Source organism: Telopea speciosissima, chromosome 4 (genome assembly GCF_018873765.1).
Source record: "Telopea speciosissima isolate NSW1024214 ecotype Mountain lineage chromosome 4, Tspe_v1, whole genome shotgun sequence".
NCBI classification, from domain to species: domain Eukaryota; kingdom Viridiplantae; phylum Streptophyta; class Magnoliopsida; order Proteales; family Proteaceae; genus Telopea; species Telopea speciosissima.
Genome location: NC_057919.1, coordinates 48,824,863 through 48,967,791, shown reverse-complemented (window position 1 = coordinate 48,967,791; position 142,929 = coordinate 48,824,863). Strand labels below are relative to the sequence as shown.

General features: G+C 39.3%; 2 protein-coding genes, 2 long non-coding RNA genes and 1 other non-coding gene across 6 annotated transcripts in view; 3 read left to right on the top strand and 2 right to left on the bottom strand.

Moving 5' to 3' along the window:
- The first annotated feature begins 33,221 nt into the window (after positions 1–33,221).
- Positions 33,222–49,195, top strand: LOC122659796. The gene is made up of 4 exons (XR_006332551.1): positions 33,222–33,232; positions 42,476–42,479; positions 44,638–44,644; positions 49,088–49,195. It is a non-coding gene; the product is annotated as an uncharacterized LOC122659796 (long non-coding RNA).
- LOC122660657 lies at positions 34,809–34,914 on the top strand. The gene has a single exon (XR_006332763.1). It is a non-coding gene; the product is annotated as a small nucleolar RNA R71 (small nucleolar RNA).
- Positions 46,034–130,694, bottom strand: LOC122659794 (protein arginine N-methyltransferase 1.5). Of its 2 annotated transcripts, none has more exons than XM_043854930.1 (23): positions 130,523–130,694; positions 107,835–107,952; positions 88,638–88,747; positions 88,039–88,128; positions 87,874–87,939; positions 87,657–87,742; positions 87,484–87,559; positions 87,286–87,372; positions 79,835–79,919; positions 76,692–76,783; positions 76,523–76,558; positions 76,272–76,340; positions 53,456–53,524; positions 53,239–53,292; positions 53,055–53,129; positions 51,054–51,146; positions 50,868–50,971; positions 49,549–49,597; positions 49,377–49,463; positions 49,129–49,234; positions 46,993–47,080; positions 46,490–46,583; positions 46,034–46,282 (listed from the first exon to the last, which is right to left on the bottom strand). In XM_043854930.1, exons 1-23 carry the CDS (start codon positions 130,655–130,657, stop codon positions 46,199–46,201), a joined length of 1,953 nt encoding a protein of 650 aa, XP_043710865.1. In that variant the 5' UTR covers positions 130,658–130,694; the 3' UTR covers positions 46,034–46,198. The 2 variants fall into 2 exon arrangements, with proteins under 2 accessions (XP_043710865.1, XP_043710866.1); XM_043854931.1 differs by having other exon boundaries at positions 46,035–46,282; positions 87,657–87,739.
- Positions 128,024–129,255, top strand: LOC122659797. The gene is made up of 2 exons (XR_006332552.1): positions 128,024–128,084; positions 129,086–129,255. It is a non-coding gene; the product is annotated as an uncharacterized LOC122659797 (long non-coding RNA).
- A 12,067-nt stretch (positions 130,695–142,761) lies between the features above and the next one.
- Positions 142,762–142,929, bottom strand: part of LOC122659368 — a 492-nt gene continuing 324 nt past the window's right edge. Inside the window, exon 1 of the mRNA XM_043854481.1 lies at positions 142,762–142,929. This exon is cut by the window's right edge and continues 324 nt beyond it. Coding sequence (XP_043710416.1) covers positions 142,762–142,929 — 168 coding nt within the window.

Below are 142,929 nucleotides of genomic sequence, written 5' to 3'. Positions count from 1 at the left end.
GGGGAAGGGACCAAAACAATTAGAGGAGGTATCTTTTTGCACAACTGGTGTTATTGGAAGTTTCAAGCCTATTTCTTTATTTGGCCCTTTCAACCCTTTAGATAACCAAAAAATCCTACTAGTACCTTAGGCAAGGGATGTTTCTAAATCCCTTTTCTAAAGGCGATAAACTTTATATAATTAGCTGGAGGCCTCTGGTATGAAACTATATGTGTTATACCCACGCCCAAAAATACATCCTAATCTTCAACCCAAAAATACACTCTAATATTCAGGCTAATTAGAATTTTCGTTCATGGGTGTTGCGATGCTGCCAAAGGTCGACACCTGTGACCTTGAGCCGTGGCAGTCAAGGGGAAAATTTGAACTAAAGGATGGGAACCCCGTTTTGGTGAGCAATAAGACCACACAATGGGTGAGCTTTTAACCCTAAATGATTGGTATACATACTCGCCTTAAAGCCCTTGAAGTGAGGGTCAAAGCCTGGAGCCAATCATGGAGCGAAAAGCCATTTCTCCAGGGTCGGATGAAAGGACGGATGCAAGACTGTTGTTGCATCTGGCCTTGCATCCGATGGTACTGTTGAGCCTCTAATGGGTAAATTATCGTGTGGGACCCACTTGCCTCGTGTCTCGGACATCGCCTTGGTGTTCCCGGGCATGGTGGACCCCATCCCCATTCTTCCATATCATGTGGGGTCAAATAGGTCGGCCCACATGACTCATTTAAAGCTTTAATGAGTTTTAAGCCTTAAAAGCCAAATTAAATGGTTGTGGGCCCCACCTAACCCTAAGTAGGACCCGCCCCCTACTTGATGCTAACCTGGTCTAGGGGCGCTAAGGTCAACTCGCCCTAAATGGTGCTTGTACTGAAGGTTTATAGGAGTTATTGATTGGGGCGCATGCATATACGCTACCTAGGCCGAGTGGGACCTACCTACTCTACTTAACACTAAACTGGATTAGGACTTACTAAGGTCTAATTACCTTAGGTACTATTTAAATTGTAAATTTACATGGTTTAACTAGGTCATTTAAATACATGGAGTGAATAGTATTAAGGGCCCAACCAAACAAGACCTTAGGACCTTAGCACTTTAGTTTTTAATGAGAAGCCAAACAGGCCTTAAGAGATTAAATCTCTTTATAAGGAACCTATTTCTCAGCCTTACAAGCCATAGCCAAATCTGATAAAGGAAGGAGAAGTGAAGGGGAGAGGCTGCATCAGCTCCATTCACTCTTACCTGGTGAGCATTCTTCTCCTACCTCTCTCTTTCTCTCTCCTCTCTCATTTCCATTTTGTTGACCTAGGGAGGGATCGGTTAAGCATGTATTAGTTGCTCCAACTGTTGGGGCCATTAATGGCTGACCTTGTTACCTTGCTGATGAGAGTACATAGTGTAGACACCTCATTTTATCTTTTTCCCCCAGAGGTTTTTCGTAACGATGATGAGCACCCTCCAAGGCCTAGAGCCGGTGTATCTGTGGATGTAGCATCAGTTTGCACTGTCCAAATTCGTTTATCAATCGTCCTTTCCCTAAACCAGAGCCTCCAAGCCCTCCAAGAACCCCTAGAAAGGCTAGCCTTGACCCAGACCCTTGGGAACCAACCCAGCTCAGCTAAAAAACCTAGCCCAAACCACCCAAGCCTTCTTGTCGACATTGAAACCCATTTCGACACTCAAAAGCCCTGAGTCGACACCGAACCCACTTGTCCTCGACATCGAGCTGTCAAACAGTACCTTTTGACTGTCTATCTCACTTCGATACTTAATTAATGGAAATCAACACTCAAATGCCAACCTTCGATGTCGAGTCCTGTTCATCGACAACCACTCAATGTCGATTGTAGCCCACTTCGATGTCGAATCGGGCACTTTCACTATCGAATAACAACAAATCCAAGCCCAAACCTTCCATATTTTGCTTCAATTGCGATTCCTTTCGCGTCCCAACCTATTTTTTGCACTTTGGATCTCAATCTTGGCTCCCTTAGGCCCCAAGAAATGTTCCTTAAGGCAATAAAACACTTGCCTATCATTCATTGGTCCTTACCTTGACTTTACACCCACCGTCGATGTAAAGACAGTCATCTTGGACGATCAAGATTAACTCAACCAACCCTACACGAATTTGGGAGTACACCCCCTCTCACGTGGACGAGGGTTACATAGCCTATGGATACACCTAAGATGCACTTTACATAGTCTTGGCCACTTACCTTCTCTTAGCCACACAGTCCTTACATGTACTTTCTATGAGCTTTGCCCAAGCCCTCAACCCAAAGATAATGCTTTCTTACACCCATACTTGGCCTACATTCAAGAGCTTTGCAGCTTACCATTCCCTTCACCCCTTATGCATCACAATCCTACTTGCAACATCAAGATTTGAGAACGCCAATCCGGAAATCTCGATTTGACTACGAAGTGCTTGAGTACAAGAGACAAGAGAAGCCACAACAAGCGGTGATACTTGCTCAATGTACGAATCTCCTGAGTTACACAAGGGAAACCTCCACACCTATGTTTTGATCCCCTTTTATTAGGTAAGCCTTTAATCTTTAATCTCATTCAATTTTCATTGTCTTTTATATATTGTCGCATTTTGCATCTCTAAGAGGAGTATGATCCCGTCTTCCTAGATGGTGATCACACCTCACTGTTTTTCTTCCCTTTTTTTTTATTTTTTTATAGAAGTTGTATTCTTATCATGCATGCATTTCCATGATCCCAATCCCCCGTAATTTAAGACTCCCTCGCGTTCTATTGGCATATCTCTCTTTCTTCTCCCTTCATTCCTATGTTTTCCTCATGCATATGTATTAAATTAGCATCTACATTTACATGCATTTATCACATCATCATGCTTGGCCTAGAGTCAATCATGTTTAGGTTATTTAGGTTTGTGGGCCCTTTATTTTACTTTCATGTATACTAACTCTTACCTTGCAGTCGAACCTCCGGGTATGTGTTCCCTTTACTCTCCCTATATTTTACTTCATTGCATTTTACCTATGTCTTATACACTGTCAAAACATGTTTTTTCATTCTTTAATGCCTAGCAATAGAAAGACCGGCAAGTCCGGGCAGACTGGGGTGCCTAATACCTTCCCCGGACTGTAACTTGACCCATACCCAGACTAACGGACCATTTGTCCCCAAAAGGGCATTATATGAGAGTCGTTACATTTACATCATGGGTCCTAGACCCTCCTCTAGGTGGCGGCTCCAACATACATCTCATCTCTCTCTCTCTCTCTTCTCCCCCCGAATGAGGGATGAGGTGGAGGACACATGGAGATCCCCCACCAAGTGGTCATTGTCCTTATAGTGGCGACTCCACTGGGGACTACTTTTACTTGTGTATAATAGGTCAGACTTTTGATGTGCTTGGCATATATGTTGTATTGCTATAGCATGTTTTTTTTTTTACTGTATGCTTTTGGATGCTAACTTCTATGCACTAACTTCGTATCATATTTGCATACAGTATCACACATCATCGGTCATACAACTACTGTAAAGTTCAACCCCATTATTCACACCTCGTAGCGTAACCTTGGGCCTGGTGTGTAGACACGCGGCTTACCCTCGGTGAAACTACAACTCTTAGCACTGTACCGTTTGGTATATCAAAGAGGCTTGCACCATCGTACCGCTTGATCATCTTACTCGTAGGAGTGGTGAGAGGTATATAGGAGCACCTTGCTAAGGGAACGCTTTTTTGGTCCTATCATCCTTTAACCAACATGCATCATATAAGAATTTAGAACCCAACGCTTAGGACATGACACACTAACTGTAATATTGTTTGAGAACCGAACCGGCACTTTGTTGAACCTGTTCATAACCGGCCTAATCAACCTTGATCTTGTCTTGGGCTCGCTACGCCATATTGCGGTCTTTAACATTTGGAGCAACTTAGAACTTGATCAACTTAGCGCCCACACTTAATAACCCTTGTTTGGGATTAGCGTGCTTGTTGTGAACTTGTTTGTGCATCATCTTGCATATCATATTTCCTTTAGGGTGACATACTAGGAGTACAAGGTTCGCCATAGGACTAGTTCTTTTCTAACCTACCCTTTTGGTCTAATCGTGACCCTACCTTTTATTAGGAACCATTACTTCAGGACAACAAGATACAGGTTCTATAAGTAGTTGGACCAGAGTTGGAAGAAGGTTAGTTCGTGTTTCAAGCCCCCCTAAGCCAAAAATGGCCGACAAAGCCATCCATGCAAACATAGAGGATCTCAAGACCCAAATACAACACTTAGTGGGCTTAGTGACCAAGCTGTCAATGGGTGTCCCTGCGTCGACTAGTCCAGACCAGAGCCATACTCGACTTCATGGAGGATCCTCATAAAACCCCAACTTGGCCTTAGAAGATGAGGTCATTACTTTCGGATTACAACCTACTGTGGACTCGGTCGAATCCCGACTCTTGAAGCAAAAGTTTGAGAAACTAGAGCATGCCATGAAAATTGTGAAAGGGGTGGAAGATTAGATGATAGATTCTGAGGGACTTTGTTTCTTCCCTGAAGCATGTTTACCCGAGGGTTTTAAGTGGAAATCTGAGAAGATTGATGGAACTGGAGACCCACGAGCCCACCTTAGGGTATACGTCAGTCAGATGAGAATTCATAACTTTTTTGAACAACAGATGGGCCAAGCATTCCAAATGTCTCTGATTGGGCCCACCCTGAGCTGGCTCATGTCCTTAGACTCTTCTCAAACACATACTTGGGATGACATGGTCAAAGCCTTTAAGAACCAATATTCATACAATACTGAGATGGAGTTGACCCATCGAGATCTAGAAACTACCGAGCAAGAGGCTAATCAGGGGTTCACCAAATACCTGATGAGGTTCAGGTCCTAGGCTGCATTGATTTGGGATCGGCCCACAGAGAAGGAACAAGTCAAGATGATCATTAAGAACCTCCAGATGTCTTACAAGACTCATCTATTTGCTCAACCTTTGAGGCTGTGTTTGAAGCGGGTCAACAAGTTGAAGATGCCTTGAATCCTCCCGACTTGATCCAAGGGAATCCCAAGCAAGGCATAACTTTGAACACCCAGCGAACTGGGGTGGGTAGAAAGATCTTTTCAAATTAGAACACTGAGGTGAATGTGGTACCACCAACCATAGAGGCTGAACTTATGATTGATAACAATTGCAGGGGCGAATCGACAAAGAAGATAATTTACGAATGTGGGCATGCCTTTGAGCCTAGTCCTTAAGAAGTTGATCCGAAAGGGACTCCTAACCAAGATCCAGCCGGCCAACTTGCCAAACCCATTACCAAAATGGTACAAGCCCAACCTTTTCTGTGAGTACCATAAACAAAATGGGCATTCGACTGATGAGTGCTACCAACTAAAGCATGCAATCCAAGATCTGCTTAATCAAGGAAAGTTTGCGGTTCAATCCAATCAACCCAATGTTCAAAACAATCCCCTTCCACAACATGATAGAAATTCTAAGTCCATTAACAATCCTAAAGAGGAGGACAGACCCATTAATTTGCAAGCCTTGATCACACCGGTCGAAAACTAGCCTGATCCTCCCGTTACAGAATGGACTGAAGAATTGATCCAAGCTTTGACTGCCCTTGTTCTAGCATAAGCTTTGCCTAATGATGTTCTCATGATAAACATAGGAGTTGACAGTGATGAGGACTCTCAAGATTTCAATGAAGAACATTCCAATCAAGATGAAGAAATCCCTGTCGAGTCAATACCTGAGAAGTGCCTAAATGAAGAAGGTCGGGAAGGCTATTATGTTGATGTCACTACTGACGAGCAATTCTATGACCCACCTCGTGGTCCACCCTCTGGCCCGATTGAAGTCAATCTGTAACGGGATCATACCCAAGAGAGAAACAGGCTTGCCACAACTGTCCAACAATTGAGACATGCGATCATACCACTTGATCATGGTCATCAGGAGCAAGATCAGAATTTGTACAACATCTTAGAAAGGACATATCACATCATAAAGGAGGCCGACTCATCTCTTAGGGCCCAAGTTACAAGAAGCCCACACCCGTTCGGACATCATAGTCGAAGAGCATATTGGCAATATGAGCGAGTTGAATTGAGAGCTCAAAAATCTGGCCCAATTCATTCGAGGACACACTAGAGACATGGACAATCATTAGCAAGGCATGCAAACATTCTTTAGAGAACGTTGAGATCAAAATGAGGAACTAGTTCAAGAGAGTCGAAACATTATTGCGGCCCAAAAAGAATGAATGGAGGAGCTCTGCAAGGTGAGCCGAAGAATGGATGAACAATATTGGAGACTATATGATAGGCACACTGACCTTTGGAATAGCATCTGAGATCAAATCAAGGCCATCAATGAACTAGTCCAAGGGTTCAACGAGTATATTCGTCAAAGCATGTCCGATGAACTCGACATAAGCTATAGAAGACAAACAATCTTGCCCTTTCCTTGCCATGAAGATGAGATCTTTGATCATCTCAAGGAATTAGATGAGGAAACCCGAACAATCGAAGCCATGGTATGGGCACTATGCGACAAGCTTTAAGAATTCACCCCAACTATCGAGAAACTCAAAATCAACATGATCATCATAAGTGATGGGGAATTGGACGAGTTTGATCAGGATGTCGATCACCCTCTAGCCCAGTTCGATTCCAAGCTCTATTTCCCATCTGATGAAGAATGTAACAATGCTAACACCAGAAGTGGGAGGAATTTCAAACCAGCCTGGCTCAATGTCGATAACCCAACTGAGTTGGCAAGGAACCAGAACCAAATTCAGAACCAAAACCATGCTACCATTCAACCAAAAAATGAGGTTCTGAAACAACTCAAGAAAACCCAAGCCAACATCTCAATCTAGGGATTGTTAACTGGTTCTCGAACCCCATAGAGAGGTAGTCCTAAAAGAATTGGCTAGTGTACATGTGCCAATCGAAACCGAACCAGCTCAGCTAGCCAACATAGTTGGAGCTCTCTATGAGGTTAAAATCGTCATGTTCTCTAACAAGGATCTTCAACCTGAAGGATCAAATCATACAAAGGCGCTCTATGTCACCATCGATTGCAACGGAAGTCAAATCCCTAAAGTCTTAGTGGACAATGGCTCAACCTTGAATGTCTGCCCACTACAAACTATCCAGCACATAGGGATTGACCCATCAAAGCTACAACCCTCTACCCAAGGATTGAAAGCCTACAACAATACTAGAAGGAATGTCACTGGAATTCTAAACACTGAAATTATCAGGGGCCCGACCAAGTTCTGAATTGAGTTCCAAGTCATTGACAACCTTCATCTTTCAATATACTCCTAAGAAGACCCTGGCTCCACACTGCTAGGGTAGTGCCATCCTCTCTCCACCAAAAGCTCAAGTTCATAATCAACGATAAAGTCATCACCATCTTGGCCGCTCCTGAAGTGATAAGCATGCTTACCAATATAGAGGCTAGCAAAGAATCATATTCTCAACTAGCCAGTTTTCAGTTCGACACTGTGTGTGCCACATACCCAGCATAACCCCTAAAGGAGAAGCTTCCCCTTACCCATTTGAACAGTCACAATGTGTGTGAAACCCTAGATTTCAGAAACCCTCAGTCTCAACCTTATGGGTAAAATAGTAATTTCATCCCATAATTATGCTATATGATTAATTAGAGTTTATTATTTGTCATTAAATGTGTTTTGATGCAAAAAGTAATGTTTTATAAAATTTTAGGTTTTTATGTACATATATGTAGTCATAGATTATCGGTGAGTAGTTGCTTTGTTTGTGGGAGGTACATTGTTCAATTCTTGTGTGCAACACATTAAGTAAAATTTTTGTTTATTTTAGAATTATTATCAAAATTGAGGTAAATTCAATTTAGAAGAAGAGAAGTTTGCTTGGTGGAAGGAGCCCCTTATGGCCCCCACCTTGAGATTTCGTGACTTGATGCAAAAAAAAAAAAAGAGAAAAAGAATAAACAATGATGATAATAAAATAATAAAAAGCAAAATTTACGAAACACCCCCTGAAAATGGGCCGATACTCAGATCACCCCCTCATATTTGAAAATACTCAGATTACCCCCTGTATTAGAGCCCTATACTCACATTACACCCTCCCGTTAGTTTTACACCGTTAAACGATGAAGTCAGCTACTTAAATATTTTTGAAAACCCTAAACTACCCTTGTGCAACGTAGAATTACAATATTACCCTTGTAACCTAAAACCCCCCAAATTCGACTATTTTCCTCTTCGTTCTTCACTCTCTTCTTAAATGACCTACAACTCCAAAACTGAAGTTCGTCGGAGAGAAGAAAGACAACAAATTTCAAACATGGTTTGCCGAGATACACATGATAACCACTAAAGATTCTGCTTTCACTCACGCCCTTATTCAAGCACCATTCTTCTTCAACCATCGGCTTCAATTTCTGACAGAGACGCTTCTCGGCCAAGAAAGAGGAAAGCATCTCGGCCACCAAAGTAAATAGAAGGTTATTCTTGAACCATTGTCTTCAATTTCCCCATCCTTTTGTTCAATGCTATTACTAACTTCAATTTTTTGCTCATAAATTTGGGGTATGCTCAGACAATCACAGTTAGGGTTTTTGTTATTACATATTAATCCTAATGTTTGAGCTACCTAATTAAAAACTTAGAAATGGTCCCATGGTTTTATTAGTTTACTCTGTCTCTCTCTCTCTCTCAGAGTAACACAGTACACAGATATTTGGGAATTTTCAGGCGAAGGCTTAGCTTCTCCACCCTCTAGTTTCAGCCCTTTATACTTTGTTTATTGCTGAGAATTATTCAAATAAATTGTTGGACTTCCTCAGTCAAGCACAATAATTTTGCAGTTTTGTTGTTTAAATTTCTATACTTTTTGCTATATATTCTCTATCACTTGGAAATTTCTTTAGAGTTATATAGAATTCAATCTAAAGTTCTTTTTTGTAATGAAGGTCTCATCTTACAGTGTAAATTTGAACATGAAAGGATTCGCTGTGATAGGAAGTTGAACCTGTCATCTCATAATAGAGGATATATGCATTAATAGTATTATTTTTTGGGTTTAATCTCATTTGATTATTGACCCTATTATATATATACCATTGCAGAGTTGCCTTTCAAAGATACAACAAGCAATGGATTCCAAGATACCAATATTTTACTACTGCAATGGGCAAACAATTGAGAAATGGATAGACGTAGATAGGTATGGGTATTTGGATGTAGTATGTGATGTTTACAATTCAGTGATCAAAGATGAGGCCCCTGTGGGGGCATACAGTATATTTCAGTGTGAGTTGTTTATTATCAAATGAATCTCAAGAGATAGATGTTATAAATGATGAGACTCTATTACTGTGCATCGGTTTGCATAAGAAAGAAGAGCAGTTGTCTTTTTTTGTGCATGATTTTCAAGAATCTGAGTCTATGGTTGAGGGAAATACAATTAATGGCTTCCCTGCTTCATTGGTTCCTAGAGTAATTGAAACGAGGACTGAGACAAGTAGGTATGGAAAGCAACCTGTGAGAAGAGGGAGTATTTATAGTAATTCTGTTGGTAGGGCATCCAGTAGTGCTACTGGAAGTTGGAGCAATGCCACTGCTCGTGTTAATAGTAGGAGTGAATTTACTGGATTAAGAATGTCCAGTAATATGGATGCAACAGCTGGTGGAAATGGTGGCACTTCAGGTGGTGCCAGTGCTAACATTAGTACAACTGGTAAAACTGGAAGTACATATCCAAATAAAGAAGTGTATGGACAGCAAGGGAATAAAGAAGATTATGGAGGGAGTAATAATCAGCTTCAAGAAGAATATGGACAACAAGGGAATGAAGAAGATTATGGAGGGAGTGATAATTAGCTTCAAGAAGAATATGGACAGCAAGGGAATGAGGAGAATGGACAACAAGGGAATGAAGAAGATGATGGAGGAAGTGATATTGAAATTCAAGAAGAGTATGGACAACAAGGGAATGAAGAAGATGTCGGAAGTGACATGGAATTAGATGATGACTTTGACAAGGAACTCAATGCGACATCAGATGAAGAGGAAGAGGAAGGGGATGAGGCAATTGAAAATTATGCAGTGGAAGAAGAAGAAGAAGAAAATGTAGAAATGGATGAAGAAAACTTAGCAGAATATGATTCTGATGAATATCATGGGCAATTTTTGACAAAGAGTTTAATGTAAATGATGATGCAGATTTTGACTTTTGCTTAGAATCAGTATTTACTGATGTGCACCACTTTAGGGCTGCACTTGGTGAGTATGCTATAAGAATGGGTTTTGATACATTGAAGACCAAAAATGAAAAGGATAGGGTAACAGCCATATGTGTTGCAGATGGTTGCCCATGGAGGGTTCATGCATCAATGATTGCAGATAAAAGAACTTTTATGATCAAGACATATAACTCACAACATATGTGTAAAAGACCTGGAAAAAATAGTAATGCCATTGAGAAATGGATTGCTCAGAAACTTGAATCCAGGTTGAGGACAGAGCCTGATATGAAGGTTAAGTGTATGGTGGACTTGATTAGAGAGTTGTATGGCATAAAAGTAGGTCGGATGCAATGTTACAGGGCAAGGTTGATTGTGAAGAGAGAGAATGAAGTAATGCATAAGTAGCAATATGCAAAATTACCCATGTATGGGAAACTTTTGACAGATAGGAACCCTGGTACAATGTTTATAATCAACTGCTATAAAAGACATGACTTTACAGAGGCTTCAAAATTTAAAAGAATGTTTATCTGTCTTGATGCATGCAAGAAAGGCTTTATTAATGGATGCAGACCTTTTATAGGTCTAGATGGTTGTCATTTAAAGGGCAGATATGGAGGAATACTATTATCTGCAATTTCAGTGGATAGGAACAATGAGTTGTTTCTCATTGCATACAGTGTGGTTGAAGTTGAGAACAAAGACAGTTGGAGGTGGTTCATGTACAACCTAGAAGAAGCACTTGGCTAGGACAACCTACCAATTGGCCTGACATTTATGTCAGATAAGCAAAAGGTATGATTTCTAAATTGTGTTGTGTATATGTATCTGTTAATATGATATCATCCTAATATAATTTCTAAATTGTGTTGTAGGGCCTTCAAGATGCACTAGATGAAGTTTTTCCCCATACCAACCATAGGAATTACTGTAGGCATATCTGCAGTAATTTCAAGGAAAATTTTCCTGGTGTATGGTTGAAGACACAATTTTGGGCTGCAGCCAAAACACCAAATGAGTTTCTCTTTCAGAAGGCAATGAAGAAAATATTGCTATGTGACAAGGAAGCACATGATGGCTGATGAGAAGTCACCTTTCCACTTGTAGCAGGCATGCATTTGATTTTTCTTGTAAGAGTGATCACATAACCAATAACATGATAGAGTCCTTCAACAACTGGATAGGAGATGTGAGGAGTAAGCCAATTCTATCCTTAATTGATGAGATTAGGGTCAAATTGATAAGAAGGTTTTACAAGAGGTATTCACAGGCAATCACACTGAAGGGGATGGTGACACCTTCTGTTAAGAAGATATTCCATTTAGTTAATGAAGAAGCAAGAAACTATAAGCCTATTCCAGCATCCACTGATGAATTTGAAGTCCTAGAAGGGAAGACACAATTTGTAGTGCATTTAACAAACAAAACTTGTTATTGTAGAGTTTGGGAAGCTACAGGAATCCCTTGTAAACATGTAGCAGCATGTGTCATGTATAATAGGGATGACATTGACACCTATTGTGACCCCTTTTATTCTATTGAGAGATACAAATTGACATACAGGGAAGTTATTCACCCACTGACTAGTCTGGATGAACTGGAAGTTGTCCCTGGTAATGATGTGGTGCAACCTCCACCCTTGAAAAGACAACTAGGAAGACCAAAGAAAAATAGGAGGAGGGAACCAGGTGAACCAGACCCTTCAGATTTTAGAAGGAAAACTAAAACTGTTAGGTGCGATGTATGCAAACAAATTCAGCATAATAGTAGGACATGTCAAGGTGGATCAGTCAAGGTATTAGTTTCAATAGAACTTTTAAATAACTTATTTTGATTGCATTATGTTATATTTGTTTAATTTTTTTACTGGTGAACTTATATTGTGTAGAGAAAGAGAAATGATGATGCAAGTGGCTCCCAAAGCCAACATACCACATAGGAACTGAAAAGAGCACGTAGAGCAGCCAAGCAATCAAGGAGAATGGAAAGGAGAGGTGTAGGAGCAGCAACTGGCAGTGGAGCAGCAACTGGCAGAGGAGCTAAAGTAGCAAGGAGCAGAGAAGCAGCAATTAGCAGAAGAGCTGGAGTAGTAACTGGCAGAGGAGCTGGAGCTGTTGGTGGCAGAGGTGCATCAGTAGCAGCAACAAGGGGGAGAGGTGTATCAGTAGTAGCAACAAGGGGTGGGAGAGGTGCATCAGTAGCAGCAACAAGGAGGATATGTGCATCAGTAGCAGCAACAAGGAGGATAGGTGCATCAGTAGCAGCAACAAGGGGGAGAGGTGTATCAGTAGTAGCAACAAGGGGTGGGAGAGGTGCATCAGTAGCAGCAACAAGGAGGATAGGTGCATCAGTAGCAGCAATAAGGGGGAGAGGTGTATCAGTAGTAGCAACAAGGGGTGGGAGAGGTGCATCAGTAGCAGCAACAAGGAGGAGAGGTGCATCAGTAGCAGCAACAAGAAGGGGGAGAGGTGTATCAATAGTAGCAACAAGGAGGGGGAGAGGAGTAGCATGAATGTTTTCCCTTTTTTTTTTTTTTTGAGGATGTAAATTAAGTAGATGGTTTGAAGAAAATGTAATGAATATTGTGTTTTAAGTTCAAAACCTTATTGTCTTGATTTTAACTAATGATCAATGAAATATTGGGATTTAAGTTCAAAACCTTACTGCCTTGGTCTGGTTTTTATTTTTGGGTACAAGTGTTTATTGTGCTGTTAGAAATGATGACGCAAGTGTCTTATTTTTTTGTCCTAATATAAGTGTGTCTTATCCTTTGCCAAGTATGGTTCTAATTGATAGAACACTGCAATCTTCTGTGCAACAAAAAGCTCAGACTTAGTATCACAAGTTCAGAACAATTGTCTCATACAGCCTAGCTCCATAGGCAATAAATAGAAATGTAAATTTGTTGAAAGCGAAAATTCCATGCATCATTCACTCCCCACTTCCATAGACATTTCTAACAGCACAATAAACACTTGTGTATATATATATATAACACTGCAGCAAGAATGGAAGCTCGAACAGAGATCAGTTTCAACTCGTAGACATGTTTACAAAACCCCTGAGTGAGGAGAGATTTTGTATGCTAAGAAGAGAACTAGGGCTTTGTAATCCTTTTGACTAATAGTCTGTATGTGTTTTTATTTGAAAACTGTGAAAAAATGCATGAAAACTTGATTCAGCATACCGAATTTCGAAATGGAATGCCATTTCATATTATGTCTGCAGTTGTGAATTTCCCGAGAGGAAACGGCATACGCCGGATTCGATTCGGTATACCGGATCATATTTCTCTGGCAGTTTTTTGGCCGTTTTCTTGCCGTTGGAGGCTATGTTTTGCCTATATAAAGGGCACTATCTTGTCTTGTTGTTCACTCTTTTTCACTCACTTTTCACTCCCCTTGTGCTAAAACACATCAAATCACTTACTCTCACTCATTTCTCTCAAATCTCTTACTCTCCATTCAAGCATGAGTCATAAATGAAAGGAACAATTGCCTCAAGATGCCCCACCTTCTAAAAGAGGTCGTTTTGCCCCAATTCGTGGAACCTCTTCAGGAGCAGGAGCTCGTGTTAGCTCGTGTTAGTAGAATCTTTCCTAACGATGAATGTCGGGAGACTTGGCCTCTCTTCCGTGATAAGAAAATTGAAGAAAGACGTGAAGTGGACGTTCCCTCTTTCCAAAGTCTACATCTTGAAGAAAAATTCAGGAATTTGGGTTGGCATTCCTTCCTTCATCTTTCGGAGCCTTGCTACCCAAATCTCGTTAAATACTTCTACCATAATCTCCGATTTAGTAGATCAGAAAGGGAGTTGAGGATAAGTACTTTTGTGAAGGACAATCAAATGGATATTTCTGTTGATGATCTTGCTAGATATCTTCAAATCTCTAGTGAAGGTCCGTATATCTTTTGGACCCCCAAGAGCACTTCCTTTCATGACCTCATCGATCATCAAGAAGTATATTCTAACATCCTTGAAGAATATCATGGAGATGAGGGATCGGTTCCTATTTCTCGCCTCAAGCTCATTCCTCACGTCATTTCATACATCATCCAACATAACTTTATTCCTAGAGGAGGAGATCGAAGTAAGTGCTTGACCCCTCAAGTTTACCTTATCTATTGTGTCAACACCTCTACTCCTTTGTGCCTACCTTATTTCATTATGCGGTATATGGAGTCCATTGCACACCCAAAGAGGTCCACAAACCTTCCTTATGGTCGCCATCTTACACGCATCTTCAAGGCATATGATATTAACCTTGATCGTGAAATGGAATCTACCACTTCATTCCTTCCCATCACTCAAAATTCTTTCCATACCATCAATATTCTGGACTTTGATGAAGATATGAGGAGGGAGACTCAGGAAATGAAGGTGAGCGCCAACCAAGGAGACAACCCCGTCAATAACCTTGGGTACCCAAAGTTTTTCAAACTTGGGTTTCCAACTTGGAGGATTACATGGAGGAGACCAACACAAGAGTGATTGATCTTGAAATGGGACAACAACAGCTCCAACAAGATGTGGTGTCTTTGCATCAAGAAGTTTGAACTGGTTTTGATTCGTTAAACTCTAGACATGAGCGGATCCTCACAGCCATCCAAAACTTGACTATGAATCTTGGTTTTCTATCTCTTGACACTCTAGGAGTGACTCCTCAAGGCTTTCAACCACCCTTCCCTGGAGACTCTAGTTCTATTCCCTCCATTCCACCTTTTCCCGGGATGGCTTCTCAAGATCAACCCAATCCCGAAGCCCCATAAGTTGTTTTGTTGTTAACACTTTTTGATAATGTCAAAAGTGGGAGAAAAAGTGAAAAATGGTTTCCACATGGTTGAAATGTAATCTTGAAAGTTTTTACCATCATCTATTATTTATGAAATTCAATCATGCATACATGAAGAAAGACCTTAGGAGGTGAAAAATAACCCAATTTTATATGCCCTTACCAATTGGACATCACTCCATATCAGTCCTTTTAAGGACTTGTAGAAATCAGCTGATTCGGTATACCGAATCTGAATCCGGCATACCGGATCACATGAAACTTTCAGATGTACAATCACAAAGGGCAAACGGAATGCTTCGGATTGGATCTAGTATACTGAATCCTGATCCGACATATCGAATCATGATCCAGTATACCGAATTCAAATTTGACTGTTATGTTCTGACCGTTGAGACAAAGGTTTAAATTAGGTAATTTGGTAATCCGGCATACCGGATTGGGATCAGTATGTTAGGGGTGATGTATGGAAACAAATTGGGCTGGATCATGATTGGGATCCACCTACTATTATGCTCTCTAAGATTTCTGAAGTTGGTTCCCTCCCAATCTATGTTATCCCGGACTTTTTACTGGAATGGACTCTAAATTCATGACACTTGTTTACCATCCCTTGGCTTGTCTTCCATGGCTTGGGGTGCTATCAACGGCCATGTGCAAAACCTTATGGCTTTACACACCACACCTGAATTTATAGCAGCGTCAGATATGGCTTCTGATTAACACATAGCTTCATTCACCAAAAAAAAAAACACATAGATTGGCTTGTGTGTGGGTATACGTGACATGAAGAACTCATCTGGATCCATGCATTATCTTTTTCTCTCAATTATAAGCACACCAGTCATTTCATGGAATTAATTTACAACAAGTTGAGTAAGCTCATACATGAAAAAAGAAGACTCCGAATTTTCATTGAAACATTAAACATTGTCATTCCCTTACATTAAACATTGTGATTCCCTTACATTAAACATTGTTAATACCAAAACAACCAACCCAAGTACAAAGTCAACCCAATAGTCATTTTGTTACAATCAACACTGCTACAACCAAAACAAACAAAGCTAGTACAAAATAACCCAAAAGTTCTACTCTTGAATTTGACTTCTCCATCCTATTAACCATAATATTCCTTAAACTTTGAATTTCTTCATTCATCTGCTACAATTCTCTACTGGGTTCAGCTACAATTGTCTGGGAATTCTCTCTAGTCAACGACAATCCTCTAGGAGAACTAACAGGGTCACACCATGAGAAGTATCCACATCCATTTGATATGGCATCTTGACAGCAGTAGTATAGTTTGTGCTTATTCTGTTCCGACTTTGATATTCTCACTACTGCTCTTTTGTTACAACTACAGAGTCCATTTAGATACTTCAAATCACCTTGGTTGTAGCTTTCATTCACACTTGTTTATGACATTGTTTATCTACAAAAGAAACATGGACATCTGTAAATATGGTATAAATTTCATGGACAAACATAAGAAAATCAAGTAAAATATGTGTGTGTGTGTGTGAGACCCATGATATTAACTGGTACAGGGAACAAGAAGACAGTCTCACATGAAGCCCAGAATTGTGTAGTTCTAATGCTTTCCTTCTGTACATTTTACACATGATGCGTGCTCAACAATGAACAGGGATGTGATGCAATTGAATCAGAGAAAAGTTCATACATTCCCTGCTAAAACTCAATAATTTTTACTTACCATTGATCAAGAAAAGTAAGTTAAGCACAACAGAATTAAAAAGTGAAGGAAATTTCAAGCAGCATGGGTTGCTTATTCTCAAGTAGATTTCAAGCATTTCAAGCACTTCAGTGAACAATAAAAATAGCCAAGAAAATTGATGCCCCTTTCACATCCTATTTTAATATGCTACCGAAATGTTTGGCTAAGTTTTTGCTCCTCAAATTTTAAAAGGATTCTAAAATCTTGCGTTTATTACACATTATTATTGCATTTGATAATGGGTATTTTAGCAGAGAAGAAGAGATTGAATCTAAATGTTAACAAGGCTGGAATTGAGAGAATGGCTAGAATAATCGATGTGATTATTCAGCCCTCATATTTATAACTGGTAAAAAATAACAGAATTACATAAATAGCCCCATATAGCGGACCATACTAGCTATAAGGAAATAACAACAAAAAAATACCAAAAATACCCTTATAGAACCGGGTAACACATCTCAACACTCTCCCTCAAGTTGGGGCATAGATATCACACATGCCCAACTTGACTAGACTAGGATAAAACAACTTCCCACTCAACCCTTTGGTGAAGACATCAGCTAGTTGATCTCCAGACTTCACAAAAGGGATACAAATCTGCCCACTCTCTAACTTCTCCTTGATGAAGCGTCTGTCAATCTCCACATGCTTGGTACGATCATGCTGTATCGGATTGTGGGCAATGCTAATCGCTACTTTGTTATCGCAGTACAACATCATTGAAAGATGAATAGAACCACAGATATCTAGTAGTAAACTCTGAAGTCACAATAACTCACATATACCCTGGGCCATGGCACGGAACTCAGCTTTAGCACTTGATCTTGCCACAACATTTTATTTTTTACTCCACCATGTTACCAGGTTTCCTCCAACAAAGGTAATAGCCGGAGGTTGATTTCTTGTCTGGATTATCACCCCAATCAGCATCTGTATAAGTCTCAATGCGAAGATGGTCATGAGGAGACAAAAGGATCCCTTTTCCTGGAGCTGATTTCAAGTAATGGAGAATACGGAGAACAACAGCCATATGAGTGGAATAGGGATCATGCATGAACTGACTTACTAGGCTCATGACAATGGCAATATCTGGTCTAGTGTGAGAGAGGTAAATCAGTTTTCCCACCAATCATTGATATCTGCCCTTATCAACAGGTTTACCATCCTTCTCTTAAAGACGGGTATTAGCTTCCAAAGGGGTGTCACAAGGATGACAACCAAGCAAACCAGTTTCTGATAGTAAATCTAAAACATACTTTCTTTGGGAGAGAATGATGCCCTTTGGAGAACGGGCAACTTCAATCCCAAGAAAATATCTTAGTTGTCCTAGATCTTTTATGTCAAATTCCTATCCCAAGAAAGCCTTCAGGTGGGAAACTTCATCTGCATCATTACCAATCACAACTATGTCATCAACATAAACTATAAGAAGAGTGACTTTTTCTCCCTTTCTCTTGATGAACAGAGTGTGATCAACATTACTCTGTTTGTATCCATAGGAGACTATGGCCTTATGAAACCTACCAAACCATGCCCGTGGTGAGTGCTTCAATCCATATAGTGTCCGCTTTAGTCTGCAAACTTTCCCATGATTCTTGTCAGAGGAAAAACCTGGAGGAACTTCCATATAAACCTCCTCTTCCAGTTTTCCATGTAGGAATGCATTTTTTACATCCAATTGTTGTAGATCCCAACCAAGATAGACAACATAAGACAGTAAAACTTTGACAATGTTCAACTTTGCAACAGGGGCAAATGTTTCCTGGTAGTCGATCCTATAAGTCTGAGTGAACCCTTTGGCCACAAGTCTGGCTTTATATCTATCCACTGTTCCATCTGACTTCTGCTTGACAATAAATACCCATTTGCACCCGACTAGTCTCTTACCCAAAGGAAGAACAACTAGCTCCCATGTCTCATTTTTAAGTAAGCCCATCATTTCTTCCATCATGGCTGCTTTCCACTTTAGATCTGCAATTGCCTCCTGCCAATTCTAAGGAATAGAAACAGAGGAAAGAGAAGAAACAAATGCACGATAGGAAGGAGATAAAGCATCATAGGAAACAACATTGGAGATGGGGTGTTGGACGCATGACCTAACACCTTTACGGACAGCGATAGGTAAATCAAGAGAAGGATCCTTACCAGGTGATGTAGCAGGGTCTGAATCTGGATCAGGTGCAGATGATTGTAGAGGTGGTATGGTGGTGGTGGCAGTCTCAACCTGTCCTGTGTGCTCTTGGGTATATACTTTATCAACGGGGATTTGACTAACTGGTCTATGCCCCCTGATGAGGAACCACTATAGGAACTGAAGTTACGGAGGGCTCCCCCTGAATAGGAGCCGGAAGAATAGCAGACACGTCTTCAAAAAACCCTGATCCTGCTCCCCCTGAAGAGGTGGCTGGGAATAGTATGACAAGGATTCATGGAAGACAATATCCATGGAGACAAATGTACGACGAGTAGGAGGATGATAACACTTGTATCCTTTCTGGGTCACAGAATAGCCCAGAAAAATACATCGAATGCTCCGTGGATCAAATTTCCCATGAGGATGATGATTGCGGACATAGCAGACATAACCAAAAACTTTGGAGGGAACCACAAAGGATGACGAACCCTGAAGGAGAGCAATGAGGGAACGACCATCAAGGACACGGGTAGGCACAGGTTTATGAGGTAAGCAATGGTAAGAATGGCATCGCTCTAGTATTGGGAAGGGACCTTCCATGCAAACATAATGGCCCGGGCTACCTCAAGAAGATGTCGATTTTTCCTCTTAGCAACCCCATTCTGGGCAGGTGTATCAATACAGCTGGTCTGATGGATAATACCATGGGTAGCCAAATAATGCTAGAACTGACCCTCCATGTATTCTCTGCCATTATCACTGCGTAAAATGCACAATGTGGCATTGAATTGGGTCTGAACCATATGATGAAACAATTGAAAACAGTGAAAGACCTCACTTTTATGGCTCATCAAGTAAACCCAAGTGGTACGAGTATAACAATCTTTAAAGGAGACAAACCATCTATGACTAGAAATGGAATTACAAAGGGCAAGGCCCCACACATCAGAATGAACCAAAGCAAATGGAAACACACTTCTTTTATTTAATGAAGAATAAGTGGAACGAGTCTGTTTGGCCAAGACACAAGCGTCACATATAAACTGATTCCTATTATAATTTTTGAGTAAGTCTGGAAACAAAAAAGCTAAGGTACTAATAGATGGGTGACCAAGCCGACAGTGCCAGAGATGAAGGTCAGGTGACGACGTGGACTGTAAATGATGAGCTATAGAGGTAGCCGAATGCAAAGGGGAAGGCTGGCCCGTGTCAAAGACGTAGAGACCACCTTGCATTTTACCAACCCCAATTGTGTGCCCCGTCTCCAGATCCTGTATAACACAATGAGAAGGGAAAAATGTCAATTTGCAGTTCAGGTCTTGAGTAAGACTACTAATAGAGATAAGGTTGGTAGAAAATGAAGGAACATGCAAAACAGATTTTAAGAAAAGGGTAGGAGAGCAATGTATGGAGCCCTTCCCATTAATAGGAGAAAGGGAACCATTAGCTACTTGAACACTGTCTTTGCCAGAAGATGGTGAATAAAGATGAAACATATGGGAGGAGCCAGTCATATGGTCAGTAGCACCGGAATCAATAATCCAAGGATTGGATACAACCGATGCACACAGACTATTGATTGGAATACCTGAGGCAAAATGAGAACCAGGATTGGCAGCAGGTGCAGGTGGCGTAGTAGGAGCAGCGGAAGAGGCTTGAAGTATGCGATGGAAAGCTAGGAGCTCATCCTAAGTAAGCCCAATGTCTGATGAAGGGGTAGCAGCGATAGCAGTAGTAGAATCAGTAATATGAGCCTTGGGTTTGGACTTCCCACGACCTTTCTTTTCCTCAAAATCAATAGGCTTCCCATGGAGCTTCCAGCATTGGGCTTTAGTATGATAGAGCTTATGGCAATGCTCACACTTGACTGGGCCTTTATGGGCAGCAGTACCACCATCAGTAGTGGTAGAAGAAGAAACATTAGAAGCAATTTGCAAGGCAGATCGATCAACAGTAGAGGAATGCAACATGGTAGCCCTACGAGACTCCTCATTATGAACTATGGCAAAGGCCTGCTCCAGGGTGGGAAACGGAGATTGGCCAAGTACCTGAACCCGAATAGGATCAAACTCCATATTTAGGCCTGCCAAAAAATCATAGACACGTATTTTGTCAACATGTTTGCGATAGGCATCCAGATCAGTAGCAGTAGAGGGCTGATAATCGGAGTAGTGGTCCAATTGTTGCCATAAATTCTTGAGGGCAGCATAGTACTTGGAGACAGAGAGTTCCTGTTGGGCAGTCCCATTGGCCTTTTTTCGAATTTCATAGACCTGTGCATCATTCCCAATGTGACCATAAGTTTCTTTAGCACCATTCCACATAGCCTGGGCTGTTTCCAGAAGGAGAAAATTATTGGATATATCCCCTTGCATAGAGTGAATCAGGTAGGACATTACCATCGCATCATTAGATAACCACTTGTTTAGTGGAGCACCCTCTTCTTCAGGTTTTGGAGTTGTCCCGAGAAGATGGCCATTAAGGCCACGGCCAGCTATTGTCAGATAGGTAGACCGAGACCACTTCAGGTAGTTGGAGCCATCAAGCTTAATGGGGGTAGCAAGAGGTAGTAAATCTGTCCAGGGCTGTCCATCAATGCCAGAAGAGGCTGAAGAAGAATCAGAACCAGTCATGGTAGCAGGGAACCACAGTCTTCAATAAGCAGTAACCTTTCACAAAAAAGCCTAAAAAAATCCTTGGAATCGATATAAGGAGAAATCGATTGCAAGGGAAAGGGGCTGTAAGAAGCCAAAAAAATCCCAGAGTTGAGGTAGGGAATGATGTTGATTTAGGGCAGCAAGGGTGCCAACAATCAGAAGCAGCAACAACCAGCAGCCCAACCCTAATATCAATTAGTGTCAGGGTTTTGAAAAAAAACCCTGAGAAGAGAGATCAATAAGGGGAAGGGGTCTTCAAACAATCTAATGTAGAGGATGGAGGCTGAGAGCACTAGCAGAAGAAGATTCTCCAAGGGAAGAAGCAGCCGAAACACCTGTGGAGGCCTGATCTTCAAAAAAAAAAAGAAGCAGAATCTTCAAATTGCAGACAGCCCTGCAGCTTCCATCGATCTGAAAAATGGTGGCATAAGTGGAGGGAGTTGGGGCAGCAGCTAGATCATTGTGATCACCCCCTACTGCTGCCCTGATGTGAGAAGAAGAACCAAAAGAAGAAGAGGAGAGAAGCTGGAGAGAGATGGAGGGAACAGAGAAAGTTCGAATGAGGGGAGGGCGATGGGGTTTGAAAAAAAACTTGATCAGAGGTTATTTGGCTCTGATGCCATGTTAACAAGGCTGGAATGAGAGAATGGCTAGAATAATCGATGTGATTATTCAGCCCTCATATTTATAACTTGTAAAAATTAACAGAATTACATAAATAGCCCCATATAGCCGACCATACTAGCTATAGGGAAATAGCAACAGAAAATACCAAAAATACCCTTATAGAATCGGGTAACACACCTCAACACTAAAAATAAGTGAAGAAGAAGAGATTGCATCTGAAGATGCCCTAGCAGAGAAGAAGATGGAATGAGAGAAGATTATCAAAGGGTTCACCGTAGCAGAGATTCCTAGTAGAATGCCATAGCAGAGATGAAGAGGAGAAGAGGTCTTATTAATAGAAGAAGAAGAAGAAGATGGAAGATAGACCACTTACTGTAGTAGACGAACCTAGGCTGCCCTAGCAGAGACGAAGAGGAGAAGAGGTCCTACGCTTAAAACTCTCCAACGGTAAAATATGTCTTTTACCTTTCATTCTTTTAGTTTTAAAGGTTTAAACCTAAAAGGGTAAATGTGTCTTTTCACTTTTTTTGGTTTGACTTAAACTAACACCATTAGTGTAGAGGGGGTGATCTGAGTATTTTCAAATATGAGGGGGTGATCTGAGTATCGGCCCATTTTTAGGGGGTGTTTCATAAATAATAATAAATTTTTTTTTGGTAAACAAAGTCTTTATTAATAGAAGACATGCAAACTCATGGTAACGAGGAGAGACACATCTCACGCAACCATGGAGTGGAAATGGGCCAGTCAGTCGTGCATGTTAACGACAAACCCTCTTAGCCAAGGAGTCAGCGACACTGTTAATCTCCTGTGGAACATAAGTGAAAGTATAAGTTACAAAGAAAGAAGATAGTTGAATGATATCTTCAATAATCACTCGAATCAATAAAGGAGAAGTCCCTCCACCATCCCTAATGTATGTAACCAGATTTATATTGTTAGACTCAACCATGACCCGCGCATACCTAGTTGAAATCATCTCCAACAATGCCAATCGAATTGCAGTTGCCTCACCAATCAAAACATCAAAAAAAGAAACTGGATATGATATTGCAACCAGTGGCGCTCCACTGTGATCTCTACAAATGAATCCAATCCCTGATTTGCAGGAATCCATAGATAAACTGGCATCACAGTTGCATTTTACATAACTTGCAGGTGGCACTATCCATTGTTGAGGTAATGATACAGTTGATGAAGGAGTAGTATCATCAGTAGTTCGAAAATCAACGAATTCCTAGAATGCTTTAACCGCTGTAGAAATTACTTCATTTGGTTGCCATATTTTATCCCCAAACACCAGATCATTATGTGATAACCATAAAAACCAACAAACAAAGCTGCACAAACGCAAAACAAATCCTTGGTCTTGTGACCCCCTAATGTGGTCAGTAACAGTAACACAGACAAAGCTACTCCACTGCACAATAAATAAGTTCTCATAGTGGTACAATGAAAATGTAGTTTACAAGGTAGTTATAAGAAACGTGTTCACCGGAAATCCATTACAGAGGACAAATTTTACGCACGAAAACAAGAAATGACATCTGAAAAAGCCAAAACAAAAATACTCGAAGCAAATCACTTGAATAACGATAGTGAGATCCGAGGAGTACCTGAAAGAGATAGTTCATGAGAAACCAGTAGGACAAGCTTCTCCTTCATAAAGTCGAGCAGATTCGCTATGCTTCCTATTTGCGAAGCTCCATTAACCCGACCACCTGAATCTTCATAATGTCGATCGCAGGAGTCGAATGCAGCTTTGATGACGAACACAATAGCAGTTGAAATCGTAAATATGACAATAAGCAGCAATAGCCATCTCTTTTGGAACTTGATCCAACCGACCGACTGTTTCGCCATGTTTATTTTTTAAAGCTTGCTCTCTCGTATTGCCCAAGATTCTGGCATTTTAGGGTTCAGTTCTGCACTCTTATTAGGCTTGTTTAATAGTAATGATCTGAAAATTGGAATGCAGGGCTCTTTCAGACTTCAGACGTCGTCAGTAGGCTTTTTGTTCAGTCTGGGATCCCTTTAGAGCCTTTGAGCCCTTATTTCTTCAGTCCTCCCTCTCCCTCTCTCTCATTATTGCCATTTATAAGGTGGGAAGGGGGTATTTATAAGAACAAAAGGGATTGGGGATTTTAATCTTCTCCAATTCCTAGAGTCTCGCAGTGCGGCGGTGCTAGGTGGAGATATCGACACCTGGCAGCTTGGACATCCAATGGTTTGAGCTCAACATAAATCAATGAGCTCGAACTGTTGGATGCCTGATATCCACGTGATGACATTTCCACCTGGCACTGCCATACTGCACAACTTTAGGAATTTGAGAGGATTATTTTCCATGGATTGATCGCACTGTCTCACGAGTACATGCCCTTGCACTAAAAAAAAAAGGTGTATAAAATTCATGAGAAGCAGTTTTCTCCCATGTGTCTATATCTCTTATCCTCAACACAAGGGGCACAGGTGTCTTTTCATATGGGGGTGGAGAGATAAGACTCATGGGAGTGTTGGTGTAGGCCACACTCCCAACTGTGTTCTTTTTCCCAAAATTTATTTTAAAAATAGATAGGCAATGTTTCATACACGATCGTGCATGGTGCACAACCGTATCATCAACCATTAGATGTGGATTAGAAAACGTGTACTATACACGGTCATACCCATCCAGTGGTTGAAAATACAATTATATACCATACATGGCCATGTACAAAAACCTCCCCCAAATAGATATATTGGTATCATATCCATTTTAAACATACATTATCCATTTGATAAGTGGTTGGAGTGTACAACAAATGAATTCACGGTATTAACAATGAGAGAGCAAATAAATCATGTTCTAAAGAGCATATTTTAGATGGCTGAACCCTAGTCCATTGGTAGAGAAAAACTTTATCCTTCAAAATTGGGGACATTGAAATTACACATCTTTACTTCTCTAATTTTTTGGGATGAACTACTTTTTCAATCCTCACTCCTTCATAGTGAGAGAAGATTATATAAGTACATAAACAATCATTTTCATTAGTGAAGTTTTAACTAGGGATTAAGTTTCTCTTCACCCATGCTTTATCAATGGTGATTTGGCCGCTATGATTGGACTTTAGATTCATTGTTATCCCTATCCCTTATTGTTCATGGTCTGAAATACACTTCTCCAATTCAATTAGAGGGTCAACTATGGTAGATGAAGAGATTATCTCCACTATGGTGGATAGAAGCTGAGTCCTACTAGAAATAAATAGTAAGGGAAATATCATAAAAATGAATATAGAGTGACAAAAATTCTAAGAGTATGACTCAATATATTATTACAGTTTCTATCCATCATAACTTGCACCTCTCCTTGCTCACACCACTCGTTTTTTTTAGGGTTTCAGTTTTCTTTTTAAATTTATCGCTTTGCAATCGACATTTTATTTTTTGTTGTTAAAATAATTAACGTGAGCGGGTGTAGAGTACAGGCTTGCTCAAATAACCCTCTCTTTGTTTGAATATTAATCCAACCCCTTGAGAACCTTGCAACTAATAGAATATGATAGGGAACAACACCGACCCAGAGAAGTGGAAAACAAACATCCAGTATATGGGAACATAATTAATAATTGATTTAACCTAAATAAATATCATAGAATGAAACAACAAAGAGACTTTATACAATCAAAGTTTAGCTTGTGCAACATTATTCCATAATAGTTACAATAACGACAAGTCATGATGGATACAATTATAAAACATTACAAGAATGTCATAGATCGAGTTTTTCTTCACCCGTGATGAAGAAAAAACATCTTAAACCACAATATCTGACCTTTGCATTGAGATGAAAAAGAGTGTGTTTCACTTGGAACAATAGGGAACGAGAGTTAATGATATAACTCACCTACACCACCAAGATTGTTGTCGTATCTCAATCACACTGAGCAAGTAGCATGTGGCCACCATGTTTGCCACATAATGGCAAGAGGATCAGTGAGGACTGAGGAATTCGCTCAAACGACATACCCTAACCCTAGTTTTTGGAAGGATCGGCCCAGTTGGATGGGCCTTGACCGAACCGAACAGATCCGATCCTAATTTTTGACTCTCTCGAAACCGGTGACGAAGACAAAACTTCACCATGTATGTGATGTGTAACAACTCCCAAAAAACCTGCGCGTTGCCAGAGGCAAAAACCAATTCTCAAATAGTACAATGTGTTTGTTGTTTGGACTTTTGGATTAACGCGCCAGATAAGCTATTCAGGTAAGAAATATTCAGGTTTTGCACCCATTTCATTAGTTCCCTTTGAATCATCCTTAAACTTGAAATTTGGGGCATAAATGGCGATATATTTTCTTGAAAAATGTGTTATAAAAAAAATCACTTTAATTGGTCATCGGGAATGGTGAAAAAACTCATTTATTTTAGTTGTTTTCGATGTAAATGATACATATTGTGAAAAAGAAAGAAGAGAATTAAATTCCCTGAAAACCCGTAAAGCGAATTACTTGGATTTGATTCGGCTGTGCTAAATTTTATGTGCTAGTTTCAATGATTCTATTTCTATAATTGTCACTGTCACTAAAACTTGCCTAATTAATTCAAATGGAATCAATGGAGTGATATTTGATTTTAAGGAAAATGTCTACCAATGAGCAATATATTAACACTTCTCTGATTCTTCATAATTCAGTAAGTAGACAATTCACTCTGCCAAATGCTAAAGATCAAAGTGTTGTGGTGTTAGAAAAAGTGAGATTAGTGTAGCTTATCTAGAATGTCCATCTTCAGTCAAATGATCAGAAAGTTGCAGTGATTTGGAATTCTAGGTTGACTGTCTTCTTCTGTAGAATCTCTGGTGATTCTATATTATAATGAAAGAAATGACCGTCTCATAAATTTTCAGGCAGTTTCTTCTTGTTGTTGTGACCATTCAATACTAGCAATTAGTAGTGCTGTATTGGAGATGATTCCAGTAGTATTTTTTTTCATAACAGAAGTTGCTGATAACGAGTTAAATTGTTCCTTTACTTTGTTTTAGGTATTTATTAAATTTTTTTTTTTACATTTTTTGAGATTTTCATCTTTTTAGTCTGTTTGTAGGTAAGGTTGGTGCATCATGCAGGTCATTGTAGTTTGCTTCTTCCTGCATCATTAAAAAAAGGAGCAACCCAGTGCATATGGCTCCTGCTATTGCAGGGTCTAAGAGGGGCAAATGTATGGAGCCTTACCTTTTGCTTCGCAAGAGAGGCTGTTTCCAAGTTTTGAACCCACAAACAATCGATGGCAATAGCACAACTTAACTGTTGTGTTACAAAAACAACGCCCAGAATGGCGATTTATAGAAGAAAAATGAAAATAGAGAAATGGCACACAACGCAAAACAAAGAGATTTACGTGGTTCACATCCAATATGGAAGCTACGTCCACGGCTGAGCAGAAGAACAGGTTTCACTATTTCTCGAAAATGTTACAAAACCCTCATAACCCTATCTCAGAGAGATAAGAACAATATATAAGGAAACCCTAACCCAGAAAGTACACAAGTGCCCCTAGCCCAAAAATGCCCAAAAAACCTGGGCCGGACCAAAACATAACATATGGCTCAAAAGGTACTCATTTCGAAGATCTCGACGAGCCTCGAGAACCTTGCAACTAATAGAATATGATAAGGAACAACACCGACCCAAAGAAATGGAAAACAAACATCCAGTATATGGGAACATAATTAATAATTGATTTAACCAAAATAAATATCATAGAATGAAACAACAAAGAGACTTTATACAATCAAAGTTTAGCTTGTGCAACATTATTCCACAATAGTTACAACTATGACAAGTCATGATGGATACAATTATAAAACGTTACAAGAATGTCATAGACTGAGTTTTTCTTCACCCGTGATGAAGAAAGAACATCTTAAACCACAACATCTGACCTTTGCATTGAGATGAAAAAGAGTGTTTTTCACTTGGAACAATAGGGAACGAGAGTTAATGATATAACTCACCTACACCTCCAAGATTGTTGTCGTATCTCGATCACACTGAGCAGGTAGCATGTGACCACCATGTTTGCTACATAATGGCAAGAGGATCAGTGAGGACTGAGGAATCAGCTCAAACGACATACCCTAACCCTAGTTCTTGGAAGGATCGGCCCAGCTGAATGGGCCTTGACCGAACCGAACTGATCCGATCCCAATTTTTGACTCTCTCGAAACCGGTGACGAAGACAGAACTTCACCATGTATGTGATGTTTAACAACTCCCAAAAAACCTGCGCGTTGGAGGCAAAAACCAATTCTCAAACAGTACAACGTGTTTGTTGGTTGGACTTTTGGATTAACGCGCTAGATAAGCTATTCAGGTAAGAAATATTCAGGTTCTGCACCCATTTCATTAGTTCCTTTTGAATTATCCTTAAGGTTGAAATTTGGGGCATAAATGGCGATATATTTTCTTGAGAAATGTGTTATAAAAAGAAATTACTTTAATTGATCATCGTGAATGGTGGAAAAACTCATTTATCTTAGTTGTTTTCGATGTTAATGATACATATTGTGAAAAAGAAAGAAGAGAATTAAATTTCCTGAAAACCCGTAAAGTGAATTGCTTGGATTTGATTCAGCTGTGTAAAATTTTATGAGCTAGTTTCAGTGTTTCTATTTCTATAATTGTCATTGTCCCTAAAACTTGTCTAAATAATTCAAATGGAATCAATGGAGTGATATTTGATTTTAAGGAGAATGTCTACCAATGAGCAATATATTAACACTTCTCTGATTCTTCACTTCTCTGATTCTTCATAATTCAGTAAGCAGACAATTCACTCGGCCAAACGCCAAAGATCAAAGTGCTATGGTGTTAGGAAAAGTGAGATTAGTGTAGCTTATCTAGAATGTCCATCTTCAGTCAAATGATCAGAAAGTTGTAGTGATTTGGAATTCTGGGTTGACTGTCTTCTTCTGTAGAATCTCTAGTGATTCTATATAATAATGAAAGAAATGACCGTCTCATAAATTTTCAGGCAGTTTCTTCTTGTTGTTGTGACCATTCAATACTAGCAATTAGTAGTGCTGTATTGGAGGCGATTCCAGTAGTATTTTTTTCATAACAAGAGTTGCTGATAATGAGTTAAATTGTTCCTTTACTTTGTTTTAGGTATTTATTAATTTTTTTTCTTTTACATTTTTTTAGGTTTCCATCTTTTTAGTCTGTTTGTAGGTAAGGTTGGTGCATCATGCAGGTCGTTGTAGTTTGCTTCTTCCTGCATCATTAAAAAAAGGAGCAACCCAGTGCATGTGGCTCCTGCTATTGCAGGGTCTGAGAGGGGCAAATGTATGGAGCCTTACCCCCTGCTTCGTAGGAGAGGCTGTTTCCAAGTTTTGAACCCACAAACAACCGGTGGCAATAGCACAACTTAACTGTTGTGTTACAAAAACAACGCCCAGAATGGTGATTTATAGAAGAAAAATGAAAATAAAGAAATGGCACATAACGCATAACAAAGAGATTTACGTGGTTCACATCCAATATGGAAGCTACGTCCACGACCGAGCAGAAGAATAGGTTTCACTATTTCTCTAAAGTGTTACAAAACCGTCATAACCTTATCTCAAAGAGATAAGAACAATATATAAGAAAACCCTAACCCAAAAAGTACACAAATGCCCCCAGCCCAAAAATGCCCAAAAAACCTGGGCCGGACCAAAACATAACACATGGCTCAAAAGGTACTCATTTCGAAGATCTCGACAAGCCTCGAGAACCTTGCAACTAATAGAATATGATAGGGAACAACACCGACCCAGAGAAATAGAAAACAAACATCCAGTATATGGGAACATAATTAATAATTGATTTAACCAAAATAAATATCATAGAATGAAACAACAAAGAGACTTTATACAATCAAAGTTTAGCTTGTGCAACATTATTCCACAATAGTTACAACTACGACAAGTCATGATGGATACAATTATAAAACGTTACAAGAATGTCATAGACTGAGTTTTTCTTCACCCGTGATGAAGAAAGAACATCTTAAACCACAACATCTGACCTTTGCATTGGATGAAGAAGAGGATATAAAGGAAATATTTCTCCCCCTGACGCTACTGTGGATGAGAAGCATACTGTTACTAAGCTCCTCCAAGGTGAGATTACAGTAGAAGTATCTCACTAACTCGGGGAATAGACTGTGGGACCATCATAGCATAGAAGACCAATCTTGCACCCCAAATGTTTCACTAACTTTGAAGGATGTGAGGTGGCCCATATTGCCTTCCCTCTCGCATCATACAATTTTGTTTCATACTTGTGCTACTTGGCTGCATGTTCCCAAGACTAGAACAAATCTTCATTGAACAGGGGCAGAGGTGCATTTCGACCTCTGACTCTTCCTCCCTCCTAGCCCCTACCTATACCCCTTCTTGAGCTCTGGTCCTACCTCTGCCACTTCCTCTTTCGACAACTCTTGTAGGCATGATGAATATCTACACATCAGAAAAGAGAGAAACAAGAACAAAGTGCAATAAGGAAAATAGTGAAAAGAATTAATATTATGGAAACAAGGACAATTATGCAAAGATAGTGGTGATTGAAAATAACCTAACTTTAAAACTCTATATTGCAAGCTAAATAAGTCTAATTGTTGTTACATTGGTGAATGATAAATGGCAAGTCAATATAAAAATATATATATATCATCGTCACCGAAATTACTCTTGGGTTAGAGCATAATCTAATTTTGAACAATGCTCGATTGGAAAAGCATCGCTTGGCGGAAATCTAATTTTGAGCAATGCTCGATTTTGAGCAACACTTGCAGGGTGATTTCCCTGCGGGATGTGGCGCTGCCGTGCGACGCCGTGGCTGTGCGCGGCGCTGCATTGCAGTGTGGGGCTGTGGTTTCACGCGGGCCGCCGTGCTGGGCCACATTTTTGCACTGGGTCGCACCTAGGATACTTGGGAGCTGTGGGTGTCTTTGAGGTGGACTAGGGGTTGTCTGGGTTACTCTGAAGAAAAATGGGTTTAGAGGGCATTGCCAGTCTTTGCCATCGCTACGGGGTGACAAAATTCAGCGTCTACAACGGTTTATTCTCTCTTTTTTTTTTTCCAACACATACTACTCCAATCCGTGCAAATGTCTTGACCTCTTAAGCTTTCTAGATGGCTCTTGTAATGAGTTTTAGGTTAATCACTCTCAAACCAGATGGCTTTAAGGAATTAAGTGTATAACACCCCTCGGGCTTACTTACTCGAGCCAAATAGGTTACATGCCAAGACTGGATCAAAGCAATCTTCTTTCCTCATTTTTTAGACATTCCAACCATTTGACGCAAAACTTAATGCTGGTGGCAAAGAGACCTGGTTACTAAGAAGGAAGTCGCAAGTGCTTGCCTTTTCTTTTGTTTTTTTTTTTTTAACTAAGCATGATAAAAATTAAAATTTTGGGCTTGCATAATTATACCTGAATCATCATTAGCATTCACAAAAGATGGGGAAGTTATAACTCAAGTGGAAAAATTTAACAAACAATGAGAGAAGAAAGTATTCTATGTTTAACTAACTGCTAAAGTGATCAACGAACTTTTAGAATCTCATGCTATGACTCATAACAACAACATTATGTGCTCTAAAAGTGAAGAATTAAGCATGAATTTGAAAAAAAATCAGAGTTGTTCTCACTGTTCTCCCTCCCCAACTTAAATGACAATGTCCCCAATGTCATTCAAAAGATTATGACAATATAAACAAGGGGAAACAAATAAAAACAAAGAGAAGGAGCAATATAACCTTGGGAAGTTGAACGCTACGACCATCAATCGATGCCTGCCATAGTTATCTATTGTCGACCTGGAAAACTAAGAAAAATAAATACTGAAGTAAAATGGTGGGTTGCCTCCCACAAGCACTAAGTTTACTGTCTTCAGCCAGACAAAAAGTGGGAACTCAAGAAAACTCATAAATTGGGTCAATCAAGTCAACAGACTCAATGACCTGCCTATCTGTGATACCATCCATATAGGGCATCCGCCTAAAAGCGAATGTACCATAGGGGCATGTGAAAGTGGTTTTCTCTTGGTTCTCTGGGCACACAGACACCTGATTATAACCTGAATAGTCATCTAGGAAATAGTAATGGCTTTGGCCTGCTAATTTCTCAAGTATTTGGTCTGTGAAAGGGAGAGGAAAGTGGTCTTTGCGGGTGACAGCGTTCAATTTCCTATAATCAATGCATACCTGCCAACTTGTGGCTGTACGAGTAAGGACCTTGTCACCCTGGTCGTTCTCAATGACAGTGATGCCCGATTTCTTAGGCACAACCTGAGTGTGACTCACTCATTTGTTGTCAGAGATGGGGTAAATAATGTCTGCATTTAACCATTTTACCACCACTTTCTTGACAACTTTGCGCATGTTAGGATTCAATCTCCTTTGCGCATCCCAGAAAGGTTTAGCCCCATCATCACAGTAGATACGATGCATACAAATCGATGGGCTAATACCCTTCAAATCAGCCATGGACCACTCGATGATAGCCTTATGTTCTTTGAGGACACCCAACAGTTTGCTTTCTTGATCAGATGTTAAGCTAGAGGCAATGATGATAGGTAATGTCTCATTTGATCCTAGGAAAACATACTTCAAAGAGTCTAGTAATGGTTTAAGCTCTAACACTGGTGGGGACTCAATAGAACTCAATGGTGGCTTCTCAGCCAAGGGAGGAAGTGACTCATACTTGACAGTCCACTAAGGACGGTCTAGAGGAGTAGGGGCATCTAATAATGCATTGACCTCAGTAGTATATGCATCAATATCAAAATCATCACCTCTAGAGAAGGTCAGACACTGCTGCAATGGGTCATCTGTTAACATCACCGTTGTGCACTCTACTACTACCTCATCTATAACATCAAGTGAGAAGCACTCTTCCTCATGTTGGGGCCCTAAGGAAGCATTGAAGATATTCAATCGGAGCTTCTTATTACCAAAGGAAATATCCATTACACCTAATCTACAATTGATGCAAGCATTGGTAGTAGCCAAGAATGGACGTCCTAAGATAATCGACTGTGGTTTCCCATTAGTTGGTGTTTCCATGTCAAGGACTAGGAAATCCACAGGAAAATAGAACCCATCTACTTTAACCAACACATCTTCAATGAAACCTCTAGGCACTTTAATGGAACGGTCAGCAAATTCGAGAATAACTTCTGTAGGCTTCAATTCTCCAAACCCAAAATGATCATAAACTAAGCTAGGCAAAATATTAACACTCGCCCCTAGATCAAGGACTGCTCGCTCAATGGGAAGATTGCCAATGGTGCAAGATATAAGAGGGGCTCTTGGATCTTTAAGCTTAGGGGGAAGTCAATTGGAAAGTACTGCACTCACTTGCTCAGTAAGATGGATAGTCTTGGGAATGTGGGTCTTCAGCTTACGCTCTTGAGTGCATAAATCTTTCAAAAACTTAGCATAAGCTGGGACTTGCTTAATGGCATCAAGAAGGGGAAGGTTGATCTAGATTTGTTTAAATAGTTCCATCATTTCTTCCATCTTTGCACCCTTCTTGCCAAATGCAGAAGAAGATGGAGATTCTAAATAAGAGGGAAAAGGGGCTCTAGGCATGTAAACATCAGGGTTGCTACCCTTCCCAACTTGTTCAATCTCATGGGTCCTTGGAAGTTTGGGAAGCTTTAGGACTGGGTTCTGGACTCACCTCCTTCTCAGAATTCTCTGCAGGGGAACTCTGTTCAGGGGTTCCCAATACTCGACCACTCCTTAAAGTCATGCTTGCCTTAGCTTGTTCATGGAAAACTCGGTTACTAGGCTGACTGTTAGGATTTCCTACCACTTGACTGGGTAGTTGACCTTCTTCTCTCCTACTTATGGCATCAACTAGTTGTCCCAACTGGGTTTCTAGTTTGGTAATTGATTGAGTGTGAGAGTGGAGGATTTGGGTATTATGCTCTAACCCATTTAATGAATGCAACACCTTTTCCTTAAATGAAGAATTTTGCTGAGGTGGAGGAGTTGGTTGCGGCATCTTCCTATAGGCAGTCTGAGCATTGGAAAAATTCTGCCTATAAGGTATATTTTGGGAGACGTTTGTCTCCAAGCGAAATTTGAGTGATTTCTCCATCCGAGTTTGTAAGTATTGGAAAAAGAATCATTACCCGATTTAGAAAAAACCTTGGGCAGCCTGCCCTTGCTCTTGCGTATATTCAGGGAATTGCGTAGCTAAAGGGCAGTCGCTCATGTAATGACCTGGGCTAGCACATAAAGTACATTTTAGAAGGTGGGGTCGATTGCCTGGGGATTGACCTAGAGATAACAGCCGGTCCAATTTCTACGAAAACATATCCACCTTGTTATTAATGTCCATAGATTGACATATTTCATAAATGCCACTTCTTCTTTGGGATCCAGTGGTGGAACTTTCAGATCTAGAGGCCAAGGCTTGGTGCAAAGAATTTTCACTTAAAGTTTCAAACAATGTCCATGCCTCGCTCTTGCTTTTGTGCATAAAAGTCCCACCATAAGATGCATCAACCATCTGCCTATTTCTGTCTATTAGTCCATCGTAAAAGCACTGGACCAACTGCCATTTAGGTACGGCAAGATGGGGGCATTTACAAATTAAATCCTTAAGTCTTTCCCACGTTTCATGAAGTTGCTCACCATTAATTTGGGAGAAACTGGTGATGGCTCACCGAATTTGATTTGTCCTACTTATGGGAAAGTACTTCTTTAAAAATTCCTGTTGCATTTGAGCCCAGGTAGTGATAGCTCCCGCTTCTAAGGAATTAAGCCATTGCTTGCCTTTATCCTTGAGCGAGAACGGAAATAGGGTTAACCTAAGGGCATCATCTGAAAAATTCTGAATTTTAACTGTGGAACATATTTCCAGAAATTCATCTAAGTGTTTATAAGGTTCCTCGTTATTAAGTCCATAGAATGATGGGAGCATCTGAATGACACTGGACTTAATTTCATACTGGGTGGCCTGAACGGTAGGAATTTGTATGCCAGAGGCTGACGTGTAGGTTGAGGGGATAAAATGCTCACTCAATGGACGTTCTTCTACCATCCTATTATTTTTTCAAATTACGGATAATGTCCTCTCAATTTTGGGATCAAGGTCAGCTAAATCAAGTTAGCACGCTCGACGACCAAGCATAAACTAAATAATGCCCAGACAAATAAAATAAAAAGAATAAAAGAAAAGCTTACAACCAATGGCGTAGAGAAAAATTATATCAATGTGTCGCAGTCTCCTTGCTTTGCTTATTGATTGCCTGTAAAAATAAACAAATAAAAATTATAACTAAACATTAAAATAAAATAACTAAACCCTAAAATAAAAAATTAAAAGAAAACCCCTACTAAAACAAAGCAACCGTGCTTTGGCTCCTCGACAATGGCACCAAAATTTGATCATGTCGTTCAGAGATAAAAAATAAACCCTAAATTACTGCTAGAACAGCGGTAAGAAGAGGTCGATTCCACAAGGAACTAAGGGGTTAAACTACAATGAAAGATTAGAGTTTCTAAAGATTAAAATAAAAGAAAGTAAGAAAGAGAGAAAATAAAATAGAGGTGAAAGAAATATGGGGAAGAATTGTCGTTAGGGTTCGAATCCACATTGATCTCTTAATTAATTTCAAGTTCACACACTTCGGCTCATTACAGCTATAAGCCTAATGATACCACAGAATGAAAATCACAATTTATCCTAGTTATAATCTATCTTATCAACCACTATCGTCTTTCGCTCCTTGCTTAGCACGCTTAGTTAGATCAATTATAGACGATCATCGGTTTAATTGCAATCACATGAAAAATCCATTGTTTGAATAGAAAATATTGAATCATAGAAACAACACCTCTAACTAGATTAATCAATTAAAATTCGGATAAAAGATTTGGGGTTTAAACATCAAACAATCAAGTGTATGAATAGAAATTAATCAAGAAATACAATGCTTCATCTAGCCTAAAGACAAAAGTGACTTAGCCGATCAGGGCTGTCCGTTTTTTGACTGATAGATCAGGTGATGTAACTTCTAAAACACGACACGCTACACTGATCCAACCATATGAATGTGTAGATCTCGATGATTATGTCAAATTGGTACGCGTGCAAATTTCTAACTCTGCCATTTGGCCCTTCATCTTACCACTCAAAGTTCCAACTCATCCGTGTGACTTAGGATCTATGGATTCGGCATCTAGTACAGTTTTCCGCATAGCATAGTATCACCTGCCTTATATTTAATGATTTGGTGTGGCGCAGATGTACATCCCTTGGTGTGCCTATCCAAAAATGCTCTGAAAATAGAATCTTGAATAGTAACTTTCAGAGAAAATTACCAATAAGTCCCTATACTGCATAGTCGTACGGAAACGAGCATAACTTCTTTGTTTTAAGTCGGAATCGCACAAACCACATATCGTCGCGATCACGACTCCGAGCACTAAGCATCTATGTAAGTTCTAGTACCATATTTTACTATTTTCCCAGGTCACCTTGCCTTCAAAGTGAACCCATGTGCATGCCATTCTTTATATCTCTGCTTCTTGTCAAACCTGTGCAACCCAGACATTGTCTGGCATTCTCTAATGCAGCCAAACACTTGTGGTACTCTATTAGAATCCTACAATCATAAAAATGACTAAGTGAATTCAATTTAACTATGAATATCCAATCAAAATAAAAAAATTAAATAACGCTTCCTTGAATAATCATGACTCGATCAGTTCTCAGGGTACAACCAAATCAAAATGGCATCGGAAGACATGCAAATGACATCCTTTATAACACAATGGGGTACAATACTATTACAAAGTAATGCCATTTGGACTAAAAAATGCCAGGACAACCTATTAGAGGGCTTCAACCACCATTTTATACGACCTAATGCACAAAGAAGTCGAGGTCTATGTTGACGACATGATCGTCAAGTCAAAGGAATGTGAGGGACACGTTGAAGCCTTAAAATTTTTTTTTGAGAGAATCAGGACATACAAGCTAAGGCTAAACCCCTAGAAGTGTGTATTTGAAACCACAACTGGAAATCTTTTAGGGTTCATAGTCAATCACAAAAGCATCGAGGTTGACCCTACTAAGATCAAGACAATCATGGATATACCACCACCCAAAATCGAAAAAGAAATCAGGGGTTTTCTGGGAAGAATCCAATAAATCAGTCGGTTCATTTCTCGGTTAACTGTGATGTGCGAATCAATTTTTAAATTACTCAAGAAGAATGAGTCAAAAGAATGGAATGACCAATGCCAGGCCGCATTCGATACAATCAAAGAATAGCCAACCAGCTGGTATTGGCGCCCCCGCTACCTGTCAAACCTTTGTTGCTATATCTGTCTATAACAGACATGACCATGGGAGCAATGTAGCACAACATCAAGAAGATGGTAAAACGGAACAAGCCATATACTGCTTGAGCAAGAAGTTCGTAGATTATGAGACCAGATATACAACTCTGGAAAAAGTCTGCACAGCTCTGATCTAAGCCACAAGGCGGTTGAGGCATTGCATGATAGTCCACCCAATATTTTTGATCTTAAGGATGGATCCAATCAAGTACCTATTCGAAAAACCTGCCTTAACAGGAAGATTACCACGATGGTTGCTTTTATTATCAGAATTTGATGTCAAACATGTGACACAAAAATCAATCAAAGGGCGAGCAATTGCTGATCATGTATCAGCACATCCGACTCTTGAAACTAGACCATTGGAAGATGTATTTCCTGACGAGGATGTCGCACAATTGGAACCAGAAGAAACTGACAAGGTCTGGCAATTATTATTTGATAGAGCAGCCAATCACAAGGGTTGCGGAGCCGGCATATTACTAATCACTCCCATCGGAACCTATATGCCTTGGGCTTTTAAGCTAAACTTTGAATGCACCAACAACATGGCCGAATACGAAGCTTGCACCATAGGACTTGAGGCCGCTGTTTGCACAAAAATTATACCGCAAGCGCACGGATCGCGTGTAGATACGGGTCGAACACAAGGAGGGATTCTTGGTCAAATTTCAATTCTCAACTTAGGCAGAGTATACAATTTACCACAATTATCACTAAAGAACTAAGCAAGAGGCTAAAAAGTAATGAAATTGACAATTCTAAGAGAGGATAAAAAATTTCAAATTATCAAAAAGCACTTAGGGATGGAATCCACCATGGAATTAAGTCAAACCAATAATCAAAACAAACCTTAAATTGTTTGTATAATGATTTAGTTCAATAGGAGAGGGTTAAGAGACAAACATTTCCTATGAGTAATGCATTAAATAAACTATAAACAATTGTTCATAAATAAATCTATATAAGACACATTGACAATTATGCATACGAACACAAAGGATGGCATGAATAATTTAGACAATGCATATATAGATTCTGACATATGATTTTAATTAAATTTAGGCGCAAAGGTTAACGAAGATCATCAATCCTTCCTTCTTTCATGGCTTCATCCAATCCCCAAGTTGGGATGCTTAATTGGCCATGGGAAAATTAACAGAAGAGGAAAGGGTTGATGAAGGAACATTAGGTCTAAACTAAAATAAAATAAATAGAATAACTTCCCTTAAATGTAATACGAAGAATGAAGAAGAAAATGCATCCAAATTTGAACTTGTAATGAAAATTTCCACTCTTCAATTTCTCTAATAATCCAATGATTCGAGTACAAAGCCAATGAAGAACCGAAATTCCAAAAGAATAATAAACACCTCCAAAATTGTTCTTAGAAGAAGAATATATTAAAAAAAAAAATGAAAATTGAGAGGAAGGCCTTTTTTTTAGAGAAAGATAGACATATCTATATAATGGGATCGAAAAAAGAGAAAAAAAAATTGGGTTGTTGTACGTAGAAGAGGAAAGAGAGGGAGAGTTGGAGAGATTGTAGGGAAGAGACAATTTAGGAAAGATGGGAGAGCTGTGGGTGGCATGTGGAGGGAGTAAGAGAAGAGTTGGGAGAGAGAAAACGTGGAGGGATGAGAGAGAAAAGAGGAGGGAGTTTGAGTGGAATGGGATTTAAAGAGTTGGGGAGAGATGAGATTTTTTAGAATCGTGAGAGAGATTCTGTGTGAGATTTTTAGTGAGAGAAAGATTCTGTGTGAGATTTTTAGGAATGATGGGAAAGTAGAAGGAAACGAGATGAGGCTAAGGGGGGACTATTTTGGTTAGAGAGATAGGGATTCGGTGGGAAAGCTTTGGTTGAGAGATTAAGTTGGGTGAAAGGAACGTGAGGTGAAGGAAAATTGTGAGAGAAATTTGAAATCTTGATCTTTAAGTAGGCAAATCTTCTCAATCTTCTAATCTTCAAAATTAACAATAATACCCTTGATAAAATTGCAGACTTTAGTGGCCCTTTACTACTCCAATCGAAATCATCAGGTTCACAGGCCTTACTAGTCCAGCCAACTAATGTGCATAAATAAAATTAAAACTTGGGCTTCTTGAACTGGATTTCGATTTCTCTCTTAATGCTCTTCAGCTCAACTTTACCTGATCTTGCATTTTCAGCATCACAAGGGCTTCTTTTCAGCTCCTTAGCTTTAGTTGCTCCTTTTCCACAAAATGACTCTAACACCTGAAAACATAAATAAACACTTAGAGTAGCACTGTCCTAATTATCAAAAGACAATAAATAAAGGCAATAATTTGCACATAAATATGCTCATCAAATACCCCCATACTTGAACTTTGTTAGTCCTCGAGCAAAAACAAAAACTAAGAAAAACAAAATCAAACAAAAACGACCTAACTCACTTTCGTAGGAATCACGATTGCACTTAGCATGTGCAACAAGCCTTTAAACCCCTAGGTCACCCTTAGTGGACGAGTTGTGTCTCGTGAGTGTTTTCAGTGAATAAACACACAAAATTCAAATTCTTGCTTCCTTCCAGCTGATCCTTACCTAAGCACAAGTAAAGTCTATATCCACTCTGAAATTGAAAACAAGCATGATAATAAAACTTTGAAATTGAGATTCCTATGGACCCCCATACTTGAACTTAGTATCTCATTTCAAGTTGCCGAACTATCATACCTCTAAATTAGTGAAACTCTTATATTTTTCTTGGTCACATGATTTTCCCTCGAGATTAGATTGAGTGGGTCATCTAAGTTACAAAAGACTTCAACTTGGAGCTTGGGTAGAACCTTTAAGCAAATACACGGTCTCAATTTCACTTTGATTTCAGTTTGCCATATATTGCTAAGTATTGAACTCAAATGTTCCTCTACTACGTTTGGCTTAAATGATATGTACGGCTTGCACCAGACACCCAAGTTACTAAGCAATTTTGGAATAGATTCTCAACGTAAATATCTTTTGATTGCCACTTTGTGGCTTTAGAAATTGATGCATTATGAGTTCAAACTTTTTTTCTTTCCCTTCACAAGGGGATGGCTAAGAGGTGTTCTCGATCAAGGAACCTCGCTTCCTGAGGCAGAGCACCCAATGAACCAACCCTTACATTTTTACTCTTTTCTTTTATTGTTGTTTGTTTTTTATGGACTTATCATGCAAGTGTGCCATGGTCCAGCCTTAGCTCCTAACCAAGACTCGTGTAAACAAGACTACTAATAAGATTGACTCTTTCAGTAGACAATGCTTTTGATTTCAATTTTTTTTTTTCATTTAAATTCCACCTTGAGATATATTCATATTCCTTTCCTCGAAAACAAGAATTTTATTATTTCAAAGCACAGGGTACCAAAATCATCTCTCTCTCTCTCTCTCTCTCTTAAAAACACACCTCTGCTTGATGCAATTTTTCAGGTCTTCGCTTATGCTAAACTCCTTAAAGACTTGTGCATTCAAAAGCGGACAACAAATGCGCCCAAGCTTTCTTGGCTGCTAATGTTAGCTCCATCTTATCCCAAGTGGCTATATACAAGGACCCTGGAGGCCCAACAATTCCTTGTGTCATTGGTCACAAAAAAATTGACCACGCCCTTCTTGATCTAGGTGCAAGTGTCATTCTCTTGCCTTACTCTGTTTACCAACAATTGGGATTGGGTGAGCTGAAACAAATGACTGCCACACTTTAGTTAGCAAATAGATCAGTCAAGATTCCTAAAGGCATTGTTGAAGATGTCTTAATCAAAGTTGGGAAATTTCTGTTCCCTATGAATTTTATTGTTTTAGACACCCAACCGGTCTCTACCATTAGAGACCAAATCCTAACCATTTTGGGAAGACCATTCCTTGCTACCAGCAACGCCTTAATTAACTGCAGGAACGATCTCATAAAGCTAACTTTTGGCAACACCTTAGTGGACTTTAATGTCTTTAGGTTGGGCAAGTAACCGAATTTAAATGAGGAAGTTCATATGCTCCAGTGGATCCCTGATTACATTGAGACTACTTTTGACATCGATTTTGAATCTAGTTTCAACGAGTGTATAGAGGAGTTGGGAGATAATGATGAGAGAATCTCTTCTGAGGTTTGGAGTATCCAACCACCTGTGGAGCCCATTGGACCCTTAGCTACCTCAATGCCCAAACCTTCTTTTGTTGAGCCCCCTAAACTTGAGTTGAAAGAGTTGCCATCCAGTCTTAGATACACTTTCTTAGGTGAGGATCACAAATGTTCAATCTGCTACTAATGATCTGATTCCAACCCGTATCAAAACAAGGTGGAGAGTTTGCATTAACTATCATAAGCTAAATGCGGCAACTTGGAAGGATCACTTTACCCTACCTTTTATTGATCAGATGTTAGAGCGTCTAGCCGGACATGAGTATTATTGTTTCTTAGATGGATATTCCAATTACAACCAAATCCCAATTACCCCTGAGGATCAACACAAGATAACATTCACATGCCCATTTGGAACGTTTGCTTACCGGTGCATGTCATTTGGCCTATGTAATGCCCCTGCAACTTTCCAGCGCTGCATGATGAGTATCTTCTCAAACATGGTAGAGAAATTTCTTGAGGTCTTTATGGATGATTTTTCCATTATGGGTCCACCTACTCTGAGTGTCTTTCTCATCTCCTATTGGTCTTGGAGAGATGTAGAGAAAAGAATTTAGTCCTCAATTGGGAGAAATGACATTTCATGGTGAAAGAAGGCATTGTTCTTCGTCATATGATTTTCAAAGATGGGATTATGGTTGACATAGCCAAGGTGGACCTTATTATCAACCTACCACCCCCCAAATCTATCAAGGACATCCATTCCTTTTGGGGCATGCTAGCTTTTATAGGTAGTTTATCAAAGACTTTAGTCAAGTTGCTAGACCTCTGACCGGTTTGCTGGCTAAGGATCAATTTTTTGAGTTTTTCAAAGACTGTCTCAAGAGTTTCGAGCATTTGAAGAAGGAGTTGGCCATTGCACCCATTATCCAAGCACCTGTTTGGATTGAGCCCTTTTGAGTTGATGCATAATGCATTAGATTTTGCCATTGGGTTTGTTTTGGGGCAAAGGATCCATAAGTTGCCCACTGTGATTTACTATGCAAGTAGGACTCTAAACGATGCACAGCTCAACTACACTACCACTGAGAAGGAATTTTTAGTTGTTGTATTTGCTTTAGAGAAATTTCGATCCTATTTAATTGGATCTAATGTGATCATCTACACAGACCATACAACACTCAAATATCTTGTAGAAAAGAAAGATGCTATGGCCCATCTCATTCGGTGGGTCTTGTTGCTCCAAGAGTTTGATCTCGAGATACAAGATAAGAAAGGAACTGAAAATCTGGTTGTAGATCATTTATCTCGGCTGCCCAACTCCTTGACTGGTGAGTCTCCAGTCAACGAGAGCTTCCCTAATGAACAGTTGATGGCAGTCTCTAGTGAACCATGATTCACTGATATTGTCAACTATTTGGTTACGGGTGTTATACCTAAATATAGCACACCACGTCAATAAGACACTACGACCCAAAATCCGATGGATGACTTCCACAACCTGGACCAAAGAAGGATAGGTTAAATACGGCTTGGAGCGCCACGTAGATGCAAAGCAAATTTTCCTTATGTCCGAGGAATCCTTGCGTGGAAACTACTAAAATAAAACAAGAAAAGAGGAAAGGGAAGAGGACGCCCCGAAAAAAATCCTTTCAGAAATACTCTCACAAAGAATAGAAACTGCCATACTGGGACTCTCTCAAAGACTATCTAGCTCATCTCTGACCCTAGACATACTCAGGTATAACCTCTTACATAGACAACTTCACTATACTCAATTGTTTCTCAGAGAGATCTGACTTAGGCATCAGAGAGTCCTCGCTGGTAAGAACCGGCTCTCTGGTGTCCACTTTACTGTTTTGTGCAGGTCCGAGCCCAGGAGGATTCTTGATGGAGATTTCTCGACGGTACAGTTTGGCGCCGTCTATGGGAACGACCATTGGATGTTTAACCCACTCGAAATTCTCTCCCAGCAATGGTGAAATCAATGCATGCTACTTGCAACACAAAGGGGAATTCACTGCCACTGGAAACCTCTCTTAGGGGAAGAAGAAGGGGCCAGGGAGGACAATCTCAGTCTTCTCGAGAAAAAGCACCCAGCAGGCGCTCCCATCGTCGTCCGAGGAACACTCCACCACCACTGGCGTCGCCGAAAATAGGGCTTTTAAGAGATCTGATGGGCGAAGGAAGGTCACTCGAGGGTCAACTATCACCACCACCATCTGGGCCCCAGTTCCTGGACCCCGACGTGCCAGCCACGAATGCCCAGTTCAGAGACTGCAACTCCAGATGCTACAAACTGACGAGCTAGTCAGAGGACTCATCAAACAGCAGGTGACAACAACATTGCCCCCGCATCCACCAGATTCTTTATCGGCGGTCGGGACATAAACCTCGCTAAGAAGGACGAATCAAGATCGAGTACCACAGCCATCCGTACTCAAAAGAGCAGAGAGACACACAGGATCGTCCCACCCTCGTCAACACAAATCAATTATCGTCCCGGTAATAAGGGCTAGAGGACGTCCCACGATCCAAGAAAGGTTGCGTGGTCACAACGGACCCGTCCGGGTCTCTTCCGGAAGAACGAAAACTCAATATAGCCAAAGGAGCGACATTCGATCCAGAGCCAGCCACACATATCAATCTGTGCGGAGCAGGACACCCGCTCAACAGAAGCACCCACGGGCGACCGAGAGAGAGGCCGAGACAAATCGAATCCGACGGCCGGCCGTGGGACTCCCATCCAGACCAGACAGGAATCGGGAGCAACGCTCCAGAGGGTCCCCAAAAACCTCGACTATGGTCGGAGGACGAGCCCAGCGATCCCTGAACAAGAAGAGGGAAAACCTAGGGTGAAAAACGATTTCAAGAAAAAGCTTAAGGAAATCAACGAGAAGCTTAAGAGCTTGGACCACCGGGCTGCTACAACGCTCATCCCAGAATGTCACCTCTACTCAACGGCCATTATGAGCGCTGAGGTCCCTCCAAGTTTCAAACCTTCGAGCTTCGAAAAATATGATGGTAAGATAGACCCGCATGACAAAATCAGTTACGTCAACATCATGATGACCATGTACGGGGGGTCAGAAGCAATAATCTGTCGAGCGTTCCCAAGCTCTCTCAAGGGGGCAGCTACAGCATGGTTTTCAAGACTCAGACCAGGAACGGTAAAAACTCTAGCTGAGTTATAAACCGCCTTCGTCGCCCAGTTTCAGAGTAGCATCAAATAGAAGAAGACGACCGCCAACTTGCTGACAGTAAAGCAACGGAGTGACAAATCCATTCGGGAATACCTCACAAGGTTCGTGCATGAATCACGATAACAAAGACCGAGACGGATCCATGGCATCTATATATATATTTTCTCAATTTAAACTTTATACTTGATCTGTTAAGTTTTGTACTGATGGGGATAATCGGGTGTGTCATTTGTTCGAAGCTGTCACATACAATAACAGATTGATACTCTTTTTTTTTTATGAAAAACAAAATAAATATTACTCAATAAGAGAGATTACATTGTTTATAGTATCAGGCTAGATCCTTGTATTACTTTTTAACTCTCAATTTCTAATAGACAAAATGGTTTATGGTATTTCAAGTTATGCTCAGAATTCAGAAGTCAAGGGATGCAACAAGGATCAAAGGATCAAGGACGAGGAGTAGTGATTGGTTGGACTTGTCATGATTTGGTTTCTTAATTATCCAACGGTAGTTAAGCCAATTGGCCTTGGGAACTTTTTCGATTTCATATGTTGTTTCTAAACTTTACTCTTTCTGGGTCTAGAAATATTGTGAAAAAGGAGAGAAATGTCATTTCTGTGCCCGATCAGTTACCCAGAAGAGCTAGAGTTGGAAGACGAAGGATAAAACTTAATGAAGATTGTGATGAACAAAATACTTTGTTTCATTAATTAGTTTTCTTTTCTATACAAAAACAATTTAATCAAAAGAACAAATCTACTGCTTGAGAGGCAAAATATAAGAAGGTTTGACTCGAACCAGACAAGAACGGATTAGATTTTAGAAGCCAAAAATAGATGCACATAGGATGTGATATTTTGTATGGAAGGACTAAATACAAAAAATGCAAAACCACCGAGGGTTTCATTTAGCTTACTCTAACAAGTCATAGGGCTTTCATTAACCACACGACACAATTTGGGTTTTAAGAGTTTGTATTTTTTAAGCCACCCGAACATAATCCATCTTTTGGACTTGCCAACCAGCATGCCCCTTCTGCAGTGGTAGGGAAGGCATGGAAGGCAAGCAACTTCTAGCTGTCTCTTCTGCCTTTTTCATACGGCATATGAGGCAGGGACACATATCCTCCTTTTAATTCACAGTAGATTTTCAGACGACTTCATTCGACATTAATTGGTGAGGAATTTCATTTACAACCCTAGCTTTTTTGGAAAAAGAGGCTGATTTACAACAGGAAAATTCCGTCATCCATTATCTCTTGAATGTTTCAAAAGTTTTTGCTCCCCCATCATCTCATCTATATTTCAGATACTCTGGGAAACAAAATGCTAGAGGCCAACCCAATATGAACGGCCATTGCTGTTATGTATAGGGGATGTGTAGGGTGATGTTAAGCACCATTCGTACCAGACCTGCATGCATGAAGCAACCAGATGGCTATCAGTAACCTGCCAATCACACATTGTTCTTGGAGAACAAGACGTGAGTTTTTTTTTTTTTTTTTTGGATGGGCGACAAAAATTTTGTTGAAGAAAGAAAAAAAATAGAAATATGTTACAAGAAGAAGAAAAGACAATCAAGAGCCGATGACCCAGTCAACAATAGTGAAAAGGCATTACCTTCGTAGAGCCACAGCATCGCCAGAAGTGAATTTCTAAGGGAGAACCGGAGTGTACACACACAGGTGTCCTCAAAGGGAAAAATATGGCAAACCTAACCAAAAGAACAAACAAATAAAAGACTGAATAAAAGACACCATCCTATCAACAATTAATGAGTAATATGATGGAGCCATCGACCAACATTATCAGGTGCATCCTACTGTCATAACACAAATGTAGTCCAAATTTCACTTGTTCAATCAGTGGATCAGACTGGCCATGCTCAACCATTCAATCTAAATTTAAAATGAGAGCCCTAAAAGATGCTCCATTGAGGGAAACGCTTGCATATGGCACTTGTAGTGAATAAATTCTGATTTGGGATTTTTCACCAACAAGTGGAGGTTGCTTCATACATTCATAAGACACAACTTGTCTATAAGGGCTGGGAATAAAAAAAATATGAATCTAAGTTCATCCTATGTTAACAAGCTCTCATTGAAAGGTAAAACAAAACATACCAACTAAACATGTTTGGTGTTGCCGTTGATGGTTCAATACCAAGATGTACATCTTTGTAGAGTGTCGCATCAAAATAGCCAGCGAATCCTATGAAAGGCGGTGTGAAAGAAGGTCAAACAGTGAGATTTGATGAAAGCAGAATCAAGGTATCCATATCTATAAAGTCTCACATCAAAATAGTCAACAACTCATGAGAAATGTGCAACAAAAAGATCAAGTGAATTATGTTTATGTTTTCTATCAATGGCATTGAGTTCATGACAGGAAGCAATCTTCTGACAAGGTTTCCAGCATCATTTCTCCATTTCAGAATACTCCATTGACTTTGTCCAATGTCCCAAGCATCAAGGACAATATGAACATGATGCCTTATGCTTAAATGGTTTATGGTTTGATTTTTTCAATTCTTAATGCTTAATTAAGTTGTTTTACACTTCTACTATAATTATGTATTCTAAATATTGTGTAGAATAGCCTGGGGTAGAGCTCACCTACGCCGTAGACTTCCAACCTAGGGTCGGAAGTAAAAAGTACCATTTTGGGTTTGAATTTGTAAAAACTAATGTTTCCATTGTGTTTAGAAGGGGCCTAAAATAGGGTAGATGTCAAGTTTCAGGATCTATCTTGGACACATGGCCACCGAAACCCACCACTGAGCCAAGACGGGAAAGAATACACCAACTCGCCGAGATCTCAGCAGAACTCAGTTTCGTGGCCTGGAAAAATCAGAGGCGAAACCGAGACTTAAAACCTTGATTGGTTCTGAAGTTTAGGTATCTAGGAAAGTTTCTAACTAGTGAGTTGTGTTAAGAATAGAAAGTTAGGGGTTACTACATAAATTAGTGGTTTGATATACTAAGTAATGCAACGATATAATTAATGAAAAGTTTGGCTTCAGCACTTTGGTTCTGTGGTGATTCCAGCCCTGTAGATCAGATGGGGATTCCTAATTATATCCTTCTTTTCTGTCGTTTCTTTTATTTCCCACAGTTGTATATCAATTTCAGTTCATCAGCTAATCTCCCACTGGCACACACCGGTTCGAGGTTAAGACTGCATTACTCTCTCCCTACCCTGCTTCTCTTTGCTATCCAGATCTGCTATCCCTGCCGGCTGCTGCAGGCACTGTAGAAAGGCTCCTGCTATCAGATTCTCTGTAATAGGTCCATCTTTTAACTTCTATATTCTGTTAACAGGAAAACAACTTAAGATCCATTTTCTGAACATATAGTTCACTATTCTGTTTCTGTTATGTCGTTACCAATTTGACAGTATAACTGTTAGTTCTGCACTCATCTCCTATGCTGATCCCATATTATATTCTCAGTTCTAGAGTAACATATCCAATTAACATCTGTATTTCCGATTTCATCTCTGATATTCCTACTCTGATTGTTGGCTTTGGGTGACTGATAGCTGAAACTGTTTTCTGGTTTATCCTGTTACGATCCTGCATATCATTGTGTCTTAATCTGTCTCTGCCAAGCCTGGCGCCTTATTAGAAAGCCCCAAGTTTCTTAATCTGTCTCTGCTAAGCCTGATACCTAATTTGACAGCCCCAAGTTCTTTAATCATACAAAGTTGAACCAGGTCGTGCCCTACATTCTGATTTGGGAAATTAGGGTTCAAGGACTGCATATTAAAGATTCCTGTGCCATCAACCCCTTTCGCTTTGTGATTTCGGTCTTCTCTCTTTCCTATCAAAATATCTTTCCTCTCCCCGCATTCTATTCCCTTTTCTAATCTACATCACTTCTTTATTTTTACCTTTAACAAAATATTATATCTTCCTTCTCTTATTTCTTTTTCTCTCCAGTTCTTCCGTTTTCAGTTCTGTATTTACCAAAAAAGAAAAGTCAGGTTCTGGTTTAATCACATTAGAAATTCTGGTCCTTCCATTAAATCTCTCTACCCCCCCCCTCCCTTCTCTGACTCTGCTATGCACATACAATTCCCTTCTTCAGATCTAATTCGATTTTCCTAAATCTCAAATTTTTTGACAACCTGCCATCTCATGATCATTCACCCATGCCAGGGCCTCTATTTATTTATAATCAAACATTAAAAAATCCACCAACAAAGTATACACAAAAGTAGAATAGAAAGAAAGCAGTAGTGTCTTCAGCAGCACATACCATGAACAATAGCAGATCCAGTATCACTGGGTATCTCAAATCGCAACTTTTTGTAACGCTGATTGCTTTTCTTAGCCGAGTAGTTTGGATGATTGAAAGTAAAGACCTATCAAATACCAGCAAACAGAACACGTAGAATGCTCAGCCAACTAAATATCAGTCTTTAGGCCAAGATGTGAACATAGGACCCACCAGTGTATATCTATCCATTAAAATATTATAACATAGAATTAATTTGGAAAACCCACAGTTTGGGATGGAGCAAGCCTTGCCACATTGTGTAATTTGACGACATAAGCAGTTTCAAAGTGCACGAGATCTTTATGTGATTTCACCTGCAATATAACCTCAAAATGTTTTAAAAAATTGGTTGGAAGATAAGCAGGGTCTCATCCAAAAAGCTAGTGACAAGGTATATACATCATTGTACAACTTTGAAGCTGTCACTGGTTGTATAAAACTCGTGTACCTGAGATTACCGTGTCAGTAAAAGAAGTCACTTAAGATATTGAACATTAAGCATGAAAGATAATACAAGAGACATAACAGTAACTAGACAGTGGTGAACTCGCAATCCAATCAATGCCAAAAGGAAATAACTTAAAACCCAGACTGCATATACATAGTTGTCACGGAGACAAGGCAACGCTAAGCTGTTAGAGGGCCCTAGGCACCTAGTTGACTAGACTTACATTTACAATGGAAATTTAGGTCAAAATATATTAGACTTTCTTCTCTTAGTTTTAATTGCAATCAGGGACTCGTGTAAAATATGAAATTTAGTCCCTTTTTGCTTAAAAATATGGATGGACTAATATGTAAATAAGAAAATACGTATCTTTACATAAATAAATAAAAAAAAAACTACAATATTAAAAGAATACTGCAGATCCATCCTGTTCCACCTTCCAATCATCCTGAGCTGGACAAGTTGTTGGATTTAATGCTAGGCAGAGATAATGTCGAAGATTCAAAGCCAAGCAGAGAGGATGTCGAAGACAATCTGAAGGCTGCGGTGACACCAGGTAGCTTCCCTTCTCTTCTTAACCTCCTCCTTCCAATAGTGGTGGCAGTCTGTAGCACTTTTGTCTTCATTCTTTGAACTTTTTCTTCTATTACTACTGTGGTGGCAGTGGCTACCGCTGCAACTATTCTGGTGGTAGTGGCAGCTGCTACAGATTCTTTCAAGCCATTTTTCTTCTTATTCTCCCCCTCTACCCCCGCCCCATTTGCCCTGCTGCTTTTCCCCTTTCTCTACAATTTTTCCATGGTTTCTGGGACCTGGGCACCTATACAACTTGGCAGCTAGTCTCCAAAGATCTCGAAAACTGCCTTGGTGCCTAGACGGCTACTAGGCGATGCATTGACAGCTATGTGCATATGTATGGCAAAGGTATCTATATGAAATTTTTTATTATGCCTAGGCACAAGAAGTAGAACAGAACAATGGAGTGCATCAGCTGCTTGGGAGCAGTATTTAAGCAGGTCCCCCATGGACATAATAAATCATTCTACTTTCTCCTTGGTATGTAATAGCCCAAGTGCATCATTTATAAGATGTATGCATCCTAGTTGAAAGTATTTGGGGCAGCTCTTAAAAAAAGTCAATATTTTTATCAAAAATAATAATTTGTTGCAGTAATAGACTAGCAGTAATAGTAGTTATTGTTGCCATCTAGACTACTGCTGCTACTATCATTTATTAGAAGTGTGTATTAGTTCAGTAAAGAAAAACATACGATGATGGAATTGAAATCCCGTCCTGCTTCAAAAATCTTTGGGCCCCATCCAGACACTCGGGAGACAGCTCATTGTCACCAAAAGACCCCAGCAACTCACTGACCTAAAGTATGACAAAAGACGGGAATCAATTGAGGCAAGTAACTGAAAGAAAGAAGAAACACACACTCGCACAAAACACTTACCAAAATATCAGCTTTCTCAGGGGCATCCCAGCAGCGCATATCACTGGAAACTATGGTTACAAGGTTCTCCCAGCCCTCTAGTTTAACCAAGCTCTGTTTTAATGAAGAAATTCAGTGTCATATCTGGAAAACAAGATATATATATATATATATATATATATATAGAGAGAGAGAGAGAGAGAGAGAGAGTGCTCAAAGAGTTGGAAATAAAGCAAGGATCGATTCAAGAGAAGAAGCAAGAGGGTAAGAGCTGAGAAGAGAAGAAGAGAAAAGAAGAAAGAAAGAAAGAAGAAGAGATGTGCAACAACCATACAGGAGAGAGAATTGATTTCTCTCCTCTATTTTCTCACATAAAAATCTACCATTCAAAGGAAAATGGCCATTCAAACAGGCCAACACGGGAAATAGCCATTTCCTCTCAACTTCACTGCCCTTCCCTCCAAACCACCAACACGTGGCACCCACTCTCCAACTTTCCCACCCCACCATCCCAGAAACCAAACCAAGCCTCAATCTACATTATCCTCGAAGGGATGATAAGGGGGGATTTAAAGATATTTGAGTAACTAGGTCAACCAAATAGCTTCATTTCCTTTACACAATTTGAAGGTATTAATTGAATTGAAAACGTCACAAACACATAAATACTGCCAAAAGTTCCTTGATGTGTGTAAGTTTTAAAGACCTACAGATTGCTAAATCAGAATTCTACAGGAATTATTTTTACAATGGGGAATAGAACGCTACTCGGTCGTGCGCCTTGCGTGAGAACCACACCCAGACACAGTTCTTGGGGAGCCCTGGAAAATCCACCTTTATATGGGGGCAAGGAGGTCATTTCCAGGTGCCCCAAGGCGGTTCTGTGTCTGGGCATGGTCACCACGCTAAGCGCAAGACCAGGTAGCACTTTTTCTCCCTTTTACAATTTACATAAAAAATTCATCAGAATTATAAGATTGAAAATAATCACAAATATTAATAAACATGCATATGAAATGATGCTTTGACATATGAAAAATAAGCAACAACTTATTATACATTATGGCTTTAAAGAGTGAGCTCAAAGCCCAACTTAACCTACAATATAGTAGAAGTTGGATAGGGAAAGCTTTCTGTTTAGGTACATAGAAGAATATAAAATAAGGGGGAAATAATTGTTTAAGATTAGGATAGTGTTTACTGTTTAGTGCGATGAAGCTGTATCATTAAGATAGACTGAAATGGATAATTAAGGCAGACTTATTGTGAAACTAGGGTTTTATAATGTTGGGAGTGTTCCTAATGGCTGGAAAATATTGGATTAAGAATGGACTGGTTTAGAGATTGAAATATTCTTTACAAGAAATAAACAGAAAGTAGACAATTAGATGAGATGGAAAAATATAAAGTCATCCACCTTCAAAGAGGGCACTAACCACTAAGGTTTGAGATAAACACTTATTTTTATTTATTTATAGAATTTGTGTATACAAGTACATGTAATTGTCATCCAGACAATGGCCCATGAAAATTTGAACCTTCCAAGTCCTTGTCCCAACTCATGTCCTCCTAAATATATTGTACATGTCCAGTCACACAAAGAAAACTTCCCTAAAGCAATTGGAATAGTCTAGAAAGGCTTACTAAATATTAAAATTACAAATAAACTAAAAAAGAATAAAATATTCCACAACACACAAATATCTACTCAGTTAAAAATCTAAAGTTACTTTGACAAGACATAACTTCAATCCTACCCCACCCACAACAAAATCCTTTTAACCACATTAACAGGCAATAGACTCTACTTAATGTCAAAATTCTGACCCAAATAAGTGGGTCTCAAAACAGGAAGGATAAAAAAGAGAAACCAAATCCAGCTTGCAATACAACATGCTAGATTTATGCATCCAACTCTTATTCCTCTCTCAACCAACATGTTTCTAGTTCTCCTATCGAAATATATCTTTCGTTAAAATGTCAAAACTACAAAAATTAGGCAAATGGTTTTCTAAAACTTACATGGAGCGTAACAACTGCATTGGGATTTTTCTCCACAGCGTAAACCTTCATCTTGCGCCCTGTTTCTTCAGCTGCCTGCATAATTTGAAAAGTGCAAGAGGTGTTAAATGTTTCAGAGTTGCAGACATACAACCAAATAAGCTCTATGGCTACTGTACAGATGGTACAGGAGCAATGAGTATACCTGCAATGATGCTCTAACAAGAGGCCCCCTCCCTGCTCCCACAACCATCAGTACCTTGAAAAAAATGGAATAAGGACTATTTTTTCAGATAGAGTTGACAATTGAAGCATAAAAATACAATGAGATTTGCGCAAACAGTAGAACGGAAAGGTCATCTCGAGTAATATTTGAACTTTTAAAAGGAAAATATAAGAAGAGCTAGCAAATGATGTCTTACAACGGTACAGGTTGACACTTGCTCATCTGTGACCCGGTCAAGCAAGGCTTTCGATATAGCCCTTTGGTACTGTTCATGTTAACTAAAGATTAGATAGATGATGAACAAAAATTAAAAACATAAAACATATAGACATTCAATACTTTTAATTAGTAATGTAGATACGCATGCAGGGCTGCACTGCATGGGCCTCACAACCAGCCAAGGTCCTACTTATGGACCTGATCCAAGGCCCACTAATGTTTCAAGGATTCAACCTTTGTGATTTGGCAGTTCCCTTTTAGATGTAGGGCTATGAGTTTCTGGTGAAAACTGATCATAAAATTCTCTGTTGTTGAATCAATAGAATGCAATGCATACTTCCTAATTCGTATAATCAATAAAGCCTTATCAAAAATAAATTATGATGGTGTTTTAACTGGATAGGGTGTTCTCTGATGACAAGGAGAAATTGCAGTTTTGACAGTGTTTCAACTGGACAGGATGTGGTCCCATGACATGATGAAGTTGCAGTTTTGCCACTTTGTCCCTTATGGATGTAGATTGGAGAGACACGAGCTAACAGCTCTGGTCCTGTAAAAGGAGCGAAATGCTAGGTTATTTCAGGATTCATATCCTACAGAGGTAGAAATGACTGTTTCTTTCTTCAACAATGTTTGCAGTCAAAGCAGCTCTCACTTGAAATGACTGTTTCTTTCTTCAACAATGTTTGCAGTTCACGTAACAAGAGATTTGGTAATGTGGTTGTTTCAAAACATCTGGGGTCAGAAGAGCAGAGCTACAGCCTCCTGCCCCAGACCCACAACCCCTGCCCTAGGTGGATTTGTGAAACTTTAATCAGATGGTTACATTATTGGTAACTCAGGATCATTTGGTATTGGAAGACTAGTGAGTACTACTGCAGTAAGGATGGTAGAGGTTTATTCTGGGCCTATTGAAGAAAACAGCTCTGTAGGGAAATCGTAGTTTCCTCGAGTGTCGTACTGGGCCTCAATAATAAGCCCGTATAGTGGGGTACGTAGTTCTGTAGTGAAATCGTATTTTCCTCGAGTGTTTTTTCCCCCTACATTTTTTAGTATTACAAAAGTTTAATTGAGTAGACTGCAACTAAGTGGGTTTGTCACATAGATGATGCCAGTGTTCTTTGTGGCACTTCCACCGAAACACCATGACACCTTTTTCTCTCCTGTAATCTTTCCAAGCATATATGGTAATCTGGCCCTTTAGGTCTTCGTACTGAATTCCTTCATGCTGAATCCATTCTACACCTCTGTCAATCTTTCATTCTCAATCCACTGTGGCCCTCATTTGATGAAAAGTTTGTCTTATCCATTTTTGCAATCACCTGCTATTTCATTTGGACTGAATGAAATAGATGTTGGGTGACCCACTCTTCACCTAAACCAGTGGTCATTATACAAAATGTCAACAGATGGATCTAGGAACTGCACCTTTTACCAAAATCCACTGCTGAACTTACCCTAAACCCAACACCTACTCCAACCATTCCAAATATGCAAGAGTTCCTTTCCTATATGCAATCAGACTCACTAACCCATATTTGTGATGGTAGTTTTCTGGCAGAAACAGGAGCAGCAGGCTGGGCAACAATTCTTTTCCATAACAATAAGTTATTGTGTGCATACTCAGATTTTGGTTATACAGGAACAACACAAGAGGCAGAAGCTCAAGGAATGCTGCTCAGACTTCGGCAAATAGGAGGCTGTCAAGAAGTACCTATCAACATCTGGACTGATTGTAAGGACTTAGTCCAATGGCTGACTCAACCAACCAAACAATGGCCGTGGGAGATGTTTACTCTTTTGTGGGATTAAACACATTTTGGAATCTTTTGATAACTTTAAGTTATGTAAACAGGATAGACATTTTGTGCATTTTGCTCATGTTCTAGCAGTACAGGCTAGAAGTAATAGGTCTTCTATATGTAATTCAAACATTTCCTTTTCTTAATTAAGCACTTCTTTTTCTACCAAAAAAATCAAAGTGAGTTTGTCTTGTTAGGAGTCTTCCATAGCAAGTATTTGGTACACAGTCTTACCCCCGCTTTGCGGAGAGGCTGTTTCTAGACTCGAACCCGCGACCACTAGGTAGCAATGGAACAACCATACCTCCTGCTTCGCAGAAAAGCTGTTTAAGTCAGTTTAATGTTTTAGCTGGTTTAAGAGTCCTAAAGTGAGTTTATCTGGGCTTTATAAATAGGACTGCAACCCTAAACAAATTAAGTGGAAATTTTTTAATGAAATTCATTGTGAGTTTATATTCGTGTTGCTGCAAGAACCTCAAGTCTGGTTCGATGAGTAGTTTCTTCTTCCTCCCAGCCCCAGGTTTGATTCTCTTTCCCTGATTTTCTCTTCTTTTCAGGTCTGATCTCTTTCACATATATTCCTATTTGTTCTTGCTCCTCGTATTCTCTAATGGACTATTCCAATTATTCTTCATTAATTTCATTACTGTCCTGCTTTTTGGTTTTCCTTAATCTGAGGCTATATTATCTTAATTCTGATATCATATTAACTTGATTTTGATCATCTGATTTAAGTTGATAATTTAATATTTCTTGTTTCATTTTTTAGAACATATATTAGCTTAATTTTAAAGCAACCCGACATTCATCTATTTTCTGTCAGAGAAATTTCAAGATTCTTCTGGCATCTGGTTTGTTGGTCCAAAAGGGGTACTCAACCCAAATTGATGCCGATTCGTGATTGAACCGGTTTGACCAGTCTGGCCATCCAAACCAAGATGAACCGGGTCCCAACTTTGTTCCAGTTCAGTATGATATTTAGGATATTAGTTATGTATTATACACTTTTTCTTATCTTGTTGGGTTATTTTGTTGGAGTCCAATTTGTAACAGGTTACTCCCATTACAGCATATGTATGGATAGTTTCCTTAATTGAGTTAAATTGGTTTTCTTAGGCTCTCTTAGGTATCATTTTTTTTTGGGAAAATTACACTGATCCCCTGAGGTTTGTCCTAAATACAGAGCGACCCCCTGTGTTTCTAAATTATACAGCTGCACCCCCTCTGATTGGACGGTGTTAAATAATACAATGTAAAATGCCAATTTTACCCTCTTCTAATATTATTAACCAAAAGCTGTTAAATAATACAATGTAAAATGACAACTTTGCTCTCTTCAAATCCTCTTTCCTCTCTAACCCTTTCTTTTTCTTCTTGATTTTCTTTTTTTTTTCTGCCTTCTTCTCCTTGGTTGCCGTCGTTGCTTTCATAGCTGCCATTCCGGCCAACCCACAGCTCCAGGAGGATGACGAATGCAGAATTCCGGGGAAGCAAAAACCTCTTCTCTTCTCCATGCTCTCCTTTACCCACTTCTCTCTGTTCTCCTTCCTTCTCTTCTTGATGAAGACAACCACTTCCAACGCCGCTGCTTCTAATTTCTCTTCTCCGTACCATCCAACTGAGATTATCTCTCTCAGCTGCGGCTCCTCTTCAACGATTCCAATCTTATCTCTTGATCTCACTTGGAGACTAGCGACACTGCCTCTAAGTTTGGTCCATCACTTACGTTCTTTATAACCAAAAAGTTTCAAGAGTACTGATTTCAAGTTGCATGACCAAGATCTCCAATGGATTCCTACATAATTGGTTCCTTCCATCTCTGGATGATGGTTTATGAATCTTTCAGTTTCTATGAGCAGTGGAAGACACCAAAGCATTCTCTAGTGCAGGAACCAATAGAATAATGAAAAGGTTCCATTTTTTTTTCTTTTAAAAACCTGGAATTGGACTGCTACTGTCTATTTCAATCCCAATCAAATCGAAATGGGTATAGAATCAGCTTGATTCATATAAATTAGAAACGAGAAGAAGCAAATATTTTCCCAAATATTCACCAAAAAACAATATTTTCCCAAATTTTATTTTTTAGGAGTTTTTTTTTGTAAATATTGTTACAAGGTATAAGTTTCAGTGATATTCTGCTATTTTACTCACTAAAAAGAAGGGGGGAAATGACCAAAAATGAAGATCCAAGCATTCATGGGTGATTCAAAGAGGATTGGCTGAGTGCATTAGGATCGAAGTTTTAAACTATGCTCCAAAACCTGCAACCATTTCTGAATCAGAAGATATAGGGTAAGAATATGACAGTAGATTGGAATCGTTGAAGAGGAGCCGCAGCTGAGAGAGAGAATCTCAGTTGGATGGTGAAGAGAAATTAGAAGCAGCGGCGTTGGAAGTGGTTGTCTTCATCAAGAAGAGAAGCAAGGAGAACAGAGAGAAGTGGGTAAAGGAGAGCGTGAAGAGAAGAGGTTTTTGCTTCCCCGGAATTCTGCATTCCTCATCCTCTGAACCCATCTGCTACCCATCACTCTTGGGTCCAAGCCATTCCACTCTCTGTACCTGGAAGAAGCCTGGAGCTGTGGGTTGGCCGGAATGGCAACGACGGCAACCAAGGAGAAGAAGAAGCCAGAAAAAAAAAAAGAAAATCAAGAAGAAGAAAGGGTTAGAGAGGAAAGAGGATTTGAAGAGGGCAAAGTTGTCATTTTACATTGTATTATTTAACAGTTTTTGGTTAATAATATTAGAAGAGGGTAAAATTGGCATCTTACATTGTATTATTTAACACCGTCCAATCAGAGGGGGTGCGGCTGTATAATTTAAAAATATAGGGAGGTCGCTCTGTATTTATGACAAACCTCAGGGGGTCGCAGTGTAATTTACCCTTTTTTTTTTTTTTGATCTATTTAACAAAAATCATTAATGAAAACCATTTTTGATCAAAAACTAAAAATCGTTTGGTAAACATTAGACATAATATAATATAGAATGAAAAAGGGTTCGATATGGTCATGTGTAGAATAGTTTTTTGAAGAAATGGTAGGTGACCCATCTTCCTTCCTGGAAAACGGAAAGGGATGAGAAGAAGCTCATATTAATCAAATTGATACAGTAAGATCGATTAATAAAAGAAGAGAAAAACAGTTGGAATAATTGAAGAAGCCAAAAGGAAAAACAAAATTGAATTATTCATGGGAAAGCAGTAGAAAACACCATATTTATACCCATTTCAGAATGAATGGGGCGACAGAAATTCTCACCAGAAATCTGAACAACTCGTCACTGATCTCTTCTCATGGTTCCCAATATAAGGCATAATTTAATTCAACGCATGTAGCAAAATTTTTGTTTCGACAGACCATCTAGGATTTATAAGTAGAAACTCAAAGGCATATTTATACCATAAATCAGTTAGTATTTTTTCCTCTCTGCCAAGCATGAAGCAGTAACTAGGTAGATGTCCAGGAATTTTCGTCCCAAGTTTGGATCTTTTAGCAGAGATATCAAATTGCATTGCTCCGTGCAAAGCTTCTCCCCCTACACTGCAAGGAATAGCAAGAAATTGGGTGGTTTTATGCCCAAAAGAAGAAACAAGAGGTCGCCCTGACCCCACCGGCTTCTCCAAGGTGGAAGCAGCTGCAGCCGCGGCAGCCAACGCGAGCTTGTTTGGAGATTGTCGGGCGCCGGCAGCGAAGGCATTGAAGAGATACCAGACGTATTGGAATTGTTGGCTTTTATTTTGGGTGCACCAGGCTCTCCTTTTAGGTGCTTGTCCTACGACCTGCACTTCTGGCGTTTTCATCATTGAAGCAGAACTGGTTGCCAGCGGTGGTGGTGGTGCTGCTGCTGGCGCCAGCGGTGGCAGCATTAGCTGCCGTAGCTCCACTTTCACAGCCCATACCTCATCGTTTCAGGGTTTTGTTTCACTGCGATCATGGTCTCCAACGAAACACCCCATCTTCTGTAATAATTCAAGTATTCATCTTTCTCTTGATCAGTGAAGGAAGAAAACGGGTCAGAGGCTTGCCTTTTTAAAAAAACAAAAGCAATTTACTATTTGCCCTTCAATTTTGGAGTTTATGAGCACATGCTCATTAAAGTGTCTGCACAAATAGCGAAAAACAGTTTTCAACGGAAAAACCATAAACGGCTTTCAATCTTTTTAAATAGAAACAGACTCCATAAATGATACCAAACGCAACCAAAAACGTTTTTTAAGGCAAAAATAAAAGATAAAAACTATACCAAAGATGCCCTTAGTTAAGTTAATTTCCGTTTTTAGGTCTTTATTTTCTTATTTTTATAGATGCAACTCAATTGAGAAGCCTCCGGAAACCATTCCCACTTGGAAGAACCAAAGCTGGTATTGTTGCTGACCCTGCAACTACTGCTAGGAAGTGTTTGCAGACCTTGGGTTGTCCTCCTTGACACCGCCATTGACTGTTTACGGTGTGTAACCATAAGATCTTGAGTTTCCGACTTAAGGTCAGATTGTTCAAATTGTTAAATTTGGTTTGAGTTTCCTTGCATTGTATACTACTTCATAGATTTCTAGATTAGGTACTTCACTGTGCAACAGTTCAAGACCAAAATATCAGAGGTCTGGTCTTGTCTTGTTAGGTTGCAACCTACCTCTAAGATTTGGCCTGATAATATTCTGTCTTAACCGTGTTAAATGCAGGGTTCAAATAAATCTGATCTGATTTATGGATAGAAAATTTCAATTATGCCAGATTTTACTTGAGAGACAGCAGGAGAGATCAAGGTTTAAAGTATCGGTATCGGGTATCGTATCGGAAGAATGATTTTAAGACACATATAGTACAGTATAGTATAGTATCGTAACAGAGATATGTATTGTACACTACAGATATGCATGGAAATGGTAAAGATACACATGTACACTTTTGGAGCAAAAAATAATATACAACGGGTATCATGCATAAACACTAAAATGGAAAAGAGTGTATAACGAGACGAGACTTTCATCGATTTGAGTACAAATCCTTGCAAATGATCAAGTTTGGTGCATTAATTAACTTAGTTTTACCTAACTCTATCAATTTATAGAAAAAAATAGGATTAAAAACCATGATTTAAACACAAAGATCAAATTTTTTTCTAGAATCAATCTCTAATCTCAAAAATAAATTCATAGTCTGATAGTCACATGGGCCTTTAATGACCGTATCGACATGTATTGGTTGGTATTGACCATATTGGTATGTATTGAGCCGTGTCGGTCTATATCGAGCTGTATCGGCTGATACATACCGATACGTATCAATAATCTCACAAAACCCTTTAACGTATCAGAAGTATCGGTCTGTATCGTATCATATCAAGCCATATTGAGCGATACTATACGGTACCAATCGAGACATACTATTTCCTTAAAACAAAAAAAGATACATATCGGTATGTATTAGGTACCAATACCAATACGATTCAGACCGATACTTTAAACCATGGGACAGATTAATTGGTTGGCCAAATTCACTGGTTTCAGGTGGTCCTACTAGAAAACTACTTGTATTGCAGGAGTTGTCACCAAGTCTTGTTTAACATATCCTAATATCACATCATTTGGAATTTGTCTGACCCTTGGAGAGAGAGGGGTCTTATGCACCAGTCTGTGTGGACCAATTACTGGTAGGAGTTGGGTATTGTAATCCTTTTTCCTAAGTAAAATGCAAGGTAGAAGGTTTCTGAGTCCATAAGTCCTTGAATGGTTCAGCACAGTAGCTGTTTTTGCCACATGGAAGGATTATTTGGTCATTCTGAATATCGAATAGGTAAGGAATACTGGATAGGCCATGTGCCAAATTTAGTGACCATTGGTCATTCTTTCAAGCAATTTTCAAAGAATTGACATGTGGCAAAATTGGTTGGACTGAAAATCAACTCATGACTAAATGATGAAATTCAATTCAGTTTCAGCACTAACCGAACTGGCACATGGCAGATAATAAACGATGGTGCTGGAATGGCTGTGGTGTTGTTGGTGCCATAACCCACCCCTTAAATATAAATCAACTAAATCATGAGGGCTTCATGTAAAATATGGAACCTAAAACATCCTATATGCTGATAAGGGTCGAAGATTGGGTCCTCGAGCTCCAACGAGAGGAAGGGCTCCAAACGAAATTTCTTTCCCCTGATAAAAAGGAAAACAGCCACATTCAAGGGATGAAAGTGTTGGATCCAACACGGATCCCAAGCATACACATTCATGAAAAACATTGACGCATACAGAGTTATGAAAGTATGAGAACTACGCATAATGAGCCCAAATAGAGCTCTAACAGAATATTATCCAACTGAAGAATAACAGATGCAGGTAAGAGACTTGCTCACCATGACAAAGATCCGGTTACATACAGAAAACAGAGTATATGAGGATCAAAACCGAGCATCCCCTTGATTCAGACTTCAGAACCTATCCTCTATATTCTCTCATGCTCTTAGATTTGGAACAGTGAGTCGATTTTGGCTGCGGTATAGGTCCATCATAATCAATAGGACTATTTTTTTTAGTTTATATAGAACTCTAATCGAGTGGGTACTGTTCATGGTACTGTTCACATGCTACAGAAACCCCTGGTCATTTTTTTGCTTTTTTTTTTACTTGGTCAATAATGCTCCCCCCCATCAGGAATTAGCTAAGAGGGATAATTACTGTCTTTTATCCATAGTGTTTTGGGTTTCAATATGTATGTCCAATCAGGCTTTTCTGACCAATTTTTCTTAATGAAATATAAATTTCATCAGCCACAGCTTGGTTTTTCTCTCCAGATTTCTGGTTCATTTAATGGTAATATACTTGGTGATTTACACAGCTAAATCCCCATAAAATCCCATCATGTTTCCCCCGCGTCAGAAGAGAACCAGTCCCTTAAGCATAACCAAAAACCAAAACATTCTACTCAAAATATGTTCATTAAAATGCTTTATATATGAGATATCCCAATGTCCACACATGAATTTGATTTTTTGACTCTCATGAAAAGAATTATTAAGGAGGGCAGGCCTTGGTGCAATTGGTACTCCATTGTGACCAAGTGGTAATGGGTTCTAGTCTGGAAACAGCCTCTCTGCGAAAGCAGGGGTAATGCTGAGTACATTATGACCCACCCCAAACCTCACAGTGGCGGGAGCCTTGTGCATTGAGTACTCACTTTAAGAAAAGAATTATTAATGCAACTCTAATTGGAATTTGTCAGAACAAGCAATTAACCAGTTCAGCATCAGAGTGAGGAGAATAATTGACTTGTCATTAATGACAGAGGTCCTTTTTATTTATAATGAGAATTACAGCCCAAGGCCAAACTAGTCCACTAGGGAAAAATAATAAAATAAACAAAACCCTACTGTAAAGAGAAATTATTCCAATCCCAAGGTTCTCAACACTCCCCCTCAAGTTGGTGCGAAGATATCGAACATACCCAACTTGGAAACTAGTGGGTGGAATATTTTACAATTTATGCCCTTGGTAAAGACATCGACCAGTTGATCAATAGAATTGAGATGAGGGATGCAAATGATTCCTTGTTCCAGCCTCTCTTTGATGAAGTGTCTATCAATTTCAACACGTTTAGTCTGGTCATGCTGAATATGATTGTGAGCAATGCTAATAGAGGCTTTATTGTCATAATAGAGACGCATAGGATCGTCACTATAAAAACCCAAATCACCCAATAAACTCTTAAGACACATAAGCTCGCAGATCCCTTGTGTTGTGGCACGAAATTCAGCTTCTGCACTGGAGCGGGAGACAACTGCTTGCTTTTTGCTACGCCATGTAACAAGGTTTCCACCAAGAAAGAAACAATGACCTGAGGTGGATCGCCTATCAATGATGGATCCAGCCCAATCACCATTGGTAAAAATTTCCAACTTCAAGTGACCATTACGAGAAAAAAGAATTCTTTTTCCTAGGGCAGATTTCAAGTATCTCAGGATGCGATGAACTGCATCACGATGGGATGTCTTGGGATCATGGAGGAATCTACTAACAATGCCCACAACATAAGCTATCTCCGGCCTAGTACGGGAAAAGTAAATCAACTTTCCCACAAGTCTCTGGCATTGATCCTTGTCAACTGGGTCACCCATACCAGCACATAACTGATGATTGACCTCGATGGCAGAATCAGCAGGTTTACAACCCAACATGCCAGTGTCTTGCAAAAGATCCAAGACATATTTCCACTGAGAGATGAAAATGCCCTTGTCCGAACTTGCAGCTTTGACCACTAGAAAATACCGAAGAGGACTACAAGTCTTTGGTTTCAAATTCCTTAGCAAGTAGGGTCTTCAAATGGGAAATCTCAGTATTACTATTCCCAATTATGGCAATATGATCAACATAGACCATATGAGCAGTGACCTAAGAACCACTCCTTTTCACGAACAAGATGTGATCAGCCTGACTTTGTTTGTACGCAAATTTCTGCATAGCCTTTAGGAACTGGCCAAACCACGCCCTGGGCAATTGCTTGAGACCATAAAAGGATTTCTTCAACTTGCAAACACGGCCAGCAGCAGATGGAAAAGATAAGCCAAGAGGTGGATCCATGTATACTTCTTCCAGGTCTCCATTCAGGAATGCATCCCAAATTAGCTGCACAGGAGAGTAACGCTCGGACCGAATTCATCTTTGCTACAGGAGCAAAGGTCTCTTGATAATCGATTCCATATGTTTGGGTGAATCCCTTTGCAACCAGACGAGCCTTGTATCTTTCAATCGTCCCATTTGATTTTTCTTGATTGTGAACACCTACTTACAGCCAACCAATTACTTCCCTCCAGGGCGAGGAACAAGCTCCCAGGTACCATTTTTGTCCAAAGCCCGCATTTCTTCTTCCATGGCAGCTTTCCACTTTGGATTTGTAATGGCATCTTTCCAATCCTGTGGGATAGACACAGAAGACATGGAGGAGACAAATGCCCGATAGGAGGGAGACAAGGATTCATAAGAAACAAAGTGAGAAATGGGATGTTGAGTACATGAGCGAACACCTTTTCAGTGAGCAATGGGGCGGTCATCATGTAAAGAAATAGTAGAATCAGATAAATTACCATAAGTAGGAGAATCATTACATGATAGAGGAGTCGGATTTGGTGGAGGCACCACGCTGGGTAATGGTGGATTGTTTAAGGTTCCTTGCTTCTTGGATTTCGTCCGAGTGTAGGTCCTGAGATCTTAGGGAGCAGGAACAGTTGCACTTGTATTTCAATAATAGGCTCCCCCTGACAAGAGATTTCCCTAGAAACAACTGGAAAATTACTATCAACAACCATAGGGACAGCAAAATATATCCCACCTCTTCTTCCTCAAGACTCTCCCCCTGAAGAGGTGTCGTGAAATATGGTTCAGATTCATGAAAGGTGACATCCATGGTGACATCCATGGTGACATAGAGATGACGAGTAGGAGGGTAATAACATTTGTAACCCTTCTGAGAGGCTGAATAACCGAGAAAGATGCACCTGAGGGCATGAGGATCCAAATTTGATCGAGAAGGAGAAGAATTGTGTGCAAAGCAAACACACCCAAATACTTTGGGAGGAAAGGAAGAGGAAATGGTAGGGTCAAGAAGGAATGAGAGAGGAGTTTGAAGTTTAGAACACTAGAGGGTACCCTATTAATGAGGTAGGCAGCAGTAGAACCGCATCTCCCCAATACATTTTTAGGACACCAGTATTAAACATCAAAGCACGGATCACATCCAAGAGATGGGATTTTTCCTTTCAAGGATGCCATTTTGTTCTGAGGTTTTTACACAAGTTTGGGAGAGAATACCATGGGAAGAGAAATATTCTTGAAAAGCACTATCCACATATTTTGTACCATTATTACTACGAAGTACTATAACAATAGCATTAAATTGAGCACAAGGCATAGTATGAAAAGACGTAAAATATGAAAAGGCATTAGATTTGTGATGGAGAAGATAAACCCATGTAAGAAACGAGTACAATTATTAATAAAAGTAATGAACCAACGATGTGAAAACTGCAGTAAATTTAAACTTTGGAACTTGTGTGATTTCAGGTTCCAGTTCTGAGGCCACAGTTACTTCAATGCTATGGGCTGCATCAGTCGAGGATACAGATGAATCACTCGACACACCTATGGAGGATTCCAGGGATTCTTCCCAACTTGCCCTTCTGGAGTCAGAGGACCCCGATGGAACCCCGCACCTAAGCTACCTGTGTCTGATCTGCTGCCTGGATAGCATGCAGAACCTCTCCATCAACTAAAATCCAATGTAAGTATGATTTATTTATATTTTATAACGTATCGTACCGACCGATTAGAGTTAATAGGGGTATTTTAGTAAACCTACCTCTATGGGACCCACATCCCCAGAGGGGAATCCTATTTCCAAAATTTATTTGTACCCGAATTACCCCTAATGTCATATGACATCATTATACAATTAGAATTAACTAATAGGTACGATATTCTATTAAAAATCTGATTTAGGAATTAGTTTCTAAAAAACTGATTTTAACTATACTAAGCAAACAGCCCTTAATCATAATATCTATATAAACCAGCCCATTTCACTATTTACTAAAACTAAAGAAACCCGAATCGATTTCAGCCTTTAGACCTTAGAGAAGAAATAGAAAAGAAGGAGAAAGGAGAAGAAGAAGAAGGGAAAAGAGGGCTGTTTGAGGGGGATATGCATCTCTACTTGATCTTGAAGCTTTTAAGCCTTCTTGGAAGTTTTTGCTGCACAAGATTGAGACTGCCTTCATCTCTCACTACTGCTGAATTCAGGTAAGCCCTAAATTCAGCTCTTTCCAACTTCTTTTCCTCCAATTCCCAGCCCTAATTATGCCCTAAACCCATTTCAGCCATTAAAGCTTAGGGAATCAAGCTTAAATAATTAATTTCAGCATATATAAACTTTGTTTTGAACCAATTAGTGGTTCAGATATGGCTGTGACCTGAAGCTGCCCCATAGGAATCCAATTTCCGGTTTTATTGACCAATTTATAAACCCTAGAATTGTCAATTTGGGGTTTGTTGGTTAAATACCCAAATTGGACTTGACTTTTGAAATTAAATCATCAAAGAGGCATGACCCACTTTAGAATAGGTCTAAAACATGAAATTGGGTACTTGCATGTGAAGATCCATGCATTTAGAGCAAAATCCCCAAATCTGCCCTTTCAATCGGATGCAAAACCAGGGTTTGAACCGGTCGACCAGTTCATCTGCCCCCTGAATCCGGTTCAGTGATTTTGGACAAAAATGCCCCTTGAACCTTGGTTGGACCTTAGCCTACCTCCTGACCCTAATACCTGATGTTTTCCATTGTTTTAGGACTGTGTTTGGTCTGTTCTTGCCTGTCTTTGCCTGATTGCTGGAGTTATACCATCCTAGGCTAGTTTATCATCGCCAGGTAAAGGAATTTGAATTATTTTCAGTGTGTTTATTGTTTTAATTTCCTCTTGTTCAATGTGCTATGCCATGCATCATTAATACTATTTAGATCATGTAGTTTACTAGCTTTATAATTTTTTTGCATTAGACTGCATGTGATCAGGTTGCATCGACATACTGCATTGCATTGATATTACTTGATACTATATAATGATGTTATTAATACACTATTAACTTTAAAGTTGAATTGTACATACATATGCCATCATGACTAGACTGCATTGGGTTAGGATGCTTCATAACCCAGTACTACGTCCCTTACCAACAGGGGAAGAGGTGTTGGATAACCCTTCGTAGGTTCGAAGGGTAAATTCCGGAATGCCATTCACTGTCCCATTTCAGCGATCCGCTCTGCTGTGGGAACAAACAGTGGGGTTAGTCACTGGGGGTCCGTTAGCTTCAGATGTATCATGCCTGAGCTGCCGGGTCTCCACCGTAGTAGAATGCTTTCACTCGGGTGACCGACGTCTGGTTATGTGTTTCCGGGACCGAGGCTAGTATTCTATTACAGTAGTACTTATACCTCATGCGACTTAGTATCCATGTTAGGAGTATGCTTACTTAGGGCATTCATCATGGCCTGTTGTGATATGTTTGCATCCATTTCCTTATTGGGCTCAGTGGAGCTCACTCCCGTGGTTAACCTCATTTTTCATATGATGTTTCTTCTACTGCTTCTGGTGCTTCTGTGGGAGTCTCCTCTACTCAGGACGCTCCTTCAGCTCTCGGAGTTGACACTCCTTACTTGGTGGAGCACGATGCTTCGTGCTCTTGCGACGATTGTGTTTTCTCTTGAGCCGCGTGGGTGACAGGCTACTTCTTTCCTTTCCTTTTTGTATAACACTTTTGTATAGACTAATGTATATAAGTCTTTTTGGGTTTTTGGGTTACTTTTGTGAACTTCTAATGTAACTCAATTTCATTTGAATATATATACAGTTGTTATCACTAGTTCTTCCTTATTTACTACCTTATTTATATATTTAATTGCTTCCGCTGCATTTGAATTCTGTATTTGTGAATGAGAATTGTGAATAGAGTACAACACTTGCGATCTTGGTGGGTTGGTTGGATGTGAGAGAGATCCAGTCAAATTTGGCCCTTATAAACCGGGCTGAGGTGTGACAAACGACATCCCTTGCGATCAACGATCCTTGAGGGACCCCAAATATCAGAATGTATAATAGAAAAAGGAACACCGGTGTGAGCAGAAGAGGGCACCAGAACAGTTAGTGGAGAGTCCAAGAAACAGAGACCATCACGGACCCCACCATACCCAATCATAGCACCTGTTACCAAATCCTGAAACAAGCAACGGGTGGAGAAAAAGAGAACAGAACAGTTTAAATCACAGATGAGACGATCAATAGATAAAAGGTTGGGACATAATTTAGGCAAATGTAAAACATTTGAAAGAGAAAGATGGGAATCACAAGAAACTAAACCTTTACGCGAGATGGAGGACATAGACCCATCGGCAACAGACATATTAACCCACCCAAAACAAGGAGAATAGGTACAGAAGACTGTGTAGTCACTAGTCATATGGTCAGTAGCACCAAACTCGAGTAACCAAAAAGGGCCAGTGGAGGAAACATGAAAATTACCTGATTGTGCAAGGTTAGAAATAGGAGAAGATGTAGCCATTTGAGTCACCAGTTTTTGGACAACTGCCATTTAATCCGCAGAGAAAGGTGTCATCGTAGGTGGTGTAGGGCTGGTGTCGAACATCCTTGTTAGGTGTGTTAGGGAGTGCGTGTTGGCCGGTTTAGGGTTGCGTCCATTTTTGAGATGCCCATAAAGCTTCCAACATGTTTCCCATGTATGACAGGGCCGATCACAATAGTCACATTTGACAGGTTCGCCTGCAAGAGCCTTGGAGGAATCCATAAGGAGATGCAGTAGGCGTGGTGAGTAGGGCAGACCGAACTGGAACAATAGAGGGCATCATAACAGTACGGCGACATTCCTCTGACTGAACAAGATTGTAAGCCTAAAGTAGAGTAGGGAATGTCTCACGCCCTAAATTTTGCACATAAACCTGGTCATGCTTTGGGTTGAGACCAGTCAGAAAATCATATACAAGCTCCATCTCTTTCTCCTTTTGGGAGGTTCCAGCATCCTCAGGATGTACAATAGGAACAGGATGATAAAAATTCAATTACTGCCAAAGTGTTGTAAGGGCAGTGTAATAGGCAGTGAGAGAGAGTTCCTTCTGAGAAGTTTTATTACGAACTTGTCGACGAATCTCATAAATTTGGGCATAGTTTCTTGCCTGTGAGAAGATCTGGCGGACAACATCCCATAGATTTCTTAGGCTAACCAAAGGATCCATGGAGTTAATTAGGACAAACATTACCAAAGCATCATTCGAAGACCAAGCATAGTTATCAAGGCGTCGCTATGGCGTCCAGGCGTTTTTTCAAGTCCAAGGCGATAGGACGCCTTATCGTATGTCGCAAAATCGAGCGCCAGGGTCTCCAAGGCATCGCCTTGGTCGCTTTAGGACGCCTTTACTTCTGGGCGGTCGCCTTATATATTTTTTTAAAAAATATTTTTGTTTTTTTATTTTTTAATGTAATTTAAGATATTCTAATTGACATAATCTGATTGGTGTTGTGCTTTTGGTTCCATGCTCTGAGAAGCATGGAATCATATGTTAAAAAAAAAATAAAAAAAAAACCTAAATCGATTCAACTAATCTAACTCACCCTCTCACGACTCTAACCCCAAACCCATTTGACCCCAAAATTTCAAAAAGACGAAAAAGAAGAAAAGTCGAGGACTGCGAAAGAGAACTAGAGAAGTAGCGGTGACTTCAACATCGACTCTGTCAAACCTCACTCCTCAGTCCCTCTCAGTCTCAGTGTGCATCCTCCACCGGCGTCCGGCGACATCTCCAGCGGCAGCCTTGTAAGTATTGTTCTTTTTTTTTTTTTTTTTTTTCTTTTTTTTCCTTCTAAAATCTAAACCCTTTCTAAGTTCTGACCCTTATGGCCCTACTGTTCTTCTTCTTCTCTTCTACAGCCTCAACCTCCACCGATGACATTTCCAACTTCCACCGGCGTCCGGCAACAACTCCAGCGTTAAAGGTAAGTCCATGAGTCATCTTCAGCTTTTCTTCTTCTTCTCTTCTATTTTTCGTTTTTATTTTCTTATGCTGCATTGCTGCTGCTGTTCCATCACTTCCATGTCCCTCTTCTCCAGCTTCCACTCCCAGTCCGGCAGTCCCCACCGACGACATCTTCAATCTCCACCCCCACCGGCGAGTCGGCGACATCTCCAACTTCCACGGTAAGGTGCCATTTTTTTTTTTCTTTTCTTCTTCTAAAATCTAGAGTCTAAACCCTGTTCTTCTAAGTTCTAACCTTCTCTGTGACTGTGTTTCTTCCTTTTGGCAGCAGTGGCCTCTTACATCGTCCGGCACTATTGTCTTCCTTTACTCCAGCATTCCAGCAGCATTTTCCAGCTAGCAGTAACAGTAAATGTCTTGTTTTTTTTTCCAGTCTCAGTTCTTCACTTATTCTCTTCCTCATTAGTCTAATTCTAAATCTGTAATCAACATTTTTCCTTCCAAGTTCCAAATTTCATTTTTTCCTAACTTTTTTTTCATTTTTTATGCTTCACTGCTTAGAGTTTCAAATTTCAGCAATGTATTACTGTGTTACTAATTTTCTGCTTTCTTATATGCCTTCGGTTGGACTAGCACACGCTTCAATTAATCAATTCTCTATTTTTATTAATTTATTTTCTCTTCTTCAGTTCTTCTCCTCTTCCTCTTCGGTTCTTTTTTCCATTTTTTTTAAAGCTTCCATGATTGATTGATTGATTCTATCATTGGCTCATTGCTGAATGTTAATTTACTGATTTTAGTATATTATTTATTGTGAATCTGTGATAGTTTGATCACACTTTCTTATGTTATGTTGTTTTTTTCTTTACTTTTTAAGTTTTTATACACTTCAATTCTCTATATTTTTTATTTTTTTTCTATTTTTTGTCATTGTAGACAACTACACATCAGGTAAAGGGAGTACAATGGCCAATGTTGATGGTAGTAGTGGGGCTGAAAATATAAGTACAGCGGGGTCAGGGATTGATCCAAGCAAGGATTCGAAAAGAAAGGCTAAGTCTAATGATCCGGGGAGGAAGTATGGATACTGGCATAATTTAGAAGACAAAAATTGTGTCAAGTGTATCCTTTGTGGGGTGGATACCAAGGGAGGAATAAAAACATTGAAGCAACACTTGATTGGCGGCTATGGAGATGCAGCCAAGTGCTCAAAGACAACTGCATAAATTGCTAAAGAGATGAGAGAAGTGATCTTGAAAAACAAGAAGAGGAGGATGGAAAATTTGGATGATTTGGATGTTGGCGTTGGAAATTTTCCTGTTGAAGGATCCGAAGAAGGGCATATAGAGTCAGATTTGGGGGGTGGGGGCTCAAGCCTTATTCCAAGCTCTGGAACAACTTCAAAAAAAAATAAAGTTGTCATTCAGACGATAGTCAAACAACAAGTAAGGGGTCCCATGGATGCTCATGTAAAGAGGCGGACTCTTGAAGAGATTGTTGCAGAGAGGCACGGTAAAGGTCCCCAACAGACTACAATGGAGAACCGTATGAGATTAGAGGAGGAAAGAGATAAACTTCGTACTTACTTTGCAATGTGGGCTTTTGAAAGCGGCGTTCCATTCAATACATTGAAGCTAAGGAGTTTCGAGGAGTTGGTTGAGGCAATTGGACAATATGAGCCAGGTTTCAAGCCCCCTTCATTTCATGATTATAGGGTTCCTCTATTGAAGTCTGAGAAGGAGAAAGTTGATGAAATAAAAAAGAAACATAAAATCTCTTGGGAGGAAAGGGTGCACTCTCATGTCTGATGGGTGGACAGATAGGAAAGGAAGGCACTTAATTAATTTTCTTGTCAATTGTACGGAAAGGACTTTTTTTTGGGGGTCTGTGGATGCATAGAGTCAAATACAAGATGCAAAAATATTTTTGAGCTCCTTGATAGTAAGATTGAGGAGAATGGAGAGGAGAATGTGGTTCAAGTGGTCACTGATAATGCTTCCAATTATGTTGTTGCTGGAAGGTTATTAATGGAGAAAAGAAAGAAGTTGTATTGGACTCTATGTGCAGCTCATTGCCTAGACCTTATGATGAAGGAGATGGGCAATATAAAAATATACAAGTCTGTGATACTGAAGGGAAGAAAAATTACTACCTTCATCTATAGGCATGCTCGCCTTCTTGAAGCTATGAGAGTACAAACAAAAGGAGCAGACTTGGTAAGGGCTAGAGTAACCAGATTTGCATCTTCATTTTTAACACTTCAAAGCTTATTGAAGCATAAGGATGCTTTGAGGAGATTATTTCTTTCTGACCATTGGGAGCAATCTAAGTTGTCACATACAGAAGTAGGGAAACAAATTGTTGAAATAGTTATTTCCACACCTTTCTGGAATGGTATGCAGGATTGCTTGAGAGCATCATTGCCTCTTCTTCAAGTATTGAGGATAGTAGATGGAGATGAGAGGCCTGCATTGCCTGAAGTATATGTTGCAATGGAAGAGGCAAAGAAGCACATAAAATCAAATTTTAAGGGCATAGAAAGGAAATGGAAGAAGATTGTAAAGATTATTGATAGGCGTTGGACAAGTCAAATGGAGCAACCAATATATTTGGTTGCATTTCTCATTAATCCAAGCAAGTACTTTAAAGCAATTGAGATGGAATCAGATGAATCTTTAGCCAACTCCTTGATGCATAAAGCAAATGATGCCTTTAATGATGTTCTTGCAAGAATGGTGCCTAATACAACCTTGCAAGACAAGATTAGTGAACAATCTACTGCTTATACTGGAACTAGAGGATCTTTTGCAAAGGAGATGGCGATTAGACAAAGGGACAAGTTGAGTCCTAGTACGTATTTTTCCTTTTAATTTATACTGTTTAGTTGTTTCACTTGTTTGTACTTTGTATTGTATGTTGATTTTAATTTAAACTATATTTTTTCTTATAAATATTATATATATTTATAGTCGTTTGGTGGGAAAAACATGGAAGCTCTACACCTGAGCTTACAAAGCTTGCAAGGCGCTTACTTGGTATTTGTTGTTCATCTTCTGGTTGTGAGCGCAATTGGAGCATATTTGAGTTTGTAAGAAATTGAGAATTTCAGTACTAAGTTAATATTATTTTTATTTTTTGTTTTTTGTGTGGTTTTGATGTTTTATGAAAGAATGACTTAAAGAATAAAAAGTAATATTTTCATATTGTTTATTTGTTCTTCAGATTCACACCAAGAAGAGGAATAGGTTAGAGCATCAACGTTTAAATGATCTTGTCTACATCCAGTATAATCGCCGTCTTCAAGTAAGGTTCCAAGAAAGAAAGGAACAAAGCAGAAATTATGATCCACTGGAGCTTGAAGAGCTAGATTGGAGTAGTGAGTGGATGACTGGGGCATCAGATGATGAATTAGTTCATCCTGGGGATGATCTCACTTGGAGAACTGTAGCAGCAGTAACTAGGGCATCTTCATCGTTTTATGGCGCCAATAGAGCGAGGAGGTCTGTACCATCAACCAGTGGAGCAGTTCCACCCATTGCCTCTTATTCACGGTGTGGTAGGGAGAGGGTTGAGGGGTCTTCAGATGAAGAACTGGAGCTCGGGTTGGAGTTGAATGAACAAGATCTGCGTGATGATGAAGATGTTGAGGATGATTTTGGTATAGAAAGTAATGATGCGAACAAGCAACAGGAGAAAGAACACTTAGATATACTTAATTGGGATTGAAATTTGAAGTTGTGAAGTACTTACTGAACAATTTGTTTTGGATTTTGGATGGTTTTGTTTTTTAGACTTTTCTTCATTCTAAGTATTTGAATGTTTAAGCTTTAATGATTACTTAATTTTGGCATTTTACTATTTTAGGTTATGTTATGTTTTCTTTTATTGAGTATTGATTGACAAGGTCACATAAGTAGAAATATAGTGGATGACCTTAGGGCCTACTGCCTAGGCACTCAATTTGGCATCACAGAGGTAAGTACACTAATTTACCAACCCTTTATTCTTTATATTTAATAATTTATAATGTTGTTTGACTTGTTTCATATTTATATTTCATTATTTTCATATGCTATATTGCATTATTGCTATGATAATATGATGAACTTAGTTTGTTAATTTATTTTTTGATGAATATCTTGCATTGGTTTGACTCTTTAATATTTATTTGGCAAAGAAGTAGAATTATATAATTTTTAATATGCTATTTGTGCCAAATAAAATGGTTATATAATAAAACAGAACACTAGAACGCCTTGTTCGCCAAGGCGCCGCCTTGCGGTCGCCCTATCGCCAAGGCGCTTAGGAAGGCCCTCAAACGCCATGGTCGCCTTGCCGCCTTGATTACTATGAGACCAAGTGAGTTGTTGTAGGGTCCATAGGCCTGGGAGTCTCCCCTGTAAGTAGTCCATCGTAGTTGTGTCCGCAAAGAGTGAGAAGGCAGGCGCAAGACCATATGAGAGAATTTGGGACAACTAACTTGATAGGGCCCAACTGAATAGTATTAGAATGCCCAGCAGAGGAACTAGTGCATCCAAGAGAGGGCATGGAGGTAGTACCCGTAGAGGTAACACTTGCAAGATCATCGCCTATGGTGAAGCACGGTAGGGAAGCGACCTGAGCACCAAAGAAACCAGATCAAGGGGCACAACAACAATGCCGAGACAAAGAGAACCGGGGGAAGAGGGGTGCGATGATCTAAAGTCGAGGCAAAAGCGACGACTGGTAGAGTAGGCCAGCGGATGAGAGGCGCCACAACTAGAGGGTCGTAGCGGTACCGACGGATGGGGGCGCAACGAGCTTGTATCGAGGAGGCAGCACCAGTAGAGGAGGGCCGGGAGTGGAGGCGCGGCAACGTGGGTCGCAACGGAGAATGGCACAGCGATAAGGGGTTGTAGCGGCATCAGTGACAGCACCAGCCAAAGGGAAGGGTCGGTGGAAGAGGCACGGCTACGTGGGAGCCACGGCGGAGAACGGTACAACGACAGGGGGTCACGGCAGTAGCACGGGCCAAAGGGTCGATGGTAGAGGCATGGCAACGTGGGTAGCGGCTGAGAACGGCACGACAACAGGGGTTGCGGAGGCAGCACCAGTCAAGGGAGGAGGGCTGGTGGTGGAGCCGTGGAGGCACAGCGAGTTGAGACTTGCAGCGGTAAAGGCAGCAATAGAAGGGCGTGATGATCAAGGCGCATAAGAAAGGAAAAAAAACTTAGAAGTGTATGGTGCGGTGATTGTCTACCATGCTAGACGAGGAGGCTGAGCCTCCAAAGTAGCGGTGGCGGTGGAACGGAAAGCAATGCAAAAAAAAAAAAAAAAAGAGAAGGATTTTTAGGGTTTTGCGCTATGATTCCAAGTTCGGAATCAAAGTAAGGAGAATAATTGAATTGTCATTAATGATAGAGGTCCACTTTATTTATAATGACAATTACAACCCATGGGCAAACTAGTCCACTAGGGAAAAATAATAAAATAAAGAAAACCCTAATGTAAAGAGAAATGATTCCAATCCCACGGTTCTCAACATAACCCATTCCTAAGAACTGAGAATATTAATTTAATAACCCCTTCCTAAGAACAAAGAATATTAATTAAAAAAAATAAAATCTAAACACAACTCTAAATCTAACAAAACTTTCTAAAACAGAATTCCAAACACAGATTGACACCCAATTAGTAAATTGATCATTATTTTCCAAATATAGCTTGGAATAGCCAGGTCTTCTTGTTTTCAAAGAGAGAACTTCATAAGCTTTCAAATGGAACCAATATCAAGTTAAAAATATCAATTTTGACCTTTAAAAAATAAGAACAAAGGAAAGTGACGGAAACACCAAATTTCCAGTGATCTCCCAACCACAAAAACTGACCCAGCAGTTTCTACTAAGCAATCACCAAAAGGAATTCTTCTCAAGGATGTTCTTGCACCAAACATTCTCATATAGGAAACTAGAGAACAATAATCAATAACCAAATCACGATAAGTCCTGCAACTGATCCCAATAGCCCAAAAAAAAGAGTAGATACTTCTGTTGCAACATTAAAAGCAATGGTTCATGAATATGTTTAATAAGTTTGCAATCAATTGGGCATATTTTGATGTGTTTGTAGCATTGTTATCAAGGCGTTGCCATGACGTCCAAACTCCTTGGTAGCCTTGGACGCCTAGATGGGCGCCTTGCCGCCATGGTGGTGTCGCCTTGATTTTTTACCCTCTAGAACACCATGGTCGCCTTCCCACCTCGATAACTATGGTTAGTAGATATAAACATTGACATTTGAACAAAAGTTTACCAGCACAGCCTCCACTTTTGGTCCAGTTATCTCTTGAAAATTCTATAATGCAAGGTAACAATTGCTAGCATTTCAAAACTCAAAATTACAATATTACATATATTATGGCCAGAAAAACCTAGAGGGACAGGAAAATGACAAATATAATAAAAATAAAAATTCATACCTGCAAGTATTTTACTGTATCTTTCTCAAATGTTTCATAAGTTTGGGCCTCCAGATTATCCATGAGAGGCTGTATCAAGATTGGGAAAAAAGAAGTTCAAATAAGATTTTTTTTTTTTACCAAAAAGAAAAAAAAAAAGAAGCCAAATTAGAGGCACTAACATGGACAAGAAGGAAAATCTAATAAACAGGTGGAAATTTAGAAATGTTTCAGAGTAAAGAGAACGGAAAATAAGAAATATAAGCCATTACCTGCAAGGGAGATTGCAAGAAATCTCGGTAACCAAGCTGGCATAAGAATTTAGAGTTAGAAAACGAATAACTGTAGAGAATCTGTTATAGAACCTGTCCATGTGGTGTGGAGAGGCGAGGGTTTATGTGGATAAGGGAGAGAGGGAGGGAGGGACGAAGGGCAATGCACCTCAAAACGTTCTTGCTCGGGCAGTGGTTCCATCCTTTGGTAGAGGTATCCAACATAGTCCAAGTACGACCTCAATGGATGTCTTGGTATACCTAAGTACATGATAATCCATAAAACTATAACCTTAACTATTCCTGACACGATCAATTATGCATCGCAAAAAAGAAGACACATCAAAGAGAAATTATAAGAATGCCTACCAATTCAAGATCAAGAATTCAAAGATATATACAGAAGTGGATCCATGTTATTGATACCATGCAGCTGAGATTTTCCTGTTTTCCTGGGCTATCGTCTCTCCTCTTACTTTCATTTTTCATTTTCCATTACTTACTTTCTTATCCCATTGCTTCAATTTTTTTAATCTTCATTCCTTTTACTTAGTTTTTGAAAGGATCCATGTAGCCAACCTAATGTAGTCCTAGATAGGTAGGAGACCTACAAGGAGCCAAACAACAGGATCAAATAACAAAAGGGGCTGCTGGTCAGAATGGACAGCACTAGGATTCAGGTAAATTCCTAAGGTTAGGGTTGGATATTGGGAAAGGGGTTTATAGGGTATTAATGGGCAGGTCTAGGGGGTCAATATGGTATAAAAATAATAGGATTTGGGAAGGTTTTAAAATTCTGCAGTTCTGGACAGAATTGTGTTGCAGGTTTTGGGTTTTAATGGAGGTGATAAAGTGGGAGTTATGAGCTGGATTTTGGATCGAGTGTGGGGAGAGGTGTGGGGGATATAGACTAGAAGTTTGGTTTGGAATTGATGGACAGATCTGAAATTATGAAGGAGTCCTAGTTAAGGTAGGAGTTGAAGGTTTAATGGAAATTAGGGTTTGATGGATGGAGGGGTGTGTGGATTAGGTTAGAGGATGAAGAGGGGAAGGATATATGTAGGAAACTAAGATTACTTACTGGTTTGATCTCCTTCAGAGGCAGCAGCAGCAGCAGCAGCTTGAAGAAGCTTGAATGAAGAAGAAGAAGAACCTCCCGGTACTGGACAGACGCAAGGAGTCGTGAGAGTCCACCCACCCTATCCACCTTGAGATCCACAAGGATATACACTCACAAAGAGCAGCAGCAATGGCAGCAAGCATAAAGCTAGCTTTTATTAATCAAAATTCGTGTGTAATGCTGGCCTCCCTTATAAACTTATATAAAAGACTCAAAAATAGACTTAGACATTAAAAAGGAATGACCTAACCCTATCCCTAACCTATTAGGTAACTTAAACTAACTAGAAAACTAAAATACTAAAAGAAATATACTCAAAACATGGCTGTACTTATAGAGTCCTAATCCAGCCCAACTTACATCACATGACCACTTAACCAAGTCACATGATCACTTAAATTGAATCAATTGGATGCAACCAATTTGAACCGGTTCAATTAAAAAACATAAAAATAAACTAAGTATTCGGCTAATCCCGTATGCAACCTATATACCCATATTTTAGGCCCATAAAGTGGCCTATTATATTAGAAACCCATGGGATCAAAGGCCCAACATGTATGTAACCCAACCCTAGACTTATTCCCAATGAAACAAGCCCTATTTGGTGATGAATCTGGATCACAACCCCATTTAGTTGGGATAAGGCTGAGTTGTTGTAACTGTGCCTTCAAAGTTTGGTAAGTATTTGTCTTTCAAGGCCTCATACACCTCTCTCCATGTGGTGATGGTACCACCAAGTCTCTGCACTCTCCTTTAATTTTTCCTCCACCATTCATCAACGGGACCGATTAACTTAGCACCAGCAAGTTGCAACTTCCAGGACTTTGTCAAGCTAAACCAATCAAAGTAATCTTCTAAACACAAACAGTAATGGAAATAGTCCTCATAACTCCAACTTCACTTTGTGGTAGAAATCCATGATACATCAGTTGGGAGTGCCCGCCTCAAAGTAAGCATGCAAATAGTCCTCATAACTCATAAGTAGGTTGTAGTAGTGGAGCAGGTGGTTGTAGTACTATCCTTTGAGGTTCCCGATGTGTCCTTGTGAAGTTATTTTCTGTAGAATACACATGTGCATCATCTCGAGGTGTAGGACTAGCATTTTTAGGCTCCATACATTGTTCCATGTTGGTGACACATTGAGTAAGTTCAGTCATCATCTCTATGAGGTGATTAAACTTGTCATCAACTCTAATGGATTGGAAGGGCTGTGGATAATTGCTGGTAATGCTCTGATACCAATTAATGTGTTACAGGGTAGATAAGATAGGGTTCATAGAACACAATACCCACGGGACAGAAACGCAGCAATCCAAACAGTACACAATATGGGAGAATTAGAACGAGTTAAATAAAACAAGATTCAGGGTAGATAAGATAAGGTTAATAGAACACAATACCCATGGGACAGAAACGCAGCAATCCAAACAGTACACAATATGGGAGAATTAGAACGAGTTAAATAAAACAAGATCCAACATCAGGATGGAGCTTGTATGAGCTTAAGTGACTTAACCCACATGGGCCCAAACAGAATGAAAATGGAACTCAAGGACCCATCGTGGGGCTGTAAAACAGCTAGTTGCAGGCTGGCTCCTTCTCTAATGTAGCTGGTCTTGCACTACATCACAAAAGCTTGGAGATTTCACAATTATCACTAGTTAATCCCACCAAAGAAGACCCTTAATCCTTTCCCACCACCTATTCCTAGTAGTGCAGTGACAGTGTTCAGAGACTTGGGCTGTTGTACATCAATGAAGCAATGTGAAATCAAAAAGATTTATCTCTGTTTTTTAAGGAACTGTGCCCTACATTATGTGATTTCTTTTATCAATTTTCCTTGTTTTTTTTATGGGATTGGGGTTGGGGGGGAGGACAAGGTGATATTGGCACAAAAGAGGACTATAATTAGTTGTAGAAATATCATCACTAAATTTAACCAAGTCGTCAGAAGGCTGAATTGTATATATGCAGTACACAATTAGGCTAGCAAGAAAGTTGACTGGGAAGTATGTTTTGACACTTTTGCAGAATATTTGTGTTGTAATCTATAAAATAAAATGTTTGATGTCTCAAGTTTGTCAAAATTCATTTCTCTGACAATTCACAAACATGTGTGACCCAGAGACATTTCAGTAAAAAAGTTGAACAGTTTTTAACAGAAAATAATCAATATCATCAGAACTTACCATCAACATGATTATCAGTATGACTAGCTGTAGGTTCTGAGCTACCCACAGGAATATCGTGCACTGATTTTCCAGAAATCACTACCTGGGAAATTAATTGCCAAGCACAATGATTAACAACCTCAATAGAGAACAAGTTGGGAAAAAGACGAAAAAGAAATATTTCAGAGAAATCCAACTACATATGCTATAATAGTAAGGCAAGTAAATTGACAAGGATCCCACAAAAAGCATGTACAGAGAACCAGTACAGTGGATAATGGATTCAATCCAAAAAAATACGAAAAGTACAAAGTCTGGTGTTATGATACAAGATCAAGTTGAACAGTAACTAGCCCAGACCGACAGAAGGTTGAACAAAAAAAGTCAATAAATTACAAAGCATAGCCAATATAATCAATGAGACAAGGCTTAGGGAGTTGAGTTGTTGAATCAATATAACAAATACAAGCACGTGAAACATTTATTACTAAACATAATCGGGTTTTAATATCACAGTACAAAATCTGCAGGAAAACACCTAACAGTGCCAGAAACAGAAGCAACTTGCAAATAAATAATGACGACACAACAGCTTCAAAGTTCAAAGAATAGGAAATGCAACCATTAGCAACCACCAGCAGTAACATTGACAGCGAGCATCAAATAAAACCACATCTGTAATGCACTGGAATTTGAAAACCTGAATGTGTTGATAAATAATTAATTATCTATGCCCAAGGGTATTTTCATAATTTTATACCTTAGGGGCAATTCCATAAATTCACAATTATTCTATTCCTTAATACCATTAGGTGTAGATTCTGATCGTAGTTATAAACTAGCACTGGTTGGCATAGAGCTACATGAGAAATTTAAAAATTAAAGAATACTTTAATTCTATATTTAAATTGATTTGTGGATTTAATAAACAATTGAATTGTTTGCTTGGTGGTTGTGACACTAGTTGATGAGAGGTCTAAGGTTCAAGTCTTATAATCCGCAAGAGGGGTATTATAGTTAAACTTTTATTTATATTTTGATTTAAGTCAATGGTGGACCCCAACATATCTAGCAATCATGTAAAGGAAGGGAGATTTCTAAATCATGCAAGAATAGGGATAACCCCATATGTGGAAGAGAGAGAGAGAGTCAGGTTCTAGTCAAACAAGAATTACAAAGTAGAGAATAAGTAGGAGATTAAAGATTAAAAACAAAAAGGGAATCGTGAGAGAGGAGAGAGAGGGAGAAAGAGATAAAGGAAAAAAAAAGAAAAAGAAAAACAGAAGCGTCAGAGAAAGAGAAAAACAGAGAGAGATATCGCAACGGAGAGACAGTATCAAAAACAAAAAAGAAAAAAAAGAGAGAAAAAGGGGACAGAAAATCGAGAAGAATAAGAAGGAGAAGAGAGGAGGAGGAACACCTTGCAGTTACTGCCCAGAGCTGTGTGCAAAGGTGCATCTCCTCTTTAATTTTCTTGCCCTCTTGATTCAAGTATAGTCGATCCATACCTTTTCCTCTGTATTCTTTCTTCTTTATTTCCTCCTAAACATCTTCATTATTACTGTTTTTATGAAATCAACGCTTTTACTGTCTTCTGAGTAACACCGACAGCCCCCACAAGGTTGGATCAATTTTCCTTGATCCATTTTCTTTTCCACTCAGATTTTGGGGGTTGAAGCCTTACCTTAGAGCGACCCATCCAGCAGGATATGTTCAAGTAAAACCTGATTATCTGCTATTAAAGATCACCCAACCCTACTTGGCTGGGTCACTCTTGACCTAAACTGATCTCCAACTGAGATGGAAAACAAGACCTCATCTGACCATTATTTCTCTGATTTTTATTCATGTTTTCTTCGTTGTTTCTGCCCTATTTCAATGCCTAAATAATCCTTTGATTTTTGTTCCTGTGTAGCCACAGCAAACCCTAAATTCTGAAATTGATTACTCGATTTATTTTCTAGTTTCAGCCCTTGTTGCGGATCTGTATATTGAGTTAGATTGTGCTGTGATTTGGTTTTTCTCTTGTAAATATCTTGCTGCACTTGGGACTTGGTTGTCTTGTCAGTCCTAGCCTTACATTATCTTGTAGGGACAGCATGTGTGTCTGCGGGTTGGAAACTGTTTGGGTGAATTAAGAGTGGGTTTTTGGGGACAGTAATGTACTGATTTGGTACTCAAATTAGGTGATTAATTAGGGGATACATTATATTTTTGCAGGTTGTGACTAATTTGAATACTTAGAACTTGGAGGGTTAAATTAATTTGTTTACGGACTGAGGTAAGTAGAGTATAGTAGGTGTACACCACTGTTGTGTGATATGGTTGACTTAAGTTCTGTTTTGTATGCTGGTTGTTGTTGAAATATGTTAATATATGGTGATTTGAAATTGTGATCATGAATGATATGTGGTTATGTGAGTAATAAATGTAGTCCTAGATAGGTAGGAGACCTACTAGGAGCCAGACAAATCAGGACCTGTTGAGCTGCTGGTTCAATGGGGCAGAATTGGGGAATTAGGTCAATTCTAGGTGTAGGTTTAGGGTAATGGAAGTGTGTCTTATATGGTAAAGCTAGGCAGGTGTAGGGGAATGTAATGAACTAGGTTTTAAGGGTTTTGGATGGGTGGAAGTAGGTTAGATGGATCTGGGCAGCAACTAGGATTAGGGTTTGAAAGGTAGAAGATGATGGAATCTAGGATTCTAGGGTAGGAAATCAGGTGGTTAAATGGGCTTAATATTTAGGTCGAGTGTGGGTAGGATGGAGGGGAATATATGCTGAAAGTTACAGCTAAATCAGATGGTTAAATCTGGAGTTAAGGAGGTTTCCTAGTAGAGATAGGAGAGGGATAAAAGTGTAATTTCACACAATCGGCTAGGTGGATGGTACTGAAATTTGGATCGGATCTCTCTTAGGGTTTGAGGAAGATTTGATCAAAATTTTAGCAGGTTCCAACGTTTAGATTTGGCTGGACAGAATTCTCGCGAAAATCACCTTGCATGTGACCTTTCTAGAAGGAAAGAAGAATAGTTGCAGGTTTTAGGGTTCCAATGGATCTATGGTATTAATGGTGGATGAAGAAGGCAGTAACGATTGAGTATTGACAATAGGGATTGATGGGGGTGGGTTTAGAGGATTAGGAAAAGAAGGGGATGGCTAATAACAGTAACAACTTACTTGGAAAGGCAAATCTTCAATGGCAGCAGCTTGAAGACTAAGACTAGAAGCAGGTCATTCCGATCTACAAGATGCAAGGAGTAGATTGGAGATCCACCAATCCCTTATAACAGATCCTCCTGGTCTACAAGACGCAAGGAGTCAACTGGAGATCCACCAGTCCCTTCACCTTGATATTACTCACAAGGCAACACTCAATAGAGCAAGGCAGCAAGCAAAAGCTTTATTAATCAAATTCGTGTTCAATACTTGGCCCCCTTACAACCTTATATAAAAGACTCAAAATTATACTCCTACACTAAAAAGGAAAGGCCTAAACCCATTTCTTAACCTACTAGGTAACTTAAACTAACTAGGAAACTGAAATAGACTCAAAATAGAATCCTAATCCAACCCAACTAAACAACTAAAAGAAAAACTAATAAAATCACTTAAATTGAACCATTGGTTCAAACCAGCTTTGGACCGGTTCAATTTAAAACATTAAAAACATGAAAATAAACTAACTATAGGGCTAATCCCGTATGCAACTCATGTACCTTAACTTTAGGCCCATAAAAGTGGCCTATTACATAGAAAACCCATGGGATCAAAGGCCCAACATGTATATAACCCAACCCTAGATTTATTCCTAATAAAAGAAGCCCATTTCGATGATGAATCTACATCAGTAATGTTTAGTGATTTTAAATCTTGTTTTGTGTGATGTATAATTGTGGAAGTGATGCCTAAGGGCTAGTGTTTATTGCTTGGATGCTTTGGTATGAGTATTGACATGTTATACTTTAAAACATGTGTTTATTTAAAGAGTGCAACTGAAGGGATTGTTTGAGGGTGAATATACTGCATTGTGCCGTTGGAGAGTCATAGCCACCAGAGAGATAGAGTGTTCCGTGGGGCCGCAGAAACATCCATAGTCACAGAGTGGGTGACAATGGGGTATACACATAGTCACAGTGTGGGTGACAATGGTGTATGCATAGCCACAGAGTGGGTGAAAATAGAGATATATAGTCACAAAGTTTATGACAATAGAGAGTGATTGCAGTGGGCTGTGTTTCTCTCGTGTTATGGGCGGTGGCAGCCTGTTTCCCTTAGTGCCGGCTAAAGTGATAAAGAGTGGTTAAAATTAAAAGTGTTTTGTGAAAATTTTATTTTTGAGAAAACTAAATGAAGTTTTGTTTAGTCGCAGTGATTGTTTGGTTGTTTTTGTGTTGTGCTGTGATTATATTCTGTATTACTGGGTTGTTTAGCTCATCCCATTTTTTTTTACATCACAGAGGATTGAGACAAAGGTATGCTTTTGGTGGAGAGTTAAGTGTGACTCGAAGATTTATTATCATTATTTACTTTTTATTTCATAGATGGATGTAATACTGAGCAGTTTGAGAGGTAAACTGTGATAGATTGGTTTTTTAGGTTGTAGTTTGGACAAACCTTAGATTGCCACCAAAAAGTTTTTATAAGATTAAAGGCTATCGTTTGAATATTGTATGTTTGAGACTTGAATTTGATGACTTAATTTTAATGATTTCGTTTGATTTTTAGTGATCGTTTGATCAGCGCCCGTAAGGGTTAAACCCTTGCTTGTAACCAGTTTGGGTCGTGACAACATCAGTGACCCTAAAATCAATTTCTTAATCACCATTGCATGAAATAATTAATCAAACAATATCTACAATCAAAACAAAATAGGAAAAAAAAAAAAACTTATTTTGATTTTCGATGTTGGGACTTTATTTACAAATTTATAATAGAAAAATGAGCATAAAAACTAGTTAAAGAAACTAAATGCTCTGATATGTCAATAAAGAACAGAAAAAGGTTCTCCATTGAAGTGGAAGCCTGAAGGGTAAGCACACTAAAGAGAAATTGCCCCTTCCAAATCCACCAGAGACCACATAATTATTGGATCTCATGACCCTTGTTATCATAAGGAGTTTATTTTGGATTATTTACATTTGATGTGTGTCCATCAAACCTAATTTAATTTGATTAAATTAATTATTACAATTTTATTTCATGTGTTTGTTGTGATTATTCCGATAATGTGCAATCGCCCAATTTTTACCGTTACTTGTTCACAACTATTGACAGACTTGGGCACTCTGTTCTAGGGTTGCCACATTGTATATTTTTTAATAGAGATCAGAATGGAAATATAAATACGGGTACTTAATTGTGTTGAACTTTGATCCATTGAAAGTCCCGATTTGATTTATCCCCATTGTATTCACAAGGGGAGTTTCCGATAGTTTCTTTTCTCGTACCTAAACGGCACTTACTGTTGCATTTATATTTCATGCAATCATGGTGTTGCAATGGTTGATGTCTATTGATAGGACTGACTACACACTAGACGCTTGTTATGTGGAGGTACATGTATGAATGGGGGTGTTTCCGTACCCAGAAAAGATGAACATTCAAGTATTTGAGTTGTTTGACTATGATCGGTCGGAATCCGGGGCCTCAGTAATATTAGTTTTAATATTATTATTTGATAATATTTTTCAAATAATTTTATTGGTCATTGGACTGGATACTAGCGGTTTAATTAACAATACACTTGCTTTTTGGCATGTTATTTTATCCCATCCTTGTAAGCATGCATTGAGGATGTTGGTTGTGTAGAGGTAAAGTGTAATGAAAATATCTACCTCATGGGGTTTTCAGATTATACCATTGGTAGTATTGTCCTATTGTGCAATTAAGGACAACTTAATAGTCTCCCTTTAGGATCACACCATGTGGTTCAATCTCGTAAGCCTAATTGAAATCTTCAAGATAGGGTTTTTCTATAAAAGAGAAGTCGTACTTGAAACTCAGTTGCACACATTACTTTGTTTTTAGATTAAACTAGAGAGAAAGAGAAAGAGAAAAAGAGACTTCTTCCTCAAGTACGAAAAACAAAGAAGATCTGGTGCTTGAGGGGAATCAGTAGACGACTCGAGTGCACATGTTGCTATCCTTTGGAGGAGCGTGGCACTTAAGAGTCCTAGGTAACCCTAACTCCTTTTCATGTGTTCTATGCATCCAAGTTCATTGAGATCCAAGGCTGCAAACTTTTGTAAGTTGATATCGTATTGATTGCGCTTCCGCCGCCACTTTCACTTTACACTGTTAATCAATTTTTTTCAGATTTTGTACTATTATACAACCTCTAATGGTATTTTGGGACTTCCGTCTGGTCAGCCACCCTAACATCTATACAAAGAAATGTCTCCTGGGCTCAGGGTTTATAATAAGGTTGCTAAGGGGTAAATTTGAAATAAAATTACATAACATGTGATAAAGGATGGATTGAAAGAAACCAAGAAAGAGTTAAAAGGAGAATTCTGATTTATAGTTTAGAATAAGAATTAAAAAAAGAGACAAAAAAAAAACTAGAGTCTACAGAAAAAGAAAACCAGAAAGTATTGAGCAAACAGATTGTAAATATGATAGAGGATGGTAGTGTTGGATATTTTAGCTGTATGGATGCGTTGTAATTGTTGGCAACATTGTTCAAATACTTGAGGGATCGACATGCTTGTGGTGAAGTGTATTTGTGCTGATTTGTCATATGAATCCAATGTGAAATTGCATGTCTACAGCATAGTTCGAGAACTCGTGAGATCTTGCCGATATCTCGCTGAGTTTCTCGGATTTTCGAAATCCCGAGACGAGATTGCCTGCAAGTCTCAAAAGTGCAATATCTCGGCGAGATCTCGAATCTCGGTTTCAACCCATTATTTTAACCCACCTACCACTTAAATACCTTACCTAATTGGACAAAACTCGACATATTTCGGCGAGATCTCGGATCTCGGATTCAGATCTCGGGTTGACCCAAAGTTGAGGCTTCGAGTTGAAAAAAAAAAAATGCACCAACTCGGCGAGATCTCGACTCGTCTCGGTTTTTCCAAGAGTCGAGTTGGCACCGAGACCCGAGTTTTAGTACCTTGGTCTACAGACGTGTGGACAGTTGGCAGCATGATATGGTATAGCAGTGGGTGTCTTGTGTGATGTGGCAGACAGTCTTGCCACAGCAAGACTGGAACAGTAAATGGCATGCATTGTAGATGCATGGTGGATGTATGTCAGATGTCAGATGCACATATGATGCATACATGATGAAATGATCAGGATGGTGATAATATGGCATATGAACTGTTATATGTTACGTATGCACAACACATAATAGCTCAGATGAATCTGCTTCAGACACATACTGGCAACCAACACCTGAACTCGAAACCATGTCACATTGGTATTAGCTATACGGGTGCCCACAGTGCAGCAAAAGCATTACCTGTACTGAATGATTAAAAAACAAAGGCATAAAGTTCTGGTGGCGTTTTGATAAACATGGGTATCCTCGTGCATTTGTTAGGAAAGTCTGTCAAATTGAGAGTAGCAGTTAATCAGAACTCAAAACATGTATATCAACGCCACATGGTTTACCTAAACTTTCAGAATAGTGCACCGATCAACCTTAAGAAATATTTACATTGGTATGTACAATAGCTGCCCTAACAGGCTCTCCAAACCAACGTCCAAGTGAATTCCCAGAGGGTAGTGAACTCCTGGTGAACATTATTTATTTAGTACAATTCCTGAAACATCATTACAAGCTCCCTAGATACCAAAGCTCAGAAGAATTCAGAAGTTTGTCTTACTAACAATATATCAAGGGCTACTGATAGCTGACTGTGATGTTCACAAAGCAGACGAAATTCATTCCACCATTCCCAAGAGTCAACACTCTGCCAAACAAAATGTATGAAGAGGGAACATAGTTATATCTCAATGATCAAGTTGCTACAAACTTTCTGGTAGTTGTGTAGCTAGAGTATCACAAAGAGCAATATTTGTAAATGGCTGAACATTTATCAATTACCAAATAGTCGGAGGTCCCATCCATAGCATCATCCTCAGACTTTTGCAATGGAATCCTAAGCCACAACTTTAATAATAAAAATATCATAAGAAAGTCACCAACAACAACAGGAAAAGAACTCCAATAAATGCCCTCATCATAGAATAGTTTGATTGAAGGTTTTACCTGCATATTGTTTAGACTCTGCAATATTTCATTCACACATTTTGCGTAGTTACTACAAGATGTTCCCCTTGGGGGAGGAAGCAGACAAGCCTGCAATGACATAAAAATGAAGTTTTAATGGAACAAAGAAAAAATGATGTATTAAAAAAATAAAAACAAAACTAATCAATCTGATGTTTACAACAACCATCATTCAAGTAGATTGTTGGCTGAAACTCAACTAGGTCAACAAATGAAAACACACCACCAACTCAACTATTACTCAGGTTAAGCTATTTCAAGCTGAATCATGAGCGAAGCACAGCAACCCGGTGAGGATATTAGATCAAAATGATAATACTACTCATCCCCATAGTGCACCAAAATCTGTTTTAACAGGAACAAAACAATGCAGCTAGAAGAAGCTGAAGAATTATGTTCCTACTGGAACTCAAGTGGGGCAGTGTCCTTTTCCTTTTCCAAGTAAGAAAAGAAGACATTGTCGGAGTTCAAGGCGGGAAAGCTGTCAAGCAATGCCTTGATGAAGAAAAAAATAACAGAATCTTTAGGACTCGGAACTAAGTTCAGTGACACACATATACAGCTTATCGCATACATACCTGTAATGAGAGGTGAGAAGCCCAAGCTATTTGTTGTTTTAAGACCATTTCAGAATCCATGCGAAACCCTTCATCTTCTGAATCCAAATCAATCCAAGAACTAATCTTGCCTGGATAAACATTGATACATCCACTGTTAACAGAATTCCAAGCATCATATCAAGAGAACCACTATTACAGTTGGATGTCCGAAATTTCAGCGAAATATCTTGGTTTCAACAGGAGATGAAACAAAATCCTATGCAAACACAGGGAAGTTCAAATTTAGCACAATTTCAACTCATTTTGCTGAAATTTCAGTTATAACGACTCACTACGGTAAAATTTCGAGCTCACTCCCTTTCACCTGAGAGCTCCAGAACTGCTAGAAAATCTCGTTCTTCTTTTGGCAAAATCCTTTATTTTGCTGCTAAATCAAGACTTGGTGGTCAACTGTGGAGCATCCATTCAACATTAGGTAAATTTGAAGCATCATTTGGACAGATTACCACAAATTTCAAATGCTCGCTTATAGGGCTGTTGTGATGGACTTTGAGAGATTCTTCAGGCAGAGCCGCAGAGCATGACATGGTCATCACAGTCGCAGGGTCCGAAACCAAACTACAGCTTTGGGTTTCTTTTTCAATCTAATGATTCAAACATGTTTAAATACGCACTCTCTATCATTTTTCACCAAAATGGACCAAATTTCAGCCCTAAAATTGCCAAAATTATGAAATATTTTGGTCTTGAAGGGGACTGAAATCCCACCAAAATCCAAAATTTTAAACTTTGTTGTAGTTTTAAGCAGTACCACAAACAGCAATTAAAAAGTTGTTAAGGGCATGAGGCGCACTTGAGGCATAATGCCAGAAATGCGAGGCGGAAGGCAAGACATGCACGTGCACTGTTTTTCATATAAATGTAAATCAATTAATCAATCCGTAAATATTCCCAAAGTTTAATAGAAATTAGTACAAAATAGAGTAGCTAAAAAGACTTAAAAAATCCTAAGTGGCTTACAGTCTCAATCTAAAAGAAGGAAAAAAGAAAGAGTTGCTCAAACAAATCTAGTCAAAGCTGGAGTTTGACCTAGGCAATCAAAGTTGCATTAAAATATAGAATAAATATTGAAAAACTTAGATATATAATTGAGATAAATGATAACATAGTATACAATAACTTATTATAAAATATGACAATAACATCACAAACCTATACAAAATTATAAGTAATCAACAACAAATACTAAGAAACACAGATGAAAGAATGTCCAAGCCTCATAACCTAACTAATTTATAAAATTATAGAGCCAGCTCAGTTTAAAACAGATTATGCTCTGTTTGTTTGAATAGAGCAACCCAACACCTGATGTGTATAAAGGTACAATTAATATAATACTGAATTTGAAGACTCCAAAACAGTACCAATAGACAAGATCTTTAATCAAAGAAATAGTTCAAATTAGCGAGATTTCAGATAACACAAAATCAGATGGTCAACAAGGGCTGAAACTCAAATCTAGATGCCTATTCAGATGATGGAATACCTGCTGAAAGTTTCAGATCAATCCACAAGTTGGATCAGCAATTATGGACAACTCAGAGTTGTACTAGGAGACAGGCAATTTGGTAAATTGTCCAATCGAAATAAAAATCAGAGAACAAAATTATATTGGATATATAATTCTGATCATAGGGTATAAAATTAGTCAAAAAATATCAGTAATAAAAGTAAATTGAATCGGTACTCAGATGCACATAACAGTAGGTAAGAAATATAAGGGCAGAATTGGAAATCAGAAATAAAACAAGAACTTCAGGTCAGAATCTTGTCCAAATTGACTCGAGTACTTCTTTTGGATTGAAGAACATTAGATCAAAATATGGGCAGAATCTATCGGTCGGATTGCTCTAATCAGAATTCATGCAAAAAAAGCCTTGCATATGAATTCCGGTTAAAACAGAATCTAATTTCAGAACTAGAACAGCGAGTACTAGAGAATAAATTGCAAAAAATAACTAGACCTTAAATTTACTTGTGAATGGAGAGGAAGAAGGATGGAAGAATAGTATAGAGACAGAGAAACACCCGGCTGACCCGGGCTTCACACAACAAGGTGGTATGGATGGATCAAAAACCAACCAGCCTTGATCACACACAAGGATCCTGATCAAACACAAGGGATTCTTCACGCAGGAAGAAAAAAGCAGCAGGCTTTGTTTTCATTAATCAAAATTCATGTACAATGCTGGTCACCCTCATAAACTTATTTATTAAACTCAAAAATAGAATCCTAAACTAAAAAGGAAAGGCCTAACCCAATCCTTAACTAATAATAACGTAGCCTAAACTTACTAGAGAACTGAAATAATAAAGGAAACTAACTCAAAACAGGACTGGACTTGTAGAATCCTAATCCAACCTAACTAAAACACTTAATAACAATTAATAAAGACACTCAACTAAGTAATCCCGTATGCCTTGCCTGCACCCATATTATAGGCCCACTAAAGTGGCCCATTACAATGAAAACCCATTGGACTAAAGGCCCAACACATATATAACCCAACCCAATGCTTATTTCTAGTAAAATAAGTCTATTCAAGTGATTTAATTGCATCAACAATATTACCAGAAGGCACATCAGGCACACAAAAACAGCACAAAGTCATGCACCTCAGTAACATAAGACAATGAGAAAGGCAATGTGATGCAGCTAAATTACTGAAGTCTTAACTAAAATAAGAATTGAGTTGAGTTACATATGTGTTAGGACTTTGGTCCAAGGGGTTTTCATAGTAATGGGCCACTTTAATGGGCCTAAACTATGGGTTGGAACTCGGAATTAGAAATTAGGAATATGGGATTTATTAATTAGAAAAGTTGTCTAATTGTTTGTTTTCTTTTAAATTCTGTTGCTATTGTTAATGTTATCTTAGCTGGATCAACTGGGATGCTAAATTTCCAGCTTATCTCAAATTCCTAGTAGCAGTCTTTTAGTATTGCTGTTTTTTCATTATTTTCTTTTGGATAGGTTCATCCATAATCAGTCCTCATGCTATCCTGTTAGGGGTAGCTTACACTTTGAATAGATGTCAAGGCCTATGACACTCCCCCCCCCCCCCTAATGTAGCTCTAAATAGGAGAAGGATCCTATTAGAGGCCAAGCAACCGGATCTCAAAGGGGGGCACTGGTTCGAATGGGCAGAATTAGGGTTTTTAGGTTAATTTCTAGGGTTAGGCTTGGGGGATTGGGGTAATTCTTATATGGTTTTAATAGGCAGGTTTTAGGGAGTCTAATAATGTAGGTTTGGATGATGTTTAACTAAAAAATTGAATTTCAGAAAATTAGGGTTAGGGTTTTGGGTTTTGGGTTTTAGAATTTAGGCTGAAACTAGGGTTTTTAATAGGATTTTAGGGCTGGGGTTCTGGTCGAGTATCACTGGCAGGGAGAGGGAGATTCGACTGTAATTTGGGCTGAATTGGATGGCTAGTTAGGTCTGGACAGGTTTTAGGTTGATTTTAGGTCTTACAGAGAAGAGGGGAAATTAGGGTTTAGCTGTTGGGGATGGGGCAGCAAGCTAGGTCGAGTGGAAGGTTTATTGTAAGGATGTTATGTCTTAAATTTGAGGGGATTTGACTGATAAAATAGTGCTGGACAGAACTTAGATGATTTAGGATTTATGGGAATCGATTGGGATGGGGTAGGTTTGGGATGGAGGATTAGAAGAAAAAGGGGATGAATGAAACTAAATAACTAACTTACTGGTTGAAGAAGTAAGGATGTTATGTGTGAAATTTGAGGGGATTTGACTAATAAAATAGTGCTGGACAGAACTTAGATGATTTAGGATTTATGGGAATCGATTGGGATGGGGTAGGTTTGGGATGGAGGATTAGAAGAAAAAGGGGATGAATGAAACTAAATAACTAACTTACTGGTTGAAGAAGATCTTCAATGGAGGCAGCAGCTCTGTGATAGAAGGATAGAACCACCTTCCAATTGTAGAGGATCCTCCAAGCCGACAAGGCGCAAGGAGTCGTAGGAAATCCACCTACTCTTCGGCCAAAACCTAATACAACTTAAACACATCCTTCAAAAATCGTGGACGGATGTTGCTTAACATAAAATAACTTAAAACTTAAAGTAAAAAGACCTAATTGTCTCTTCTAACTTAAATTAAAAGACACTTAACTAAATCACTTAAATTGAACCAATTGTTAGAAGATGAGAAAAGAGAATGAGAGCTGAAATGCTCGAGTGAGTTGTGACTCTCCTCAGCCTGTCTTTATAAATTAGAGAAATAAAGAAACAACTAACAAAGGAAAAAACCCAAAGTACCCCTATCGGGTTACATAACTCAACACTCCCCCTCAAGTTGGTGCATATATATCATGCATGCCCAACTTGACTAAACTAGGATGAAACAACTTTCTACTTAGCCCTTTGGTGAAGACATCTGCAGGTTGATCTCCTGACTTCACAAAGGGTATACAGATCTGATCACTTTCTAACTTTTCCTTGATGAAGTGTCTGTCGATCTCCACATGCTTAGTACGATCATGTTGCACTGGATTGTGAGCAATGTTGATTGCCGCTTTGTTGTCACAGTACAACATCATTAGATGATGAACACGACTACCAATATCCTGGAGTAAACTCTGAAACCATGATAGTTCATATATGCCCTGGGCCATGGCACGGAATTCTGCTTCAGCACTGGACCTAACCACCACATTTTGCTTTTTACTTCGCTATGTGACAAGGTTAGCTCCGACAAAGGTACAATAGCCTGAAGTGGATTTTCTGTCAAGGTTACCACCCCAGTCAACATCTGTGTAAGCCTTAATGAGGAGATGATCATGTGGAGATAAGAGAATCCCTTTCCTTGGAGCTGACTTCAAACAGTGGAGAATACAAAGAACACCAGCCATATGGGTGGAGTAGGGATCATGCATGAACTAACTGACCAAACTGACAGCAAACACAATGTCTGGTCTCGTGTGGGATAGCACCCCTTATCAACTGGATCACCATCCTTCTCTTGTAGACGAGTAGTAGCCTCCAGAGGGATGTCACATGGGTGACATCCTAACAAACCAGTCTTTGAAAGTAAGTCTAGAACATATTTCCTTTGGGAGAGAAAGATGCCTTTAGGGGAACGGGCAACTTCAATCCCAAGAAAGTACTTAAACTGTCCTAGGTCTTTGATCTCAAATTCTCGGCCCAAGAATGTCTTTAGGTGAGAGACTTCCTCTGCATCATTGCCAGTCACCACCTTAGTAAGTTTGCATATAATATGCGTATTATACTCGTATCCGAATGTTTAATTCAAAAAAAGTTATTTTACCGTATATTTTTATATCTGGTAAAATGCTTGTTTTTTAAGTACACTCGTATTATACACGTATTAAACGCGTTTAATTCTTTTTAATTTAAGTTTTGTTTTGTTTTAAAAAAAAAAAACTCAAAACTTAAAGAAGAAAAAACGCAAAACAAAACCCTCGCATAATACGATTTTGGTCTTCTTCTCTTCAAACCCTAGCCGTCGACTGCCCCCATTCCGTTCATCTTCTTCATCTCCGTTCTCATTTCAGTCCAGGTGGCCGGTTAATTGCAACTGGGTGAATTGGCGATTGCAGAGGCAAATGAACTTCCATTGGTTATGTTAGTTCATCTTAGAGATGAGTTCTAGAACACAGTATGTCTTATTTTTTTTTTTTATGTCGGATGAGATACTTTTAGTGATATTTTGATTTGTTAAATGATAATCTTATGAGATGCAATAGGGGATATTATATTGTGTTTATTTAAGTTGTGAGGTTTCTTTTTGATAAAATCATTGTCTATATGCTATTATTTTGTTTATTAGGTGGTGCATGTCTATTATAAAGTAAATATATGCCCGTATTTTTGCTTATAGAGTAGCCTTATTAAACACGTATTAAACACGTATCGAATTATTGCCGTATGCGTTTTATTACACAGGATTTTTGAAAAGTATTATTGCCGTCTAGTCCATTTAATTGACGAACGTATCCGTTCCCGTTCAATTGCCGTTCCCGAACTTACTAAGGTCACCACTATGTCATCGACATAGACTATGAGAAGAGTAACCTTATCTCCATCCCGCTTGATGAACAAGGTGTGATCAGCAATGTTCTGTTTGTATCCTACAGAGATCATTGATTTATGGAATTTGCCAAACCAAGCCCGAGGAGATTGTTCCAGCCCATATAATGCCCTCTTCAGTCTACAAACCATCCCATGAGTCTTGTCGCAAGTAGAACCTGGAGGAACCTCCATATAGACTTCCTCCTCCAGTTCTGCATGAAGGAATGCATTTTTCACATCCAATTGCTACAAATCCCAGCCAAGATTTACAGCATATGATAACAAAACCCGAACGGTATTCAACTTTGCCACTGGGGCAAATGTCTCCTGATAATCAATGCCATAGGTCTGGGTAAAGCCCTTGACCACCAACCTAGCCTTATATTTGTCCATTGTTCCATCAGGCTTTTGCTTGACAACAAACACCCATTTGCAACCCACTATTTTCTTGCCCGAAGGATGGGCTACCAACTCCCATGTTTCATTTTTAGATAAGGCCATCATCTCTTCCAACATTGCTGTCTTCCACTTTGGATCTGCTATTGCCTCCTGCAATTTTCAAGGAATAGAAACAAAGGAAAGAGAGGACACAAAAGCATAATAGGAAGGGGACAAAGCATCATACGAAACAAAATTGGTGATAGGATATTGGGTGCAAGACCTAATGCCTTTACGGGTAGCAATAGGTAAATGATCCTTACCAAGCAACGTAGCAGAATCTGGATCAGGTTCTGACGGTTGGAGAAGTGGTACAGCAATGGTGATCTCAACTTGCTCTTTGTGTTTCCGGCTGAAGACTTGATCCACAAGAATTTGGCTCACAGGTCTTCGTTTCCCCTGAATAGAAGGCATACTAGAGACTGAAGTTGCAACTCTTGGAGAAGGAGGCTCCCCCTGAATAGGAGCCGAAAGGGTAGAAGAAGACTCCCCCTGAATAGGAGCTGGTAGAAGATCAGGCACATCTTCAAACACTGGATCATGCTCCCCCCCTGAAGAGGTGGTTGAGAATAGTATGGCAAGGATTCATGGAGGACAATGTCCATGGTAAAAAAAAAAAAGAAAAGGGGGATGATAACATTTGTATCCTTTCTAGGTGGCGAAGTACCCCAAAAAAAATACAACTGATGCTCCGAGGATCAAGCTTACCATGAAGATGATGATTGCGAGCATAGCAAACACAATCAAAGATTTTTTTTTTTTGGGGGGGGGGGGGCACAAAGGAGGAGGAACCTTGAAGGGGGTCAACAGGAGAATGCCCATCAAGGACAAGGGTAGGCTTATGGTTAATGAGGTAGGCAGTAGTGAGTATGGCATCACTCCAACATTGAGGAGGAACCTGCCGTGCAAACATAATTACCCAAGCTACTTCCAAAAGATGTCGATTTTTCCTTTCAGAGACTCCATTCTGGGAAGGGGTGCCTATACAGCTGGTCTGATGGATAATGCCATTCTCAACCAAATAGGTTTGAAACTGAAATTGACCTTCCATGTATTCTCTGCCATTGTTGCTCCGCAAAATTTTTTATTTGGCTTTGAATTGGGTCTGAATCATACAATGGAATAGCTGGAAACATCGAAAAACCTCACTTTTGTGCTGCATCATATACACCTAAGTGGTCCGAGTAAAGTAGTCAATGAAGGACACAAACCATCTATAGCCAGAAATGGAAACACAACGGGCAGGGCCCCACACATTAGTATGAACTAAAACAAAACGAGAAGTACTTCTTTCATTGATTGGAGAGTAAGTAGAACGAGTCTGCTTAGCCAAGACACAGGCTTCACATAAAAACTCATCCTTGTTACAATCTTTAACTAAATGAAGAAACATAAAAGCTAAAGTTCTCAAAGGAGGGTGACCAAGCTGACAATGCCATAGATGGAGATCCGAAGAAGTTGTTGAATGTTATTGATGAGCCGAAGAGGAAACAATTGGTGGACAAGTCTGACCCGTGTCGAGTAGGTAGAGAGACCACCATGTACCTTACCACCCCCAATCGCGTGGCCTTTCTCCAGATCATGTATGACACAATGAGAAGGAAAGAAGGTTATTTTGCAATTTCAATCTTTGGTTAGACTACTAATGGAAAGAAGATTAGTAGGAAAGGAAGGAACAAGCAAAACAGAATTTAGGGTAATGGTAGGAGAGCAGTGAATGGAACCCTTTCCATGAATGGGAGAAATGGAACCATTCGCTGCCCGAACAGTATCTTTGCCAGACCACGGAGAATAATGATGAAATACATTAGAGAAGCCAGTCATGTGGTTAGTGGCACCAGAGTCTATGATCCAAGGACTAGAGACTGTCGATACACAATGACTACTGATCGGAATACCTTAGGCAAAGTAAGAACCAGATGAGGGAGCAAATGAAGTGGAAGGTACAGCGGAAGGTGGCTGGAGCATGCAACAGAGGGCTAGCATCTCATCCTGAGTAAAACCAATATCAGCAGAGGGGACTGTAGCCGTAGGAGCAGTGGCATCAGTTAGATTGGCCTTCGAGTTGAGCTTCCCCTGGCCTCGTTTTGCCTTAAAATCAGCGGGCTTCCCATGTAACTTCCAACACTAAGCCTTAGTGTGATACAGCCTATGGCAATGCTCACACTTGACAGGCTCTATGGAAGCAAAAGTACTACTGTCAGTAGTGGCAATAGGAGCAGGGCTGGAAATAGTCTGTAGGGCAGACCTAGCAACAGTGGGAGCTTGTAACATCACAGCCCGACGAGTCTCCTCTGTGTGAAGCATGGCAAAGGACTGCTCCAATTTAGGAAAGGGAGACTGGTTCAGCACTTGCATTCTAATAGGGTCATACTCCATATTTAGACCAGCCAAGAAGTCGTACACATGGATACTGTCGACGTGTTTACGGTAGGTAGCAACATCAGAAGGTGTAGATGGCTGATAAGTGGAGTAATGATCCAATTGTTGCCACAAGCTCTTGAGTGTAGCATAGTATGTGGAGACAGACAACTCCTTCTGAGTGAGCCCATGAGCCTTTTGCGAATCTCATACACTTGGGCAGCATTCCCAATACACCCATAAGTCTCCTTGGCGGCACTCCAGATTTGATGGGCCGTCTCTAGAAGAATGAAGTTGTCGGACAGATTTGGTTGTATGGATGCCAACAAGTAAGACATGACCATGGCATCATTGGACAGCCACTTCGCTTGCGGAGACCCAGCTGTAGGGAGCATGGGAATAGTCCCAAGTATGTGACCCGCCAGTCCTCGACCTGCAACGGTCAAATAGGTGGTCCGAGACCACTTGAGGTAATTTGTCCCATCAAGCTTGATAGGAGCAGAAAGTGGAAGGAGTTCTATCCGGGGCTGTCCATCTTGCCCAGAGGTTGCAGAAGAGGCATCGGTGCAAGGCATGCTGATTCAAGAAAGAAGCTTCAACAAACAAGGCAGCAACACAAGGATAGCAATATCCCCAAGAAATCTAAGGAAATAAGCTGAAATATGGACCAAGTACTCTTGAATGAAGATGGAAGAAACCCTCAAAATTTCAGACCAATCGGAGAAGGAGAACTATAAGAGGTAATTCATCGAACACCTGTTGAGCACACTTGTATGCTGAAATCGATGGCTGAAAGGGAAAATAGAGAGAACTTGCACAAAAACTTAGAGGATGGGCCTCAAACTTGGATCAAAGACTGCTCTAGTATGTGATAACCACCACTCAAAAGATCAGCAGCAACAGAGAAGTAGAACCATATATCGATTGAGATCGACTTTTGTCTTGGAGAGCTGTAGCTGCTGTTGTAGTTTGAAATAATGGATGATAGGAGCTGTCAAAGGTATGCTAATATGGATCTTCAAGAAGGGGAGACTCGATCTTCACTCTTTGATAAGACTCGATCTCCAAGATATGAAGACTCCAAAATCGCAGGAAGGGGGCAGCAGCTATCAATCCAAAGGTATGCTTCTAGAACATTGAATGAATGAGGTAGATGAAGGACAGCACAAGATCAATAGATCACCTCATATGTGCTGCCCTTAGTGCAGATGTAAGACCAAGAAGATGAAGAGAGAAAGAAGTAAAAGAAGGGGCTGTTAGAGATGGAGAGAAACGATGAAGATGGTGGCTGTTTGAACCGTAGATCAGTTTATGCTCTGATAACATGTTAGAAGATGAGAGAAGAGACTGAGAGCTGAAATGCTTGAGTGAGTTGTGACTCTCCTCAGCCCCTCTATATAGATTTCATTAATTAGGACAGAATTATTACATGTATACCCTCCATAGCCAACTATAATAGCTAAGAAGAGAAATAAAGAAACAAATAACAAAAGAAAAAACCCAAAGTACCCTTATCGGGTTACGTAACTCAACATGAACCCATTGGATGCAACCAATTTGAACCAGTTCAATTTAAAACAGAAAAATAAACTATGGAATGGAAAAATACTAGAATTGCAAACCTAAGCTATGGCTCCAAACTAAGCCCTAATTTCAGGACTTCTTCTTCTTCTTCTTCCTACGGATGTGGGCACTTGGTGCTGCATCACCCCCCACCCCCCCCAAAATGATTTGTACATAACATATCAGTTCAGCATTCTCAAAATTTGGATCATGTGGATTTGGTAGTGTGTTTGGTGGATTCCTTAGTGGATGGGCAGATTCTCTTAATGGGTTTTGTGGGTTTCTGCCATGTTCTATCAACTCTTCTATTTTCTATTAGATCTAGTTTCATTTTCTGTTCTATTAGTTTCATATCTTACATTCTCTTTTCTGCCATCCTAAAAACTAGTCTCTAGCTGGATTTTCTGGTTCGAGATTAGTCTACATTTTTTGGTATCATAGCCATCATTTCTTAGACAATAAGGATTCTAGAGTTGTTGGTTTTATTCTTCGAGAGAGAGAAGCCAGAACTTTATCTCAGAATGAAAGTTAAACGTGTGGTGCTGATTCTACGGCACCTCAAAACTCGAGGACAAGTTTTTTCAACAGAGGGGTGATGCAGTTGCCCTAGCCTAGCTGGACTGGAATGACCCTCTTTGGAGATCTAAGCCAAGACGCACCCTGTCTGACCAAGTTTTCTGGTCTAAAGGGGGCTGGTAGTTGATATAAGATGTAATCTTTTAGTTTATTCCATTTTATTTGGGTGTGTAGATTACATAGGAATTCTTTTGGTAGCTTCTTTATTTTGAGACATTGCCTAATTTGTTTAGTTTCCATTTTAGAGTTGGTTTTATAGTATTAGTTTTCTTTATATTGGTGTACTACATTGGATATTACAGGATGAGAATGAATTGCAAGGAATGTTGAGTTGCCTGTTGTGGTGTTGCGTGGCTTTTTAGCTGGTGGCATGCTTTTCCCTCCTATTCCGAAGGTACAAAATCTTCTTTGTCACTGTTTCTTCCTTCACTCCTGGAAGCACCAGAACTTAATGGCAAGAGGTACCACATTAGATCTGAGGATTTATTTTCCTCTCTTTATTATCAGCACTCTTCTACTCCTTTCCTTCCCCTGTTCCCCTTCTTACTAAAACTCAACTTGATTTCCTCTCCCTATTCCAGCAACCAGCAGCCCTAGCAACCCAACAAGCGAGGACTGGTCCCTCTCGTTTCTCTTCTTTACTTTTTGAGGTCCTGTGTGTTAGTCCCTCTTCAACAAGAGACTCCAGTCCGACCTTGTACCCAAAAGGCCAAAAGTCAACCTACAGCAAGGATTGAAGCTTGAACCTTTGTTGGATCTGCAACTACCGCTACCTTTTTATTCAAAAGTTTATCTGGGAGTCCAGCTTGCTTGTTGAGGCTTCTTTGGGTTGTACTCCATAGGATTAGTGATCACTCACTTGGTCCCAAGATTTAAAGACGTTGGAAGCTCCCTGTAGGAAACCAGATCAAACCCGAGAAGCATACCATCGCTGATTTAGTCCCTGTCAGAAGGTTGAAGAAGAAGAACTCTTCTTCTTATTGCTATTAAAACCCTATTTTATATCATTTGCCAGGTAGCCCCTTATTTCATAAGTTATATTCATTTTATTCCACTAATGTTTTTACATTCCAGTTTCCTTCTCCCCTTTTCAAATTAATTACTATTCTGCCACTGATTTTGTTTACTCTTCCTTAAAGGACTTCGAATATCAGATTATTTACAGTTTTGCCACTAACTTGCTTGTTTGAGTTGATATTAGTTCGAGTGTGCACATAAGCAATCCGAATCGAGTCTTGGAACCCTGGATTGCACCAAGGGGGAATTGATGCAGATAAATTACAAGAGGGCTTATTTTAGAGGAAATAAAATCTAAGGATACATATGTATTGACCATTCGGTCCAAGGAGTTTCATTGTAATGGGCCACTTTAATGAGCCTAAGAAATAGGTAGGAGTTAGGAATATGGGTTATGTTAGTCAAGGTCCTAATGTTTGTTTTCCTTCAAATTTTGTTACTGGTTTTTATATTATCTTAGCTGGATTAGGATTGCATGGCAATCTTTTAGTAAAATAGGTTGCTGTTTTTTATAATTCTTTTTGACAAGGTAATCTATAACTAGTCCTAATCCTACACGATTCGGAGCACCTTACCCTATAAATATATGTATATCCTATCCCACCCCCAACCGTTTAAAGTAAATATCAGTTTAGTTTTCTGAAGTTATGGCTGTTGTGTATTCAACAGTTGTCGTGTACTCAACAGTTGCTGTTGTGGATTCCTTGGTGAAACCGTGGATTCTCTTCACAGGTTTGGTGGATTCTTGCCCTGTTCTTTCAATTCTTCTATTTTTTTTAGACCCAGTGTCATTCTATTCTGTTAGTTCTATATCCTATCTTTTCTATGCTGTGATTCTGTTAAGACCTAGTCTCTTGCTGGATTTCCTGGTACAGGATTAGTCTACATTTCAATGGAGCACAACACCTCAAGGAATGTGCTGCTTACCCGAGACATGTGCAGTTAAAACACTGGGAAATTATACTGACAAGTCTACACCACATGCTGGTAATCAGAAGCACCAGATTCCAGGGAAAAAAACATAACAGATCATAGACAGCATAATTACATCAAGAAATCAATCAACCATTTCAATTAAACAGTCAAAAATGTAGCCTATTAAGGTCAAAAAGGTTGACTCATTAGATGGTAAGAGTCATCCTAGGTCCAAGTCCAGGGTAACAGTGAATCCAAGAAAAGGGTAAGGGGCAGTCCCCTACTGTTAAGTCTGCCATGAATAGGAGATATGGAATATCATAATATAGTGCATCACTGGATCATCCCATGTTTTCCATAGACACAAAATTCTTATAACTAATTAAATCCATTGTAGAAACAATCCTGTCATTCAGAGAAAAATAAAACCTCCTTTGTCATAGCAATATGAGGCCTTTGCCCACCAGATTACCCAAAGTCCAATCCCAACTGATCACATATCAGTTAGAAGCTAATCAAATTTTTAACTAATCCTCAATGTATACCTCACAATCAGCGGATGAGATGAAACAAAATGCGCACAGAAGTCTACAAGCTGATCATCAAAAGACTTCATTTGCAAATGAGTTTCTTATTTGCCTCTGTAAAGAAAAGATTTTACTGTTTCCCAACCCAACAACTAATTTAACTGAAGGCATAACTATGAGTTGATCTTGCATTTGTATTCACAATTAAGGCAAACAACCATAAAGCAACAAGGGGCATTTTAGGCAATCCGTCCCTCCCTCCCTAAATCATATGAGAATGTGGCTGCTGCATTGTGGTTCAGGTGGCAATTCTGAATCAAAATAGTTACCCATTGTAAGATGTTTGAATTTCCAATGAAGTAAATAATGATCTTAAAAAAAGCAAAAGGGAGGGGGGATACAAGCACAAATAGTGAGTGTTATATCCTATGTTGATGGTTAGCTGATGTTGATTCCTAATATAGCACTAGACATTAGGCTATACAAGAAAAGAAAAGAAAAAAAAAATGAAAAAGAAGAGAGACACATAAACTCATCATTAATTTTGTACTATTATGTATTTTTTCTTTTCTATCCATTTCTTGCGTTCCAAACATAGCCTTAACAAAATAATTTGATGTTTAAATATTTGACAAAATAAATTGGACAGTGAACAATTTACATTGTAGAAAATATTGAGAGATAGTAATCTACCCAAATACTCCAACTTAGTTTTGGTGATGTCAAACATGGACATCTAGGTGTCAGCCTAATAACTTGACACATTGGTGATGATCTGGAAGATGGTCATGGTAATACTAACATCTGTTGAGTGTGAAAAGGTTTAGATATTCCCAAGGAGCTCAAGATGTACTTTATATTGGAAAAGCAAGCATCAAGCCTATACTGAACTGGAAGTATCAAGCAAGCCTGTTTGAAGAGCAACAGAGAAGCTAGTGATCACAACATACAAGCTTCACCAAGCCAAGGTTATTCAAGGAATGACAGATGCCAATGACTTTGAAGGAGCTAAAAGCTCGCACATCAAAGGATTAAAGTGATCAAGTTCAAGCTTCAAAAGTTCATAGGATTAGAATCATTATTTGTATATCTCCATGATATCCTAGGTAACAACTCAAACAGCTTAAATGCCCTTTATTAATCTATAATAAGTCACCAACAAAGAATAGGTAGTCAACCAATCTCTTAGGAGATCAAGTTGACAATCAATTTACTTAACAGAGTGGGCAATCGACCAGCTGAAAGGTCCAGTCAATTGACAGAAAGAAGAAGACTAACTTAACAGTCCTTGCATCAGATGATCCAACTAGACATACGATCAACCCTACAGACGGTTGACCGGACAGCACCTTACTTTGTCATGGTAATCTTCCCAAGAGCAAGGATTTTGCCCAAATATTGCAGACGGTCGACTGCTACCCAGACGAACGACCGGCAAAAATAGTTGTTAGGACTTTAGCTAAAAAGAGTCGCTGGAAGATAACGGCTAGTCATACAATTGATGGTCGATCGTATGAGGTCCAACAGTCAGAAACAGCTAGTTTTCTGACTGTTGCGAACTTTCCTATATATATGGGCCTCATTACCAAGGATTTTAGTATCAGCATTGACTACCGTATCTGAGGGGTGATTAAAGGCAATCGTAATGAATCGGAGGGACATAAGATACGCTAAAGACACACATGGAAAAGGTCAAGAAATGCAAGGATGTGCCTATGATACATATAAATACAGTTTTGAAGCATAAATACCTTATTATGTAATATATATATCAGCTTGATGCAAAGATTTGAGTTGCTTTTACCTAATCTAGTGATGCATAACAAAAGAAAAAAAAAAAAAGAAATCTGCAAATTTACCTCTTTTCTCCCAAATCTGTTTTCATCCATGAATTGAGCCCTGTAAATCTCCAAGACATTTTAAAATTGTAAGGATTAGGGTATTTTAATGTTAGATGATTTCCCCTAATTCAAATCGAAGAGAAAAACAAATTTCAAAGGCCTTATTCTCTCGGTTTCGTATCTCACTCACGGTTTCTGTTTTGCAGATTAAAGGAAGGATATCTTACATGTGCCGGTCCAATATCGAACTGGATCAACCAGTATCAGTTGATACATTCTTATTTTTAATAATATGTATTGAATCGATACCTACCGATGCCAAAATGCATCAATTTAAAACCATGTTCATTACTCCTCTCACAAGACCCTTAACTGCATATTTATTGCAGAGTCCGCCTAAATAAAAAGAGCCTATCTTGCATATCCCCACCTATCAAGAGGGAGTTTATCTGTACAATGATATGTATCAACCCATTCAGGAGGCTTGTGATCATGAGTATGCAAAAACTCAAAAGAAAATTAGAGTGAGTAAAAAGGTTAGGCGCGAGCCTAGAAACACTCAAAACACATAGGTGATCATGAGTATGCAAAAACTCTAAAAGAAATTTAGAGTGAGTAAAAAGGTTAGGTTCGAGCCTAGATACACATAGGTTTGGTTATAACCTTAGGAAACAACTGGGTTTGTTGTAATCCCGGAAAACAGCTGGTGATTCCACACTAGGGTGAGTGAGACTGTGGTTTATTAGTTAGCCCGTGAAACTACTGGGTTAGTCATGAGCCCGAGTAGAACAACAGGTATTTAAACACTAGGGTAACAACTGTTTGGTTAGCATCGGTAAAAGCTACACCTTAGTGAAAAAGCTAGAACAGTCCGGTTAGTGGATGTAGACATTTGTCAAACAACTCTAACTTTGGTGTCTTCTCTTGTTTGCATTCTTATCTTCCACTTGCACAGCATCCTCTGAATTATCGGTAATTATCTGAGCATTTCCAATTCACCACCTCTTGGGCTACATCTTGTCGATCCACAGAAAAAGCCTACAGATTGGTACCCAAGATCATAGTTGTCAAGGTGTCGCCAAGGCATTGCCTAGGCGTCCAAGCGGATCTCTAGGCGCCGCCTAGGCGTCCAGGTGGATTTCTAGGGTCCTAGGCGACTGTCGCCTTAGTACAGGGTGTCTTGCACTGGTTTAATTGGTATCGAACCAGGTTCTGGCACTTATTTATGCCAAATATCATTTAAGTAAATGTTTGTATATTTTCTATATCATTTACTTAAGATATTATTCATAAATAAACAAATACCCCCTATTTGAATCCAATAACAATAGTTAAAAAATCAAATTCTAAAAGGATAAATAGTCAACCCCCCCAGTTCAAGAACAAAACTGGATTTTTTACAGTAGGTAAAATTTTCAACTTTCTAATGTTGGGGATCTTATCAAATCTAAAAATTCCATAAATCTTCATATGGTAAAACATTGCTTAAAACCCAAAGTGCGGTAAAATATTCATTTGTTTTGATATCGAAAAAAAAATTCATTCAGAGGAGTTTTGACAGCATTCGTGCACACCAAATAAGGTTTGACGAGAATATAACTCCATTTGTATAAATCAGATTTAAACAATCTTGGATTTGTTGAAAAGCTGGTTTAGTGTTCTACCTTATACAAAAAATCTCATGTAAAAATAAAATCATTTGATCAGTCAAACTTCTTAGAGAACAAGAACATTTTTCTAAATCAAGAGCAGTTTAATTACTTATTTATAAGATCATATTTTCTAAGAACAATATAAACCAAATGTATGTTTTGATTGTTTCAAACTTCCAATAGCTTCCTTCTTCAGTTCTGTTGTCTTCTAGTTTTATGTTGATTTTTGATGACTGTATGTGGCTTAATATTAATTTTTGATTACTTGATATAACTTAATGTTGATTTTTTATGACTTGATGTTGCTTAATATTGATTTTTTATTACTTGATGGGGATTAATGTTGATTTTTGATGATATAAGGTACATATTGTAGCATATTAAATAATGTTAGAAAAGAGGGAAAATAAAAAATAACACTTGGGTGCCTTGGTTGCCTAAGCGCTTAGGCACCCCTTGATGCAGATTTATCACCAAACTGGGCTTCTTTTATTAAGAATAAGTCTAGGGTTGGGTTACATACATGTTGGGCCTTTGATCCCATGGGTTTCTAATGTAATAGGCCATTTTTCTGGGCCTCAAATAGGGGTACATAGGTTACATACGGGATTAGCCCAATACTTAGTTTTTATTTTGTATTTTTAATTGAACCGGTTTAAATTGGTTGCATCCAATTGGTTCAATTGGTCTAATTTAAGTGAAGTGATCCTATTGGCAAAGAGGTTCTTATATCCTATTGGCTACTAGGGAATCTTCTTTATTCTAAGTAGTTTAAGTTGTTTTAAGTCATTAGGACTCTATTTTGAGTCTATTTGAGTTTCCTAGTCAGTTTAAGTTGCCTAATAGGTTAGGGATAAGGTTAGGCAATTCCTTTTTAGTGTCTAAGTCTAATTTTGAGTCTTTTATATAAAGTTCTAAAGGGGCATGTATTGAATACGAATTTGATTAATAAAAACTCAGCTTTATGCTTGCTACCTTTGTTGCTGCCTTTGCTCCATCGTGAGTGTGCCTTGTGAGTAATATCAAGGTTGCCTTGTGAGTAATATCAAGGTGAAGGGATTGGTGGATCTCCAATCGACTCCTTGGATTGTGAAGATCGGGAGGGCTGCTACTTATCTCCTTGCATCTTGTAGATCGGGAGACCCCATTGTTCATCTTCAAAGTTGCTACCATTGAAGATCTCTGCAAATCCAGTAAGTTTCAATCTGAGATTTGATTTCAAACCTTCTTCTTCTAATCTGTCCAGCCATTCCCCTTCATTAAACCTAGTCCAAACTCCCCTCCATCCATCAAACCTTAACCTCCGTTAAAACCCTAAATCCAATTCGGCCCTAAATTGCAGAATTTTAAACCCTTCCCAAACCCTAACTTCTTTATACCAAAATAACCCCCTAGACCTGCCCATTAATACCCTATAAACCCCTTTCCCAATATCCAACCCAAACCCTAGGAATTGACCTAAATCCTAGTGCTGTCCATTCGAACCAGCAGCCCCTTTTGTTGTTTGATCTTGTTGTTTGGCTCCTAGTAGGCCTCTTACCTATCTAGGACTACATTACCCCTCCACCGCCTTAGGTCGCCTTGCGACCTTGACAACTATGCCCAAGATATTAAAGCATCTAAAAGAATGAAGTAATTTGAGCGTCTGAGTTCCTTTTGTGATACATATACAAAGGAGCTTCTATATATGTTTACCAAGAAGAACTCATTGAATGATTTAGCTCAATGCTTACATGTCCAAAAAAATCCATTAAGAACAACCAAGTATGCAGCTTGGGTTAGAGACTCAAATCCAATGGTGGGACTTCATCCATTCCATGGTCACTTGGAACCTTGATACAACTGAATTGTAAAAATAATATTGTGTACAGATTGGTTTTATACACTGGGGATGAATATCATTCAACTACAATGATCTCTTGACAGCCATTCAGAAAGTTATATTTAAACATTTAGATCTCTACTTACATATTTAATGAGTAGACATCCCAATAGAAATGGATGATAGTTCAGATGCTAATTCAAATATACATAATCCAATTACAAAGTCATTGAGACAAAATTTGGGTCATCAATTACTTGAGGAAGCACCAAATCCAATTTAATAAGAAAAGGAAATAAAAAATGTTTGAAATGTGAGAAGCATATAGAGCTGACGCATTCATGCATACCAGATAAGATTACATTTTGAGATTGATAATAGTACATACCCACAACATGACAACTCCACTGTGAAGGGCTTAAAACTAAATCTGAGCCTGCAAATGGAAGAACACTAGCTCCACAACCACCATTGGTTTTTGAACTAGGCCGATAAGTGGGATCCATCTGTGTCAATAAGTTATAAAATAAGATCAGAAAAAGAAAAGCATCATATCTTCGATATAGAATCATTTCTGCCACAAATTGGGCTGGAAAAAACCATTTAGCAGGATTCAAAGATAATATGAACCAACATTAAGGCCCCTCTAGTTAAAAGTGAAGTTTTAAAAAAAAATCAAACTTAGTTCATTTTATGTAAGACGTTATCCAAAAAGAAGGGAGAAACTTGTGACGCCCACAAAAGTTTGAATTATTTGCAAATGGATGGAAAATTAATTTTCAGTGTAAAGTTTTGTAGGTTTTACTTCAATTTGGTTATTCACTAATAGATAAGGAGAGAGACTTCAATTAGGAGATGCAATACCATGAGAAGCCAAAATGGCACACAAGGGGATCAGCACAATGAAAACCACATAGATGAAAATTATCAAATCTAAATATGAGGACTTGCATACATCAGAAACTCAGATTCAGATTCTCTTTCTTTGTGTCAAAGTCTGAATCAGATGGCTTTTTTGGTAAGCTGCATGCTAGTTCTGTATCATTGACACATTTATTTGCCATTTTCTGCCAGTGATCAGGGGCATAGCTAAACAACTCAGACTTCTGACTCAACTCAGGGTCCCCAGGAGTCGAATGGACTTCGGGTCATTGCATAAATGGATTCTGACTGCATGGAATGGGTTTTCCATTACTTTCTATACCATGTTAAGCCAAAACAAAACACATTCTCCTCTAATTAATCCATTAAAAAGACTCACTTTCTCATACCATAACCTAGCCATATCATCATCCTTCAAGCCGCCAAAACCCTAACCACAACTTGAACCTAGAAATGCTATTTCACAATTCCTACCAGCTGTAGTACTACTTATACACTAACACACATATTCTAAATCACAATTACCCTAGCCAATTGCATTTCTAGGATTGTTCAGTGTTCACTTTCACTCTACTATCAGAAAATCTTGCATAAACATTTATATGTTGTCATGATATTTAGTATTGATGCATTGCCACTTGCACAGAAACGGGTAAAATTTCCTGCATTGTGAACCAAGACTAGCACACTCAAAGTGAGTTGACTGACTATTCACACAAAATGCAGGGATTAAAACTGTTATGTGATTGACTAACCACCCACCAAAGAAAGCCCATCAAGATTTATTTTCACCAACTTTCAATATTTGATGGTTAATTCTCCAACCATCAACAGTCCATTTTACCAGAAAGCTGGTTCAGCAATCTTGGAGCTGAGTCAAAAAAAATCATTTAGACTTATGCCAATAAGATTAATGATTGATGCCAATTACTTAAGCAACAGACAGACCGTTCAGAAAGAAGAAGAAAGCCTTTTTTCACATGATATTACCAACTTAGTGAAAGCATTTGATAAGATGCCATCTGAGATCATTTCGTCTTTCGTAAAAGAGAAGTGTTAAGAGCAGATACAGTGATGTGATTAAAGAAATGTATGCTTTTTCAACAATAAAGCAGTTGTTATTTATCACACAGAACAAGAAAATGTAAGCTATATTATTAGATATCTTGTTGACATATTATACACAAATGAGTTAAAGTGTCGGTGCATTGCCACTTGCAGAGAAAATTGAAAAATTCGCTGCACTGTGAACAGCACCAGTATGGTTTCGGTGAGCTTACTGACCATTAACACAAAGAACAGCTATAAAGCTGCTATGAGATTGGCTAATTAGCCACCAATTCCTTTTGCCCAATAAACCAACATCTTCTGCATTCTGTACTATACTCCAACCACAAAAATTTTATTATGTTGCAATTTCCACAATATTAAAGGTAAGACAAAAAATCTCTGGATATAGACCATAATACCAAGAAGATCAACAGCTAAAGTTATTGGCACCCACCAAAAAAAAAGGAAGAAAGAAAACACTATTTACCCAAGACAATTAATGGAAACTGTTTTAGAAAAAGAAGAAAGATCTTCATATGCTCATTTTTGAGTCGGATAAAGCATGTGATAGGGTAGCCAGAGAGATTATTTGCGGTATTCTGGAAAAGCAATAGCTTTAGAGTGGTATATTTAATATAGCTACTGGGGAGAGAAAAGCAGGGCCAGCAATCACAGATGCAATTAATCTACACTGGGGATCCACATTGAGTTATTACATCTTTGTCTTGGTTACAGATGAGTAGGCTGGACTTAGCCTTTCCAGAAACTTTCAACCCACAAAAATCCTAACCTCCACCAAGATCTGAATCCCCAAACTTCACAATTCATCATCTTCTAAGACATTAACTTCTATTTGAACAGTAGCTATTCTATCTCACAATAACCCTCCCTAATAACACATCCAGGTCCTGTCCAGTATTCAATTTCACTCAGTAAAAGGCAGTAACCCAGTCCAAGTCCTACTTTCGCAGGGTCCCAGGAGGGATGGATTGAAAACTGTCCCCAAAACTTTGGCTTTATGCACAAAATGGATGCCCTCATACTTGAATCTTCATCTTCAAGCTGGTAGCTCAAGATTTTAAGCATCAAACCAAGCGACAGCCACTTGTTCGATTTCACTCTCCGTAAACAGAAACTGTAGTGGGGAAATGGGAATCCTAGTCCTACATTAAATGGGTTTCAGGGCTATGTTGCGTGCCTGCCATACATCAGATATTTGTAATCCCAGGGACCATTACATTTCAAGATTCTCATTTCAATTTTATATATAAAAAAAAAGTGAGTTGAGGTAAGGCTTAGTTTAGTTGAGAAAATCTAGTTCCCATTTGTCACATTTGGACAATCACATGAGCTCAAGTGTCAGTATATTGCCACAAGCAAGGTAACAAGTAAAGTTTCTTGCACAATGAACCAACACCAGTATATTTTAGGGAAGCTTACTGGCCAATCACAAAAAGGCAGCCATGGAAACCGCCATGTGATTGGCCAAGAAAGACCACCAGACTTCCTGTCATGAAATATACATAATTTTGCATTCCACCCAAAAAGGGAGACTAATGTAGTCCTAGGTAGGAGTAATCCCACTAGGAGCCAGGAGAATGGGTTCACCTAACAAGGCTGGCCGATTGGGACAGCTTAGGCTAAATAAGGCAGAAATTAGGGTTAGGGTTAGGGTTTCGAGCTAAGGTTTTATTTGGTAATGATATGCAGATTTTTAGGAGTCTATTGGTGTAGGTTTGGATTGATTGGGATGAAGTTGGAAATCTAGGGTTTCAGGTTAGAGGCCTTAGGAAAATGGAGTGTTTTCAGGATCTAGGGTTTAGGGATGGATTTTGGAAAAGGGGTTTATAGGGTATTAAAATGCAGGTTTAGGAGGCTTTAATGGCATAAGAATATTAGGGTTTGGAAGGGTTTTAAAATTCTGCAGTTGGGCATAATCGAGTTGCAGGTTTTCTAGGTTCAATGGAGTGGAGGAATGGAGGGGTTATAGTGGGGATTATGGACTGGGTTTAAGGTCGAGAGTAGGGAGAGGTGTGGGGGATATAGGCTAGAAATTTAATTTGGAATTGATGGACAGATCTGAAGTTATGAGGGAGTCCTAATTGAGGTAGGAGTGTAGGTTTAATGGAGACTTAGGGTTTGATGGAAGGAGGGGGGTGTGGATTAGGTTAGAGGAAGAAGGGAATAACTAAATTAACAAACAACTCACCAGATCTACAGATCTGCAGTAGCAGCAAGTTGAGGAAGCTTGATTGAAGAAGAAAAAGGACCTCCAGATCTACAAGATGCAAGGAGTCGATTGGAGATCCACCAATCCCTTCACCTTGATATTACTCACAAGGCACACTCACGATGGAGCAAAGGCAACAACAAAGGCAGCAAGCATAAAGCTGAGTTTTTATTAATCAAAATTCGTATCCAATACTTGGCTCCCTTAGAACCTTATATAAAAGACTCAAAATTAGACTTAGACACTAAAAAGGAATGGCCTAACCCAATCCTTAACCTAGTAGCTAACTTAAACTGACTAGGAAACTGAAATAGACTCAAAATAGAGTCCTAATGACTTAAAAACAACTTAAACTACTTAAAATAAAAGAAGATTTCCTACTAGCCAATAGGATATACGAACATCTTAGCCAATAGGATCACTTCACTTAAATTAGACCAATTGAACCAACTGGATGCAACCAATTTAACCCGGTTCAATTAAAACACAAAATAAAAACTAAGTATGGAAATAAACTAAACTAAGCTAAGGCTCCTACTAAAACCCTAGGTTTAGGGTGGCTTCTTCAATTCGAGGAGGCTAGGATCTGCATCAACTCTCCCCGACTTAGAAGCATTCATCTCCGATGAATGGGTGAAATCCATGCAACACTCTGGCAACTTGGGGCTGAGCTTGTTGACATCATGAATGGGAGTCCAAGTACTATGCTTGTGTGAAGAAACTCATCCACGAACCTTGTGATGAGGAGGAGGAAGCAACATGTGGGCAGCAGCTTCAACACTTCCCTGGCAGAATTTTGTTGAGGTTAGAATAGTGGGAATATAGTCTTCAAGTCGTGGGGCCTTCTCTTCAAAGAACCAAGGGGGCATCACAAAGTCAATGTGCTCAACCTCCATAGGGTCTTCAATATTGATAACCTTCTCATTCAGCCCCACCTCTTCAAGAACAGCAATTTGCTTGTCATTGTCTCCCTGTGAAATGTTCCCAATTACCTCGTCACAATCAACCACATCATCCATGAGAACTGGAGCAATCGTATGGACACCTCGAGCACCACCATCTATATCTTCAAGGTAACATTCTAAGTCTTCATCACTATCAGGGGGTAGTGCATATATACCTTGCTCATCGTGCCCTTCAGGGGTTTCCTCTGCCTTGGCAGCCATATTAACAGGTCTATGCTTTTGTGGGCAATCTTTGGCATAGTGCCCAAGCTCATTGCAGTGGAAACACTTGTGGGATTCATTGCTGTCCACGGGAGCTTTACCTTTATGATCAACATGTGGAGGGGCTGCAGGGCGGGAAGAACTACCAACAGAGTAGCCTGATCGAGTAGAACCAGCAGTAGAATTTCCAGCTCAATTGTGACCAGTGGTAGTAGACTTGAATGCTAAAAAAGTTTTGACAATACCCACAGTGGAGGAATCAAATATTCTATTCCCAGCCAATAATTCTTCAGCCTTCAATGCCTTCTCGAAACAGTCCTTGATGTCCAGAACATCAACAACTCCAATAGCCCTAACAATATCAGATCTCAATCCTAGCCGAAATCGAGATAACATCTGAATAGCACTCTCTCTGGTATCAGTACGAGAAGAAAGAGAATCGAACTACTGCATATACTCGGATACAGTCGTAGTCCCTTGCCGAAGGGAATTGAGTGGATCTTGCATCTGAGCTCTGTAATGTCTAGGCAAATATTTTTCCTTCAAGTCATACTTCATGTCCTCCCAGTTAGTAGGTGCATCACCTACGCGCTCCATGTCTCTCTTTGTCTTTCGCCACCATTCTCGGGCAGGGCCAATCAGTTTGGTACGTGCCAATCTCATCTTTCGATCTTCAAGCAAGTCATACCAATCAAAATAATCATCCAGGGCAGCAAGCCAATCATAGAACACATGTGGATCACCATGCCCATTATACTCCTTTAGCTCTAGTTTGACCTTCTGTGTATCGTACCTCCTATTTGTAGCTTCATCTCCAGTGAAGTAGGATCTCATGTATTCCTCAAAGTTAGGTCTTCGAGGTGCTTCTGTAGTTCTGTCCCTATCTTCTCTGTAGTCATCTCTGTCAGGTCTACGTTGGTCCCTGTAATCCCTGTCGTGTCTGGAATGATCTCTGCGGTCCCTATGACGTCTGGGATGATCTTTACGATATTCATCCCTTCCCAGAGTTCCATGAACTTCAGAATGCACTTGGAATCTATCCTCCTCTACATATAGAGGGTTGTTGACAAGAGGCACAGCCTGCCTTTCTTCCAACCGTGTCACTTTGTCATTAAGTTTCTGCAGCATACCCATGATTACTGTCATGGGATCAGGTGGGGGGGCAGATTGGTGTCTGGGGTTGGATTGCCATGATCATCCATGGCTTTGATACCAATTTAATGTAGTCCAAGGTACGAGTAATCCCACTAAGAGCCAAGAGAATGGGTTCACCTAACAAGGCTGGCCGATTGTGACAGCTTAGGCTAAATAAGGCAGAAATTAGGGTCAGGGTTAGGGTTTCGAGCTAGGGTTTTATTTGGTAATGATATGCAGGTTTTTAGGAGTCTATTGGTGTGGGTCTGGAATGATATGGATGAAGTTGGAAATCTAGGGTTTCAGGTTAGAGGCCTTGTGAAAATGGAGTGTTTTCAAGATCTAGGGTTTAGGGATGGATTTTGGGAAAGGGGTTTATAGGGTATTAAAATGCAGGTTTAGGAGGCTTTAATGGCATAAGAATATTAGGGTTTTCAAATTCTGCAGTTGGGCTGAATCGAGTTGCAGGTTTTCTAGGTTCAATGGAGTGGAGGAATGGAGGGGTTATAGTGGGGATTATGGACTGGGTTTAAGGTCAAGTGTAGGGAGAGGTATGGGGGATATAGGCTAGAAGTTTAATTTGAAATTGATGGACAGATCTGAAGTTATGAGGGAGTCCTAGTTGAGGTAGGAGTGCAGGTTTAATGGAGAATTAGGGTTTGATGGAAGGAGGGGGGTATGAATTAGGTTAGAGGAAGAAGGGAATAACTAAATTAACAAACAACTCATCGGATCTGCAGATCTGCAGTAGCAGCAAGTTGAGGAAGCTTGATTGAAGAAGAAAAAGGACCTCCAGATCTACAAGATGCAAGGAGTCGATTGGAGATCCACCAATCCCTTCACCTTGATATTACTCACAAGGCACACTCACGATGGAGCAAAGGCAACAACAAAGGCAGCAAGCATAAAGCTGAGTTTTTATTAATCAAAATTCGTATCCAATACTTGGCTCCCTTAGAACCTTATATAAAAGACTCAAAATTAGACTTAGACACTAAAAAGGAATGGCCTAACCCAATCCTTAACCTATTAGCTAACTTAAACTGACTAAGAAACTGAAATAGACTCAAAATAGAGTCCTAATGACTTAAAAACAACTTAAACTACTTAAAATAAAAGAAGATTTCCTACTAGCCAATAGGATATAAGAACCTCTTACCCAATAGGATCACTTCACTTAAATTAGACCAATTGAACCAATTGGATGCAACCAATTTAACCCAGCTCAATTAAAAACACAAAATAAAAACTAAGTATGGAAATAAACTAAACTAAGCTAAGGCTCCTACTAAAACCCTAGGTTTAGGGTGGCTTCTTCAATTCGAGGAGGCTAGGATCTGCATCAGAGACCTAATCTTTAGTGCACGTAAGAGATCATAGAATAATCTTGAATTTTATTTGCTCAGTTGCATCTCCTATTGCTCACTTGCTTTTAGTTCATCCAAGGGAAGGGGGGGAGTTATTCTAACTTCTAAGTTCTGCAGCAAGCATAATAGCCCTACCTGATTCTTAGTTAGCACAATGTTGACCATAATAGGAAGTTCAATAGATTCACTCTCTTGGAAAATGTCAAGTTGGAACTGTCTTTAACTCTTAAGAACAGGACAATTAGCAAAACTAAGTTCAGATTGCCCAAGACAAGGTCCAAGTCTTTTTTACTGTTTCCACACATATACCACTAGAGATTGCAACTGGTGAAGATAGAAACCATCAGCAACCTGGTTTGGCAGAAGTAGACATGTAGTAGATCAACTAATTAAGCCATATTTTAGTGACTAATAAAATCTCGAATAGGCAGTTAAATAGTACATTAATCTGTTAAAATATGTTTATCATTTGATCATGTAGAAAAAACTTTCGGTATCAATGAAGATAAATTGCAACCAGACCCTCCCCAAGTATACCGAAAATCAAATGTTTTTTGACAGGTTGCAAGATAAGAAAAAAAGTATTGCTAAGTAGCAAAGTGGAAGAGATTGTCTACAAGACTAAAGCATGGTTTGATTTTTGGTCGAAATCACCGAAAGTTCGCAAAATATTTCGGTTTCGATAAGAGCATTGAAACGAAACATGGGTAGACTGCAGGCATAACAGATTTCGATCATTTAGACCCATTTCAGCAAAATTTGGACTAATTTTGGCAAGATTCGGATGAAATTTTGCAACAAAAAAAAGACGACTCATTTCAGCAAAATTTTGGTCAAACTGTGGAGCATCCAATACAACAATTGAGTGCATTTAAAGCATCACTCAGCCCAAATTTTCTCAAATTTCAAATTTTCCACCTGTAGGGCAGTTGTGATGGACTTTGAGAGAATCTTCAGGTAAAGGATGACATGGCCACCATATGTCATATTGTCCAAAGCCAAACTACCACTTCGGGTGTTCTTTTTTGTTTTTTCTAGTACTAAATTATGTGTAGAATATAGGTTATATAAGAAAAACAATAATGAAAGTTTGAAACATAAAACGTACAATACCAACCTAGGGTCCGAAGACAAACTACAATTTAGGGTGTATTTTCTTACAACTTAATTAAAGGTTCAAATATGTTTAGAGAAATTAGGGTTTCTTTGAAATTTTGGGCGAAAATATGGCCATTTAACCATCGAAATAGCCAACCAAAATGTACCAGATTATGATCGAATTTAGACCGAAATCCATAATATTTCGGTTTTGAGTCAAAATCGAATTCTCAAACTATGACTTAAAGAAGAAGCCAAAACAATACAAGGACAATAGCTAAACTCCTCCCCCACTAAACAAAGTTATAAAAAAATAACCCAAAAAAAGGTATTTTCTATCCAAAGGCCATTCAACTTAAACTTGCATTAATCACTACCAAGAAGATCTAGAAGTTGTCACATTTTGTTGTTAAATTCACTACTGGTTTGAATATGAAGCCTGTAAAATCAAAACAAGAGCAAAAGCTAGATTGTTTTCCTAATAAATAGAATTATTCAAATGAAATAACTTACTTGTTCTACACTTGCAATAATCAATACTAAGAACATCTAACAGTTCTCATAGTTTGTTCCTCAACTTTATAAACTAAATCATGCAGATTCATCACCAAACTAGGCTTCTTTGCTTAGGAACAAGTCTAGGGTTGGATTACATACATGTTGGGCCCTTTAATCCCATGGGTTTTCTATGTAATAGGTATAAGTAATTAGGTTGCATACAGGATTGCTTACTTAGTTTTATTTTAATGTAATTAGTGGTCAAATGATCATGTGATTTGGTTAAGTGGTCATGTGACTATTTAAGTTGGGCTGGATTAGGACTCTATAAGTCCAACCATGTTTTGAGTTTGTTTCCTTTGTTATTTAACTTTCCTAGTCAGTTTAGATTACCTAATAAGTTAAGGATTGGATTAGGCCTTTCCTTTTTAGTGTAGGGGGGCAAGAATTGGAGACGAATTTTGATAATGAAAAGGATTTTTGCTGCTCTCTTTCATTGAAGATTTGTCTTATGTTTGATCAAGGTTAGTACGATTGGTGTTTGATCCAATCGACACCTTGCGGTGAGAAAACCGGGTGGTTCTTTTGAAGCTCTCCTTTAAGTTCTAGTGGAAGATTCAATTTTTATTCAAGTTTCTCAATCAAACAAGCTGCTGCCAAGGGAATTCTACAACAACAGTGAGTTTGATTCTTCCCAACTCTAACCTTTCTTCTTCTAATCCTCTAAACCACCAAACTCTAACATCCCCTCCATCAATGAACAACATTCCCACAACCTAAATTCTTCCCAGACCAAACCATCCAGCAAAATCCCTCCTTTTTTAGATCAAACTCTCCACCCCTGCCTCTATAACACTCGATCCAAACCCTAGCCCAATCCTCCCACTCTAAACCCTAGATTCTCTTATTTTACACTTTTCAAAAACCCGAAACCCTAACCCTAAATTACTATTAATTCAAATCAACATACTTCCCTCCATTAAAACATCTCAAGACCTTCACTGATAGACTTGCCTACCTTGACTTGACATAACCCATACATCAAACCTAACCCTAATTTCACAAAACACCCTATTTTACCAAGCCGATTCACCTGTTCATAACAGATCCTGGTTGATTGGCTCCTAGTTGGTCCTCTACCAATCTAGGAGATGCAGATTCATCACCGAAATGGGATTATTTTATTAGGAATAAGTCTAGGGTTGGGTTATATATATGTTGGGCCTTTGATCCCATGGTTTTTCTATGTAATAGGCCACTTTTATGGGCCTAAAATATGGGTAGTAAGGTTACATACGGGATTAGTAAGTACATTTCCTTGGTTACTGGTCATGTGATCACTTAAGTGATCATGTGACTTGGTTAAGTGGTCATGTGACTATTTAATTGTTATTTAAGTTGGGCTGGATTAGGACTCTATAAGTCCAGCCATGTTTTGAGTCTATTTCCTTTAGTATTTCAGTTTCCTAGTTAGTTTAAGTTACCTAATACGTTAAGGATTGGGTTAGGCCTTTCTTTTTTAGAATAGAAGTCTATTTTGAGTCTTTCATATAAGGTGGTTGTTGAATGTTCATGGATTACGTGTTGACCCGTGACCCGGACCCGGATACATTAAAGTGTCCAGGTTCATTATGCACATGTGATTTGACTAGGATTTTATTTCCTTTATTGTAATGATCTTTGATTATAAATAAAGAGGCTGTGGGCACATTGTTCATAAGCCATTATTCAAGGATTTCAACGTGGCATCATAGCCAATCCGAGAATATGGGATCTAAAAAATTCTTTCCTTTTTTTGTTTTTTTCTCTCTTCTCTACATCGTGAAGTCACCATAGCAACAGCACCACCGCCAGCACCACCTCCGCCAATCTTCTGCCAGCACTCCACACCACCGCCAACCCTCCGACAGCCTTTCCCCACCTTTTTCACACCACCGCCTCCCTCCCGCAACTTTCTCTCTCTCTCCTTTTGTTTTCTCACGAGAGGACTTCCCGCCTCCTTACGATCCTTTTAGACCCTCCCTTGGTGGTGAGTTGTCTCTCACCAAGGGCTCTTTTTTCCCCTAAAATTTTTTCCCCCATGCAGTAAACAAATCTGCGATTTTTTTTCCATTATTATTTTTTTCTAACTAGTCACCATGCCTAACAACTCTAACGTTACATCTGCTTCCTCTAGCCCTGACGGCACATCGCAGCGTGACTTTGTTCCTTTTCCAACCAGTCCTATAAAGTTAAATGGGGCCAATTACCTCCTCTGGTCTCGTTCATGCTTGTTTGCAATCGGTTCCCGTGGTCTCTCTGGCTAAATCACTAGAATCTCTGTCGGGCCTGGCGGCGAACTTCTCGCCAGATCGGTGGGAGAATTTTAATTTTCTGGTTATGTTATGTCCTATTTGGTGAATTCCATGGAGGAAGAGATTGCCGGACGTTATCTTCTTCTCGATTCGGCGGCCAAGATATAGAACATAGCCAAGGACATGTATTCTCAAGTTGGGAATGCCGCTCAGTCCTATGAACTTCGTCAAAAGATTCACTCTACCAAGCAGTTAGAGTTGTCCCTTTCACAATATTATAACACCATATGTACTCTGTGGCAACAGTTCGATTTTTTGGGCACCTTTACTGTAACTAGTGCTGCTGATGCAACGGCTTATAGAAAATGGGAAGACGGTCTTCGTGTTTTTTATTTTTTGGCCGGGCTCAATATTGAATTTGATCTGATCCGGTCTAATATTCTGAATCGTGATCCTCTACCTACTCTTAAGCAAGCATATGCAATTCTTTCTGCCAAGGACAGTCGACATATAGCCATGGTTAATCCTGTCCCTCAAGAACGATTGGCTCTTATTTCTAGTTCATAGCCTTCTGCCTGTGGCAATACTTCCCATTCTGTTCCTAGTGATCGGTCATCTGGGGATCGCCCTCCTATTAAATGTGATTATTGTGGAAAGGAGTGGCACATAAAGGACCGTTGTTGGAAGCTATATGGTCGCCCTGCCGATACTCCGATGCGGAGCAGGGGTGGTTCCAATCGATCTACTAGCACACGTGCAAATCAGGTATCCACTGAAGAGCATGCACAGTCTTTTTCTCAAGGTATGGCTGAACTCAATCATCTCAGGGATATGGTGACTCGTTTGAACACGTCTTCTTCGGCATCTACATCCTCTCCATTGGCTGCCTCTGCTGTTTCTGTGCCTTCTACTACTCTTACCACTCCTTCTCCAGGTATTTCATTTGGTGGGAATTGCTCTTCTGTCATTCACGATTCTTGGGTGATTGACTCTGTGTAGCAACCGACCATATGACAGGTTCTTCATCTCTTTTTTTCAAGTATTTTCCTTTATCTGGTCATACTAAAGTCTGTGTTGCTGATGGATCTCTTTCTTCTATCTCGGGAAAGGGATCTGTACAGTGCACATCTTCTCTTTGCCTTTCCTCTGTCTTGCATGTTCCAAAATTCTCTACTAATTTACTTTCAATTAGTAGTATAACCAGAGATTTAAATTGCAAAGGGACTTTTTTTCCCAACCATTGCTTGTTTCAGGACTTGGCGACGAGTCGTATGATTCCATGTGGTAAAGTAGTTGGTGGTCTTTATGTACTTGATGGTGCGCCGGCAGCCTTGACATCTCAGTCTTCCTCTATTGAATCTGATTCGGCAATTTTGGAGTTGAATAATTGGCATAAACGTTTGGGCCATCCCCCTATAAAGGTTTTATCTAATCTTTTTCCCAGTTTGGTTAAACGATGTAATAAATTTAATCTTTCTTGTTATGCTTGCATTTTAGCCAAGCAAACTCGGACAGTTTATCCTATTTCTGATAGTAGAAGTTTATCACCTTTTAATTTGATTCATTTTGACGTATGGGGCCTTGCCCGGTGTGTTCCTACTTTTGGCTTTCGGTGGTTTGTCACCTTCATTTATTGTTGTAGTCGGACCACTTAGGTCTACTTGATGCCCAATAAGAGTGATGTTTTTTGCTGTTTTACCTTGTTTCATAAGATGGTTCAGACCCAATTCGATGCCAAGGTACGAATTCTTCGGTCTGACAATGGCAAAGAATACATGGATGGTGCCTTTCGGTCATACTTGGAAACTCACGGGATTATCCATCAAACCTCTTGTGTGGATACACCTGCTCAGAATGGGGTCGCGGAACGCAAGAACAGACATTTACTTGAGATGGCTCGATCTCTAATGTTTGATATGGCTGTTCCCCCTCGTTTCTGGGCTGATGTGGTCCTTCCAGCCACTTATCTTATTAATCGACATCCCTCAAGAGTCTTAGGAGGACGTTGCCCATTGGATGTTTTATTAGGCTCCTCGAATTTTGTTGTACCACCAAAAATTTGTGGTTGTATGGTGTTTGCCCGAAACCACCATGTTCATGGCAAGTTCGACCCAAAGGGTCTTCGGTGCATTTTTCTTGGCTACTCGGCTACTCAGAAGGGCTACAAATGCTACCATCCTCCAACCAAAAAATATTTGTTACCATGGATGTTGTGTTTCGTGAGTTCGAGACCTACTTTTCATCACCGGAACCTCTGCAGGGGGAAGATCATAAGTGCAGATTCAAAGGTCCCACTAATTGTTCCTCTGGATGTTCATGTACCTGTTATAGAGGACTCTTCTGTGGAATTGGAGGATGGGATTACAAGTCAAGAACAAGAAATGGGACAGATTGAGCAGCAACCAGTTCAGGGGGAGAAAGATTTGAAGAATTATTCTCAGGGGACGTTTTTTCCTCCTCATGGACCATTGTACAAAGAAACCACTACCACACTACCTACTCAATCAGCACCTGTTCCGAGTTCTCCCACTCATTCTCCTGGTAAGCCTCCTTATGATCCCAATCTGGATTTACCTATTGTTGTTCAGAAGCCAAAGCGGAGATGTACTCAACATCCAATTTCTAATTTTGTATCTTACAACTCCCTTACTCCTTTCCATACCTTTTGTGTCTTCATTATCCTCTGTTATTATTCCTAACAATTGGCAGGAAGCAATAGCAGAGCAAAAATGGAAGGATGTGATGCATGAAGAAATGCGTGCCTTAAAGAAAAATTAGACCTAGGATTTGGTAATTCCTCCATCAAGAAAGAGACCCGTTGGTTGTAAACAGGTATTTGTTGTGAAGCATAAATCTGATGGTTTAGTTGAAAGGTATAAAGCAAGGTTGGTTGCCAAAGGGTTCACTGAAACCCAAGGAATCTACTATCAAGAAACCTTTGTTCCTGTGGCAAAGATGAATACAGTGAGAGTCATCATTTCCTGTGCTATGAATCAAGGTTGGGATCTTTAGCAACTTGATATGAAAAATGCCTTCTTACATGGAGAGTTGGAAGAAGATGTCTACATGGAGATACCTCCGGGTTTTGCCTCACCAAACACTCAAGGAAAGATGTGCAAATTGAAGAAAGCCTTGTATGGCTTAAAACACCCCCCGGACCTGGTTCAGTCGTTTCCATAGAGCTATGGTTGCCAATGGATATCAGCAAAGCCATGCTGACCACATGCTATTTGTAAAAAGGGTGGGACAGCATATCACTATTTTGATTGTCTATGTAGATGATATAGTGATCACCAGAAGTGATAAACAAGAAATTCAGCGGTTGAAGACCTATTTGGGCAGGTTGCGGTATTTCTTGGGAATAGAGGTTGTCTACTCTACTAAAGGTATATCTCTTTCTCAGAGAAAGTATACTCTCGATTTATTGAAGGACACTAGGATGCTTGGGTGTAAACCTGCCGATACACCTCTGGAACCTAACACACACTTGAAGAGTAAGGATGGATGTGACCCTATTGATAAGGGCAGTTACTAGAGGTTGGTTGGGAGATTGATGTACTTGTCTCATACCCGACCAGATATTGCATTTGCAATAAGTGTAGTCAACCAATTTATGCATGATCCTCACTCTTCTCACTTGGAGGCAGCATAGCGAATCCGAAGGTACCTAAAGTCCTCTCCTGGTAAAGGAGTCCTATATTCCTCACATAGTCATCTCTGGGTAGAAGCTTATACTGATGCGGATTGGGCAGGCAACCCTGATGATAGAAGGTCCACCTCTGGATATTGCACCTATGTTGGAGGAAATTTGACTACTTGGAGAAGCAAGAAGTAGGCAATGGTTGCTCAATCAAGAGTTGAAGCTAAGTTTAGAGCCATGGCAGAAGGCATTTGCGAACTTCTTTGGCTCAAAGGACTTCTCCAAGATCTTGGATTGTCAGTTGACCTTCCAATGAGACTCTATTGCGGTAGCAAGTCTGCAATCAGCATTGCCCATAATCCAGTCCGACATGGTCGCACCAAAAAATGTTGAGATTGATCAGCACTTTGTCAAGGAAAAGCTAGAGCAAGGGGTCATCTATGTTCCGTTTGATCAATCTAGTAATCAAGTGGCTGATATTCTTACTAAGGGAATTGGTAGTAAATTATTTTGTCCTATTGTTAGCAAGTCGGGCATGTTTGACATGCACGCACCAACTTGAAGGGGAGTGTTGAATGTTCACGGATTACCCGTTGATCCGTGACCCGGACCCGGATAAATTGAAGTGTCCAAGTTCATTATGCACATGTTGCACATGTGAATTGACTAGGATTTTATTTCCTTTATAGTAATGATCGTTGATTATAAATAAAGAGGTTGTGGGCACATTGTCCATAAGCCATTATTCAAAGATTTCAACAGTTGTAAGGGGGCAAAGCCTTGAATACGAATTTGATTAATGAAAAAGCTTTTGTTTGCTACCATAGTTGCTCCTTTGCTCCTTATGAGTGTGCATCCTTGTGGTTCTATCAAGGTGGAAAGAGATTAGTGGAATCCGATTGACTCCTTACGCCGTGACGACTGGGAGGATCCTCTTCAGCTGGAAGGTGATTCTATCCTTCTATCACAGAGAAGCTACCTCCATTGAAGACCTGCAACAAGTAAGAAATTCTGCAACTATTCTTCCTTCTAGAAGGACACATCCAAGGTGATTTTTGAGATCTACCAAACCAGCCATCCGATTGAACTCAGATTTTCACCATACCTCCATTAACCCTAATTTGGGAAGTGATTCAGATTTGACCTAATTCATGCGGCCTGATTTGAATATATTCTCATATTTCCCATTCTGCCCCTACCTCCATTAAAGCACAGTTTCAGATCATCAACCATAATCAATTCTGATTTCATGCTCAGAATAAGTAGTTGATTTCATGACATATTAATTCTGAAATTAGTAACCTAATCATATCTCTTAACCCTAGTTCCAGTACCCTATTTACCATAATACCCTCACTCCTACCCTAACTAAGATTCCTCCATAACTTCAAATCTGTCCATCAGTTTCAAACCAAACTCTCATCATACATCCCTTACATCATTATTGGCACTAGATTCAAGTTTACTTTCATCAGACCCCCACCACCCTAAACCCTAGAATCCCCTTCTCCTACCTCCATTAGGAATTGTTTCAAATAACCTTATCATGCTGCCCAACTCACCTAACCTACTTCCATTCACTAAAACATCATAAAACCTATACCATTAGACTTCCCTGCACCTGCCTAGCATTACCATATAAAAATTACCCCCATTCCCCCAAACCTAACCTTAGAATTTGACCTAAAACTCCTATTCTGTTCTATTGGAATTGTAGAACCGGCAGCCCCTTTGGTCCTTTGTCATTGGATCCTGGATAATTGGCCTCTAGTAGGACCTTTAACTATCTAGAGCTACTCACATGTTTCCCCTTCCTCCCAACAAAATTCGAGGACGAATTTTTTCAAGATAGAGAGAGTTGAAGTAGATTCATCATCGAAATGCGCTTATTTTATTAGGAATAAGTCTAGGGTCGGGTTATATATATGCTAGGCCTTTGATCCCATGGTTTTTCTATGTAATAGGCCACTTTTATGGGCCTAAAATATGGGTAGTAAGGTTACATACGGGATTAGTAAGTACATTTCCTTGGTTACTGGTCATGTGATCACTTAAGTGATCATGTGACTTGGTTAAGTGGTCATGTGACTATTTAATTGTTATTTAAGTTGGGCTGGATTAGGACTCTATAAGTCCAGCCATGTTTTGAGTCTATTTCCTTTAGTATTTCAGTTTCCTAGTTAGTTTAAGTTACCTAATAGGCTAAGGATTGGGTTAGGCCTTTCTTTTTTAGAGTAGAAGTCTATTTTGAGTCTTTTATATAAGGTTGTAAGGGGGCAAAGCCTTGAATACGAATTTGATTAATAAAAATTAGTTTTATGCTTGCTGTCATTGCTGCTGCTATTTTACTCTTCTGAGAGTGTTTGCCTTGTGGTTCCATCAAGGAAGAAAGGGCAGGTGGAACTCTTGAGACTCCTTGCGCCGTGATGGCCGGGAGGATCCCAATTCGAAGGTGGTTCTATCCTTTACTTCTATCCAAGCTGCTGCCAGTGGATTTCTGCTGCATATTCATTAATTTCTTCTTCTAATCCTCTACTCCCTTCCCCAATTGATCACCCTTTATTTTTGTTTGAATTTTATAAACCCTAAGCATTCTTAACTCTGTCCAGCATCAGTCCCTCATTAGAATCCTCTCATCTTTTGATCACAGCTTCTCCTTAACACCCCCTATACTCGACCCAAGCTGCTGCCCCTTCCAATCACTCAAACACTAATTCCCTCTTCTCCATTAGAGTTCCTTAAACCCTGAGATTTCTACAGCCTAACCTAGCCATCAGAACCAGCCCAAACTTGGTTCGAATCTCCCTCCCACTGTCCCCTACAATCGATCCAAAGCCCCTCTCAAATTTCCCCTCCTAAACCCTAACTTCATCTAGTTTTCTGTTTCAAAAACCCCGAAACCCTAAACCAAAAATTTCCAGAATTTCAAATTTTTTTTAAACCTATTAAAACTTATACCATTAGCTTCCTCTAGAACTGCCCCATCTTTATCATATATCACACTCACCCCTTACCCTAGTCTTAACCCTAGTTTTGCCCTAATTTCCCTAATTCTGCCCATTCGAACCAGCACTCCCTTTTAGATTTTGTTGCTTGGCCTCTAATAGGATCCTTCTCCTATCTAGAGCTACATTACTAGGACTGCATTATTAACTAGTTTCTTATCAAACAACCAAACCAGGAAAGACTTCAATGTTAGAAATAGTAAGATATTTTAAAAATAATGGGCAAAGAGTAATTCTTCACAACCCCCAATGTACTGAATGGGATCCTTTTTTCCTTATTATTGGTAGTGATATTGACTATTTAGACATCACAAGCAATTTAAAAAAACAAAGGTGATGTAGACAGATCACCTAAATGGGATTATTTTATTAGAAATAAGCATTGGGGTTGGGGGGTTAGATACATATTGGGCCTTTAGTGCAAGGAGTTTTCATTGTAATGGGTCACTTTAATGGGCCTATAATATGGGTATAGGCTAGGCATACGGGATTAGTTAAGTTAGTGCCTTTATTTTTTTTTATTTTTTTTTTCATTGTTATGGGTCACTTTTTTTTTTTTTTTTTTTTTTTTTTTTTTTGGTAAACAATGGGTCACTTTAATGAGCCTATAATATGGGTATAGGCTAGGCATACAGGATTTTTTATTTTAGTGTCTTTATTTTTATTTTTTTTAAGTGTTATTAAGTTGTTTTAGTTAGGCTGGATTAGGATTCTATAAGTCCAGTCCTGTTTTAAGTCAGTTTTCTTTCTTAATTCAGTTTTCTAGTCAGTTTAGGTTACCTTATTAGTTAAGAACTGGGTTAGGCCTTCCCGTTTTAGTGTAGGAGTCAGTTTTTGAGTCTTCTATACATGTTTGTAAGGGAGGCCAGCATTGTACACGAATTTTGATTAATGCAAAGTTATTGCTGCTCTTCTCTTCATGCTGTGAAGAAATCCCTTGTGTGTGATCAAGGTTCAGATTGGTGTTTGATCCAATCGACACATTGCAACGGGAAGCTCAGGTGGATTGTTCTTTCACTTAATCTCTTGTGCTACTGATCTATTACTGGATTTGTTGATTATCTGTCTTCAATTTCTACTATTGACAAGTAAGTTTGAGTTCTGAATTTTCTGTAAATTCTGTTCTAACCAAAATTGATACGCAAGTCATTTTTTGCATGAATTCTGGTTAGAGAGATCCAGCCATTAGAATACCTCCATATTTTGACTCATTCATCAACCATAATTAGAAACTTGATTCCAGTTTGGTACAATTCTGAATTGCTTATCTTCATATTGTAAAATCTCTATTCTTCCCTTTATTTGTTTCTGTGGATCTGAATCTCTGGTTGATTTATTAAATCTGATATTCTGTTATTTATCATTGTTACATAGAGTGACAATAAATTGATCTTCATAACCCTATATTCTGATCTCTGAATTCCTTGGTTAAATTACTGATTTTCACATATCCTATTGCTACTAGGATTACCTCTTATTTTCTTATTCAACCATTGGATAGATCTCAGGTTTTCAGCAAATATTCAACCCCATAACTACTGAATTCGATTTGAATTTCATCCCATGTTGACCATCTGATTTTGTGTTATCTGTATTCTCCCTCAATCTGAACTATTTTACTTTGGTTAAGATCTTGTCTATACTATTTTGAGTCTTCAAATTCAGTACTATATTAAAAAGAGGTTTGGCAGCTTCATAGAATATATAACCATGCAGACAGGGATCAAATCTTATTCCTCGTCATATCAATTTGCTTCAGTTAATAATGTAATGCTAAGTTTTTAGCTACAAAGAATGACTGTATCCAGTAGAGTTTAGGAAAACCATGACATATTTGGACTAGACATATTGTATATGCATTGTTCATAAGGGAAAAACTACACATCAACATGCCTTGTTAAGTGGTACATTCAAAACCAACCACGTGGTGATACACGGATGAGTGCATGTGGTAGAGGACTCCATACCCATGTCATTGTAAAATTTCTCCACCAAATGAGCGGAAGCAGTTGCCCAAAATTATAATGATGGTATTTTAAATTTTCATGTTCATTTCCTTCATGTGGTGATTTCATGATTTTATAGAACTTTGGGTTGAACTTTGTAGCCGCTTCCCTGACTCATTTTTGGCTAAAATTTTACCAGGGAGATAGTTATGGGGTCCTCCATCATATGGATCCACCCATGTACTGCCAGCCATGGGGCAGTTCATCAAGTGGCACACTTCAACAGGCATAATGAATTTAGAAGGACCCTTTCTTAAAAGATATCAAGGTCCATTCCACATAAATCTGAGGAAATGTCTGTAAAAGTACTTGAGGAAAACCTGGAACTGAATTACAATGGTGCTGTGGGTGAGCTTACTGACCATTCACACAAAAGGATAGCCCAATAAGGCTGATGCGTGATTGGCTAATTGGCCACCTTTAAACAAGAAAACTTACATATACCAATACAATAGAAACAATCAAGTAAGAAAAATAAGAATACTGGAAAAGGGAAGGGCCTTGAAACAAAGCTAGGGTACATGCTAATCACACCGGAGTCACTCGCGTTAGAAGAAATTTTGCTTCTGAAAGCAAACAGCTATAACTCCAAGTACCAAAATTAACTCATTTTTTGGCGAAAATTTTGCCAGGGAGATAGTTATAGGGTCCTCCATCATATGGATCCACCCATGTACGGCCATGTGGCAGTTCATCAAGTGGCACACATCCACAGGCATAATGAATTTAAAAGGGCACTTTCTTAAAAGATATCAATGTCTATTCCACATAAATCTGAGGAAATATCTGCACAAGTACTTGAGGAAAACCTGGAACTGAGTTCACCACAAGATACTATTACTACGGTGCTGTGGGTGAGCTTACTGACCATTCACACAAAGGACAGCGCAATAAGGCTGATGCGTGATTGGCTAATTGGCCACCTTTAAACACAAGAAAACTTACATGTACCTATAAAATAGAAACAATCAAGTAAGAAAGATAAATAAGAACACTGGAAAAGGGAAGGGCCTTGAAACGAAGCTAGGGCACATACTAGGATCACACCGGAGTCGCTCGCATTAGAAGAACCTTTGCTTCTGAAAGCAAACAGCTATAACTCCAAGTACCAAAATTAACTCATTTTTGGCTGAATTTTTGCCAGAGAGATAGTTATAGGGTCCTCCATCAAATGGATCCACCCATGTACAGCCATGTGGCAGTTCATCAAGTGGCACACTTCAACAGGCATAATGAATTTAGAAGGACCCTTTCTCAAAAGATATCAAGGTCTGTTCCAAATAAATCTGAGGAAATGTCTGTAGAAGTACTTGAGGAAAACCTGGAACTGAGTTCACCACAAGATACTATTACTATGGTGCTGTGGGTGAGCTTACTGACCATTCACACAAAAGGACAGCCAAATAAGGCTGATGCGTGATTGGCTAATTGGCCACCTTTAAGCACAAGAAAACTTACATGTATACAATAGAAAAAAATCAAGTAAGAAAAATAAGAACACTGGAAAAGGGAAGGGCGTTGAAACAAAGCTAGGCTACATGCTAATCACACTGGAGTCACTCGCATTAGAAGAACCTTTGCTTCTGAAAGCAAACAGCTATAACTCAAAGTACCAAAATTAACTCATTTGTGGCTTAAATTTTGCCAGGGAGATAGTTATAGGGTCCTCATCATATGGATCCACCCATGTACTGCCATGTGGCAGTTCATCAAGTGGCACACTCCAACAGGCATAATGAATTTAAAAGGAACCTATCTTAAAAGATATCAAGGTCTGTTCCAGATAAATCTGAGGAAATGTCTGTAGCAGTACTTGAGTGAAACCTGGAACTGAGTTCACCACAAGATACTATTACAATGGTGCTGTGGGTGAGCTTACTGACCATTCACACAAAAAGGGCAGCCCAATAAGGCTGATGCGTGATTGGCTAATTGGCCACCTTTAAACAAGAAAACTTACATTTACCTATACAATAGAGACAATCAAGTAAGAAAGATAAATAACAATGGAAAACGGAAGGGGCTTGCAACAAAGCTAGGCCACATACTAGGATCACACCGGAGTCACTCGCATTAGAAGATCCTTTGCTTCTGAAAGCAAACAGCTATAACTCAAAGTACCAAAACCAGCAAACGTCCAAAAATTAGAACGTGCAGAAACAAAAGAAAGAAGATAAGGTGCATTGGGATAGAGGGGAAAAGAACGGGAAAAAAAAGAAGCAAAAATGGTGTACCAAACACTCCCTTGATGTAATGACATCTGCAGGAAACAGAACTGCAAATATTCACCCATGGGCATGTCCAGGCGACTGGAGAAAGTAGTATTCATTATACCGTCAAACTTACCATAAAAACAATCAACCAGTTAAGAACTCAAAATTATAGTTTATGCATCATGAGATTGATCATAACCTGTAGATAAAAGAAAAACACAGAGAGCATTTCCTATTTACGATAGCATGAGCATTTTAAGTGATAACAACAAGAATTATAAAAATAATGGTGGCAACAAAGAGGAAAAATCGGAAACATGCTTCAGCTAACATTCTGCATTGATTCAATCAGGTTGTAATATCAGAGATTCCAATTCATTGCACTCAATCTTTCCAGTTCCTGCTATAATTATAGAAACTTCAGAAAATAAAACACACACACACACACACACACATTTCAATGGAAGAAGAGAAGAAAAGCGGAAAAACTAACCAGAGGAGCCACGATAAAATCGAAACCTCCAGAAACATTGAAAGCTAAAACATGAGGCATGTCATCATCGAATTCGGTAATGACTCCACAGTACCGTGAGTCGCTTTTATCTCCAACCCTCTGTCCTAGAGGCATCTTCTTACCAGAGAAAGAGCCCAAGGAGATACCTTTATAAATTAGGAAAAAGAAGTTTTTCAGAATGACAAAATATTCGAAACCCTTTTGGCTTCTGTCGGAGACGAAACCAGTTAATGGTGACTGATGAGAATTCGGGGGAAAGGACCCTGGAATGAAACAGTAGCAGAGAAAAATCACCACTTTTTTTTCTTCTAAAACGCCCTAATGATGGTAGAACTTGCAAGTTAATTCTGATTTTGTAATTGTAAAACGAAAATGAGAGACTTTGGATAGGGATGTTTGATGCGATCAATGGCAAGAGTAAGTTGAAATGCAAAACGAGAGGGAACAAGTAAGTAGGCGACTCTGGGGTTTTGGTAGGGTTTTTGGCGTTCCAACAAGGAGCAGTCGGACTATTAATTACTGATCTCCACACGTGTGAAGATAGGTAGGGTTATCTCGAACGATTCTTTGATGAGCAAGAATCTGGCACCCACCCTCTGGTTGGAAAACCGTGGGAGGGGTGTTTGGGATTGGACCAGGATCATCGGCAATACCGGTGGATTGACGGTGCACATCCAACGGCACAACAGAGGTTAGGTTGCACACATGGCACACATGGCCTCTGCTGTGCCACCAAATGTGCACTATCGCCCCGCCAGTACTGCAGAAGATTTTAATATGTTTGGGATTAGGGGTTTAATTAAGGGCCCAATTTTCCTTTACCTACGGTGAATCAAAAATCTATTCATTCATATACTTTTTGGTGGTTGGATGGGTCTCTTACTCTCTTGGACAGTGGTAATGGTATTTCGGACATTTGTTTGGGGGGAGCATTAATGTGATAATCACAATGCTGGGTGAAGAAATTCTTGGTCCAACATGGGGAAGGAAAACCTTTTTTTTTTTTGTTCCTTTACTAAAACCCATTTTGATTAGAATTGAAGGGTCCATCTTCTTGCAAGGTTAATGGAATTTTGTTGTACCATGGGTTCATATCCTTAGTTTTGTCAATGAAAATAGGTGGATGATGATTCATGGGATTTCTAATATATGTGTTGAGGCTTGCAAAGTCTAATCTATCCTACAAAGCTATGAAGGAGCCTTCAAATATTTATCACCTGTTCAGCAAGCATCTATCATGAGCAAAGTCCATTGAAGCCCCTATCATGAGCAAAGTCATTAAAGCTTGAAGAATTACAGTGGAAAGCTTGTTGAAGATACGAAGTCTTGGAATTAATAGAGTTGGAATCAAGATCCATAGCATAGGGTTTTTAATTTAACTTGTAATTACCTTGTAACCCTCTGTATGTACATTATCCATACCTGAAAAGCCTTAATTAAGTCATTAAAGACATGTTGAGCACAAGTGGCATTGTGCTAGTGTAATCATTGTTGTCAACACACTCAGTCAAATAGCAGAGTGTGCATAAGTTGTTGGTGGGAGGAATAAAAAATAGTAAGGAAACCAATATATTTCCATAATCACATAGAATAATAGAAATCATCCTCTACCTGAATGCGTAGCGAAAAGAATCAATCCTATTGATTCTTTCGCATCTCATGGTTACCAAAACAAAATTTTTCATTAACAAAACAAATAAATTTGCTAACTTGGAGAGCCTCAAGTGTTGCCCCTCCTCCAGATAGTGGTTCTTCCTCAAACAAACACATAGGGAAAGATATTCATGATCAATTTTTCGCTTTGGTGCAATAACAGATCTCCAAGTTAGATCACCAATCTTCCCAAGGATGCAATTAAAATCCACAAACTTCAAACCAAGGTTTCACCAAACCCTAGCTATCAAGATTCCAGAGAGGAAATAAGAAAGCAAGAGAAGAGAGAAAGAGCTCGACCAAGGAGAGGGAAAGCCAGGCAAATCCGGGTGGCTCCCCCTTCTGGAGCCTCTTTTATATATGTGGGGCTCTAAAGAGAGCCCCCAGTCCTTGTGAGAGTCTGACACTCTCTCTTATTAAGTTGACTCGAATTCTAACTGTCATTTTGTGCACCAAATAAGGGAAGAAGTGGAATCTATAAAGGAAAGTAAAATAATTATTTATTTTTATTTTAATGGACAATTTAAAATATTGCACCAAAACCATTAATAAAATAAATCAATTATTTTAATTAGCAAACCAATCCCAAAATTAAATTACATAATAACACTTTATTATGTACCAATCCTCCAGTAATCAACATCATCATTATGGAATCTAGTGCATGTATGTACACATTGTCAAACCCTATTCCATAGTACATGTCCATATCAGGGTGTTTGTGTACGTGATCGAAATTGTAAAACTCGATTTAAACTCAATATCTTATTTTACACTGGTTCTCTTTTTTTTCTACCAATCTTGCTTTCTATTGTTAAACTTTTTCTTCTTCTGATATTTCTTTCCATTGGTGGGTCTATCTGATTTCTATTCTATAGCATTAACTGCAAAATCTTTCTTTATTAGCATAGCATCTTCATGATCAGTGACCTTGGATAAGAGATCATCCACAGACCAATCCAAACCAGAAACAATAGTTGTCTTACAAATTCATAAGAATCAACAAAAAGGATAAAATAATGAATATCTTTGTTTTTTCATCAATTGGTCTTCCCTGAAGAGTTAATTCATCAGCTGTGGAAATCATGTTGTTCACATGTTGTCTAGCATCTCCTCTTTCAGATAATTTAGTTCTAATGAACTTCTTCCACAAACCTTCAATTGGCTTGATTTCTTGCTGAAATTCAATTCAAGAGTATCTAGAATAGCCTTTGCAGATGGACTATTCATATAGCAAACCTTAAGAGGATCAGTCATGTATCCCAACATTAAATATTTCATCTTATTATCAACCTCTATCCATTTCTTATAAGTAGACTTAGCAGATTTGGTAGAATGCGCTCCCAACATAGGAGGGCAATTCTTTTAAATATAAAGAGAACAATTATGAAACCTAATGAACAAATCAATTCTACGCTTCCATTCAGCATAATTGGGTCCAGTAGGGATGCAATTTTTCATAATATAAAAAATGTTTAGAGAACTAGAAGAACCAACCATTTGTCATAAGCATACAACATGCATAATAAGATTGGAGACTAAGGCCTATTACAATTTTGCACAAAAATACATTATTGTACATATTGTGGCAAAATCAAATAGTCCTATGATATCTCAAATCCTTCTTGTATCCGATGGGCGTAGGAAAGAATTTGATTAATCAAGGACCACAGATTATAAATTAATTAACAATCCAATGATAAATTTAGCCCTTCCTGTATCCGATGAGTGTCGACATAAAGGGTTTTCTTGTTTAACCACAATCCTATCTTATCCATGTGAAATTTCCCCACTCTAAACCAATAGAGCCAGAAGAGAAAGCTTTTGAAGAGTTTGATGATGCTATAGTTGTGGATGATGAAGTTGTGGAAGTTCAGAAGAATGATAATGATGTAGATACAGATGTTCTTGATACTGAAACAGTGATAGAGAGAGATGGCAGACCTAAGGACACCCTAATACAGAAGAACCATCCTCCCCAACAAATCATTGGTGACCCAAGTGCTGGAATTCAAACAAGAAAAATAAAGAAGCCTAAGCAGATGTTTTCTTTGTTGTCACAAGTTGAGTCCAAGACAGTTAATGAAGCAAGTAGAGATGTGATTTGGGTCAAGGCAATGAATGAATAACTGAACCAAATAGAGAAGAACAATACATGGGAACTAGTCCCTAGACCGGCAGATAAGAACATCATCAATACCAAGTGGGTCTTCATAAACAAGTTGAATGAAAATGGCCAGGTGATTAGAAACAAAGCCAGACTTGTGTGCAAGAGTTACGCTCAGGTAGAGGGGATAGACTTCGATGAGACATTTGCACCGGTACCAAGATTGGAATCCATACAGATGTTATTGGCATTGGGAATGTACAAGGGGTTCAAGGTTTATCAGATGGACGTAAAGTTAGCGTTCTTAAATGGCAATCTTGAAGAAGAGGTGTACATCGAGCAACCAGATGGCTTACAGATTGGTGAGGATCCAAATATGGTTTGTAGATTGAAAAATGCTTTCTATGGGCTGAAACAAGCTCCAAGAGCCTGGTACTCCAGACTTGACACCTACTTACATTAGTTGGGGCTGCGGAAAGGCATGGTTGATAGTAATCTATATGTTATGACAGAGCATAGTCGTCAAGTGGTGGTTGTGGTTTATGTCTATGACATAGTTTTTTGTGGATATAGTGATGAGGTGTGTAAGCAATTTGTAGAGAGGATGAAGACCGAATTTGAGATGTCCATATTAGGAGAGTTGTCCAACTTTTTGGGTTTGCAGGTGAACCAGAAGAAAAATGGCATTTTCATTTCACAGGTGAAATATGTAAAGGAGATGTTGAAAAAATTCAACATGGAGGACAGTAAACCGGTGGGTACCCCAACGGTTGTAGGATGCAAGCTAAGTTCGATAAATGAGTCACCTCTAGTAGATCAGACTTTATATAGGTCAATGATAGGCAGTCTACTGTATTTGATGGCATCGAGACTAGATATCTTGCAATCGGTTTGTTTAGTGGCCAGGTTTCAGGTAAATCCCAAGGAGACACACTTGTTGGCACTGAAACGGATTTTTAGGTACTTGAAAGGTACAATGGATTATAGATTATGGTACTAAGGACAGACCACTTCACATTTACTACGTTTTCAGATGCAGCTTGGGCTGGCAGTATTGATGACAGAAAAAACACTAGTGGCGGTGTTTTCTATTTGGGGAAAAGCTTGGTGGCATGGCATAGTAAGAAACAAGATGGAAGTTGGTCATAAACGACTGCAAGATTAACCGTTTGAGAAGATTTAATCTTAATTACTCTCAGTCTTGCACGAAAGATTGCATGGAATACCATGATGATCTTTCGTAGCCACAAAGCTTTAAACCTCAGTTGTCCATGAGTTATGACTTAGAATATATATTTTTTTCTGCCAATTAAGCTCAGTCGTCCGTCTCTATTCACGGAAGACTGTGGATAGTAGACTTAGACAACTCTCTAAATCAAACCACCTATAGTTTCTTGGTTTTTTCCATTTGGGTAATTTTATGCCACTATTTTAGGTTTTTTTACATCTTATTGATTAAGTATATTAGGATTACAAATATATGCCAATATAATTCAAATCCTAATCTAGTCCTTGAAAGAATCCTTCAACTTTATGTTGCTTTCAACTCCTTGATCTTTCAAGCCACGAAAGATCGTCCTCTATACATGGAAGACTATCTTCAGTAATTCTTCATTCAATCAACATATCTTGTTCTTTCTTCAATTGTATCTTTTTCAGTAGCTTGGGTATAATTAATCTCTTGGTACATTATCATACATGCTAGTACATCCAAAATACACATTACATAATGATTTTTATATTCAAAATACATTGAAATAAATAAAAAAAAACCATTCAAGTTGATGCCCTTATGTGTGCTCTCATTGGCCCCTATGCTGCTACATGACCAGACTGGGATCTCTTGCCCATTTTTTACATGTAATTTAGGAAAAATATCTTGAAGCTATCAACAGAGTATAAAGTCGCCTCTCATTTGTGTGCTCCCATAGCTTGCCTAACTTCTTTTTTTCCCCCTTCAATTTAATGAGATTTGATTGCAAAGTAAAGTAAAAATTTTTAACTATTTTTTTTAATTAATTGTGATTTTAAAATTTTTCATTCTATCCTGGTGTTAACATCATTCCCTTCCATAAAAAAAAACGTGGTTTTAATCATAGTTGGAAAACTAGGTTTTGACTTGGGCGAGTTACCCGAGTCGAGCCAAAAGATAGCAAAACTGGTCAAGGATTGTGTCAATTTGGCAAGGTTAAAAAATGACCAGACTAGGTCCGTTTGTCCCAAGTCAAAAATGACTTTGTGTTTATGCCCGAGTCAAATAAAATTAGTCGATTTGAGTCAAAATTTTGAAACCCTCACTCTAAGGGAAATTTGATATTCGATTTTAATTAGGTCAAACCATTAGTAACTTAAATGTCCAATTCGTCAAATCTGAATTTATAGTTCGAAGATGTATGTTATTAAAGTATTTGTACCTATTGAGAGTGTTGAGATGCGAGTCTTTTTCTTCCTACACGCCACTCAAAGAATGACATCATAACCCACCCACCCAACTTAAGTTCGCTAGTTTTCTTGAGAAATGACATACTTTAACAGTCACACTTATAAATAAGGAGAATCACACCTACTGGATTTCATGGCATCATATGTGTAAATCTAAAGAAAAGGGAGGCCTTGGATTTAGAGATCCTGCAATCCAAAATAAGGCTTTGTTGGATAAGCTTGCTTGAAACCTGTGGAAGGAGCCGCTATGCACATTTGTGACTTTTATTAAAGAAATGTATTATCCCCACGTTCCGTTTCTTGAGACTGTTGTGGGTTTTAACCTATCTTGGGCTTGGAGAGGAATCATCGAAGGTCGCAACGTTTTGAAGGCAGGTCTGCTATGGGTTGTTGGCAATGGAAATTCGATCAGCATTCGGGAGGATAGTTGGATCCCAACTTCTCCAAACTTCAAACTTTGCCATTCATTCAATCCAAATCAGCAAGTTAACTTAGTGGAAGATTTGATTGATGAGGCTAACCGAGTTTGGAAATATTATTTAATCAAAGATATTTTTCATCGGGATGATGTTGATGCCATTCTCTCTATACCCCATAGTTTATTTTCAATGATTGATAAGCAAGTCTGGGGAGGTAACCGAAATGGAATTTACTCTGCCAAGTCGGCATATCACTTTTTATATAACTTAGAGGATATACAAGAGCTGCAATCCAACCCAAACCAGACATCTCAGATTTCAACTCTAGTTTGGAAGAAAATCTGGAATAGCTTCTCTTCTCCAAAAGTGCGTACTTTCTTATGGAGGTCTTGTGCAGGGGGTATAGCATCTGGAGTTGATCTCTTGAAGTGCCAACTTTCCATTGACCCTCTCTGTCCTCGATGTGGTGCAACTGTTGAAACTATCGATCACCTTCTGCTGGATTGTGAATTTGCTCGAGCAGTTTGGTTTGGATCCCACCTTGGATACTCTCCTCTTCCTATAAATCTAGAGCTCCACCTTTTCATTTAAGGCTGGAATGGTTGGTCTGGCTTTTGTAAAGGGCAGAGGCAAAAAATGGAAGGTCTCACAACGGCTATTTGTTGGCACCTACGGAAAGCTCGAGATGAACTTATTTTCAAGAGAGTGGCTATGTCTCCCATGGAGGTCATTCGGCGCGCTGAAGCCCAGTTTGGGGAATTTATCCGAATCTGAATAGGAATCTAACCGGAAGTGCAACCTAGAATCCTCCTTCAACTAGAACTTTTCTCCTTAATATAGATGCTGCTCTCAAGGACGGTAAAGGTGGGCTGGGGTTTGTCATCCGAGATTGGAAAGGAGAGGTTATTTCAAGTACATCTGAAGAACCGACTTCATTCCAATCTGTTCTACAGGGAGAACTTATTGCTATCAAAAATGGTTTGCTCCAGTTCATTGTAGGGATTTAAACACCCCAATCAATCAATCTCATGCCCATATAGATTTGGAATGTATCAATATTAAGGGAGAACATGACATACCTTTTTGGTTGATAACTGAAGTCGATCCTCAAGCTTTTCCCTTCCCTTTAGCCTTCCACAGGCTTTCTCTTTTGCTCTCTCGTGAGTTGGAATTCAAATTAGCAAGTGACGGTTGTGGGAACCTTAGGGTTGAATATATAATATTCTCCCTGATCCTAATCACACTCCCACAATGTGTAAGGTCAACTATACCCCTGACTTAACCTGCAGTGAAATAATACCTTATGGGCCCAATGAAGCAAACATATATTAATGAAGCCCAATAACCCAACAATCTCCCACTTGGACAAAATTAATACACGTATCTTCATTGGAATTGGCCAGAGTCCCAATTTCACTCAAAATTACTTTGGTTCTATTAATACCCACTTGCGTCGAACGACAGCAGAAGATATGCCTCAACATACGGCATACAACTTTCTGTCATCACGGCCACAAATGATCTATTAACTCGAACCGCTTTGGGTATATGTAACAACAAGGAAATCAAGAGCATAACAAGTGATCAACAAGTAAATGCTCGTTTCCTCGTAGGTCCTCTACCTTGAACATCCTCACAGGTAGTACACTTTGATATTGACTCATACTTGGGCTAAACCACCGTGAACTTCGAGTCAACACCTTACTTTGGTTTACTGCCCATGACTTATCCGCCGATCTTAAAGCTTTGGCTACATACCGCCTATGGCTAATTGCCATTTTTTAAATCCTTGGCTAAATACCGCCTATGGCTAACCGCCATTTTGTAAGACATGTCATATAAGAATGAGTAATGAACGATAACCAGTAAATGTATTAAGATGGCAAAAGAATACAAAATCACTGGTTAAATAAAAGAGCTCAGATAATGGCCAAAGGAAAAATAGACTCCCACTAAACAAGCATATCAAAAGACTCTGCTAGTCCCATACAAGTAACATGACCCCTGAAAACTCCCACTGGAAGAGCCTTGGTGAGAGGATCAGCCACCATTTTCTCAGTAGGAATGTGTGCAACATCAACTTCTCCCTTAGTCACTTTCTCCCTGACCAGAAGATACTTTATTTCAATGTGCTTTGAGCTGTTGGACTTCTTGTTATTCTTTGAGAAAATGACTGCAGAGTTGTTGTCACACCAGAGCTGCAAAGGTTTGGAGATGGTGTCAACAACTCTCAGTTTTGTAATGAAATTTCTCTGCCATACTGCCTGCTTAGTCGCCTCAAACAATGCCACAAACTCCGCCTGCATGGTGGATGAAGCAATAATGGTCTACTTGACACTTTTCCATGAAACTGCACCTCCACCGATCAAGAAGACATATCCAAAGGTTGACTTCATATCATCAGTACAACCACTGAAATCTGAATCTGAGTAGCCGACCACCTCAAGTCTCTCATCTCTTCTGTAGACAAGCTTGAAATCCCTGGTCCTCAGTAAGTACCGCATTACCTTCTTAGCAGCAGTCCAATGAGCCAAACCAGCATCAGACTGGAAACTACCAAGCACGCTGACTGCAAAGGCGATGTCAGGTCGAGTACACACCTATGCATACATCAAGCTGCCAACAGCTGAAGCATAAGGCTTGTCCTTCATATAATCTCTCTCAAGGTTATTCTTTGGGCACTGCTGCTTGTTCAACTTATCCCCTTTGTTGATGGTGCATCATTCCCTGAACATTGGGACATGTTGAATCTCTTCAAAATTCTATCAATGTAAGCCCTCTATGACAAACCAAGAAGACCTCGCTTTCTATCCCGACTTATCTCGATGCCAAGTATATAGGTGCTCTCACCCATGTCCTTCATCTCAAAGTTATGAGATAGAAACAACTTGGTTTCCTGAAGTAAACCAAGATCACTGCTGGCAAGTAGGATCTCATCAACATAAAGTCCCAAGAAAATGAACTTGCCCCTAGTAGCTTTCATGTAAATGCAATTGTCAGTTGCATTCTTAACAAAATCGAAAGAGGTCACTATCTGATCGAACTTCAAGTACCACTGTCTCGAAGCTTGTTTCAGTCCATACAGTGATTTCTTCAGTTTGCAAACTTGATGCTCCTTCCCTTTCTCTTCGAAGCCTTCAGGTTGACGCATATAAACCTGCTCAGCCAGATCCCCATTCAGAAAGGCCGTCTTCACATCCATCTGATGTAGCTCAAGGTCAAAGTGTGCTACTATGGCCATGGTGATTCTGAATGAGTCTTTTGAAGATACAGGGGAAAAGGTCTCATTGAAGTCAATCCTCTCTCTCTGGGTGAAGCACTTTGCCACAAGTCTGGCCTTGTAGCGCTCTATGTTTCCCTGAGAATCAGTCTTGGTCTTGAAGACCCATTTTGATGCAATGGCTTTGTAACCCTGTGGAATCTCCACCAATTCCCAAACACCATTGTTGTGCATGGATTGTAACTCTTCCTTCATGGCTTTCACCCATTTATCAGACTCCCTGCTATCGATTGCTTGCAGAAAAGTAACAGGATCCTCCTCCTTACTGATATCGAACTCACACTCATTCAGATATGTGACATAATCTGAGTGAATGGTAGACCTGCGAGTCCTGGTAGATCTCCTCAAAGGCTCAGGGTCCGCAGTAGTAACCGTGTCGGCTGGTATCGGATCATCAAACTCATGGAGTGGCACATCCATAACAGCAGTGGCAAGGACGATAGGATCTGTAGGCACATCCACATCAACATCCATGTGAGAATCACAATCTTCAATCAACAAGGGCCTGCTTGAATCCGGTGCCACACTGGATGTTCTAATTTGTCCTTCATCAAACCTTAAGTTCTGGGGTACAGAGAGATCTCCTTCTGACTCAAGAAACTTGGCATGTGTGGTCTCCACTATTCTATTCCCTGCACCTGGGCAATAGAATCTGTAGCCCTTAGACCTTTCTGGGTACCCAACAAAATAACAGCTCACAGTTTTTGGGTCCCAAGCTTTCTGCTGTGGATTGAAGAGTTTGGCCTCGGCAGGGCAACCCCAGACTCGAAGATGCCTAAGACTAGGCTTCTTACCTGTCCAGAGTTCATAGGGAGTCTTGCTTACTGACTTACTTGGCACTCTATTGAGAATGTAGGCTGCAGTTTTTAGTGCTTCTCCTCATAAAGACTCTGGAAGACTGGTGTTACTGACCATAGTTCGCATCATGTCTTTCAGAGTACGATTCCTCCTCTCTGCTACACCATTTTGTTGTGGTGTGCCTGGCATGGAGTACTGTGGAGCTATCCCCTGCTCCTGTAGATACTTGGCAAAAGGTCCAAGTAGCTGTCCTGTATCACCGGCTCTTCCATAATATTCACCACCCCTATCAGACCTGACAGATTTTATCTTTCTACCATGGAAGAGTTCCACTTCAGCTTTGAAGATCATAAAAGTGCTCAACGCACTTGCTTTCTCAGCAAGCAAGAAAATATAACCGTATCGGGACCAGTCATCTATGAAAGTAATAAAGTAACACTGGCCTCCAAGTGCTGGAGTTGGGAAGGGTCCGCATATGTCTGTGTGAATGAGATCTAGGGCCTCACTGTGACGAAATGCATCCTTCTTGGTAGAAGAAGTCATCTTCCCCTTTATACAGTCAACACATATTTTCATGTCCTGGAAATCCATCTCATCTAGTACCTTCTCCTTGATCAATCTATCCATTCTCTTTTTAGAGATATGGCCCAACCTTCTGTGCCAGAGTACAGGAGATTTCTCATCCACAAGTTGGCATTTAGTGTCAACGTTCATAACCCAAGAGGAGATACAATTCAGTCTATACAAACCATCAGAACAATAGCCAGAACCAACAACCACAGAATTCAAAAGTAGAGTGAAGCCAACTTTATTGAAAACAATAGAATATCTATCTGAAACTAGTCTGGAAACTGAAATCAAATTCTTCCTCATGGAGGGAATAAAAAACTACATCCTTCAAATCTATAAAATTGTCTGTACTGTCTGATTTTAAACATAATCTAACAGTTCCTATGGCTTTCACTTCCACTTCCTTTCCATTCCCGACGAACACCGTCACCTCACTCTTGCTAGATACCCTCCTGCTTGTGAACCCCTGCAAGGAATGAGTGACATGAATGGAGGATCCAGAATCTAACCACCAAGAATCTACATGTGCATCTATGAGAGAAGATTCATAACAGACCAAGGATGTATCCTTACCAGTGTTCTTTTTCTTTTCAAAATAGGCCTTCCTCTTAAAGCAGTCCTTCTTCATGTGCCCCTTCTTTTTGCACCAGAAACAATCAACACTGTTTGAATCTTTCTGCCCTGTGTTGTCTTTGTTGCCCTACTGCCCTCTGTTACCCTGCTTAGTGTGATTCCTCCCAATCCGATACGGTGTAAATCTACCTCTCTTGGAAAGCCTTCTGTGATTTCTGTGAGGTCCTCCAGATGAGGACCCCTTACCCTGTGTGAGATTAGCACTCTCAATCCTGTCCCTGTTCATTCTTGCCTCTTCCTGCCCAACTATGGTGATCAACTCATCCATACTCCATTTATCCTTCAAGGCATTGTAGGTGCCATGAAGGTGGTTATACTACCCTGGAAGTGAGTTGAGTGCTATAGTCACTAGGAAGTCGTCATCAAAGTTAATTTCCAACTCCGTAATCTTGTTTCCTAAGGCAACAAGTCCCAGAAGGTGTTCCCTGGTACTGCCATTTCCATCAAATTTGGCAGTGGTCAGCTTGCTCATCAAGTCACCTAA

Bases quoted from the DNA above. Each gene is read 5' to 3' on its own strand.
- LOC122659794 (XM_043854930.1), bottom strand. From the start codon at position 130,657: ATGCCTCTAGGACAGAGGGTTGGAGATAAAAGCGACTCACGGTACTGT. The intron at 88,129-88,637 runs GTATGTATGCGA...ATGTCATTGCAG, and splicing joins CTTCTCACCTCTCATTACAG to GCTTGTCTGCTTCCTCCCCC. The intron at 76,341-76,522 runs GTAATGGCTTAT...ATCTTGATACAG, and splicing joins TCTTGCAATCTCCCTTGCAG to CCTCTCATGGATAATCTGGA.